Below are 119,145 nucleotides of genomic sequence, written 5' to 3'. Positions count from 1 at the left end.
AGGCAATAAGCGTTTTCACATGATTTTTCAATCACAACTGGAATTTGAGGAGAATTACGCTTTTCAATATTATGATTCATTCGATAGCATTTTACATTATTAGGGAACTATTTGCATATTTGTAAATGAATTTTAAAACGTCATTGCAAATCACGCATTGGTTCCCCAGGAGCCATCCAGAAAAGGACTCTATAGTGACATAGAAAAAGATAGCATCTTCCTATCAAAAGATGCTATCTTTTCTCTATGATAGTAGTTCTCTCTCTCTTGGGTTAACAGCCGTAGGGCTGGTTGGCAGCAGCTCTCCATGCTTTTCTGTCGTCCGCTTTCCGCTTCAGCTCGTAGTATGATCCACATCTCATATCCCGTAGCAATTGTTTCATATACTCCAGCCTAGGTCTTCCTCTCATATTCCTTCCCTCAACCATTCCCTCCATTATCCTTGTCAGTAGAGTGTCACGTCTGATGATGTGGCCAATCAGCTGTGCTCTTCTTTGCTTGATCCACTTCAAGAAGTTCCGGTTCTCTCCCACTCTTTCAAAAACTTGCTCATTTGTAATCATATCTCTCCAACTGATCTTCATCATTCTTCTGTAGCACCATGCCTCGAATGCAGCCAATCTTCTTTCCTCTCTCACCCCCATTGTCCACGCCTCACTTCCATATGTTGCAGTACTCCATACATACGTTTTCAACATGTTTTTTCTTACGTCGAGACTTATGTTTTTTGAGGTGAATAGATTTTTCTTCTTTTGAGATTTTTGAAGTACCTACAAACCTGAATCACACGCACAAAGTATCTACATGAAATCTGTTGAAATGACAATTTCGGTAACAGAAAGAGAAGGACCGTTTAATAAGACTGTCGTCTGTAGAACAGAAGTTAGGCTCATATAGCTGCGTAATAGCCACAGTCATAACACAAGGAACAAATCAAAGACGTACTCAAATGATTGATGACTGATTTACTAGACGTAAATCAAATCTAGACGTATACTAGATTGACTAGGATAGCATCCAGCCCGGATCACGTATCATTGAAATTATTCAATAAAATGCCAATGCTTGCCAGGAACATACCAAGTAAAATTTATAAGCAGTACATATAGTAGAGCGCCTCCTATTAGACAATCCATGGTACTCGCTTTCAGATTTCTTTAATCTACCAGTTGACAACTATTTTAATTGAAGCAGGGAAAAATATAGCATCAAGTATATACGGTAAGTGTTCTCGATATTTTTATTGTTATGTTATTGATGTATTCTTTATTTTATCATTTAATGACTATATTCTATTATGTTATATGACTTTATCCTGTTTGATGTATATTCTTTATTGTATTCAATAATACCTTGTATAGATAAATTATTATATTATGTACATTCTACTATTGTGAGATTGAAACTAAATTAAAGTTATGTAGCCTACAGTAGTATTATTATCAAATTGACGTTTCCGATATCATTGTTTGTGCATTGAAGGAATAAAATTATTCTTATTCTTGTAAGGGATAAACTTACATTTCCTCTATCCAATGACACTTCAACAAGATTTTCAAGCATGATCATGAACTTTCCTGGACTAATATTTTCATTTTAAGGTGTTTTACATTGATCACACGGTAAAAATGTTTATCCAGTCTCCAACAAATTGATCTAGGCCTATACTTTTTCACCACCAGATCAATATAAATTGAAATATAGGACATAGTCCATTTCCAGTGAAATTCCAAGAGTTTCTATTAGAAACTAATGGAATTTAGAGTTAGAAATTCCAAGAGTTCCAATATTAGATCTGTTGAAATATTATAATACGTTTTCCTACCTCAAGTAATAGGTCATTGAAATCCTTCTCAGCCGCTTCGAGCATCAAATCAGCAGCAGAAATGATGTTTGTCTTGACTTCCTTCACCTCACTAACTCTCTGCACCTTTCCTCTCAGACGAACCTCTCTCATTTTACCTTCTATTATCTTCTCTCTTCTACTCTCTCTTTCAAACATCTGTTAAACACATTAAATTTTGTATCCGTCATTAATTGAAAACAAAAACAAATTTAAGCTCTGATTTGAAGCCAAATTTTGAAAAAATAACCATACTTTTATTTATCATGTTGTTATCAATACTCCGGTAATTATTCACTGTACATAGAAAAACTAATAATTGCAATTTCATGCATGCTAATTTAAAAGGAGATGGAGCAAGCTTATTTTCAATTTCAGGTACTGTTCTTCGAAGTAAAAAGTTATGAACACATGTAAAAAAATATATTGTAAAGATTAATAAAAACAATATAAAAACATGGAGTACCCTTTTATTTAAAACTTTGAAACATTTAAAAATATGTGTTTTTACTGATGCTGTTTTGGAATGTTTTGAAGTTTTAAATAAAAGGGTACTTCATGTTTTTATATTGTTTTCGATAATTTTAATAAAGTAGCCCATACAAGGGAAGTGATTTTATATATTGTAAATATAGAATATCATTTTGTTGTAGTATGGAAGCTAAACACTGTTTTTCTACGCAAATATTTAAAAATGTATTAAAAACAGGCTGATGAAGCCTCAGGAGTGAAATGCATACCACATTTCACATCAAAAGTTTTTTTTCTTAATATCAACTTACAACACAGTATCTAGACTACAGAAAAGTTATTATATTATAAAGTGTTACATCTTGGAAAACAACTTAAAAAATAGCATGTTAACACCAGCACGAAACGGTCGTCGCCACACCAAAAAATGTGAGTGGTTTTTCACTAACTTTAAAGTTACATAGAAATACAATAGTAAAAAATAACATTTGTCAATCATTTGTGCTGAGGTTGATGCACACATGAGCTTCAGGCTTGTAATGAAACTGATGATGAGAGGTGAGTGAACCTTCAACTTCAGGTAGATTCCAAACCACCGGGAAGGGATTCTCACACTAATAAAAGATGGTATTTAGAGGAGTTCGGGTCTTGAAGTGGTCACCCTTACAACAACGGGAGTAGCAGGCTCATGACTTATCTTATAAAGTAACAGTATGTTTTGAAGTAGAGGTAGTTCAAGTACCAGCAGTTGTTTTCATTCTGGTTCTATCAAAAAGACCTACGCTCTCTTTTTTGCTCTCACTCACTCTCTCTCTCTCTCACACACACACACACAATTAGATCACGAATGCTCTCTGGATTCTGTAAAATGTTGCAGCAAACCTAATTGCCTCAACTTCACCCACATCACTTTTAATGCTATAAAGTGCGAATAAATATACATTTATCTTTCTATCTAGATTTTAATCCATAAGAGTTGCTTCAATGCTGCAGTAACATCAATGCTGTAATGTAAGGTTTAAACAGACCTTATAGCATGAGTAATAAAGTTTAAATTTATACCTAAGTCAAATTCAAATTTATTCATCAAAAAAACATATTTACAAAATAATAAAGAAACAATAATATTAAGAATTTACTCCCTGCGTGGATGATTTGTCCATGTGCAGGGAGGAGTAGAACTAAATCAGACAGTTAAAATACACTGGTTTGGATTAAGGAAATTATTATACTTAAACATAGCTTGGAATCGAAAGTAGATATGAAAAAAATATTTATATTATGATAATGATTGCAGCATAAACATTCAAATGATAATAATAAATTTCAAATTCAGCTCAAAGGCGCTTTAGGGTTTCACTCGGCAGTCATAACTTTATTTTAATATTGTGTGAGGAAAAATAGAAAATCATAATAATAAGGATTCACCATTTTATTGTATTTTTTCTTTAGGGCTACTTTTAATATCAATAAAAATGGACTTGAAAATGGCATTAGTAGCCGAAACATGTCGTGAAAAAACAATTTAAAAGGTTACCGTACTCAGATTTATATTTTTATTGATATGGATGAATATGTGAAATAATATTTTGGAATTTTCAAAGGAAATATGTGTTGTAAGTTGAATAATCACTAATATATTTGGTTGAAGACTCGAATACTCACCGCTGTTAGCATGGGTTTGTCATTTTTGGCAGTAGTTATAAAGTTTTCAGAGAACTCGACTAGAAAAGATGTTCCCTTATCATTGCCAACCGCCACCAGTTGGCCACTCTCGTGACAGCGAAGGCATCTCAGTGGTTCATCACAAACCTGCTCACAAATACAGAAAATTTCAGAAAATCTCTATTGATTCTTCAGGGAAAGAAAAAATAAGGTGACCTTGTGCTATTCCTCTCCCAAGTTTAGATAAGGTTACACATAGTACGAAATAGGTTGTCTTGTAGTTGTTCACTTCACAAAATGTTCAGTCCTTAATTATTTTTACAAGTAGATTTTTAAATGTAGATGCTTCAAAGCCAAACATAGAATAAATATTTCACATGCTAATTATTGTTACAAAGTACCGGTACCAATTAAAATAAGAAACCAAAGTTGAATGAAATATATTTGGATAGTGGATGCACATTTTTTGAAGACATGTGCGAGTTAGATAGCGACGAATTAGTTTAGTGAGTAACATTAGAGGAGAAATATCATTAATTAGTTGTGTATAGGAATCAAGCAAGTTGTTCCAAAACTATTTGATTCTCTGTTAAATCTGATGATCCTCCACCAAATTATTTAAATAAATAATTGTTAATCATTGAATCAATAATAGAATAAAATAACTAAATATATTATTTGGAATAGAAAGCAATAAACTACGTAGTTTCACAGTCAATTGGGAGTCACAAAATCATATAATAGGAGTCACCAAGGCAAATCTAATTTTTATAAATGCAAAACTTTGGTTAATAGTGAGTTTGTTAACACTGTTGATTAAAATTTAGTTCAGTTAGTTAACACTGAAGTAGAAGTAACAGCCTAAACCTATTAGTGTAGAAATAATATAAGATTAGTGTAGAAGAAGGAATAATTGTATGAAGATATTAGGAGTATAGTTTTATAGGAATTGAGCAAGCTGCTCCAAAAATGATGAATATTATTTGAAATATGAAAAGCAATAAGAACATAAAATTGAAATTGTCAGCCACATAAAAGTGATTTCAAGGTAATATTACGCTCAAGAAAATAGCCAATTTTATATCTCAACCTCTCGCTTTCATTTTTAATAGATGCTTTGAGGAGGGATATTTTCCCGAGCACCTCAAATCAGCCAAAATAAAACCTCTATTCAAACAAGGTGACCCGACTAATCCCTGAAATTATAGACCGATTAGTCTTATCAGCAACCTTGCTAAAATAATGGAGAAACTAATAAAGTCAAGAGTTGTTTCTTTCTTGAATCTTAACAAAATAATCAACAAGAACCAATTCGGTTTCCAAAATGGTAAAAGTACATCTGACGCTCTAATAATATTCATCAATACTTTATCTGATAAAATAAACTCCAATAAAAAAACTATTGCGGTCTTCCTGGATATACGCAAAGCTTTTGATACAATACCTCATAATACTTTGTTCAATAAACTGGAGTCCTATGGTTTCAGAGGAGTCTCGCTTAAAATGTTCAAAAGCTATTTGAGTAATAGAACCCAGTCCCTAACCATAAATGATCAATCTAGTGTAACTAACTTAACTTCTTATGGTCTTCCTCAAGGTACTGTACTTTCTCCCATCCTTTTCATACTCTATGTAAATGACTTTTTAAATTTAAGACTTCTAAACTCAACTGTGATATCCTTTGCAGATGATACTGCAGCTATTTTTAACGGTAATTCATGGAACGAAGTTCATACCATAGCTGAAAATAATATGCTTTTAATTAAGAAGTGGTTAGATAAGAATACCTTAAGTTTAAATATTGAAAAAACTAATTACATAACTTTCTCTGCAAATAGAGTAGGACAGCCTAACGAGAATCAAGATTTGAGACTCCATTCTCAGTGCAATTTAAACTTGGGTAATTGTGATTGTCCCACCATTAAAAAAGTCAATAATACTAAGTATTTGGGAATTATAATTGATGGAAACCTTAAATGGGATGTTCATATTAAATACATATGTAGAAAAATTAGATATTTATCTTTTAAATTTTATCAAGTTAACAGATTTCTTAATAAGAACCACCTGAAAATGATGTATCATGCTCTAGTCGAGTCAATTTTGCAGTATGGCATAGTTGTTTGGGGAGGCTGTTTCAACTGTCATATTGCTGAATTATTTGTAGCACAAAAACTGATAATTAAAACTATATTAAGCAAACCCAGGCTCTATCCAACGGATATGGTTTTTAGTGATTTTGAGGTCATGACTATACGTCAATTACACATAAAAACCGTAATTGAGTACTTAATAAAATATAGATCCGATTTTCCTCTCACAATAAACTCTACTCTTAATTATTATAATCTAAGGGCCACTGCTAACAAATATGTAATCTATAACACTGATATTGAATGTATAAGGAGGCAATTAATTTACATAGGTACTAAAATAATAAACCTCATTCCAAATCACTTTCTCATGGACAATAAGATCAGTGGAAAAATAAACTGGATATAAAAAACTGGACATACAGTAATTTCTTCTTCCATTTAGATATATGACTCGAGATTTCTGCTCCAGCATTGTTTTTTCATCAGTTTTTTTCTTTTTTCAGTGGACTCGCTTACCTTTATTTTGAGTACCTATTCCTCTGTTTTCTTCCTTCCCCCCATTTCTCCCTTCCTTTTTTTCCTCATTACTTCTCTTCTCTTCTTTGCCTGCCTATTACATGGGAAACCATAGTTGGCTAGGTGCCTTCCTCTCTTTTTTTTTTCTCTTCTCCAACACACCCAAACACTAAGCCCATTGTTTTTTTATATTTGTAACATTTTATTGTGTTTTATTTGTTTCGTAAATCTTTGTAATTTTGTTTTGTCTTGTTTTGTGTGTTTTTAATAAATTGAAATTGAAAAATTGAAATTGAAATTGAAAATTTGTTTTTTAATTATGGAAAAGTACCACAACATCACACACAACACAACTGTGATGCAATAAGAAGAAGTTGGAATAAACGAAAATAATTCCTACACTTCACTTTACAACACTTCTTGATGTTTTTCGTTCTTCTTGATGCAAAATATGTATTTGAATAATTTATTATAAGTACCTGTACTTAAATTTTCAAGCATGCCTTGAGCATTTAGGTAGAACAATTATCGTTCTAGCAATGTTAAAGAGCAATATTGCTCTAGCAATATCGTATCATATATAGAACAATACAAATGAAGCGTTAAATAGGAAAAGCATCATTGAAATGACGTGAGACATGAGTCATGATAAACTACTAACACTTGAAAAAACATTGATTCATTAAGGGCCGGTTTCCAAGCTCGGGATTTAGCCAAGTTTTAGACTATAAACAGCTGGAGTCAGAAAATTTGCTTTCCGAAACGGGGCGTAGTCGCAGTCCACGTTTAAATTAAATTTCGAAAAACTAGAAAATTGAACACAACATAACAGAGAGAGAAAATAGTGTAAAGTTTCAGCTATTTTGAATCATTTAGAATGTTTCATTTCGTCAAGGAAAACGTTTCTAATAAAATAAATGAAAAAATAAATATTATCAGAAAAACTACGACTACGCCCCGTTTTGGAAAGCCAACTTTCTGACTCCAGCTGTTTAAAGTCTAGAAACTTAGCTAAATCCCGAGCTCGGAAACCGGCTCTTAAATCTCTGTACCTTCACACTGAGATTGGGACTGCGTTGATTCTGTAGAATGTCCCAAGCATCAAGAGTGCCATCTTCTCTCGTGATGTAAAACACAGAATATCTTGCTGGACTCCAACAGCCGGCTGTCAATAACGATTTGTGATAACTGAAAATTAGAAATCCAGTATATGAAGATTAGAAATAAACAGACTGATTTCTTTCTATCAAACAAATTTGGCACATATATAGCATGCTATTTTTTAACAAAATTTATCCTACAATATTATGCTGTTGTAATTTATTGAGAGCTATTGGCATGAAGATTGAGTGCAGCAATAAAAAGTAAGAATCACATTTATAGACCTTTTCTACAAGTTCACTCTTCACATCAATTTCATGACAAACTGGGAAAATATATATTTTTATGTAGGCCTAGGCTAAAAAATTGAAAATTGCTTAAAAGCCGTAACTAGTTGTGTTGTATGTGAGTGTATTTATACAAAAAAGTTTTGAAAAGAGGGTGCTATGTAATTATTTCCATATTAATTAATAAATTATAGATCATTGAGTGCAGTACCTCAAGAACATTAACTACTTGGGAGGATAAAGGAAAGACACTAGTTGAATTTTTCAAGAAAAATACGCACTACATGGGAAGGAAATACTTCACAATGCTGCCTTTAGAATTACAGGCAATAGAGGATATAAAGAAATTAAGGAGTACGGTATTTAAAATCATTGTATCTGTACTCTTTATAAGATTTTACAGCTCACACTACAGTACAGGTTTATGACTGTTGTTTATTACTTTTTGCTAATTCTATAGGAGGTTTAAGACTGATTTCTACTACTTTTTTGACCGAGGTCTATGTTTTAACTTGGATTTTCTTACGTCTGTCTGTATGTACGTAAGGCATTTACGGCCAAACGCGTTGATAGAATTCTATGAGATTTGGCAGGAATATTCCTTTTTTAACTGCGCGTCGATGTATATTGTATACAGAGGGTTTTTCGAAATTTTGCATTTTAAGGGTAATATGAAAGGAAAAGGAATTTTCTCCATACTCCGATATCATCTACTCTGAAGATAGGATTAATCAGACTATATCATTGCATGCATACATATGTCTGGAGAAGCCAATGAACAGGTGACACCAGATACTTGTGGATGAGAAAACTGTGTGAGGTCTACTTTTCACAGAACTACTAGTATGTTATGTTTATTTGTATTACATTGACGCAGTTCCGGATGTACCTGTACATGATCATGAATAACGATTTTTCAATTCAATTTAATTCAGTACTGTTCGCTAAATGAATAATATTGTTTGTAAACAGAAGTAAACTACATTTTAATAAAATGTTATAAAAATTCTAGTTGATATCACTAGAGTTGTTGGTCACCTAGTCCAGATGATGGATGATTCTTTGCAATCTTCAGACCAGATTCGAGCAGTCCAATCACCAACAGTCAAAAAGTTTTTGACAAAGGCAGGACTGCGCTGAAGTGACATCACTGGTCCGTGGTGACATTTGTACTGGGCACCCAGCTTCTCTTGAGGAGTTTTGCCTTTCCTATTGCCCGATATCACTAAACCATTTTCAGTTCCTACCTAAAAAAAGGAATATGAACACTTGTAAAAATATTATCTCAGTTTAAGCTATTCACTGAAACAGATCAGAAGAATCACACATCTTCAAATATAACTCAAGAATATGAGTGAATTTGGCCAATGTGATGACATATTATTGTTCCTCTCGTCAAGTACTATCATTCCTGAAAGACTTTGAGAGATTTTAATTGTTGAACATTTTTGATATTCGGGCTATGAATAGAGGTTGATCTAACAAGTGTTGTGCTATAATGATACGTTTCGATACAATACAGAGTGAGTTAAAACTAATTTTATTTGTTTTATTGTATATATTATTGTTTTTTCTCAACGTATTTTTTTGTGTTGTGAATGAATTGAATTAAATAATTTCTTTCCATTCTAAACACCATGGTTGTCATGTCTCTTAAACAAAGACCCTATTTAGAATTAACAATACCGTAGTATTTTCATTATTTATATGTGACAATATTTATTTGATACAATTAACTTGTAAAACAATGTGTAAATAAGGAATTTTATTTCATGTTATTTGTTTTATTGTATATTGCTTTTTCTCATTGTATTTTTGTGTGTGAATAAATTGAATTACACTGAATAATTTATTTCCATTCTAAACACATCCCTGGTTGTCATGTCTCTTAAACAAAGACCCTATTAAGAATTAACAATACCGTAGATACAATTAACTTGTAAAACAATGTGTAAAAAAGAAATTCTATTTGATTTGAAGAAAGCGCTTTTGGCTTTTCCAGTTCGAATATAGCCTGAGGATTGTCCCATGACAGTTTCGATGTAGATATATTTTGTGTATCGTTCAATTCTTGTCTGATCGACGTACAAATTTGCTCCTCTGAATGTCCTCTCAACTGATGACCATGAGCTTTGTCTTATTTGTATTTTATATCAAATCAAATCAAGTTTTATTCAATGACATGTCCATAAACTTTACTATTCAATGATATCAAGTCCATAGACTTTACTTGTTTCGGTGATCCTATCCATCACATATTACAGATCACGTTTCAGGTCGTATTACAGGTCATTGAATGCGGTAACTTTATTAAGTGTATGCCTACAGTGTAGAATTCAGTATTGCATAGACCTACCATGAAGCGTGTTGGGATGGTGGGCTCATATTCCAGACAGGAAGCTCCAATGGCCCTACTGAGAGACTGCTCCTCACCCTTCACCACATCCAGCAGCAGATTCTCTATTGGCTCGGCCAGCTTGCGGACGTCCCACCATTTGATCTGAATCAAATTATTTAAATACAATCATTAATACCAGAAAGCTCAGTGCTTATGTAGCTTCTCACTTTCAAAATTCACTAGTAATAAATTTATGCAATTTGTTATCCAAAGTATTTGTGCAACAATAATAGCCCAAACAAAAAGAGCTTTCTCCAAGTGAAACCTTGGCTATTCTTTGTTGAAAGGTTGCGGGTTCGAGACCAAACTATTTACCAAAATGTTCAACTCTGATAGAGATTACCCACGTAATTTTGACAATTATTCAATCTTGAATCTCGAATCTTCCTCTGTACATAAGGAGACTGCACTTCACAACACAATATTTTCTCCGGCGCACGGGTTACCTGTCAGTTTTAAATATATTTTTAGGTACACTTGATAGCATATTTCCTTTGGCGGTAAACCCAATATTTTAATCTCCAAACAACATTATATATCATCAATATGTTATGTATTGGTCATTACATAGCAATTTCACTCAAGTAGGTTAAATCAAATACAAATAATGTTTAACGGTATCTTTTCTCTATGGCTATACTACAGAGTGTTTGCAAAATAGAACGACAAACTTCGTGAGATTGCAAATATTTCTTCAAATTATCAATTTTAAAAATGTGGCCTCATGAGGGTAGGGTACATCAATGGTCAATGCAAATGTAAACTATAATTGAGTGTAATTTCGTTATTTAATTTGGCTTCAAACAGTCTAAACCCAAAATTTCTTGTTTTCAAGTGTTTCCACTGAAAATTGGACTCAAATTCAAAAGTGAATGAAATATATAAGCTACTTTTCAGACCTGGTGTATGAATTGAAATTCGGGGAAGGTACAGTTTCGGGCTGTGCCTGTTGGTCCTTCCCCAATCATTTTAATGATTTGTGTTATATGTATCATTGAATAAATAAATTGAAAATTTCAAGAAGAAATCACAATCCTTCGCCATTATTCTCTTAGTAACAAAGTATTTCAGAACCCATACTTACTCGAGCTTTGTTTTTTATGTAGTTGTAAGGAAATCAGGAAGTTGTGAGGAAGTTTGACAGCCTATTTTACAAAAACCTTCCATGGATTCCTGGGATTATGATCTGTCAGGATCAGTCTTTATCTCCTCTTGGGTTTTCCTAGTAAGATATAGTTTGAATAGATATTACCTGTCCATCGATGGATGTTGAAAAGAATTCGGTTCCCGACTTTGAGTTGATCCAGAGCACACTGGAGACGGGGTCGCGGTGACTGGAGTAGAGTCGGCTGACGTCAACCGGTTGACCGCCGCCGCGTCTGGTGTCCCAGAACGCAACCTGACCGTTGTACAGACCGCTCACCAGGCTGTGGGCGTCCTTCGGGTTGTACTCCAAGCAGATTATGAACACACTCGGCTGCAGTACTAACTCCGGCTTGTTCGGGTTCTCTGTGAATAGCACAACATAATTGGGCAAATAAAGCCTGTTATGTCTTCTCATATGAATATAATAATTGAATATGATAGAATAAATTAATAAAATAAATGAGTTATTGTTCAATACCGATATATTTAGAGAATCTTTTGCTCTCTCCCAACACTAATTTTATTTATTTCTTAAAATGTATGAATTCAGGGCTACTTTCTTGTATTTATAAAATATAATTATAGTAGGTACCCTTTGAAATTAATAAAATAATAGAATAATAGTTATAATTTGTATACTTATTCTATTAATTTTCAAAGGGTACTATAATTTTATTTTATTTATTTCATTTCATTTCAAATCGCCACCTACCTACATCACTAGGACGAGGGGGCACGTCATTCATAAAGTCACCATAATAATAATTATGATTTGTGAGTGTATTAATATATATGAACGAGATATCAATATAAACCCCTATTTCATCCTGTCGATAAAATGTACTCCTTGTTTGGAAGATTATGGCCCGGTTGCACAAAAGCCGATGAAATTTCAATCATGATTGATTCCACTATAGAACCAATCAGAGAAGGCTTTTTCGAAAAGAAATCTTGAAATTAATCACGATTAAAATTAAACCGGTTTTTGTACAACCGGCACTATGTGACATATATTGCAACACTTTATGTTCAATTCAATCTATAAATGACATTGTAAATCTGTAGAATAAACTGACAGCAAATTAGTCACAGGGACATCATAAGATGTAGGTACCTAATCCCTTCTAAATAAGTTGGAATAAATATTGGGCTACTTGAAAAATTTATCGCATAGAATACTAGTATCGATAGGTACCCCTTTTTATTCTGTTTGAGACAATAATGGGACAAATAAACGAAACTAGTTGAATATCAAAGAAAATAAAAAAGGTGCTGATACTAGTACGGTAACTAGATAAACAGTAAGTGTAGTTACATAGTAATTCTATATAATGAAAATAAACTTACACAAATGAATATTTGTATTGGAAATGGAAAGAGATAACCTGTCAACATACACCGTAGAAATAAATTTAGTAGGCTATTGTTTATTTGAATTTATACAAATGATTAGTGTCTAGGACTTATGCCATTTCAGGGCCGTTTGCACAATGAAAGCTTATACCCAATTTTATCAGCTGGTGCTCCAATCACAAAATGAATGGCATTATAGCAAACTAAAATTAATTGATTTGATCCAGTATAAGCTGGGATTTCGTTTAAACTGGCACTGTGCCAGTTTGATTCATGTTATGAAGTCAGCATCTGATAAAAATTGGTGTTCAAGCTTCGCTATAACAGTGTGAAATCGGCTTCACATGAGATAGACCGGAATAACTTGAATTAATTCAATTCAATTTATTATTTGCCACAAGCTGAACAATAGTACGGTAAGCATTGAGATTATAGTCACGTACATTAGAAACATTAAAATTTCAACAATCATGTACAAAGTTAGACTAGATAAACATTTTTAAATGGTGGAAATATAATATTTAAAAACTAATAAATAATATGTCAGTTACAGCTCAAACTTATATAGAAACAGTCATCAATAAAATCTGGAAACATGAACATTACACTCGAAAGTAACACGATAGATTCTTAATACATTTTTCAGTCATATTTTGTTTTTCTCTAATCAGTTTATTAGGGATTTCCAACTATAGGGACACTGGGCTATCAACCAGCTTTTCAGTCCCATCCTAAAAATTGTCAGTGTTTGAGCCTCTTTCAAGTGGTTCGGAAACGAATTAAATACTTTCTTACTCATATGCTGTGAGCTAGATTTGTAAAAGGTCGTTGTGAGTGGTTCAATTCTCAATGCACGTCTGGATCTTGTGTTGTGACTATGGATATTTGACCCTGTTGTCCAAGTTGTCTTGGATATGAAGGCAAAGAAGATACGTAGTATATATAAAAAGAGCAGGGACAGTCATTATTGACTGTAAACAATTAGTTTTGAAAACTTGATGAATTGAATTAAGAGAATTGGAAAATCTGTAGTCCTATCATTTTTTATAACTTTATAACTTGAATTTTACTATAGTTGTGTTTAGGAAATGAAGTGATTGAAACTGACCAACTTGCCAGATGTAGGAATGTGTGGCGTAGTCGGCAGTTGCGCGCTGAAACTGAGTGTTGCAGTGTGTGACAGCGATGCGCGTGCCTCCGTCAGGCGACCAGGACAGATGTTGCACGGCGCGCTTGAGCGGACTCGGGTCTCGCAGAACATTCACTGTTCGCGAACACGACTTCTCCACTAGCGGCAGACGATCATCGTCACCAAAGTACACCTCGTAAATGTTCACTGCGTTGTTCTGGAAGATGCAGTGCTCCATCGGCTGCCCGACAAAATTGCATTCATCAATTCAAAATGTTTTGTTCTGGCCACTAACGGTAGAACATGCTTGAACATGCATGTACTTGCATGTTTATCATACATACACACACACACTTGTTCATCATGCACGTTTTGGTGATCATCTAGAGGCTTCTAACATCAAATAGAGCAGCGAAGAAAAAATAAATATAAAAAATCGGAGATACATAAACCAAACCTCAAAGCCTTTTGCTGTGATGACAAAACAATGTATGTCGACTATGCATCATACATATTTTACCGTTAGTGACCAACCTTAGTGTCTGACCAAACTGAATACGTATATGTACAATAATTGCAAGCTTGGTTGGACCATGCGTGCAGATGAGAAACAAAATCTGAAAAGAGCAATAGGAACACTCACACTGAACGCGTGCACTTGCTGGTTGCGTTCAGTGTGGGCAACTACATACAAGTCACAACGTGTTTCAATGGCTCTTTTCAAATTTTGTTTTCGTCTCATGCATGATTAGACGTTCACTTGCACATGTACGAACAATTTGATCACACCCTTATGCACCTATTTGCAAGTGCTCCTCACACAATATAAAGGCTGTCAATTAATGGATCCATCTACTTCAATGTTTTCCCTACATACATTAGGCTGCACAAAAAGCTCTTGAAAAGGATTATGCCTGGTTTCTTGGATACTCATTAAGAATTGGTCTTAAGATAATGGACTCGTCTTAGATCTGGTTATTCATAGATATAGACTGAGATATATAGACTGATAAATCTAGTCTTAAGCTAATGGACTCGTCTTAGATCTGGTTTCTAGCAGAACTTGGACACTTATTATTGAATTTGATGGAACATTGAATCTATAGATTTGATGGTTCATTGGATTGAATGTTCTTTTAGATTTGATAAAGTGTCCTAGAAACCGGGCCTTAATATAGATTGAATGAATCATTAGATTTAAGAAGGGTCCTGTAGAAACCAGGCCTTGAAATTTATGTGGGTTTCTAGAACGATTTTAATGCCCAATTACTAATTGAAGGAGCTTTAGGTACAGTTTATATTCAATACATGAAATTCGATGAAACAGCCTCTTGGTATAATTAAAGTATTTTGTCTAATACCTTGAACCTACTTCTTGTACATAACAAAAAAATCTAAGAGAAGGTAGAATGAAAAATGCTTCTCGTCTAAATTCAAGAAGTTATCTCATGGTCCCTCAAGATACGTTACAGAGTCAAGTTCTACTTTATATATTATAGTAGAAAAAAGATAGCATCTTTTATCTATGATAGTGTATATAAATTCAAATACCTCTAACATAGTTAGTCAATTTGTACTTCCCTATTCCACACACTATTTTTGATAAATTCAAATTCAATTCTCATTATTTTTCTTTTGGACTGACTAAGGTAACATTTAATGAGCTACACTATAAATTTACCTATAGTGATTTTGCATGAAGATCACGTTTTTATGTATCATGCTTTTTCAATTATTTATCACGACATTTATTTCTACACTGTCAAAAACATAATTGGCATCGTTGTGGACCTAGAAATGGATAGTACCACCGGCTTTGTCGAATGATAGACTAGGATAGCAAAACCAAAGTTGATCAAATACTGTCATTATTTAATAATTATTTATATTATAATTATAATTAATTATACTGTCATTATTTTATACATCATTATCAAATAAATAAATAAATAAATAAATAAAATAAATTATAACGTGGACCTCACTATAGGGTAGGGTTCCTATCCTTTTTCAGGTTGACAACTCTACACCATACAAGAGCTAGTAAGTCTGTTCACAAGATAGTTTAAGATAGTTTTGATTGACTGCTCTCGAAGTCAATGTTCCTCGATGTAGGCTAAGTAGGGCTCAGAACTGTTATCCCAATATCGCTATTAAAGTGTTTAATATGCTACCTCCATCTGTGCGTCATTTGAGTGACAGTGAGTCTAAGAGGAGACTCAAGTCCTGGCTGCGTGCCAGACCATACTACTCCTTGAGGGAACCGAGAACCATGGTTTTCATGAAAAAATTCAATTTTCAGTTTTTGCTGTTTTTGGATACTTTGAATGTTTGTGTACATGGAACTACCAACCTCATGCATGGAAAAAATTTTTTTCACTACAAAAATAATATTTTTGATAACAGCTGCAACCTGTCAAATTCGCCGGTTCTCCATGCATCTTGTGTTTCCTTCTTGTAAAAAAATGTTTGCAATGATTTTTCTCTGTGAAATTTTGTGAAATTTGTTATATTTTTATTGTAATAAGTACTTCGATACTTGATATGAATAGTCGATATGAGTATCGATCATATCAATCTAGTTTTTCAGTTAGCAAAACGTAAACAAAGCTACAAACTGAACCTGTGCGTGCTAATCGGTAGATCAAAATCGCGATATTAGTGAGTTTTTTGAAGTTTTATTCCTTTTTGTCATAATGCCAAAAAGTAAGAAAGTATTCAAAAAAAGAAAAGGTATTGGTGGACGTGGAAGGAAAAATGAAGAAGATTCAGGTGAAACAGTTGATAGGGAAGTGCAAGACAGTGTTGATAGGTTATCCCAGCACGATTCATCTGTTGCCAGCTGCAGTAGTGCATCAGAGAAAAAACTTTCTATTTCTCGTTATAATGAAATTGAACATTCTTCTTCAAATTTTGTGAATGAAGGTAATATAATAGTAGATTTAAAGTTACTTTCCGAACTAATTACTAAGAGTGCCAAATGTAAATATTGTAGTGTTGAGGACAGTCTATCATTTTTTGAAGACACATCTGTAAGATTAGGATTAGCTTCTAAATTAGTAATAAAATGTAAAAATTGCAATTCTAACGAATCAATAAGAACATCTACAAAAACAGACAAGGGCTATGAAAATAATTTGAGGTTTGTTTATGCAATGAGAGCATTGGGAAAGGGACAAGCGTCAGGCGACACATTCTGTGCTGTCATGAATTTACCTAGTCCACCACAAAAATTTCAGCACATGACAACTATTTTGGGGGACGCAACAAAAGAAGCTGCTACTGAATCAATGAAAAATGCTGTACAAGAAGCAGTTGAGATAGAAGAAAGTCGAGATTTGACTGTAGCAATAGATGGGAGCTGGCAAAAGAGAGGTTTCAAAAGTAAGAATGGTGTTGTGTCTGCTACTACAATAACTTCAGGAAAAGTAATAGATGTTGAAATTCTCAGCAAATATTGTCCAACATGTAAAAGTGATGAAGATCGAGAGAGACATTCAAGGACTGGTCAATGCTCTTCGAATTATTCTGGTGTTAGTGGAGGAATGGAGGTTGCAGGAGCTGTAGCAATTTTTCAAAGATCAGAAGCCTTGTATGATGTAAGATATATAAAATACCTGGGGGATGGAGACAGCAAAGGCTTCAAGAAAGTGGTTGAATCTGCTCCATACGGCATGACAACAGTTGAAAAATTAGAATGTATAGGTCATATACAGAAAAGAATGGGTACTCGTCTGAGAAAATTGCGTCAAGAATTGAAAAATACAGTATTGAGCGATGGAAAAAAAATTTCAGGCAGAGGAAGGCTGACAGATAAGGATATAGACAAGATTCAAAGTTATTACGGTAATGCAATACGAAAGAACTTTTCTAGTGTAGATGAAATGAGGAAAGCTGTGTGGGCTATTTACTTCCATAGTACCTCGACTGATGACAAACCAGCTCACAGACTTTGCCCCAGTGACGAAAATACATGGTGTAAATATAATAAGGCCCAGATATCAGGTGAATCTTTTTCACACAAACATGCTATTCCAGCTGCAATTGCTGAGGTTATCAAACCAATATTTAGAAGCTTAGCTGAACCTCAACTACTTCAGAAGTGTCTGCATGGTCTAACTCAAAATCCAAACGAATCCTTCAACAATATCATCTGGACTCGCATTCCCAAAAACGTTTTTGTGGCTTTGAGAACTCTCAAATGTGGTGTGTTTGATGCAGTGTTAACTTTCAACGATGGACACTATGGTAGGATTCGTGTGATTGAAAAATTGGGACTGAATCCTGGAAATAATATGGTGCAAGCATGCAAACGTCTGGACTACAAGCGAATCGATGAAGCAAACAGAGAAGCAAATAAAATTTATAAAATGTGTGAAAAAAGAAGGAAGAACGTAGATGATGAAGAAGACGACCCACAGGACCCACTGTACGGTGGAGGAATGCATTAAACCCATGTGAGTGATTATTATATAATAATACAGCATGTTCTTCTAAAATCAAACTTTAAGTCCATTTTCCCAAAAATTCACTTTTTTCATGCATTTGACCCTTTTTCTCAGGATCTAGAAGCAGTACAGATCTGAAATTTTTACAGAGGTCAGAGATAGGCCTGATACAGCTACTGAGTTTTTCATAAGTCTGTATCTTCAAAATTGATTTTATAAAAAAAAAATTATAGTGAAATTTTAGAAATAAAAAAGTTCACACAGAAAAAAAATCATTAGAAAAAAAATATGGTAATCTATAACTTGAAAAAAACTCAGTAGCTAGTTGAAGATATAAGTAATTCATGTGCAAAAACTCACTTCTGTAAGATGAATAGAACCTGAGAAAAAGGTACTTGAAAATGATCAAATTAACATGGGCAAGATACATGGTTCCGGGTCCCCTTAAGTGAATTTTTTCAGGAGTCTACAGTTGACATTTAGTAGCCATCACCGTGTTTAGCCATCTATGCCATTATGTTTTATTTTTTGACGTGACAGTGTTGTTAAAAACTTCTGTGTGAAATTGTATTTTTGACGTGATGACCTACCCAGCTCATCTGGCTGGTTAATGGTCCTACAAATGAAGATTGAAGATAAGACATCAAAGTTTGCCACATTTATTGTCTAGTCAAAAATTGTAACTACTCTGCTGTCTTTACACCTCTTTTCTTCTCTTTTAATCTTCTATTCATTTTTCTTCTGAATTATTGATTTTTTCTACTCCATGTTAAAGAAGCTCTATTTTGGCTTGTTTTAAATTTAATGTATTGTTTTATTGTACCGGTGGGTAGATTATAAATTGAAAAATTTTCTTCACACCCCTATAATGGCTTCCCCAATTTTATGTATAATATATAAAATTAAAGACTCCACCTGACGGCTCTTTGCCATGGAGTATATGCCGGCGTGATTATTGTAGATTAATTGTATAAGTGTAATGTAATTACATTCAATAAAGGCATTTATTTATTGATTACTTATTTTTTATTTATAAAATGAAAGATCTTCTTTTGTTCTGAATAATTGTTTTATCCTACTCCATGTTAAAAAATAACCCTAATAGTGATATACTAGGTTTCATTTATGTTACCGGTAGGTGCTGGATTATAAATAATTGAAAATTTTTTTCACCTATATTATGGCTTCCCAAAATTTGATTATAATTTATAAACTGAAAGATTTTCTTTTTACCTCATTAACCGCAAACTGCTTACTGCACTGATTAGCCCTGTGCACAGGGTCCATGAGAATATAATCATCAGTGTAAGATCTGTTGACAGGGACATTTTCCAGGAGTTTGGCAGAATCATCGGTAAATGCATGATAGCGACCAAATTCGCTTCTTTTCTTTGAATAAACGTATTGAGTCTCCATGATTTGAGTCCTGTACTATCTGAAATAAATAAAAAACAAAGAAGAATTGTTTTATTTTATATGGTAGATGCCACTAAGGGTAGAACTATATTTTATACAGGTTGTCATTATTTTTTGATGGTGAATCCAACTGATTTAAAAATATCAAGTTATCAGAACAATAATATGAACTATTATTATTTATTAAGAAAATAATATTATCCATACTCTTAAATTTTTATAATGTTGTAGTCTACTCTAGAAATGAAAAAATATTATTAATATTTTTTAGAAAATAGGTATGGTATAGTCTGCTATACCCATTGAACATTTGAAAAATGTTGTGTTAAATTTGAATAATTAATATAATGTTTAATTAAACAGATTTAAAAGCTTAGTTTTTACTTATCAAGGATATAAGCAAATCCCTTTTATCTATAAGCTGCTTATTAACAAAGACTTAAGCTGCATTTACACCAAAGTTATTAACAAAATGTTTATTTCTCCATCCTTATAGATTCTATTAGATTAAACGGAACTTGACAAACACATTTGTTTATCATCTTTATAAATTAGTACATGTGTATGATAAGTTATGTTTAATATAATAGAATCTATAAGGACGAAGAAATAAACATTTTGTTAATAATTTTGGTGTAAACGCAGCTTTAAACATGTATTTTTAACTAGGTACAGTACCGTACTTACTGTACATTTTATACAAAGTAAGCCAAACAAGTATTCTATTGACATAATTTGAATATTTTTATGAGAAGAAAAATATGAATTACAGCTTACCTTTCTGTGAGATAATTTTATTTGTGTGTGTTTTTTAAAATAAAATAGACTCACATTCAGTATTAGTGCTTATAAACAAATAAACGTTTTTTTCGAGTTAGAACCTGTACAAAAATTATTTTTTTACTCTATAAACTTTTAATTTCTATTCAAGTTGATAGCACGAGACGTTCAACGTTATTCTGCAGTTCTAATGACATTGGATTTTAAAATATTTCTAGTTTCTTTTCATGTTGCTCATTTCAAAGTTGTTTATGGTTATGAACTCACACATGAAGCGTACCACTGTGTGAGTGATGAATACAGACCTCATAGAAGTTGTTCAGTAGCAGTCTCCAATAATTATTTACGTATTGTCATGACAACCTATAAAGCCCTGGCCACACATTATCAGGCAGTGTTCCGATCCTCAAGTCCAATATTTCTGTGATGTGGGACTAGATCTCATGACGGAAATTTGTGGCATGCACTGTTTTATAAATATGAGGTCCACTTTATAATGGCAGTATTTCATTAACATTGGTAGGTATTGCTATCCTTGTCTATCATTCGACAAAACAGATAGCGCTATCCTTTTATAGCTCTGCAACGTTGCCAGATCGTTCTTTACAATGTAGAAATATAATTAAGCAACAAAATATAATTTCAATTATTAAACCATTAAATCGTCCGGAAGGACGATGACCGAGAGGAAGACCACGACGTAGATGGTGGAGTCAAGTGAAGGCCGATATGGAGAGGATTGGAGCAACCGAGGAGGATGCGGAGAATCGAGAGAGGTGGAGTTAATTACATATAAACATAAACATTTCATTTACATGGGCTACTTTTTAAATTGATAAAAACAATATAAAAATATGGAAGTACCCTTTATTTTTTTAAAAAACTTTAAAATAGTTCAACAACTAGTTTCGGTGATCACACTATCGTCAGGTCATAGAATATATTTTTTACTAATTACATATGTGTATGGCCATGGCAGTAAGTAAGTATTATTAAATCATTAAAAAATATATTTTCTGACAAATTTATTATTTTCAACAATAAATGAACAGTTGGTATTAAATCAGATATACCTACCGGTATCAGCTATCTTATGTGGCAGGCAGAGAATGGGCAACGCTATGCTCCTATCTTCCTTCACTGCCATTATAACGTGGACCTCACAAATATAGACCATTGTCATCCGTGATCAGATCGAAACGCTGCCTGATAAGTTTGGTAGTAGAGCTTTAGAATGGTGGTAAATGCTAAATACAGGAATAATACTGACTGATCAAATTATTCATTTATTCACTTGTCATGAATATTAAAATAAATACTTTATAGACAATTGTCATACAAAAAAATTAATGCTTGATCTAGACATTTGAATAACATGGTAAAACCGGTAACGCTTCATGTGAGTGCAATGGAATTATCGATAGTAACTATTGTCATAGAGATAATATTTATGTTGGTAAAGAAGATATTTATAAAGATAAAAGATAAAGATATTTATGTTGGCATCAGTTGTGAAGCCTTGAAAACTTGACCATGCTCAAAATCTTGACCAGAACCTCCTATATACTACCGGGCCTGAGCCTAGAAAAAAATGGCCGCCGTATGTGGTGGTCCTATAGAAATTCTTACTGAGAAAAAATTACTAATCAGCTGTTAGAGAGCGTCTCAGTTTGTCTAAATCTCAGTTCGTCTAGTTTCCGTTTAAAATATCAATGCCGGCCACCACATACGGCGGCCATTTTTTTTTTTTGTAGGCGCAGGTCCGGTATATAGAAGGTCCTGTCCATAGAAGTGGGCTAGGTCGAGGTGGATATATCCTGACATTTCAATGTTGCATCAGGAAAAGATTTATAATATTCAAGTAAAAACTAGGAAGTAAAGCAAGTAGAGACAGGTTTTTTTGCATTAGAATGATATTACAAGTTATTATCTTATTTGAGACGCACACAACAACATACACACATCTGAGTCAATCCAAACTAATATCAAAGTTCTACGAACAATGTAAATGGACAAAACCTTTTGGAATGGACAAAAAACACAATATTAATGTAGCCTTTTACGTGTTTAAAAGGAGTCTTGTGATAACTCATCTCAAAACACAGTAAGGCACGGCAGAGGTCAAAAATAGGAAAAATGTGAATGCTATTTGTATGAAGTGGCCAGTTCATTTTGCCTAGGAATGACCACTTGATATTTTTGATCAAATCTATATTTAGAACACATCAATTGAACTACAGCTGCGTTTACACCAAAGTTATTATCAAAATGTTTATTTTCCGTCCTTATAGATTATATTGGATTAAACGGAGCTTGACAAACACATATGCAGCACATCATGTGTATGATAAGTTATGTTCAATCTAATAGAATCTATAAGGACGGCGGTAAAATAAACATTTTGCTAATAACTTTGGTGTAAACGCAGCTGTAGTTCAATTGATGTGTTCTAAATATACAATATAGATTTGATTAAATAAGTCAAGTGGTCATTCCTAGGACTAGCCTTCAATAACTTAGTTAGGAAACCGTATTTTGTAATCAATACTGAGCAATTTCCTAACATATTAATTTTATTGTGTACCATGTAATTATTGTTATTTAATGTAATAAGTAATTATTTTGGAAAATAAAACGTTTTCGATTTCAATTATCCACTTCTTATTAGTACTGAAGAATATTGTAGACGGATGAGAGTAAAGATAGTGGATGACGTTAGGGAGGAGGGAAAATACTTCATGCTGAAGGGAATAGCACAGGACAGAATGATAGGAATGGAGAAGGAAAAATCATGTATGGACCTGCCCTAGGGCAGAACACTGATGATGATGATGATGATGATGATGATGTAGACGGTATTCAACTGTACGGTAACAGGATTTTCTAAATAGGATAGGACTTAGGAGGTCCAGAAGGTTACCCAAACTTAGAAGAAATAAATGTTAGTCTATGATTTATTTATTTAAGATTTTTTTATTTAACAACAAAGACAAAACAACTTAATCATAAGATGATTGGAAACGATAAAACAGGCTTATAGCCCTTACTATTCCATTCCCGAATTTTGATTGCATATTAGTCCAAAAGAGGTTATGAAAATAATTGAATTTTCATCTACGTGATGTTATTTTGAAAATTTTCAAATAATGAATATTTATTTAATGTATTTGAGAAAATTCATTTTATACAGCTATTACCTTAGTGAAAATAATGAGTTTTGAGTGTTAAAATGATAATTTATAGATTAAAACAATTGATAAAATATTTTTGTAAAAGAGAAAACGGATGATGAAAGTCTATGATAGAAATAATTGATTTTTCATCTACCGGTACGTAATATTATTTTGAAAATTTTCAAAGCATGAAATGTGTACGGTACTGTAATGAATTTGAGAAAATTCATTTTATAAAGCTATTACCTTACTAAAAATAATAAGTTTTGTGTGTTAAAAGAATAATGTAAAGATTAAAAAATTGATAAATTATTATCTATGTGAAAGAGGAAGAGGATGAAAAGGTGAAACTGCATTCAATAAACTGAAACACTAGATCAATTAATCCTCATTTATTCACATGAAAAATTGTTACATATTGCGTTTTCATGGTTTGTGGTAGCCAAAGCTATTTCTACTCATCATCTATTTTTAAGACAATTGAAATGTTGTACCGTACAAAACGCATAAAAATTGAATTTTATCTGACAGACTCAACAAGATAAGCTACCGTATTTCAGCTATTAGTAAGAAAATATTTGGTCATTTGCATTTCAATGCTTACAGTATGAGAAAAACTGAAACAATACAATAATAATTATTACACATTAGTTCATTCTAAAGAGTCAAATAATGATTGCCATAATTATTGTGGTAACTAATTTTGTTTAATGGTTTACAAGTTTGAATGTTTGCAATAAAGGAACTTTCGCTACATAATGCATTTAGTAGGAAGTAACTAACATTTACAATAAATTCCAATTGAAAATGTAAATGAATAATAAATTTCTTGATAACTATAGTTATTGAACTAAAATAGTTTTAATTTGTTAAATCTATTTCATGTAATTTCTAGACAAAGGCGGTGGCTGTTATTATTTTATAAAACCTATTTTAAGCTAATAAACAGCGATTTACTTCTGTTAACAAATCTAATATCTATGGTAATTACATTATTAACTCTATATAGTATTTACAATATCCTAAACTATCTAATAAGCTACATCCTAAAACCCGGTACCAGCCCAGGTTGGAACTATTTCTTGCAAAATCTCTAATACAGATTACTCTTGAAACTGGAGTTTTCATAGAGTTTTTGGATACAAATGTGGAGTCAATGAGCACAGCTCTTTGATCATAGAATTGGATTTTTGGAAAGTTGTAGATTTTTTGTGATTTTAAACAAAACAGCAACAATTGAAAAATAACTTTTCTAAAAATCATTTTATTATAATTTTCATTACATTACGAAACATGTCGTATTAATACATAACAGAAATAGGATAGTCCAATACTGAAGCAATAATAAGAGAAAGTGATAAAAAATTATATTCAATTGATGTCATCAGACCCTTTAATGCAGAGTGATTTTGAGTCCTGTTACCCCATTGTGATTTTGTGATAATTTTTTTTTGTAATAAATAAATATTTTGTTTTACCGCAGATGGTAAAAGTGAATGTGGATTTTTACCGTGAATATGGTATCTCTACTTGATTGGCATACACACGACAGTAGAATTTGGTTATCCTTGAGCTGGGTAAAATTCTCTATGGATTCCAGTCATCTTATGATAAGAATGTCTTTCATGAATAATATGTTGGGAAGATTCAAAGCCTGCATTACCTCAATGGGACATTTTGAGCATATTCTTTTATAGCTTTAGTAAATGAGTGATAAAATATTGAATTTCTTTTGTATATAACAACTACCTATACATTTTTATTACAACCAAATTCCCATTTTATAGAGTAAATTGGAAATAGGGCAATTGGGTAACAGGACTGAAAAGTCAACCCCGTATTATTCACTACCTTAATATAAAAGATATGAGCTTGAATTCAAAATAAAAATATATAAATACTGGTATATAGATAATAGTTGATAGATTTACTCACTCGTAAAAATGAAGAGATTAGAAATGCATTTCAAGAAATCATGAACCAAAACATCAGAGAAATATTTGGATCAGTTGATTTACAGAATAGAGTGGACTGAAATCATGAACCAAAAAATAACAGAGAAATATTGGATCAGTTTGATTTACAGAATAGAGTGAATGAAATCATGAACCAAAAATATCAGAGAAATATTTGGAACAGTTCGATTTACAGAATAGAGTGAACTGAAATAGTGAACCAAAAAATCAGATAAATATTAGGATCAGTTTGATTAACAGAATAGAGTGAACTAAAATCATGAACCAAAAAAAATATCAGAGAAATATTTGGAGCAGTTTGATTTACAGAATAGAGTGTACTATTACCGGAAGCCTAAGCTATTTTACTATTGTGATAGCGGTTTACATAAATATCACAACCGATCTGTAAAGCAGTCTTCTTCACTTTGCGAGACGAATTCGAGCAATCAACAACATTCATTCACTATCACAATAACACGATCCAATGTGTGTACAAACAAGTATTAGGAAACGTCAATCGAGGACATTTAGTATAAAACTCATTGCTTAATTCATAGTATATCTACAATAAATTAAATTATTAGTATAATAATTTAACATTAGTATAAAACTCATTGCTCAATTTTCATAGTACAGCTACAATAAATTAAATTATTTTGTGCTTACTTTTCATTTGGATATGACAATAGCTTCACATGCGAGTCGCTAATATACTAGTTTCTACATTAAAAATAGATTTCTATGATATTATAGAGAGATATTAATTTTTGTGCCGAAAGACTAAGCAGAAACTCAACATTTCTGAATCATTTTTTCCCCTTGGTGTCGACCAACTCTGATTCCATCTCTTTACAGAACATATAAAGTATTACATAATTTTTTAGAAAAATTAATTCATTTTACATATTTTTGAGAGATAAATATTTCTAGATAAACAGGTCTTTGATCAGATCTAGTGGTTATTTTGATGGTTGTGTTATTGAACTACACAGGAGAATTGGCCATTGAGATGATAGTTTAATTTTAAACTGTGAACTTTCAACAACAAATATCAGGTAGAAAGAAATAATAAGAAGTTAATGAATTGAGATGATAGTTTAATTTTAAACTGTGGACTTTCAACAAAAAATATCAGGTAGAATGAAATAATAAGAAGTTAATGAATTGAGATGATAGTTTCATTTTAAACTGTGAACTTTCAACAAAAAATATCAGGTAGAATGAAATAATAAGATGTTAATGAAGTAATATTCATATGTAAATAAAAAAAACCTACTCTAGAACATGGTACGCCATAGTGGAGTAGGTCAATTTCCATACAGAAAACACTCAACATGTAAAAGACACATTATAAGAAATTTATGAAACTAACCATTGTATGTAATTGTAAACTATCTAAAATTTTCTGCAATTAATATAGTAGTTTTAGTTTTTTTTGGGAAATAAACATTAATTTATTTAATATAATAATAATAATAATAATTATAGTAAAAGATACAAAATTTTTCATGGAATTACATACCTGATTACATTAGGTAGTATATTTATTGTTGGAATATTCTCTCGATAATTTCTTCAAAATCATAAGAGATTATTTATATTAGCCTACTGAGATAGTACTATATTCCAAATGAATCTATAATTAGAATTGTTGTAATTAATGTCAAAGTAATTTGAGTTTTATAATTTATACTAAGTTTGAGATCACAGGGAAATTTGTAATATTTGAATGAGTTATTTTCAATAAAAAAAAATGTTTACTTTTTTATTCTTCCCGAATCCAGAATTGATATCGTGGACTATTAGTTACTCAAGTTCCTTGAATTCACCTTCTTTGTAGTTTATTTTATGATTAAAAATTGTCTGTATGTTTCATAAACCAAAATTTATTCAGATAGTAATATGCTAATGCCTATCATAGAATAAGCATACATGGAGTGAATGCTTTCTGTAAGTTAATATCGTTCGTTGTCTTCATTACAGTACGCTAGACCCAAAGTAATTCAATCATTTTATTCAATTCTCTGTCAAGATTTTTCAACTGATTAGTTTCTGCTTAGTAATTGCGCCTAATCTAGATAATATGACTTCAAATGACAATTATGATAGTTGAACTGTCGCGTTCCCTTAATAGAGTTATTTCAATAAGCTGCTACTTTAGAAAATTATTGATAATATTCATTACAAAATTAATAAGATATTTTATATCACGCAAGTTCGATCACCATGTAGCTCTAGCAATGCTGTGATATGTGAAATGATGTTAAATGATTGAGTATTTGAAATAAAATCTAAAAGCAATGTAATAAAAGTATCCTCTAATATAGAATTATAATATAATTAGATAGGTACAAAACATTTAAAGATTAGATTATAAAAGCACAGAATATTTTGAAAATAGTTGTAAAAAATCACGTTTCAAGATCACATTATTATCTGGAAATCCTAGAGTATAGAATAAAGATTGCCAATTATTTGTCTGTTGTTAATTTGATATCCCTATCAAAACAGAATGACAAATAATCGACTAGACTAGTCTCTATTCGAGGATTCACACGTAATTTTTATAAACTCAATGTACTCAACTAAAACTAATTGGAGGTTTAAAATTATGACTAGCAGCAAAACAAGCAATGAAATTTCAGAAGTTGTTAATATTTTGGAGTAAAGATACAGTTGATCCAACAGTTTTCTTCTGATAATCAACGTTATAAAAATACAACTCTTACAACAACAATTTAACAATAACATTACCACTCACAATTCGATTACATCTTCTAAATTATTCCAATAGGGAACATACAACATCAAGGTTTTCCAGTATTCCAATAACGCTAAACTGCACTAACGGTATCAATAAGCCTATAAAGACTGCGGCGCGTCAACCAACTACAAAAAGAGAACAGTTTGGTGTTATTTATAAAAATAGTTTATTGCCAATCAAAAAATACTGTAACTGCAAACATTTGTAAAACATCTCTTATCTTCTCCAACGTTTCACTCAACACTTACTTCCTTCCTTCTCTATTTTTTACAGTACTCAACAACACTTCAACATTCGTCAACCTTATCACAGTGAATTTCCCAGCAGCCTGGATAACTTATTTCTTCTAGGCCCAGTTGCACAGAACCCGGTTAAGTTTTAATCGTGATTAATTCCACGAGGACCAATCAGAGAAGGCTTCATCGAAAAGAAGGATTTAAATTGGTTCTCATGAAATTAATCATTATTAAAATTTAGCTGGCTGTTGTGCCACCGGCATTTAAGCTGTTTCAAGGACAGTACACTCAGTTTCCCTCATTCTAGGCAATAGAATAATCATTATATTATTGTCACTAATCATTTTCAATAATTCCCACACAATAAATATCAGGTTATCTGTGCCAATAACGGCCATCAACAAACCTTTTCTTAGCTCTAAAGCACTTCGGCAAAAATTATCAGTTTCCCATGAATTCGAAAAACCTCATCCATGGTTATTTAATTCACGAATCATGAATTACCATATCATAATTCCAATTAATTTTTATTTAGTAATTATAGTTGACATTACTTACTGTGCTGTTAAGAGGGGGGAATGTAAAATATCTCATACAATTTTATTTATTGAAATTGTGAAACCCTAACTCAAACCTTATTTTTTGTTTGTGAACAGAGGTTTTATTCTATTCTTTTTCAAAATTTATTGGCCTGTAAGTATGAATTCAATCAATTCAAAGGCCTACATAAGATTCAACTTGACAAATTTGCAATTCATTAGTATATTGTACTAATACTCTTCAATATCACTTTCAATCACGAACTGATTGTTAATGATCAATTAATTCAATTAATTTTTTTAATTCAATTCTTAAATTACGACATAGCAGTCCGTTTTCTATTATTAAAAGCGATTAGCTTCTACTCACATTTGTGAAGCCATGTCCTTTTGCAGCACACACAATAGTATAATAAAAATCAGAAAGCTATGTCGTAATTTGAGTATAAGAAAGTAATTTGTTGAAAGTAATAAGTTGTCGTAATTTGAGAAAGTAATATTGTATTGAGTATCAAGTATATTATATTGAAAATGGATTGTATTATTTTCCTACAGCACAATTATTAAGTAGAGCAATTCCATCTCCATTGCAATTTTTTCAACAATTTCTAACTATTTTCATTGAATTTTCAATTTATTTTGCAATCCAGTGTCAATCAAATTCACCTTTTTTATTTTTATTAGTCCACACAAAAATTAATCAAAATTTGAGATTAAAAAAAAAAAAACAATAGAACTGATAAACGAGAAATTGACAATTTATTATTATTACATTCTATTATGTAACCACAGTCTTTACTATCTCATAAGCAGGAATTTATTACGCTTCCTATTAGCAAAACAGGTTTACAACCCAGCATAAATCACTCGAAAATGGGCTGTATGTTATTTCATCAATCACCTACCAACATACCAGTTAGTTATTGCTTCTAAGGATTGTTTCTCAACAATGACTTATGATTATGGACTATTAAGCTATATAAATGACGATAAGACAGAGGCTGACGAATTATTCTACAACTTGTGATAATAATTGTCGACGCACACTTAAGGAAGAAGAAACTACAGCCACTGTCTTATACACGTATTTGTGATAGTAAATTTTCACTTATATTCATGTTCAAAATTCAGTTGTGGTATTCCTGTTTGAAAATGATGCATTGGATTATCAAATTTGTGGTATTTGAGATGAAGCATCGACAAAAGAGTAACGAGTTATGTTATCAAGTCAAAACATCTGCCTCGGCAGTTCTTCTGTTATTTTTTTATTTTTGAGATATTCATCACTTGAATCCGTAGAGAAATGAGTAAATAAATTATTCACCTTATTAACAAATTTGACTCACCTGCAAGATATATTATAAATTCTTTGCAAGATAATATTATGATTATAAACTTTGTTTCAAAGTGATTATAACCTTCATTCATGAAATAAGTTCTGAAAATATTTTCATAATTATACAGAATATTTCTATAAAACAACTGCAATTTTGCAAAATAAATTCATTTTATACAGAACTTGAATTCAAGTAAACCTGCCTAATGTAAACGCCTCTTTATGGAACAAAAACTAAATTTTCAAAAGTGTCACACAGGTGAAACACGTGGGTGAAAAGTAAAAGATAGATTTCAAACCAACATCTGAATTTCGAACAGTGTCACACAATATATTTGAGAGCAGCTTTCTCGATGAAAAAAGTGGAAAATCAGTGAAAGGTAAAAGGTTACAACAGAATATTGAACAGTTACTTAACAGACCACAGTTTTCTCGATGAAACACGGCATCATTGATAGATAGATTTTAAACCTACATCTGAATTTTGAACAGGGACAGAATATATTTGAGCACAGTTTTCTCGATGAAAAACCCGGCATCATAAAAAGATAGATTTCAAACCAACATTTAATTTAGAACAGTGACAAATGATATATTTGAGCACAGTTTTCATGATGAAACCCGGCATCAGTGAAAAGTGAAATGTTACAACTGAATTTTGAACAGTGTCTGAAAAGAGTTTTGAGCACAGTTTTCTTGATGAAACCCGTGTAAAATGAGTGAAAGGTAGAAAGTTACAACTGAATTTTGAACAGTTACTTGATAGTATTTGAGCACCGTTTTATGATGAGCGCACAGAGTTCAGGACTCGGGTATGCGGCGGGGCCAATGGTGGGGCGAGGCGAGGGGAGAGGGCGGGGCCGAGATGACGCGATGCAAATGGCCGCGCGAACTGGGACTCGGTCCCGGCTGAATACAGTCCATGTCGTGCCGCGCTGTCGACCGGATCGAGTCGATGTCGTGTCGTGCTGTCGTCCGAATCGTGTCGATTGTCGACTGTCGCAGCTGCATCCCGATCGTGTCGATGTCGTGTCGTGACGCAGACCGCGAAGGCGGCAGAGAACCGCCCCCCGCCATCGAGCCCAGACCCGCTGGGCCGCTGCGCGCTCTACGGCCTCCGCTGCCTCCAAGTCCGCCGCCTTCCAGAGACGACAGGTTGGTGGTGGATCTCGATTGGCTACCGCCCCCGGTGCCTGGTGTCGGAGGCAACAGTCGTGGTGATTGAGGCGGCGTTGATGACGATTTCCTTCTCGAAACGCTGCACAACACACAGAAAAACTAAAATTAATTGTATATAATAAATTATTATAAATTATATTCAATAAATTATTTTGTTTGTCTTTTTGGTCTAAAAATTTTATAGTTTTTTCAAAGTTTGAAATTTTCTGAATATTTTTAATTAATTTAATTCAATTTAGAAGTATTTTTTAATTTAAAAATATTTTTTTGTGTGTTTTGAATTGTAAATTGAGTGTGTAACTGAAGAATGTTGAAGTGTCTAGCCTAGATACATTTGGACTGTTTTATACATTAGCGATTCCTACCAACTTTATGTGAAGAATATTGAATATCAACTCACTAATTGGAAGCATGCTATTGGATAGCTTAGGATTCATTTCCAACAAGATATTCACCTTGTTTATATTTCAGATATTTCAATTTGTTTGATATGGATTAACATAAGCAATCCGATAGAATGTTAAAGCATTGCATTGGATCCATTTTCAAAAGATTTAAAATGTAGAATCCGATACTGAAACATTTTCTGTCAGTGAGTAAATATTTTATATGTCCACATAAAATAAGTTAGTAGTTTATAGTGCTAACATTTTGTGTATAAACTTCTAAATACAGAATTGAAACACGTTTTTGGAGATGACACGAATGACAGATGGTTCTATTATTTAACCTTTTGAGATAAAAAAATTATTTCCTTATTTCTTGCTATACTTCTTTCATCATATAATCTTCAAGCTTAAGCCGATGAGAGATGAATGGACCTAGGTTCTAAGTTACTTCAAATATATTAAACATTTTCCGTTTTACAAGGACAGACATCGAAAAAGAACAGAAAAATATTGGAGGAAGAGGCTATCGTATTTTTAATTTCATCAATCAACCGTCAAGATCGGACGAAGACAAATGATTGGGAGGACCGTGAAATGGATGTCAAAAGAGTACATAAGCTCCTATTCACAGGGGGAAAGAAAGAGATAAAGAGGAAGTGTGATATGATAGAGTATCGAGATGAATAGAAGAATGATTGACAGTTAACGGCAGAGAGACGTGGTGGAAAATGCCAAAGTTCACAACGAGATTCTCAGTTAGGGAAGTTTTCCTCTGCCAAAAATTCTTCTGATGGTTCTATATCCTGAAAGTATTCACTAAAGGGTTTCTGCCCTACAAAGGTAAATTCCAACAACTTTACAAAGTTTAATCATCATTTCCAAACAACCATAATTATAGTTAAACTTCAACAGCCTTTGATAACTGAAAGTTTCCAATTTTCTCGGATACAGCCTTCTCTTTGTAACAACGTTGTGAAATGTTGTAGTTTCGTGGGAGGGAATTTCTTGAAAATATCAATATGGAAAGCGTGGGAGTATCGCAATGACTGGATGCTGGTTAGGTTGAAACTCAGTTTGAAATCATCCATTTTCTTTAGGGAAAACCAGAGTGTATCGAGAGTATTTTTGTGGGATTAAGGGTCGGTTTCCGAGCTCAGGATTTAGCTAAGTTCTAGACTTTAAACAGCTGGAGTCAGAAAATTGGCTTTCCGAAACTGGGTGTATTCGCAGTAAAACGTTCAACGATTTTAAAATTAAATTTCGGAAAACTAGAGAATTGAACACAAAATAAAATAAAGAAAAAAACAGTGTAAAGTTTCAGCTATTTTGAATTACAGTATTTAGATATGTTTTATTTCGTCAAGGAGAAACGTTTCCAATAATTATTATAGAAATGAGAAAATAAAGATGATCATAAAGACTGCGACTACGCCCCGTTTCGGAAAGCCGATTTTCTGACTCCAGCTGTTTAATGTCTAGAACTTAGCTAATTCCCGAGCTCGGAAACCGGCCTTAAGTGGTCACAGATTGTTATTAAATACCGCATCAAAATCAATTTCATAACTAATCCACCTACTTTTTTCAGGGAGTTTATTCATTCCTCTTCCAAATGGACCTGACATTTCTTTCCAATTCACTACAAAAGATAAGGAATAAATTTATTTTCAAGAGTCACTTGTCTGAAATTGGTGATATTTTCAAATTAAAAACGTTTTCGTTAAAATAGTTGACAGTTAACTGCATCAGTGGGTGTAGAAGTGATCCCGAACTTACACTACCTACTCTATTAGAATATTACCTATTTTTACTTTCAACGCTTCATATAGTGCATACCATACTATAATAATGTGATGTATGTTTTGAATTATAGTCTATACAATAAAAAGTCTATAATAATGATAATTCGTATTTTAAACAATGAATTATCATTCAAATGACAATTTCAGTACAGTAAGCTTAAACAACAGTTTTCAATATTATTGTGAACATCTTTGTTGGAAAATCACAAAATTATTCACACGAGTGAAAAGTTTTACATATTTCAGAATAATAATTATGAATTTTCACGATGATAGCTACCTTGAGGATTGAAAAGTCAAACATGCATTTATCATTCCAGGTAATAAGAAAATTCAGGAGAATGGGTAAGAAACTGCAACTCACTGGTGAAATCAAGGAGCGCAAATTAAAGTACCTGGGTCACATAATGAGAGGACACAAGTATGGAATATTGCACCTCATTATGCAAGGCAAAATAACAGGTAGGAGGTCAGTGGGGCGAAGAAGGATATTTTGGTTGGGCAATTTGAGGGATTGGCTCAAGTGCACCTCAAATGAACTTAATAGTAGTTTTTATTGCTAGATAATGAATTTCAACAGATAATTAATATTGCACTCAGAGTATACTCATCATCTATTAGAGCTGACTATTCAAATAAAATAAAATCTTAGGCTAGGCGCACACCAGTTAGTCAAGACACGACATGATCAGACACGTATAGTCACAATACTTCACATAGCTGCTAGTGACGCAACTCACACTGATTAGTCATTACAATTAGACATGTCTTCATAAGCAACTATGTGACGTATTGTGACTGAACGTGTCTGATCATGTCTTGTCTTGACTTGACTAACTGGTGTGCGCCTAGCCTGAAGGTGCGTACAGACTTAAGCGCCACAAACACGCACATTTTACTTTTTACCAGGTGATACTACGCTTATTACATTATCTGTACCTTACTGTTCCTGTACAAATACAGATATAATCAGCTGATGATAAGTGAAATGCGCGTGTTCGTGGCGCTCAAGTCTGTACGCAGCTTTAGACAGAGACTCTGTATTAACTCACTAGGCTGGGCGTACACCGGTTAGTCAAGACAAGACTAGTCACGTTTAGTCACAATACTTCACATAGTTGCTTATGACGCAACTCATACCGATTCATCATTGCAATTAAACATGTCTTCATAAGCAACTTTGTGAAGTATTGTGACTAAACGTGACTAGTCTTGTCTTGTCTTGTCTTCACGGAATGTTTACATTCATTCAAGTTATATGTTCGTGACTTTTCAATCGTTACAAATCTAAGGCCATTGGAAAGTTCCTGCATAAAAATGATTCATTATCAACTGTCTCGCTGTTGATACGGATTGAAAATTCTATACAATAAGTTTGAATTGAGAAGCGACCACCCTCCTGTGCACAGAGAATTCAAAGGTGAAATCAAATTTCTAAATGAATTTGTGATTTAAATAGAGTAATGCAGGAAAATGCACATTGTGCTATCATGATTATTATGAAAAAATAAACTTACAGTTGAGTAAAACATTACATCTGCAAATCTATGAAGAATAAAATGGGTTTGTAAGTCGTAACAGGCAATAACCTATTCTTTGCACGTAAGATGATGATAATGATGAATTGGGATATAAAAATAGTATTTTGTTATTTTTATATAATATATAAGAAATTTTCTCGGGCCACTCCCGTGTTTCGGATGGAAACGTTAAGCCGTCGGTCCCGACTGCCTAAGAAGCAGTCGTTAGGTCATGTCAGAGGCCCTGAAACTGATCAGTTGCGACCTGAAAACGCTGACACCAGACCTGAGCCAGCCAGGTCACTCGATATTATTATTATTGTATTTAGTGATATTGAAAATGTATTAAAATAGGATTTATTTATGTTTTTTTGGAAATAATTAGACAAGATATGATGATGCAATTATCTCACCATACGTTCCATTTTCAAATAAAAAGACTAAGAAATTGTCAAAAACCACAGATTTATTGATAGTTAGAAAGGCCGGTTTCGTTTGTTACGCCATTGTCAATTTCTGATAAACGGATAGTAAACATATAGTTTAATTATGGACGAGTGTTAATTAATTAATAAATTTTGTTAAGCTAGAATTCTACATTGATAATAAATCTACTAAACCAATTAATACTGAAAATCTCGAAGATTCTATGGTAAAATTGAAGTGTGGAACCTTTCAGCTAGATTCATCAGTTTTCGATAAAAAGATTATTCTTTTAAATGTGATTGTCTTCAATTCTTGATACGGTGGACAGTGTAGTAAAAGTAGGTGCTCCACACCTCACCTTTCAATGTGCAGAACAACTCTGGTGTTTTTATTTTAAATCAAATTGATTTATCGTGAGGTTTTGCTGTATATTACCTTTTTTATTTGAAATTGTAGTATTGATCATTTTTCGATAGTGCAACCACTACTAACAAAATGTTACCATCTACTGCTAAATGTCCAAGCTCAAATAGCGGTGTCATCATTTATCTTCGACATGTCTGATGTATCCAGCGGTATACTTATTGCAATTTATACAATTATATACCTCTCATAACAACCTTACCTAGGCTCTATGAAAAAAATCATTTTCGTTTTTTATTGGTTGCTGACCTGAAATAGTTTAAAATAATTTCAAAGACATTTTATAAATTCGACTGATGATGATATAAGATATTCATATTAAGATGAAGCTGGTCATAAGCAAAACAAAAAAGTATTTAGCATTGAGACTAATATTAGAAAAAACTGTATATTTTAAAATGAATTAAGTTGAGTACACTAAACTGAATAGATAAGAAAACCGGCTATTGGGTCCAGTTACACAAAAGCCTGTTATATTTCATTCATAATCAAATACCACAAGAACCAATCAGAGATGGGTTATTTTTGTAAAGAAGGCTTCTCTTATTGGTTCTCGTTGTATTTAATCACGATTAAAATATAACAATGTTTTGTGCAACCGGGCCTCAATAAGAAGGGAACATGATATTTCAATAGTCGATATCACCCATAAGCAGTCGTATAGCATATGCCCTTCTCGGAGGAATATTGATGCATTCCTTTGCCAAGAACACAATTCTGAACCAAAATGAAAAAAGTGAAAATGATGGATATATGGCTTTTTCGAAATGACTGATTCAAATAGAGGTAATATCAACATGCTAATAAAAAATTTGGCAATGCATCTCAACTAGCATTTATCTGTACCATAGCTGAACTGATACGACTTTTATGTACAAAGCAAAAGATGACAATATATATTTCTTTGATCAAATCACAAAGCATGAGGTTTTGATTATTGTCAGATACATTTTTTTTCATTGGAAAAAGACAAACTATTATTTGGTGAGAAAAGCTGCCAATATTCATTCAATTATTCAATCTACAAGCAAAAGGGGGATGCTATCTGTTACGCTGTTCTTAGGAAGTTGGTAGACTATCTATCTTAGGTTCAAGTTATCTCAACTGTGGTTGTACAGAATATTAAACACACAGAGGTCAAAGTACCCCCATGTTTATTCCGATACTGCTTTCCGCTCAAGAGAGGTCCAAGAAGATTAAACTGGGTTACACACATGAAGTTTCAGATCGACAACTTAGAATTAGGTCAAATTTGAGAATTTGGGAAGACAAAGTTTCAAACTAAATGTCACAGAGAGTTGAATGAGAAAATCCAGAGCTTCAAAATTTAGAGTAACAGGGAGTTACATTGGAAATGTGAACATTGCAAATAACTGTAGCAGGATATTTTGACAATAACTAGAATTTTGTGTCCCAAATGTGTTTACATTAATCATTTTCGAAAACTGTGGTAGTTACTGGACACTGAACCGAATTCTGAGATTTCGGAACTTGAAATTATGCTCTTAATAAAAATTATGTGATGCATGACTAACCTAATAACTATAGCTATGAAGATGACAATACTTTTTTCGATCAAATTGCAAATTGGAATTTGATCAAAAGCTACTAATTAACTTTTGATATGGCGATTTGTTTCGTCAATATCGACTATAAAAGGATCTTCTTACCTATAGTGAAGTCCATGTTATAATGACAGTGTTTGTTTAGCAATGGTATTGCTAGCCTTGTCTTTCATTCACAAAGCAGATAGCGCTATCTCTTTCTCGCTTTGCACTGTTGCCAGATCGTATTTTAACAATGTAGGATTAATAATAAAATAACAAAATATTACATCTTAATTATGAAATTATTGAAATATATAATAATTGCATAATAAAAGATAATATTTATTATTTTAAACGAGAATGAACAGTTAATATTACATCAATAAACCTGTATCAGCTACCGTCTATAGAAGGCATTGACAAGACTGAGGATCGGCAACGTTGTTCTCCTATCTTTTTCCACTGCCCGTTAAGGAAAAACGTTTCCAACTATAGAAGTAAGGAAATAAAAACTTTTGGAAAGCCAATTTTCTGACTCCAGCTGTTTAAAGTCTAGAACTTTGCTAAATCCCGAGCTCGGAAACCAACCCTTAGTCTTTTTAGATCCTATTTTAGCGATCGCCAGCAAGTTGTTTGTGCATGACATAAGAGATCGGATCTTGCTAAAGTAAAGTACGGCGTCCCCCAAGGATCAACCTCACAGGAAGAAGTCAAGGCCAATCAAATCGGGGGACCATGGTGGCCACAATCCTGTGGAAATGATCCTTATTACATGGGAGCATTACTGTAGCATACTCCTGTGACAACATTCAAACGTAATACTTGACCTTCACTAGTTCAGCTGCTATGCACAAGGAATCCTTACTCCATCCTTACTCCAGCTACGAGGGTGAGTCAATTATTATCCGCAATGTAGGTGTATTTCTGTTGATGTTGGTAGCACTGTTAATTTGCGTTATTGATGAATTCTTTGCTTATTTGTGATTATATCTAGGCAAGTTTCAAACTGCTGTTTTTATTCCATCATCACTGACAATTGCTAATTATGGCCGCTCCACTTGTCATTTCCACCAAAGTTCAGTGAACCGTTGTCCGAGGTCGGAAGGTGTATCAGGGGAAATTCCTCAAAAATTTCAGTGCTATACAGGAATAGTGTTTTACTATAACTGAATGTTTATGAAAGAAATTCAATGAAATTTGTCCACTCTCCTACCACGAAAAACGGTTGATCCCACTAATCATTATACTCTTATTAGGTGCAAATGAATGGTGTAGCTGCTATAATTAACAGCATGCCAATGATGATGGAATTGAAATAGCTGTTTGAAACTAGCCTAGATATAAGCACAAATGAACAAAGAATACATCATCAATGCCAATCAACAGTCCAACCAACATGAAGAAAAACACAACTATATTGCGGATAATAATTGACCTACCATCGCACATTCATACCAACATTGGAAACAGTATTTTACCCGTTTCACACGAATATATGCATTTTCCAAAATAAATAAATTTAGTACAAGCTCATGAGCAATGGGTTCTGTTTTTTCAAATTCAACAATTTAATAAGACAAATATTATTCTTCATAAGTAAATTATTTGATGTAATTTGGAATGGCGACTGACCGTTTGCTGGGCGATCGACAGAGGCCGGCCGGACAGACCTCCCCCATAGCACACTTGCCCTCACAGATGTCCTTGGAGAGGAGGAGGCCCTGATAGGAGCTCAGCAGCACCTGGCATTGCTCCTCATCATTGGCCAGCAAAGCCAGCGACGGAAACCTCTCCTTCAGTCTTCTACGCTCCTACAACACACAATCCAACCATCACAATACCAGACAGTTAGTTTATATTCCAATAGATCAAAGTACATCAATAACATTCAATACGCTCCTGAAACACAAATCCAACCATCAGTTTGCTTATATTTCAATAGACCAAAATAATATAATTGACTGATTCCTGAGATCATTCAATAACATGAGATTGAATAACATAAAATTTCAATAACATGAGGTTGAGTGGTAGAGAGGATTTAAAAGTCCTAACTCCGCCTAATGAAGAATTTTTTCATTTCATTTCATCTTTCCACATAGCAGTCTTTTAAAATTTCAAGAGTAATATAAAGCGCGTCCCACAAAAGATGTAGCAGCCAAAGATTCAACATTGGATTTACAACAAAAAGGGTGGCTGGTTGGAGTAAGTGATAACGCGCCGGTCTGATAATTAAGAGAACCTGAGTTCGAATCTCGACCAGGGCAAACGTTTATAATCACAGCACAATCACAAAGATACGGCCACCCCGTATTTCGGAGGAGACGATAAGCCGTCGGTCCCGATTACCTAAAAAGTAGTAGTCATCTCTCATCATCATCATCATCATCCCTCTCACTCATTACCCACGCACAAGCCTAGGAGCTTATGTGGGTATCACCCTCCGTGTTATTATTATTGAAAATAAACTTATACAAAAAATGTCCAGTCAAATTTTCTTATACCGACCTCAGTTTTCGAGATAGATTTCAATCAAAAATTCTTTATTGGTTCATCAACGACAATAAATATACAAAAAAAAACAAAACTTTCAGCAAAAATATAAGAAACCAATCACCTGCAAGGAAAATCCTGTGCGCAGGTGTGAGTTACTAATACAAGTTCAATAAAGTCATTTTACAAAAGATGAAATAAGAAATAATATAATATAATATTAATAAAAGAAGATGATGGATAAGTGGAATAAGGGCGAAAGAGAGAAAGAAGGAGAAGAGAAAGAATGAAAAGAGGAAGAAAGAGAGATGGCAAACATACGAGTACTATTGAAACAAAGATAAGAGTCACTCAAAAAGTATGTACTCGATTTTACTGGTAATAATCCTTTCAATAGTTCTTTTTCTAAGCAATGTAACAGAATTTCGATTAATATGCTCCGTAAGGTAATCTGAATTTTATTGATTAATTTATTAGCTAGGTAAAAGTATTGTCTCCGGCAAACATTAAGATCCATTCTTATATTTTCAAACATATTTCTGGAAGGTCGTAGATTGAGGTTTGATTCACATGGAATAGAAACATATCTTTATTAGGAAATTATGAGGTTTTTAATATATAATTGACGGACAGTTAACACTTTAAACTCGTTGAATAAATATTTAGTTGGATAAAGACGATCTTTTTGAAAAATGTAAATAACTGGAAAACTATCAGTCAAAATCTATTACTAAGAATATGGTTGGAAAGAAAAAGAAATTTTCAAAAAAGATCCTTATATTTTTTCCTTTGTTCAAGTTTTGAACTTTTTATGAGCAATTAATAACTCAAATGCAACTTGACCTATTTAACTTGTATTTCCACTGCTTTCAATAGAGAAGATACAAAATATCAGCGCCATCTTGAACGAGTTCCAGCCCGGTGAGCTCACTGGCATACTTCTATTCTATTTTTGTGTGCTGAATGGCAAAATTGCTCTACCATTTGTATTTGATTGGAAAAATAAGTAATTTATTATGGATGGATAATTCATGGATGGAAACATTTGAGAAAGCAAATAGTGGTATAGCAAAGATAAAAAATTGGTGTGACCACAAAAAATTATATATAAATAAAGATAAAACTGTGGTTCTACCCTTTTACCTCACAATGGCTGGTAAGCCCTCTGAGGAGTACCAACTTAAAATTATTATTCATAAACCTGACTGTAACCAGTCTTATTGCCAGTGTGTTCCTCTCTTTGTTCATGATTCTGTAAAATACCTGGGCATCATGATAGATTCTCGACTAAGGTGGGAGCCACATATTTCTTATGTTTGTAATAGATTAAGGAAAACATTTTATAAGTTTGTTCAATTGAGAAATATTCTTCCATTGTACCAGTTGAAGATGATATTCCTTGCCCTAATCTCTTCTGTAATTGAATACGGCATTGTTGGATGGGGAGGTTGTGGATCTTCCATCTTACAACCCCTTATTTTGCAATATAAGAAAATATGTCTGAATAGACCAATTAGATATCCCACTAACCTAATCTATAAAGAATTCAAAGTTCTAAGCCCTGAGGATTTATATAAATTGAACTTATTAAAATATGTATTTGAACGACCATTAGATTTTCCAGTGACTCCTGAACATGGATATACAACTCGTGGTCAAGCCAGAGAGAAACTGTATGAGCCGAGATGTGTAACTGCATCTGCGGCTGGTCATGCAGCCTTTCAGGGTCCTCGTTTATTTAATGTTTTACCTTTAGATATTTCTAGAGAGTCCTCTTTATCGATTTTCTGTAGAAGGTTAAGACTGTATTTATCGGCTTCATAAATTGTTTCGTTTCGTTTTGTTTCATTGAAATATGTTTAACTTTATTCTGTAAACTAGGCTATATAAACTAAGCATTGTAATCAATTTGTTTCTTTTTGTGGAAGATGTGTATTTTTGTTTAGATTGCTTAATGGCATAAGATAATACTATTTATATAAGTAGCTCTATATAGTACTTGAAGCAGCTGAATCGTTTTTCTTATATATTTTCTGTAATTCATAAGACGAACCACTCCTCGACGCAGGCCTAGCCTAATGAGGAGTGCACTTGATATTTTTTATGTTTTATGCTTTGTAAAATTGTACAATGAAGTGAATAAAAGTTATTATTATTATTATTATTATGTAAATTGACAGAACTCATTTCCACACTCAAACTGTTTCTTTGTGAGAAATATTTTAATAATTGTAGCTGCAGATTTTATTTTGTGATAAATAGATTAAGGTCCGGTTGCACAAAAGCCGGATAAATTTTAACCAAGATTAATCTCACGAGAACAATCTGGGAAGCCGTCTTTTCTAGAAGGCCTTCTCTGATTGGTTCTTGTAAAATTAATCACGGTTAAAATTTAACCGGCTTTTGTGCAACCGGGCCTTAGTGTGATAAAGTGATAATTACTATTTTATTTATAATAAAGATTTATTTATTTCGTAAGAATATGTGGTCTTACCTCCATGAGCCGACTGACTTCGAATTCCTGTAGTTGGCGTTGGAATCCGAAGTTGGGGTTGGCAACACTTCGTCCCACGCGTACCACTTTCAGCGCCTCCTTCCAGTTGAGTGACGTCACGCTCATTATGTACGCCACCGCCACTGTTACGCTACGCGACATTCCCGCCAAACTGCAAATTCACATCAAAATCATTCCTTAAATACAACACTTTTTGAACACAAACTACATGAAAATCATTTCTTCAAGATTCTTTATTCGCCAGAACATTTTACAAAATGTTTAAGCTCGTTTTATAAAGGTGCGAACAGACTCAAGCGCCACGAACACGCGCATTTCACTCTCATCAGCTGACGATATGCTTATTATAACTGTATTTGTTCAGAAACAGTAAGATACAGATATAATCAGCTGATGAAAAGCAAAATGTGCGTGTTCGTGGCAATCAAGTCTGTTCGCAACTTAACACAGCAAAAAAGCAGTGAAAGTGTTAGATAACTTGCAAAATCTGGTGTGGCGCACTCACACAACTTTCCTTGCCGTTATGAAAATTTATCACCTGACGCTAGTGTTCACGCGCATCTCAAGTCTATTATTCAAAGATTTGAGCCAGCTGGTGACAAGACAATAACGCTGGAGACACACGAAGTCTGCTATCTCTTCATATTGATCGATTTAATAGAATCAACAGTTGCCAACAGTTTGCAATTTAATAATCACATTTTCTCGGATTTCAAGCTTATTTTCAATTCTAGGTGGAAATGTTACTGGACATTAATTGCAGAGATTTTCATGTTCAATCTTTTCGACTAGATATTTTTCGTTTAAATTGTATCTGAAGCCTGATAATTGGAAATCTAAAATCAAACTTTGCATAAATGGTGCAGTGCTCCTGAAATTTTTACAGATATAGGGACTTGTGACAGTTGATAGAGCTTATCAATAACTATTCTAGGTATAAATTTGATCAAAATCGTTGGAGCCGTTTTCGAGAAAATCGCGAAAACCCCTACTTTTGACAACATTTCCGCCATTTTAGCCGCCATCTTTAATTGCATTTGATCAAAAATGTTCGTGTCGGATCCTTATAGTGTAAGGACCTTAAGTTCCAAATTTCAAGTCATTCCGTTAATTGGGAGATGATATATCGTGTACACAGACGCACATACACTCATACACACACACACACACACACACACCACACACACACACACACACACACACACACACACACACACATACAGACCAATACCCAAAAACCACTTTTTTGGACTCAGGGGACCTTGAAACGTATAGAAATTTAGAAATTGGGGTACCTTTATTTTTTTCGGAAAGCAATACTTTCCTTACCTATGGTAATAGGGCAAGGAAAGTAAAAAACAGATAGTCATACAGGGTCATATAGTCTTCGGTCATAAGCTTTCCCTGTATGACTACCTGTTTTTCAAGTTGTCTAACACTCGCACTGCTTTTTTTGCCATGTGGAAGCTTTTAAAGCATGGCAAGAATTTTCATACGGCAAAAATACAACAATTTTGAGCACAAAACACATCGAAGTTACTTTTTGAATACAACACTTGATACAACTCTTTGAGCATAAAACAATAGCTGATACCACATAATCACAAAGTAGAAAGAATATTCAAGGCTGGGCACCACACTTTGGGGAAATTCTCAATGGTGACATTTTTCGGGTTTATCTCAATAGGTCATTGAGATAGGGTTTATCTCAATGGGGGTATGGAATGATCAAGGAAAACCCCTCCTTCAACACCGGTGGAATGGAAAATAATAACTCTCAACCTATGTCAGTGGTTACAATAGGTCAGCTTCTGCCCCTATTGAAATAATAAACTCATTGAATTCATGAGATCATGAATCTCATTCTGATTTCACAGAATATCAATTCTAGAAATATTTATTCCAGTTTTAGAAAATAACTCAAATCGTACAATCTTCATAATTGTAATGCAAACAGACCCCGTTTGATCAATTCATTCCACCATCACAAGCCTCCCCTCCATTAGTAGACTGTGGAAAATGAAATTAGGACCAGCTAAAGTTCAACCAAACCAGTAAGAGAGATGACAACTTGCAGGATGTTCGTATGAAAATGTTTCTTCTGTAACAAAATCTAGTAGATTTGGAACTTCAGGTTATTATTTATAGTTATTGAAACAAACTCAATCGAAACTTCTAGTAGACCTTTTTCATTCGAATTGCAACAGCAGGCTTTGATTTGCTCATTTCATATCACAGAAGAGGAAGAGTTCTTGCCTTGAAACTCTCAATAATTGTTACCGAGTTAATCGATTGGAACTTTCCAGTTTGTTCCCGTTCAGCCCAAACTTCAAGTTACTGGCGCGTGAATACAAGTTCAAGAATGCAAGGCAGCAAAATTTCAGAAGTCAGTTACTTGATAGAGGTTTTTTAGAGTACCAAAATGATTTGAGAATTCATAATAGATTTTTTCTATCAAATAGACGATCACAAGTGATACTAAGATATCAGTGAATTTATCTTTTCAATAGTCAATCTGCAACCACTAGCCAGCTCAATAGGAAATATACAAAAAAACATATTGAACAAGAATAGGGATTAGGCGAAATGGAATCCTCATCTGCAACCAATCCGCTATGAGAATATTAGATTTTGGTCATTTATTCAGCTCACTTTCCTCCGGTCAACTTCCTGCACATTTTTAAAGGGCTACTCATTCCTAATGGGCTCGATACTGGAGTTTTCAGTTGAGGGATTGATTGATTGATTGATTGATTGATTGATTGAGTACTTTATTTATGTAGATTACAATATATACTGTCTTATACACTTATATGCAATAGCTTACAATACAGCATTGAGTAAGAATGAAGAAGAAATATGTGGTAAGAAATTGAATTTTCTCAAACTAACTGTTCCCTTTGGCCTCCTTTACCACTTTTACCCCCTCGACCACCCCTTCCTCCTTGTCAAGAATAAAATCAACTATTGCATTATTACAATAATTGTAATATTAATGACTATAATATTGTACTATTAATGACTCAGTTAGTGAAGTTATCAATGACTCTCCTACTGGCTACAGCCTACCTCAAGGTACAGTCTTATCACCAATCCTATTTTTGCTGTATGTAAATGAATTGTTGAAATTGGATCTGAGCGGGGGCGAGGTGTTTTCTTTTGCAGATGATACTGTTCTCTTGTTTTGCGGTGAAACATGGCACCAAGTGTATGGAGCCGCCTCAAGAGGCATCTCCTTACTAAAGAAATGGCTGGATATGAACTCACTAAGTTTGAATATTAAAAAAACAAAATATATTGCATTTTCAAGAAATATAACTGGCCAGGAAGATACGGCATGTAAACTGAAATTGCATATTAATTGTAATGAATTTGATGTTAATACTGGTTGTTGTGATTGCCCCGAAATTGAAAGAACGAGTCACTTGTAATATTTCTAAGTTCTATCAATTATTAATAGAGCTCTTAGGCTAGGCGCACATCAGTTAGTCAAGACAAGACATGATCAAACACGTTTAGTCACAATACTTCACATAGTTGCTTATGAAGACATGTCTGATTCCGATGACTAATCAGTATGAGTTGCATCATAAGCAACTATGTGAAGTATTGTTACTAAACGTGTCTGATCATGTCTTGTCTTGTCCTGACTAACTGGTGTGCGCCTAGACAGACAAATCAAGAGACATTATTATTTTTACTTCGAGAACTTCCATCCTCGATAACCATAATATGATATTATAACATATAAATATCATAATATCATATCCACAAAGCATTAATCGAAGCTCCCCCTCTTTCTCAGGCTAGTTTCACACACATGGTTCCGTTCGATTCGGTTGGTTTTCTGTCCGTTTCCGATAAGTGTAAAACGGTAATTCGGTTTGAAATAGGTACCGAATAGAAACCGTATAGCACCGAACACCCCCTAGGTTTTATCAGATTTGATGTCGTTGTCAGGGAACAGCAAACAAATTATGTCTTCCACAGATACAGTTTCAAGTTCAGTTTCTATTTCAACCTGATAGCGAGAAGATCTCTTTCAAAGTCTTCCATGTTAAAATCATTATAATATGGTCAATTCATTTTCATCATTTCAGTTGATCTAATATAACAGTTTTTTTGCCTGATGTTGATATGGTGATATGGATAGACTAATAATTTCTTATGCAGTGGAATCTGTTTTGAGATTTCTACAGAATATGTGAAAATCTGAAAATTTAGTAAAAACCATGTGAGTTGTATGTATGAAAGTCTAATTCGTTTTCGGCAACGAACCGAACCAAATAGAACCGTATAACTGTGAAACAAGCCTTAATCGTTACAAATTTAAAGGATGTTATATCATGATGATCAAGGATGATAAAAATTGATCGAATTCATATATACTTCATGGTTAGAACCAACTTAATCACCATCAAACTATAAACGTTTCAAGTGTAGAGAAGCTAAATAGGAGAGCATTCTGATACATATTTAAGTAAGGGTGAAGATGAACTCTGGGTGACAACCAGTAGTGACTTGTTAAAGCTGAACTTCTCAGCCAGAGCAGTGAATATTTTATGCACTCCGTAGTTTCAGATTCTGTTGCATTCAAGACGAAACGATCAAAGTTGAACAGGCAACAGGCAAATGGTGGGTGAAAGTGTCGTAAGAGAGATTAGAACGAGTCATCTGAGAATCCAAGCCAATTAATTGACATAGAAACATCCTAGAGGAGATCATTATCACCTTATAAATAACTGATATGTCATTACCTCTACTTCCAATCAGATTCTATCAACAATCCAGAAAATCGCATCCAACTACTAACCAACTAATAAAGTTTGCGATATGAGATAAACTCTGACACCTGCGATGAGATTGTAGAGGATCGTATTGTTGGATGTTTATTTCAAAACTGTTCTAGTCAATGCACGTTTCTGAGCCTACATAATTCATGCTTTACAGATGAAAGTATCTTATTTTTGTCATCCGAAATAATATGAAGAATTATCAATTTACTCTTGGATTGAGTCAAGATAGATTGAGTCTAATATATTCAAGTTTTATTAAAAAATCGTTCTATGATAAATAATACAATAGCATGAGTTTGATTTAGATTTGAAGATCATGTTACTAATTAACAAATATCAAACATAGATCAAATTCGAGAAGTATCTGAGAAAATATATGCATTATCCGTTCATGAAAATAGAAGAGATTTCAATGCTATTCATATTTGAAACCTTCATAAAAGACACATTAGTAGATCAGCTATAATTATAGCTTCTTTAAAATTCTAATTCAATTTGAAATGGTAGATTATATAGAAATATATTCATCCTTTTTTTTAGATACAACGGCTAGGTAGCAGAAAGCACCACATATGCTATCAGCATTTCATTTTAAATAAGAACAGAAAATCCTTCCGTTATTCCGAAGATTATGTTCATTCATGATGCTATTAACAATTCAATAACATCAAAGGAATTCGGAGATTTCCTATTAATCGAGGATTTAATTCTATTCCTGCTTAGTTATAACATACACAAATAATCAAGGTATTAAACGGTATCTTTACTCTATGGTTATAGCCACATCCGAAACGTCAGTACAAATCGGACAATTTATTTTATTTATGGATAAAGCAAGCAATACAATAGTCGGAGAAGAAAAAAAGGCTATTCCCCAAAACTTCTTCTAATTCCTAATTTTTTCACAAATTGTCCAAATATTATATAGGTTATGTCCATTTCAATTTCTACGCCTAATCAATCTTGAACTGAAAATTAGAATAATTTTAGAAAACCATTGTTTTCTCTTCATCAAAACAATTCCCATTCTCGACTCGTAACAAATTGAACAATTAATCACATTAAATTCGACACAAAAATTGAAAAATCTGTACACTTCCGGGCAGAAAACAGATTTGACACCTTTTCGTTTCGAATGTCCTTAATGATGTACACGCCGCAGGCTGAAGAGAATAATGATGTGCCACCGCCGACCATACAAAGTGACAGTTAGAAAAAGAACAGCTGGAGATTATTTGAGGCTGGAACTGGTAAATGAGAACGATAAAGAGGGAATGGTGGGAAGCGGGTTAGAGAGGAGCGATTGATAATATTCGGAAGATATTGTCACTTGTCAAGTGTCGACGACGATGCTGTGTGTCGGTTATTAATAGAGCAACGGGGGTCATCGCCGTCAACATTGCAAGTGCAAACGAGGGGGTGGCTGGTAGGGGGGTCTTAGTCCGGGGGCCCTGGCCTTGAGGGGCGATCGATTCAGTCACGTGCCATCTCAATGAAAACCGCCCTTTCATGCGTTCTGTGTGTGTGCCAAACAACTGCACGACTGATCCCACTACTTCATCATTGCTAATAACTCAACCCCCTCTGAAGCTCGCTGAAATTAAATATGAAACGCCGCCGGGGGTCACAAATCACAATCATCGATTCCGACTGCGCTCAGTTCCGGCTACCAATATATATCGCCACTACAATATTTGTTTGCAACCAATACACGTGAATCTTCCGCTTCCGCTACATTCATACAACTTCAAACACTTTTTTGTGGAGAAAACGTTACCAGTATCACGGAGTAAAGAAAACTTATCATTGTTATGTATTCTGTGCCAGTATGTTGTTGATACTATAATACATCCTACCTCTGTTGAGCTGCACTCACTCAACTTGGCAAAACCCTTGGGTCAATACATAAACTTTTTCCACGTTGAAATTTTTTAGCAGAGCGTAATTCCCGAGTTTTGATGATACAGCAGAAATAAAATACGAGTATAATATATACGAGTTTATATATATTTTTTGGACTCAAAATTGGACAAAAATCATGAAGTAGTGTAAACATAACCTATTTTGGGACAATTTCTTTGTAAATTTGGAAAAGGTACAGTTTTGGGCTTCAAGCCTGTTGTTCCTTTCCCAATCATTCATAGTTGTAAATGATATTAATAAAAACAATATAAAAACTTGTAGTACCCTTTATAATTAAAAACTTTAAAATATTTCAACGACTAGTTTCGACCATCACTTAGGTCATTTTCAAGTTGAAATGTGGGAAATAATTTATCATTTTTTGAGAATGATATTGTATGTATCAATGTATAAATAAATAATACTATATTGGCTTAATGATACCTAGACAATAAAACTATTTGAAATAAAGCAGTTCTAGTGACACAATCAAATAGGACTTTTAATCATTAGTTAGGTAAGCAGACGAAAGAACAACTTATAAAATAGATACATTATTATAGATGGAGTAATAAAGATAATTCTCATAACATAATTAGGTAAGGTAAGCAGACGAAAGAACAACTTATAAAATAGATACATTATTATAGATGGAGTAATAAAGATAATTCTCATAACATAATTAGGTAAGGTAAGCAGACGAAAGAACAACTTATAAAATAGATACATTATTATAGATGGAGTAATAAAGATAATTCTCATAATTGTGAGAATTATGAGATTTAAAAAGCCTCAAGATTTAAGGCTATCTCGAAACTTTCTTGGGAACATCAAGTTAGGCAGCGTTCGATCAAAGTGGATTCGAACACGGTATATAGAAGAAGATTTTAGATTTTCATCTAAATACCGTGGATCGGAGTACATATAATAAAAGATCGGAATATCTCTCTTTGGTTGGGTGATTAATGAAATGTACAATGTGCATACTTCTACGATAAGACTGATATAAGCTCCAGATTTCAGTAGTTATTATGCTACAAGCAACTGTAATTATAGTTGCTGTAAAAACCATACCACTCAACAATCACAAGCTCTTTCTCAAATGGGCTTACAAACTCTCCCAAACCTTCTCTCCACTTTTACCCTTGCTCAGCCAGTGACCTATTCTCCCACACTTGACACCTCCCCTCATCACTCTCTCACACACACTCTCACGCTCTCTCACTTTTCCCCAATCACTTTCATACTCTCTTCGGGAGAGTCTCAGTACATCAAGATCTCAGTTCATCGATTGCCTATTTTGATCATTTCTTGAGATACTGGAACAAATGTGAAGTTAAGCCACTCAATAAGTCAAGTTTGACTGCATCAGGTTTTCGTTGCAGGATGATACATAGTCAGCATATACAAAAACTTACACATATCCTTAATTCAATGATTTTCCAGTCCCTAAAATCACGAAAAAACATCCTAGAACATTCAAAAACTGTTGAAAAGAATCGTAGCTCAAGGGCAATGTACTAGCTTGTGAACGAGTTAGAGATTATTGAGAAGTTGGTTAAAGTTTTGATCATATGCTGATAGTGAATGTTTTTATGATTTTTCTGGCTTCAAATTTATCAAGTTTTTTAATATTTTTCAATTTATTAATGTATTTTCAAGTGTAATAATAATTTGTTTCATCTTTCTGATCATCCGAGATACAACATTTTTAGTATAATGTATATTTGGACTGTAAATTTTTGTGATCTTTATAAAAGTGTTTTCATAACCTCATTTGGACTATTTTTATCAAAATTAGGGAGAGGAACAGTTTTGGGTTTATCCTGTTGATTCTCTCCCAATCATTAATTTGATGTTGTGATTAAGGAATGTAATAAATGAAATGAAATAAATGAAAAAGCACAGAAGAAGAAACCCTATCTTCTTTCCGTTGTGTGGTTAAAAGTTGAAGAATAGGTTAGGGGTTGAGTTTATGCTTTTGAACGTCAGAATGCTGGTATTATTCAGAGCTTTAAATAATTAAATACTGTATTTCATACTGTATTCACTGGAAGTTTTGAAATCAACAGGAAGTTGACAAACTCAAGACTTGATACACTACGGTTGTCAATCCGGGCTAATTCTCGATCAACTGAGATCTTGATTAAGTGAATGTCACCCCCCTATTCAACCCTTACTCATTAGGACGCACATATTATTACTGATTGATGTTTGACAACAAGAAACAACTTTTAAATAATATAAAATAAATAATTCATGCCTATAAATGAAAAAAGAACCTACGAAATCTTCATTTAATTGGGTACATTCAGTCTAAAGCTGCGTACACATATACGCGCTTCCAACCCGCACCGAGCACGCTCCGCCCTCGTACCGCCCTCGTTCCTCCATCGTACCGCAGTCGCTCCGCCCCCGCTCTGCAGTCGCACCCATCATGAACGTTACGGAAGATGTTAGATCTTCTCGCGTTCCCCGGCCGAACCACTCTTGCTCCCCGGTCGATCATCAATCGCTCTGCTGGAGTGACGTTCGGTTGCGGAGCAGAGCGAAAGTCTGTACGCACCTTAGGAATTTAGGGTCCTAATCAGCCATCCATATCAATAGATAAATCGAAAAAAGAACCTCCAAAATCTTCATTTAGTTGGGCATATTCTAGGAATATGCTGAATCTAGGAATTTAGGGCCATAATCAGTCCTTAAGGACAACCAAGTGGGCCTTAACAAAATCGCAGTCGCTCAAACAATGCCAGTAGGTCGTGCTTGTCAAAGTCAAAGTGTCGTTTTTGGAAGGAGCTAGACATGCATGGAATGTAATCCTGAAGAGATAGTATTATTATAAGTGTATGGCTTTCAATGGTGGGGTGATCGAAGGGTAGTTCAACCTCGCCGTATATAGTCCAAAGTTCCCTAATGGGAAACATTTGGAAAAGAGGTTTAACTCAACTCGAACGACCATAATTTTTCGCCAAACTGCACAGAAAGCAGCTGTTTTCCAGTCCCTACGTGGATCTGAAAGACATTGTTTGCAGACGACTCTCGTCTGACGTCAGAACAGGTTTCTTTCCGGCCTAGGCCGGAAAGATTACCCTTTCCAGCCGCTAACATGGAACTAAGAAAGGTGATCAAAAAACAGCTGATCAAAAAACTTTTCATTATTTGTGTTCATCATTCAATAATTAAAACATTTATAATGATAATATCATCTTATTGTCATTTGAAAGAATAAAAAAGTATAAACTCAACCTCCCACATAATTGAACATAATCTCTTAGGTTATTTAGACAAATCAGAATGAAAAATAAAAATACTTGGACAATTTCCTGATATTCAGATTACCTCAGATTTGCTAGAGCTATCACCTTCCACTTCTGCTTTCGGAAGTGCTTAGTAAACAATTATTATAATTTTATATATATATATATTGTTTATTTTTGTGTGTGGCGAAAAATAGCGTTCGCACCACGGGCAAAAATGTTTTTCCGGCTCTCATTCTTTTCTGGTCCTCGGCCTACGGCCTCGGACTTGAAAACCGATTTCGAGCCGGAAAAGTCTCATTTTCTTCTCTAGGTGCGAAATATACTATTTACTTTCCTTGCCCTATTACCATAGGTAAGGAAAGTATTGCTTTCCGAAAAAATTAAGTTACCCCAATTTCTAAATTTCAATACGTTTCAAGGTCCCCGGAGTCCAAAAAAGTGGTTTTTGGGTATTCGTCTGTGTGTGTGTGTGTGTGTGTGTGTGTGTGTGTGTGTGTGGTGTGTGTGTGTGTGTGTGTGTGGTGTGTGTGTGGTGTGTGTGTGTGTGTGTGTGTGTGTGTGTGGTGTGTGTGTTGTGTGTGTGTGTGTGTGTGTGTGTGTTGTGTGTGTGTGTGTGTGTGTGTGTGTGTGGTGTGTGTGTGTGTGTGTGTGGTGTGTGTGTGTGTGTGTGTGTGTGTGGTGTGTGTGGTGTGTGTGTGTGTGTGTGTGTGTGTTGTGTGTGTGTGTGGTGTGGTGTGTGTGTGTGTGTGTGTGTGGTGTGTGTGTGTGTGTTGTGTGTGTGTGTGTGTGTGGTGTGTGTGTGTGTGGTGTGTGTGTGTGTGTGTGTGTGTGTGTGTGGTGTGTGTGTGTGTGTGTGTGTGTGTGTGTTGTGTGTGTGTGTGTGTGGTGTGTGTGGTGTGTGTGTGTGTGTTGTGTGGTGTGTGTGTGTGTGTGTGTGTGGTGTGTGTGTGTGTGTATGAGTGTATGTGTGTGTGTATATGAGTGTAAGTGCGTCTGTGTACACGATATCTCATGTCCCAATTAACGGAATGACTTAAAATTTGGAGCTTAAGGTCCTTACAATATAAGGATCCGACACGAACAATTTCGATCTGATGCAATTCAAGATGGCGGATAAAATGGTGAAAATGTTGTCAAAAACAGGGTTTTACGTGATTTTATCGAAAACGGCTCCAACGATTTTGATCAAATTTATACCTAGAATAGTCATTGATAAGCTCTATCAACTGCTACAAGTCCCTATATCTGTAAAAATTCCAGGAGCTCCGCCCCATCTATGCAAAGTTTGATTTTAGATTCCCAATTATCAAGCTTCAGATACAATTTAAACAAAAAATTCCAAATGGAAAAGATTGAACATGAAAATCTCTACAATTAATGTTTAGTAACATTCTCACCTAAAATTTAAAATAAGCTCGAAATTCTAGAAAATGTGATTATCCAATTGCAAACTGTTGGCAACTGATGATTCTATTAAATGATTCACTTTGAAGAGATAGCAGACTTCGTGTGTCTCCAGCGTTATTGCCCTGTCACCAGCTGGCTCAAATCTTTAAATAGTGGACTTGAGATGCGCGGGAACACTAGCGTCAGGTGATCAATTTTCATAACGGCAAGGAAAGTTGTGTGAGTGCGCCACACCAGATTTTCAAGCTAGATTTCAAGTGACAAATCGATTATTTGTTTAGTATGGTTAGTAGTTAATCATAGTGTAGTTAACCTGGTACTCTAGTACTCTAATAGTAGTCTACTCTATCGAGATTGTCGATAGTGGTATCGACATGGATAGTGGATAGTGTTATGTTGTGACTACTGTCGATACTACGATAGTAGACTATGCAAGTCGACTAGCGCTAGCTCACTAACCTCTAGCCAACCAGCTATCGTGTAAACCCGGAATTAGTCTTAGTATGGCGTGAAAGTAAGCTCTTCTCAAATGTATACAGTTTTTCCGGCTCGGAGGAACAAGCTTGTTCTTGCAAGCGGTTGGCAGTTCAATAAGTGAATGGTCACTTTACGGTCAAAGGCCGACGACCCTTGGGAACTGATTCCATCGGCCACAACCACTCATCGCGTGTCCACACTACTAAATTCTTAGTGAAGAAAAGGATAAGAAAACGGAGAGGGTGAAGAATGGGGTCGAACGCAGATTACAGAGGGAAGAGGGGGGAGTATGCAACATTCAACTTCAACAGCCATGACTGTTGTTCTAGCTTCTGAATCAAACATCAGCTCTTTAAATTTCAGAGCAGAAATTAGTTCAGAGAGCTTATCCGCTATCTACTCTGCGAAGCTTCAATAGCATTTAAAAAATGTACTTTATAAATTGATTTTAATAAAATGCAGATAACTCGTATGCGTATATAGGCCTACATTAGTACAGTAAAAAATGTATTTTGCCCAGTGAATAATGCCCACATGAGCTTTCAGCTTGTGCGTGCGTAAACTAATTCTAGAAAATCTAAGATTTAGATTAATTTGAATTTATATCTATATTTAATATAGAATATTGGGGCACCGAGATTCGCTCGTTATTTATTTATTGACTTTTGATAAACCGAACACAATTCTTTTAAATGATTGGGGAAGTACTAACAGGCACAGCCCAAAACTGTTTCTTTCCCGAATTTTGTTTTATACACTATAAATAGTCCAGAAAGTAGGTTATGTTCCATACACTTGAATTCAGGTACAATTTTCTGTTCAAACATTTGAAAACAAAAAATGTATAATTTAGATTATATACAAACCAAACTGAATAACAAAAAAACACTCACTAATCACTTGAAATTGTCAAATAATGATCAACTTTGAAAATTATGATATACTCTAGTTTAGAAGGATTATCATGTCATGTCAAAAAATCAGATTCTGTTGATCAAATCGTTTAAATTGTCTAGCTAGATAAAATTTCTCGCTGATTGATTATGATTACACAGCTGGAAATAATTATGTCTCTCTCCCACACAGGCACACGCATCTTCTATTATCGAGAGACGACGAAATTATCATCTGTTTTCCAAGGATGAATTATCCTTTTAATATCGTTCAGCGAGTTTTCCAAAGAATGAGACCTAGTGCAATCAAATCTTTATATCATAAACCTACTATGTTCCAAATTTCGTGAAAATCGTTAGAGCCGTTCTCGAGATCCGTAAAACATAAATAACCAGATATATAAATACAGAAATTGGTCGCTTAATATAATAGGATATCAATTCAATGTTCGATCGACATAGTAAGGTATTTTGAAAAAGAATAAGCACTCATATAGAACGTGTGAATAATATTATTTTTATTAACTAAAAGAAAATAAAAAACGATGATATTTATAGAAATAACGAGCTAACAAATAAGTTTGCGAAGCCAACGAAATGTGCGTGGAGACGTGAGGTTCAGAGCAATCTTTAAAAAACTATCAAAAAATAAAAACAGAAACTATATTTAAGGGGAAAAAATTATCCATCACAAATTGATGGTTTGATACAAGAATTCATTCGAACCTGGTCTCATGTTTGGGATAACTCGCTCAAGGGACATCATGCAAGCACAAGCTCAGGGATTATTTGGACTTCACCGATCACGCTTAGCAAATAAATAGATAAACAAAAATTAATATACAGTAGATAGATAAATGCCTTCTTATTTACACTTAGCAATATAAAAAGTGATGTGGGCAAAATTGAGGCAATAAGAGCCCCCCTCTTCCACTTAACCCACGATTATTAGAAACAGTACAATATGAAAATTAGAATATACTTTACAATTCAAAATTGAATGATGAATAACAATTCAAATGAAACAACTGAATCAATACACTACAAATTTAATAAATAAAAAAAACCAAGGAAACTAAAAGCACGAAATCGTAATAGTAAAATCTAATTTACTCACACAAAAATCAGTAGTGAGCGATATTGAGATAAATCAAACAAACAAATGTGTATGTAAAGGTCCGATTCCATAGCGACGTCTCTAACCATACGTCTACAGCCGCGCTGTATATTACTGTATATTATTGCGGTCTATATGTTGACTATAGCCTACAATAGTTGGCTTTAGGAATTGGGCCTTTACAGATAGGAATAAAGAGAAGATGGAATATCCAGATTGTTATTGATATAATCGGTGACAGTGGGACTTTTGTTGTGTGGCACCTCTATTGTCTAATTCCAAATCGCCAATTACAGCGTCAAATCCCAGGGTGCAATACACTTGAGACCGATTACACTGATTGGATCAATGCTTTATACATGAGAGGGGATAATTCCCCTTAAATTTATGATGCAGTAATTTGATCTTATGGTGGGATATGTTGATGTATTTCTCCGTGTCGTTTCCTTTTTCTAATGCAGTAATTGAGAATGGAGCGATATAATATTATGATCTTGACTCTACTAAGTTCTTCTACTAATATAGACCAATTACACTGATTGGAATAATGCTTTAAATATGGGAGAGGATAATTTCGCTCAAATTTATGATGCAATAATTATAGTATGGAAGGGAATGTTGTGGTATTTCTCCGTGCCTTTTTCTTTTTCTAATGCAATAATTGAAAATGAAACAATATATTATGATCTTGACTCTACTAAGTTCTTCTACTAATAGAGACCGATTACACTGATTGGAATAATGCTATATACATGAGAGAGGATAATTTCCCTCAAATTTAGTATGCAATAATTTGATCGTATGGGAGGATATGTTGTGGTATTTCTTCGTGTCTTTTTCTTTTTCTAATGCAATAATTGAAAATGAAGCAATATATTATGATCTTGACTCTACTAAGTTCTTCTACTAATAGAGACCGATTACACTGATTGGATAAATGCTTTATACATGAGAGGGGATAATTTTCCTCGAATTTATGATGCAATAATTTGATCGTATGGGGGGATATGTTGTGGTATTTATCCGTGTCTTTTTCTTTTTCTAATGCAATAATTGAAATTAAGCAATATATTATGATCTTGATTCTACTAAGTTCTTCCACTAATAGAGACCGATGACACTGATTGGAATAATGCTTTATACATGAGAGAGGATAATTTCCCTCAAATTTAGTATGCAATAATTTGATCGTATGGGAGGATATGTTGTGGTATTTCTTCGTGTCTTTTTCTTTTTCTAATGCAATAATTGAAAATCGATCAATATATTATGATTTTTACCAAGTTCTTCTACTAATAGAAACCATGCATTAATTTCTATGATACATATCTATATCTTCACCAAGAGAGGAAAGGTGCAGATAAAATTATTTCCTGTATACAAAGAATGAAAGAATGAATGACTCTAGAGCAATAAAGATCTTAGAAGAGAACCCAAGGGGAAGGAAGCTACGAGGTCTTCCACGCAAGAGCTGGCTGTAGGATGTGGAACAAGATTTGAGGAAGGTGGATATCAGGGGATGGCGAAGGAAAGCTGCTAACAGAGAAGAATGGAGAGGCATTTTGAAGGAGGTCAATACCCTAAATGGGATGTAGCACCAAGGAGTAAGTATACAGAGAATTATCGAAAATTGAGTCATCTATTAGGGATAATGAACATGAAATATTTATTGTAGCGTTAATTCTTTGTGATAGAAGAATAAAGGAAAAACTGAAGGGAAAATTCTATAAAACACTCGTGCAGCCCGCGTTGACATACGGAGCGGAGACCTGGGCAGTTAAAAAACATATGAACACAGACTGGAGGTTACTGAAATGAAGATGCTGAGGAGGAATAAATAAATAAATAAATATTCATTGGTCATAAATATTTCCAGAATACATGGACTATGTCAGACAGTCAAAGACAACAAAAACTATTAGTAAAATATACTAATATACCAATTAATAGGATGTACAGTACCGTAACACTTAACTCCAGTCAATTTCAAAATATTAATTAACAGTGTACAAGCACATAGAAATCAATAAATCTTTCAAAACCCGCTTAAATTGGCTGAGTGGCAGCTGCTTAAAATGGTCGGGAGTGTGATTATACAATTTAACAATTGTGGCGTAACTAAAAGGGATAGAATCCGAAATAAAAAAATAAGAAACAGAATGAAGGTTACAGAAATATCAATGAAAATACAAGAAAAAATATTACATTGGTACGGACATGTGGAGAGAAGGTAGGACGATTATGTGGGAAAAGAGATCGACCACTTAGATGTCGAAGGCACTAGAAAGAGGGGAAGACCAAGGAAGAAATGGGAAAATTGTATCGTCCAAGATCTTGGTAGAGAAAGGACTAACACAAAACAAGCTCATGACCGAGACTCCTGGAAGCGATTGACCCGAAACGCCGACACTACCTCAGTGGGAAAAGGCAGAGAAGAAGAATTCAACTTTTTTCAAATCCTATAGTATTATTAAATAAATAAGAAAAGTATTATATTTTTGAAGAGAAGTGATGGAATTTACTGTGGTTGAATTTGAAACACCACTGACTGCTTCAAAATGAGCAACCTTAGCAACAGAGAAGTTTAGGGAATTTGCGATTCTGATTTTGTCCTCTACTTTATTACGTAGCTTCAACTCTTTTGAGAACTAAAGTTCTGGATTCAGAAGCTAGCTTTCACTGCTGTCTCTTTTCTATTAGTAGTTTAGTATGCAATGGGTTGCATGTCTTGGGGAAATAAAAATAACATAATCAGTTTTTGGCAATAAAACTCACTGCTACTTGGAAGAGTTCGCCCAAACTGAAGCAATGTGACATGCATTTCAAATAGAAAGGGCTGCAAAAATTTCCATACATCTATAATAAATAGATTAGCAAAGCATTCCATACTTTTTCTCAGAATAGAACATTGATTTGATGGATCGTTATTTTCCAATATGGGAGTGACAAAGTCGAACGGGTTTGAGGATCTTGAAAGATTCAAATATGTTTCATTTATCAGTGGAACAGTTAATTTGTTTTACTTCAAATGGAGCCGACTTTAGGGAAGAGATTACAGATAATCACTTAGATGTAGAGATTAATTACATTAGTGACGGATGCTCGTTAAAGTCACTACACCAAGTAAATTGTCATTTTTTGTAAACTTCAAAATCAGTTCCTGGTTGTAAACACCCCAATCTGGAATCTCTCATCATAATTCACATTTCATTGTATTTACCATGCACTAGTTCAGAGGATCCTTGGAAATCAACCTTGGGAAAAATTACGTGATATTTATCGTATTCGGTAGATTTATCAAATTAATCATTGCCTAGATTGAGTGTTAGATTAATTTATTGATTTATTTAATTTCCTTTGCCAAGTCTGGAGAGACCTATTACAAACATCACGTTACAGAAATACATTAAAAATCGATAAAGAGAGAACACAAATTAAAAATATAGATAAAATTACTTCATTCAGGGCTTTCAGACCCCAACTCCGCCTGTTAAAGATTTTTTCATTTTCATTCAGCTGTGTAAAGTGTTTCATAGTAAACACCTTGTTTTTGACGAATACGAATAGCTGAGAAGAAACATATTAATCAAGTTTATGCCAAATTAATGACACTCAGTGACGCTCCTTTGCAGGACGATAAGTCCTGTGAATATAAGGACCTAAGATGATTTCTTAGTGGTAATTTAAACACTGTGTTTCAAAGAAACACAAAGAAACTTTCCATCACATTGTCTAAACTACAAATATTGTTTAGTCCTGGAAAACAACATCAACAAAATTTGAATTTTTATTGTTAGCATTAAACAGAAGTAGTATCATATATTTTATATGAAAAGAATTGTTGATGTTACTCACCAGTGTATAAGGACGTTTCCTCCTCTTAGACGGGCGGCATGAATAAAGTCGTTGCACAGAGGAAAGTATTGCGTCAAGTTTTGATCGGGAGTATCTGACGCCATCACACACAAATAGTGTTTATCCTAAAACAGAAAATCAAAAAATGATAGAAACTCAAGAATCGATTAAATGTAATGCTTAAACTGAGCAGAATCGAAATGAATTAAAATAAACTATAGTAAGGTCCACGTTATAATCGCAGTGGAGAAAGAAAAACGTTGCCGATCCTCTGTATTGGCAATGCCTTCTATAGACGGTAGCTGATACAGGATTATTGAAATAATATCAACGGTTCATTCTCGTTTTAAATAATCAGTTATATTTTATTGAGCAATAAATTATATATCTCAATAATTTCATAATGAATTACATGATTAAGATGAAATATTTTGTTAATTGATTATTAATTCTACATTGCTAAAAGACGATCTAGCAACAGAACAAAGCGAGAAAGAGATAGCGCTATCCGCTTTGTTGAATGTTAGACAAGGATAGCAATACCATTGTTAATCAAACATTGCCATTATAACGTGGACCTTACTATAGTCATTGAATCAGTTTCGTAGAAAGCAGGCCTTGATTACTTTTAGCAATTGATATTAAATTTAGGTTATATTAGTACTCAGAAATTATTGCAATTATCTTGGAGATCTACCAAAATGTGACTCATTCAATACATTTTTGGTGGACCTCACTATAGTTGATTGAATCGAGCCTAGATATCAGGGACAGAAAAGGCAAGCTCAAATTGAAAATGGGGACGGGCGAAGCGAGCCTGCTGGTCTTCTTTCTGAATGATTCAGCCGGGGTTCCAGGAGGCGGAGCCTCCTGGCTAGACCGATAAGGCGAGCGAAGCGAGTCTGCCGGCTAGTTTCATATAAAACACAAGTAGTTTCGGCGATGCTATTTTCAAGTGTTTTATATAGAATATAAGGAAAGGGTACCTGTGAGTGGTGGAGCAGGAAGTTAAGGAAGAAGAAGGAGAAGAAGAAGAAGAGAGGAGTAGAAGAAGAAGATGAAGAAGAAGAAGAAGAAGAGAGAAGAAGAAGAAGAAGAAGAAGAAGAAGAAGAAGAAGAAGAAGAAGAAGAAGAAGAAGAAGAGAAGAAGAGAAGAAGAAGAAGAAGAAGAAGAAGAAGAAGAAGAAGAAGAAGAAGAAGAAGAAGAAGAAGAAGAAGAAGAAGAAGAAGAAGAAGATGATGATGAAGAAGAAGAAGAAGAAGAAGAAGAAGAAAAGAAGAAGAAGAAGAATAAGAATATTATTATTTTTCACATAATTTGATGATTTTAAATTCAAGGAGTTTCGTTCTGTAATATCTATCTCGATTCAGAGAGGAAAAACACAGAAAATACACATCTTAAAAATCTGGTGTGGCGCACTCACACAACTTTCCTTGCCGTTATGAAAATTGATCACCTGACGCTAGTGTTCCCGCGCATCTCGAGTCTACTTTTAAACAAAGATCTGAGTGACAGGACAATAACGCTGGAGACATACGAGGTCTGCTATCTCTTCATAGTGAATGATTTAATAGAATCAACAGTTGCCAATAGTTTGCAATTGAAATAATAACATTTTCTCGAATGTCGTGCTTATTTTCAATTTTAGGTGAAAATGTTACTGAAAATTAATTGTAGAGATTTATATGCTTAATCTTTTCCACTCAAAATTTTTTGTTTAAATTTTACCTGAAGCCTGATAATTGGGAATCTAAAATCGAACTTTGCATAGATGGGGCGGAGCTCCTGAAATTTTTACAGATATGAGACTTGTGGCAGTTGATAGAGCTTATCAATGACTATTCCAGGTATAAATATATCAAAATCGTTGGAGCCGTTTTTGAGAAAATTTCGAAAAACCCTGTTTATGACAACATTTTCGTCATTTTAGCCGCCATCTTGAATTGCATTGGATCAAAATTGTTCGTGTCGGATACTTATAGTGTAAGGACCTTAAGTTCCAAATTTCAAGTCATTCGGTTAATTGGGAGATGAGATATCGTGTACACACACACACACACACACACACACCACACACACACACACACACATACATACATACATACATACAGACCAATACCCAAAAACCACTTTTTTGGACTCAGGGGACCTTGAAACGTATAGAAATTTGGAAATTGGGGTACCTTAATTTTTTTCGGAAAGCAATACTTTCCTTACCTATGGTAATAGGGCAAGGAAAGTAAAAGTTACCTTAGATCTATTTTTTCCATGATACGATATACAATAGTTGTAGAACAATGTAGAACTCATAAAAATGAATGAATCATGTCAGGAACTTCAGATTTAAGAACCTTTGAATGAACCAGTCCATGAATGAAGCTTACTATGTTTCTAGGCTGTGTTCATTTCCAAATTTTCAAACCGAGCCAGCCCTATCACAACCAAAAGCTTCACAGACAATCCACGATTTTGTTGCAGGGCTTTAATAGATCTGCGGTTGTTCAGCTTAGGGTATTAAGCGGCTTGCTTTTGAAATCAAAACCATTTTCTTATTCAGAAGTACGAGGCATTATCTCTTAGCATTGATCCCTTTTGATGTGGTCTATTATCGTCAATCCACCTATCTACCGTCATCCATTACTAGCAAGTCCTTTCATATGATGGAGTGCTGGATTATACCTCATAGAATGACCATGAAACGGCACGTATGTTCAATAAAATTCGATCAATCAATCGATTGACTCTTCTGCAATAAAATTCTATCAATCAATCGATTGACTCTTCTGCAATTAAATTCTATCAATCAATCGATTGACTCTTCTGCAATAAAATTCCATCAATCAATCGATTGACTCTTCTGCACATAGGATTGCTACGTAAATCGTTAAGGACAAAGGACATTACGTAAATCGATAGGATGATGTGTAAATTAAGGAATTTATGTAAAAAACCGAAATATATCAATTTATAAAATTTGTTCATCGACATTTTAAGTAAATCGATAAGACTTATTTAAGAACTACTGTTAAATAACAGCTCGAAATCTTCAACCAATCACAAGCGACTAATCACTACCTCCGTAAACAAAGCCATAGTGCATTCTGGTGACGTCAGCACAGGTAGGGCTCCTACACCAATAAAAAATGTTGATTTAAGCTGATCTATATCAGCTAGTGTTTTTATTGGTGTAGGAGACTTACCTGTGCTGACGTTACCATCAACCACCTGTCATGCATTATGTCTTTGTCTACGGAGGTAGTGGACTTACATCTTCATAGTGAAAGCTCCTTCGATTTCATTAGTCCATAACAAAAATATTGCCCCATAGACTGCTGCATTCTAACGAACAAATACGGTACTACCTCAAACAAATCCCTCCTCCAACTCTCAAACAACACCAACTCTTCGACCAATCACAAGCGACTAACACCTTCATAGTGAACGGCCATTCACTCTCATTGGTCGTTCAAAAAAAAGGAGTCACACAGCTGCCATTTTGTAGGACGGAACCATTCCAACCAATATTTAATAGTAATCTTGTTTACAAGAAATATCGAAGCAAGCTTACTACAATGAAGATGCTTCATGGTGGACGTCCGTGAAGTTGGCCGACATGATAACAGCCCACCAAATTAAACTGATATGAATCGTTAATTTAGGTTTGTTTTGACAGATTTGATGTTTCTTTTGGCTTCTAGATATTAGATACATGTGTTGCAATTAGTGCAGGCAAACTCCACACAATTCAAATTTGTCAAAAATGTTATAAATCATTAGTCTACATTTAACGCTTGTTTAGAATTCTCAAGTACTAGTTTCGGGATCGTTAATTTAGGTTTGTTTTGAAAGATTTGACTCCACACTATTCAAATTTGTCTATAATGTTATAAATTATTAGTCTAGCATAAGTTTAGATTTAACGCTTGTTTAGAATTCTCAAGTACTAGTTTCGGGTGACACTACAGTGACTATTAATCCCTCCTCAGAGAATAGTTTAATTTGAGACTGTGCTTAGCAAGGTAATGGCTAGACTTCAGAACTTTTGTTGACAATTAAGTTCACAGCAAAGGAAAAGAGCAGTGAAAAAGAAATATGGGAATGAAAGTGTTAGTAATTTTCCTCAATTTAATGAGCCTCATTCAATGAGATAACGTTTTATGAAAGGAAAAAGGTTCTGAAATAATCCCAACCTAAACATAGTTGATTTAATAATTTTCTTCGCTAGTAAATTGCATAATTTAGAGTGGAAAATCTAAACAAAGGTAGTATCTCCTATTGTGCAACGTCACCACGGAGTATAGTCGATCCAAGACAAATTTGAATATCATTAACAGCTTGTAGGAAACATATTTTGGGAAGCGTTTGGTTTCGTGGTCGCGCTGATAAGCTATTGAGAAGATAAGTTGAGTTCCATACACTTGATACTCCCGTTGTAAGGGTGACCACTTGGAGGGCAGAACTCGTCTAAATACCATTTTTGAGTTTAAAGAATCACTTCCCGGTGTTTCGGAACCCATCCAAGGGCCAAGCCATACGAAGCGTTTTTTGAGTTGTTCTCAGACGAGTTGGCACGGCAAGAATCTCTGATTGACTGATTAGCAGCTGATTCCCGAACGCCAACCCAATCAGCCAATCGGAGAGTTTTCTGCCCTGCCAACTCGTCTGAAAACGCCTCGTGTGACTTGGCCCTTGAGCCAAAACTAGTAGGTCCACTCATCATCATCCGTCTCATTACCCACGCACAAGTCTAGAGCGCATGTGGGCATCATCCTCAGAAAGAATCTCTCTAGACAGTCGCAACTCGCTTCCAAACCAACACTCCTACAAGCATGGAAATCGATGGACTCCATGAAAATCGTAGCGTTTTCAAACAAAACGATTCAAGGAAAGTGACGAAGATCTCACATCCAAGTCAAGTGTGGTTCACAAGGGACGGGCAGCCATAAGACCGGTTTACGTCGAATCCATGGAATAGTTTGCCACCAAAAACGATGCACTGGCTAAGAGATGAGGTAGCTGGGATAAATTGTTGAGTAGTGTGGTACAATGCGACGGAGAATGTAGTGACTCGAGAACAAGCCGTAAACAAACGCACCACTGCCTCGTAAACGCCCCCTTTTTCGGTCGTATTCTTCCGCCGCGATAAAACTCCGGCGTTTAAGTATTCTCGGATATTGCCTACATTCTACACTGGCTGCAACGGTAAACATTGAAATGGGGCTTCCAGGGTGTGAATAGCGCCGGAACAAACTCTGTGGTTTTCTGGTTAAATAGTAGTTAGAATTGCGAGGTGGTTTTAAAAATGCTGCATTAGAATTTGAACTGAATATCTTTCAAGTATCTAAGAACGTGGTTGACAATAAACACCAGTGAGACTCTGAATAACAAAATAAATGTAGGAGAAAAGTTAATTTTTTACAGGTTCTGTCAGTAGTTACTATAGTTTCCCTAATTCACAGTTCTGAAATTCCTAGCTACAATCCTAGCTAGCTAAACTCTGCGAATAACTCTCGGAATAGAACGAAAATTCATGAAAATAATTAATTTCAGACTAAAATTTATAAGGAAACATTCCAAGGAGATGTCGGGAGCCGCCATCTTCCAAAAAAATACACAACAGCTCACTACATACTCTCTAGAATATTTAAAATATAAAACCAGACATGAGCTCTGGAGGTTACATAACATAAACTGAAGTAACAAGGAATTTATTAATAACCATTGATAGATCCAGGTGTAATAAAGTCGACGTTCATTGAAGCGTCCAAACGACACAGCTATTACGCTCCAGTAGATCAAGTTCAAATAATAAACAAGAATTGCATATTATTTGTACATAAATAGCCGATCAGTATAGAGCTTCTATTTTAAGGGGGATGGGGGGAATAAGTCGATGAACGTAAAGAAGACGCATCAACTGACAAAGAGGTGTTTTCACTTTCACATTATCGACTGCTACCATGCAAGTTAGCTCTCATTTGCATACGTAAATACTTGTTGAAACTATAGTGAGGTCCACGTTATAATGACAGTATTTGATCAACTTTGGTTTTGCTATCCTTGTCTATCATTCGACAAAGCCGGTGGTACTATCCTTTTCTAGGTCCACAATGATGCCAATTATGTTTTTGACAGTGTAGAAATATAATTAATTAATGCAGAGAATCGGCATCGCTATTATTCTATCTTTATCCACTGCCATTATAACGTGGACCTTACTATAGAAACCTTGATTTTCGATGTTTTCTTTTTTTTGTGCTTCAAAGAAAACTTTTATTATGAATTAATTTTTCAAAAAAACTAGCGAAGCTGGAAGTTTTGCTAGTTTTTTTCTATCTTTCAAAGAATAAACTAAAATACAGTAACCATAAGACTACGATAAAATATCGAACATTTTCAGATTTGTTTTTGAATAATCCCCAATTTGTACTGTCAAATGTAAAAATGTAATCTGTAATGTATTGAAACAAAAGAGACAAGAACAAGAGTAATGTGATTTGTATTCACACTATGATTCAAAACTGTGAGCATACACTTCTAGACCTCACTCAACTTGTTAATGAAAAACTTATCAAAAAAGAAGCAGCTTAACTAAGACACCGTTCAAGAAAACCATTATGGTGACCAGAGAGTATATATTTATTTATAACATATAATAAAATACTGGAACGAAATACTCTAAATCATAATACTTCAGTATCTCATAATAGGTTACTCTAAATCTAAGAGTTACATTCTATACTCTCTGATGGTGACACGAAAAGAATGAAGAATTCACATAAGCCTTCCAAAAACTCGGCGATCACCAATCAAAAGGTTTCTATCAAGTCTCCAATTTCTTATTTATCAGTTTTATGTCTTAGTTTTCTCAGTTTTTTGTCTCAGTTTTCAGTCTTATTTATCAGTTTGTATGTTCAGTTTTTCAGTTTGTATACTCTCTGATGTTGACACGAGAGAGAATCAAGAATTCACATGAGTCTTCCAAAAGCTCGGCTATTGTCAATCAAAAGGTTCTATCAAGTCTCCTATTTCCTTTGTTCTCAGTTTTCTTCAAGTTCTACAGTTTTTTGACCTATCATATGGGCTGGGGCCTTCAAATCATTCTTTATTGTCAAAAGAATTTTACAAATACATGGACATCGTTGCCTATACTTGATTTATCAGTATACATTATCAATCTGATAAATTCAAAATTGTAGTGGATACATTTTTTTAGACTTAAAATTGTGTGCAAATGAAGTTATCATTAAAGTTACGTAGGTAACATAACCTTTAGACTGTGTATTCCAAATTAAGGTTTGAAGCAGTTTTGGGCAAATGCCTTATTTTTTTTTACCTGGATTATATTTCCATATGGATAAATGAATAAATATTCTAATTGTAATTGAAGAAAAATAATAAGTTTGCAACAGAGCACGTTTTAATATATTAGTTGTAATTGAAGAAAAATAATACGTTTATTATTATTACAAGTTTTTTATGCCTCAATGAAGAGAGAAAAATTAAAGTAGCAGAAAGAATACAAGTTGCGGAAGATTTGTAAAATAGAGTTGTGATTGTTGACCTACCGAATGAAGTTTTCTGGCAGCGTCGTGAATGGCAACAATGTGCGTAATATTGTGTCTGTCCAGCTGGCTGGCATCTTTCGAGTCTCGGTAGTTTCCCACGTAGAGCCCGGGAAGCACCTGAACAACAAAAGAAAAACACTTTTCTAACTTCACACCAAAATAACAAGAAACTAAGCCCCGGTTGCACAAAACCCGATTGAATTTTAATCGTGATTAATTTCATGAGAGCGAAACAGAAGGCTCTTTCGAAATTGATCGTGATTAATCCAACGAGAACCAATCAGAGAAACCTACTTTTCGAAAAAAGCCTTCTCTGATTGGTTCTCGTGAAATGATCACGATCAAAATTTAACCGGCTTTTGTGCAACCGGCACCAACTAGGCTAATAAGAATCAACTATAACCAAGGCTAACTTCAACTCTTTGGTCACGACTCCAGGTCCATATTATGCGTTTTTTCAGTCATTTTCATAGGGCGTTTTTAGAGTCAGCAGGGCAGCAAGCTCTTTGATTAGCTGATTGCGTTGGCGCCTGAGAATATGCCTGGAAAAACACTCAATATGGTTTGGCCCTAAAGATGCGAACAGATCGAATAAGTCGCGGTGTAGATCGATGCCAGCAAACAACTGTACATTGAAAAACATTTCGGCCCGGTTGCACAAAATCCGGTTAAATTGTAATCGCTATTAATTTCACAAGAACCAGAGGATTTCTCAAAAAGAAGGCGTCAATGATTGGTTCTCGTGGAATTGATCACGTTTAAAATTTAACCGGCTTTTATGCAACGGGCACTTCGAGTCGTTGATATAGATATAACAGATGTAGATGAAGAACGCTAGCGAGCTGCATTCCACATATCGATCTGACCGTTCTTTTCGTACCCTAACGTCTTCTCTTTCAAATTTACAGAATACAGCTCTGGGATTCATGTAATCAATTGGCACATACTGATGATGAGTACCTCTCCATTATCCATCTACATTACTACATTCAAGTATACTATATTCATACATACTACATACTACATTCAAGTACAGCATCACAAGAATAATGATAGTGAAGCCTTTTATTTATTATGAAACGTTCTTGTTGGGCTTGACATAGGCGTAATTCGTTAACCGTATTTGAACTTCATGAAAAAAAACTAAAGCTCAGGACAAACTGGACTGCAGCAAACGTAAGAATACAAACTTTTCTTTTTCACAGAGCATTGTTGATAAACGTTCAGCATTGTAGAACGCGCAACGTTGCATAATATGAATGCAATCTGAACAAGAGCATTTGCTCATGGGGTTGCACGTGAATGATAAAATTATAATAATGTGTTGAGGTAGGAGTGGGGTGACGATACGCTTACATTCTGTAATAATAGTTATTTATTGTGAAATGCAAGTGGCAGGTTATGTAATCAGTGGGTTGCCATGGTAACCGTTTGTCGGGGCAAGCGATAAGTCGCTGCTTTAAATCATTCAGGTGGGAAGAGAGAGATAAGCTCACTTAATCCGAAATACAGCGGCTGTGGTGACCATATCCTCGCCACTCTAATCAGCAAATTCAACCTGAATGAAACCACAACCTACACTTGTTATCAAATTACTTGCGTGCTGGAGTGGCATTTTTCGCAGAAATGAGTTTCCAGTACATCTGATAAAAAATCAAATGATCATTTTTATGCTGACTGAGCATATTCCTAGAAATAGTGTGCCAAACATGTGCGTGATACGAGAGTGGAGTTCTGAGTAGGGTTATTTTATAAAAAGACAATAAGATTTATCAAATGAAATGGTTAGTAGGTAAATCCATAGAGGAAAGATAGCATATAACAAGATATCCCTCGTAATACGGCGCTTATGCTCAGGCAGAGAAAACTTCTATACTTCTTAAAACTTCTAAGATTGTCTGTCTATTCTAGGGCTAAGGATACTGAAAGATAGCTCATCAGCGCGATCACGGAGCCAGACGATTCCCTTAATACACATGTATACTAGCATTGAAAAAAAGTTAGCATGAGAAGATATACAATGGTATAGTTCGTTTATGCTCCAAATTTCACTATTAACTCTAACCGATAGTCCTACACTTTGTTCAAATTAACTTCTGACTTGGGATGGACAGGCACATCAGAGAAGGCATACAGCGGCAGGGATACAACGGCGGCTATGTTACCGTTGTTTACCGGCTAGCGTTCTCTAATTTCCAGTGAGTATTCAAGCGCTCATGTTAAACTTAGGAAGTTTCCTCTCTGCAATCACAGACTCGACTGACTCTATTCGACAAATTGACAACTACGCTTCCACCTATGACTCAATCCATCACTGCAATTGGCTGATCTCCCTCCATTTCTCTCCGCCGCAGATTAGGTGACATTGAACGTGGTTAAGTGGTAGAGTGGACATTATTGTTCAACCTTCGCCTCATCCACAAATAGAAAATCATTCAATTCTATTTTATATTGTTGTAGTTATCCATATTGAATGAAAATACTATATTGAATACGATAATTTCAATCTAATAGAATCTATGAGGACGGAAAATAAACATTTTGTTAATAGCTTTGATGTAAAAGCAGCTTTATACTGTACAATAGTAGGGCTATATTTTGTATTTCAAACCGTATATCGTAAGGAGGCGATATTCTGTTGCGGAATATACTGTGATCTCTAGTCAAAAAGCTTTCACTCATCCTCTTGTTCTATACTTTCCCTCTCACTTCCCTTTTATCTTCATCTCACTCCCACTCCATCACTGAGCAGCCGCCGGCGGCACAACTTGAGAACAAACACTGGCACAAAGAACAATCGCCAGAGCTAGATTGACTGGAGGGGTTGCTCTAATTTGTGCCTTGTCGTCTCGGTGCTACACGATAAAAGTTAACGGTCGCGATTTGACAATTCCGTTCTGTTGTCGCTTTTCATTGTTACACCTCAGCAAAGTGGAATGGGAAGTCGGTACGGAAATAAACGAAAAGCTTGATGAAAGCGGTGAAATGGAACATCTCGCTGTGACATCCTCTCTCACTTGCTTTATAGTACGGTCTCTCTTGTATATGATGATTAACTGCATTGTTCCCTCTCGCCTTATCACACTGTTAATGTGTTGGCTTTCCATTTTAACTGTTATTACAGTGGCAGGGATCAACGCTACCCTATCAATGGCCGACGACATATTACGAGGCCGTGCGACATTTTGCTGTCTCAACCGATATAAACTTGTTGAAAATGGGCGCAATTTATGCACCGAGGCGTGCGGAATCGGTACGGTAGTCACCTTTCCCGTACAACATACAAGCTGTGTAGACTATTAATGCATTTCCCACGAAGAAATGTTGTATCAGTCCATTAAATTCTATTCACATCCATTATTGATAACAGACAATCTGAATTCTCATCTGAATGAGTTCAAAATACCACTAAAAAAGTATCACAATTTTTTGCATCGCCGTCATCAGTTTTCCACACAATGGCAGAGAAATCTAAATAGTAGGAAGCTAAATATTCATTCTAAATTACTGCAAGGAGATAATTATCTATCAAATGTATTCTTTGATGAGAGAGTACTGAAGGTGAATTAATTATAAATAACTGGAGTTGCATATTCAATCAATTTACTGGAAAAAGGAGTTGATATTAATATAACTAGCAGATAACCCGTCTTTCGGGTATTAAAAAACTTGACCTACTGGAATCTTGAAGAATTGAAAATAGGCCTATAACCATCCTCTGTAAATTAAGAATCTTTATACAAAATTTCAAGTTAATCAGTCCAGTAGTTCAGATTTGATGATGCGTCATTCGTGAATTTCCTACCCTGTACGTGTATAAACCAATTCTTTCCTTTATTATATTATAGACCCGTGCCCCGCAAGGGTCTATTTTGAAACTTGACCTACTGAAATCTTGAAGAATTTGAAATAGGCCTATAACTACCTAGCCTTGTGTCAGAGTTTTCAGGTCACAACTGATCGTTTTCAGGTGTTCTTTCAGCATGTCATAACGACTGTTGTAGGCCATCCAAGACACGGCAGTGGCCTGAGAAATATTTATTTTCCATACTGAGGTCTGAGAATCGAACTCGGGACCTTTGAATTATTAAGTCAACCTCTAATCCGGTCAATTAAGTTAAATGAGAATGAGATGATAGAATCTATAATTATAATTATATAAAAGCGAAATGGCACTCACTCACTGACTGACTGACTGACTCACTCACTTACTCACTCACTCACTCGCAGAACTAAAAATCCGGACCAAAAACGTTCAAATCTGGTAGGTATGTTCAGTTGACCCTTTGGAGGCGCACTAAGAACGGATTTGGAAAAAAATTCCAAAGATACGCCCAAAATCTGCGTTTTTCCAGGGTTTTATTTTTGCTTTTTCTCAGATTTATCGAGAACAAATGAACAGAAATTGTTCAAATTTAGCACAGAAGCTCAGCTTGGGTGTAATAATGTTGTGTTAGAAGGAATTTGAAATAACGTCAAAGATACGCCCAAAATTAGTCCAAATTTGGTACAGAGGTTTAGCTAGGGTCTAAAAATTTTGTAATGAGGTGACTTTAATATTTCATCAAAGATACGCCCAAAATCAGCGTTTTTTTCAACGTTATTCTCAGATGGATATGGCGAGCGAAGCGTGCCTGACGACTAGTAGCAGATATAATTGAAAGTGAACTGTGACCTTAACAGTATTGTTAGTATGAAAAATCAATAGTTAATTACTTTAAGAATCGTTGAAATAAAACAAGACTTGGGCTTGAATATTTTTGTTTCTAGTAAAAATCATCGTTGAAGAATTCATCTACCAGCATTAGCGGAATATAAAATGAGGACAAAGATTACAATTGTAGATAAAGTGAAAAAGTGCACTAGACTCGCCTACAGCTATTAAAAATAGCTGCAGAATGGAGATTATCATGATCATGAAGATTGTGAGATTGGAGAACAATGCTGGGTTAACAAAAGAACATGACAAGGAGGGTGAGAGGACAATTAAGTAGTGGGTGTTAATCTTCTGTCAGATCATGCACAATCTCAATTTCAACAAATTCGTGAATGAAACGAAACAATAAATTGAAATTAATAATTAATTTCATTTATTCGAATGCTAATGAACTAATAATTATTATTAAACCAAAATCCAAATTAAATGCTGTAAATCACCCCTAAGACGTCTTTTACTGCAAATATTGACAAGAGGGTTAACAGCTAGATGGAAATTCGATGAGAGCTACTATCCAAAAATTATCTGCCAACCCGGGAATCGAACCCGGTACCTCCTAATTGCCAGTCAGCTTGCATTTACACCAAACTGACAATCTCTAATAGAAGCGCTCATTTTATACGAAGCCATAGCGGCCAGTCAGTCTACAGATGGAAATTAATGAAAAATTGTATTTATTCAAATGCTAATGATTTAATAATTATTATTAAACGAAAATCCAAATTAAATGCTGTAAATCACCCCGAAAACGTCTGTTACTGAAAATATTGACAACAGGGTTAACAGCAAGATGGAAATTCGATGAGAGCTACAATCCAAAAATTATCTGCCAATCCGGGAATCGAACCCGGTACCTCCTAATTGCCAGTAAAGAATGTTTAAATGATAAAAATGCTGATAGCATACACCATTTGTAAATAACGTACCGGTACTGTACTGTATTCCTTATTCTTATAATAAGTATATCATTAAAATGATAGGGAGAGGAAAAATAAGTTAACTTTGTGCTACTCCTCTTCCAAATTTAGATAGGGTTACACATAGTCCGAAATAGGTTAAAACTTGTTCTTCACTTCATTCAAAACATTTTCAATTATGTTCTATGATATGCGTTTTACGTGGTAGGCCTATTCAGTATTGCAATCAATGCGGGCTATGACAAACAAGGCAAGATCAATACCGGAAACGGAATGATTTTAATCAGCGGAATCATGATAATCGGATACATCCCCCCTCCCACTGGCAGTTTAGGGTCGATAAGCCAACCCCTTGCACCCTGTATAACCTGACCCCCACCCCAACTACTGTCAGCTCGCGATTTGAATAGCAACCATTCGAGTATCAAACTATTCTCAAACTATTGTCTCGTTATTGTTGCAGAAGCTCAAGCGGAATCTTTACTTATGACAAGATATATAGTCTGTGCAAACCTTAGGCTGGCCACTAACGGTAGAACATGCATGATAAACATCCATGTCTATTATGATACACGCATGCTTTGTCATCAGCGAGAGGCTGATAACATAAAATAGACAACCAATAACAATAAATAAACCACTGGAAAAATACAAATTATAATGATAGAGAAATAATTTAATCTCAAATAGAGCAGCGAAGGAAAAATAGCAAAAATCTGTCAATAAAAAAAACATAGCATCTACATACTACAAGACTTCTCACCGCTGTATCTTCCTAACTTGGGAACTCAACGCTCTCACTTCCTAAGTGAATAATTTCAAAACAAGATTTCAATCAGCTATTCAACCTCAGACTCGAGTAGTGACTTGTAACAAGACCACTTGAAGAGGTGTGACTAAATTGAATAATACGATTTCAGTATATTTTGTAAACAGCGGTGATGAGAAGAAAGATGACTTCTACAAAAAAGAGTTAAATAGGAGTTAATCTCATACAAATAAAGGAGTGAGAATCAATTAACACAGAAAGTCCTGAGCTATCTCCCCGAGGAACCACTTACAATTGAAAACAGTTTAAACTGTCTAGACTTTGCACCTTTCAATTTTTGCACAGTTTCAACACTTGTTAGAATTGCTTTGTAGAGTAAATTTTGAAATTTTCTTGAAAGAGCTTCAGGGGAAAATTGTGAAATATAATGCAGGAGTTATAACAACAGATTTCATTAAAGATACTTGAACATACAGGAAAAAAGTGACAGAAAACCTATAGTAAGGTCCACGTTATAATGGCAGTGTTTGATTAGCGATGGTATTGCTATCCTTGTCTATCATTCAACAAAGTGGATAGCGCTATCTCTTTCTCGCTTTGCTCTGTTGCCAGATTGTCTTTTAACAATGCAGAATTAATAATTAATTAACAAAAATATGTTATCTTGATTATAAGATTTCATTATTAAATTATTGAAAAATATAATTTCTTGCTTAATAAAATACAATTGATTATTATTTTAAACGAGAATGAGCAGTTAACATTACATCAATAAACCTGTATCAGCTACCGTCTATAACAGGCATTGACAAGACAGAGGATCGCAACGTTGTTCTCCCATCTTTCTCCACTGCCATTATAACGTGGACCTCAATGAATTGGATGATTGATTGATTTTTATTTTTTGCTGAGCTATGTTCCGACAGACCCAATTCCATAATCCTATTCTCAATAATTCCATATCCTACAGACCTAATTCACAAAAACAGCAATACAAAATACATATTCAGTTAATCAGATAAAATATACAAAAGAGCATCATAAAAAATCTGGTGTGGCGCACTCACACAACTTTCCTTGTCGTTATGAAATTTATCACCTGACGCTAGTGTTCCCGCGCATCTCAAGTCTACTATTCAAAGATCCAAGCCAGCTGGTGACAGGACAATAAGGCTGGAGACACACGAAGTTTGCTATCTCTTCATAGTGAATGATTTAATAGAATCAACAGTTGCCAACAGTTTGTAATTGAAATAATAACATTTTATCGAATTTCGAGCTTATTTTCACTTTTAGGTGAAAATGTTACTGAACATTAATTGAAGAGATTTTCATGCTCAACCTTTCCACTTAGAATTTTTTGTTTAAATTGTATCTAAAGCCTGATAATTGGGAATCTAAAATCAAACTTTGCATAGATGGGGCGGAGTTCCTAAAATTTTTACAGATATGGGACTTGTGGCAGTTGATAGAGCTTATCAATGACTATTTTAGGTATAAATTTGATCAAAATCGTTGTAGCCGTTTTCGAAAAAATCGTGAAAAACCCTGTTTTTGACAACATTTTCACCATTTTATTCGCCATCTTGAATTGCATCAGATCGAAATTGTTCGTGTCGGATCCTTATATTGTAAGGACTGTAAGTTCCAAATTTCAAGTCATTCCATTAATTGGGAGATGAGATATCGTGTACACAGACACACACACACACACACACACACACACACACACACACACACACACACACACAAAACCACTTTTTTGGACTAAGGGGACCTTGAAACGTATAGAAATTTGGAAATTGGGGTACCTTAATTTTTTTCGGAAAGCAATACTTTCCTTACCTATGGTAATAGAGCAAGGAAAGTAAAAATAGTAATCGGTGTGAATTCGATAACTGAGATGTAGCTGAAGGCAGAATTCAAGTCAATTTATTTATTTATTACACAATTTTCACATGGAATCACTTGATATAGCAAAACTCTAGTGATGTATGAAACGTCAACTTAATATAAATGGAAACAATGAAGAATGAATGGATGATAATACATATTACATGATACATAAGATATGTATATAATTAAGTTTCAGTGGAGATTTTTTCAAAAAAATTCCTCAATTTTATATGGGCAAATATTCAAGAGACTATATTTGAGGCTTTCTTTGACACGATCATGAGTAGCACTGTCTTGAATTCTATGTGGCAAAGCATTGAAAATTTTTATCCCCATGTAATATGGGTCTTTCTCAAGTAAAGTGAGTCTATGATTTGTGTAGATAAGGCCTCTAAAACGTGTACTGTATAAATGCGTCACCCTCAATCTGAATGAGAAAGTGAGAAACCTGCTCTCAAGAAGGAGAAGAAATGCAAAAGCTTTCAAGAGTCAGAAGAATGTTTCTCAATATGGGGGAGCTTGTGAAAAGTTTGGTATGGCTTGTGGAACGTATTAATAGCAAATCATAAAAGTCCTTTACAGTTAGGTCCACGTTGTAATGGCAGTGGAGAAAGATAGGAGAACAACGTTGCCGATCATCTGTCTTGTCAATGACAGATGTGGAGGGTAACTGATACCGGTTTATTGATGTAATATCAACTGTTCATTCTCGTTTTAAATAATCAATTTTATTTTACCAAGCAATAATTTCATAATCGATTTTCATAATCGATTTTCATAATTAAGATGGAATATTTTGTTAATTAATTATTAATTCTACATTGTTAAAAGACGATCTGGAAACAAAGCAAAGCGAGAAAGAGATAGCGCTATCCGCTTTGAAGAAGGATATACAAGGATAGCAATACCATTGCTAATCAAACACTGCCATTATAACGTGGACCTTACTATAGGACTAGAGGACTTTTTCCATACACTATTACGATTTAAATTTTTCACAGCTCCACGTTTAGTGGAACTCACATTATTCGTCGGGTTTCAATTCGAAATCGATTTTCAAGCAGAACTCACATTCTCCTCCAATTTGGTTTATTTCCACCGGCTGCAGTGTTGCCAATTTGTCACGCGATAATTTTTCCGCCGACAATTCCAGAACGATTTTCAAGTCAACTTTTCAGCTTTCCATCGTTCCGCTTCTGCTAATATTATAACTGCAAGCTCGCGATGACGACTGTTTTGGGGTCAATAGAACATCACTCTGAGTCACGCAAGTTGAGCCAAGTTGCAATAGTTTGTTATCATCGACTGAGTAATAAAACTGGTGACTGGCGAGGAGGGAATCCATTCCGCCTCATCAGGCAATTTCATAACCGAAACTGAACTATTGCGAGCGAGTTCCATAATCAGATTGTCTTCCAACTTCATGAACCTCATTAGATTCATAGGGGAGACATTTTTCCACTCATCAAATGCATGTAATGTAAAGTTCACTCTAATAAATTACTTCCATGAAGTTTTGTGTGGCTTCTGGTTAAGAGTTATATGATAAGGATAATAGTGGGTTACTGTGGAAAGAGCTTCAGGATATTTCTAGTGATGAAAATCATCAACATAGTTCTATTAGATTAGTTCTATCGACATATGAATCTCGAAATTTCTGCTGCAAACTGTTTGTAAGGCCAATTCTTTTAGATACATTCGTTGAAAGTGGACTCGCTTACAATTTTTGCACATCTTTTTTCTCCTTTTTCCTACTTTCTTCTCCAATACTTCCTTTTTCTTCTCTTCTTCACCCTTCATTCCTTACTTCTATACTCTCTACCTGCCTATTACATGGGAAACTATAGTTGGCTAGGTATTTGTCCTCCTTTCTTTCTTTTCAGCACACACCACCATGAAGCCTGTTTTTGTATTTTATTAGAAATTTATTTTTGATTGTGATTTTTTGTGTCTTGATTTATTTTATGTATATTATATTGTGTTGATTTGAATAAAATTATTGATTGATTGATATATTTACTTTATTTATAACTCCGGCCCGGCTAAGATTTCTTTCTTGGGCCACTTACGTTTCAGAAAGGACACGTTACTTCGTCTATCCCGGCTGCTAAGGTCACCGGTTCGTATCCAAAAGGAGCCCATATCTTTTTTCTAGGAATTTTCAACTTCAATGAAGATCATCCATTCAATATTTCTGATGAAATTGTATTGATTTACTTATGTAATATTGTAATTTCGTTTTTCAATAATTTCACAATTTTCACCTATTCTGTAGCAGGGAATACATCTGCTCGTATTATATAAGTCATTCAAATATTCTATCTTTAGTTGGAATTTTTGAAGCTTCCCTTCAGATCAGGGAAATGAAGTAATAAAGGCGAATGAAGTAATAATTGGAGGATATTTGAAGTGAGGAATGTTCAAGTCAAAAGTCAGAAGCGATATTGACTTAGAGATTCAAAAATGGAGTGTTTAGATCGAAATATAAAAATAGCAGAGGTAAATCAAAACTTACCACCTGCAGTCAAACCTTTGGAAAGTGTTTTGACTTTGCAAAGGTTTGACTCCAGATGGCGAGTTTTGTAAGATAGGTCATAGTTAAATAAGAGATAGATCACTAAATCAAGATCACTTGTAGTTACTTTTATCTTTTGCATGATTTACACAACCTGGTACAATTTTTTGAGGACGGAGAAGCTTCTACTATATTCATGTAGTGGTCCAACAAGAATATTGAATGAAAATCTGGAACTGCTTGCTTGGTTCAGCCAAAATAATTCAAAAGCAGAAGGAAAGTAGGGAAAGCAACTTTATAGACTCAACAAAATTATACAGGAGACAACGGGAAAGAAGATTCAGTTCTAAAAGATCTGGTTGCTAGTCTGATATATCAAGTCGGAATACCAAGTTTATTCTTCTACCTTGATGTTATTGTTTTGCTGTTGTTTCAGCTCAACTTCAACAAAGGTATATACCCCGATCCTCACCCCCACCCACTACATCTCTAACTTCAATCACACCAAGTGGAAAACAAAATAAATAATCCAGCTTATTGCAACCAGCACAAACAAATTCATTTTGAGGGGGCGACATGCGGCTTTTGAATGAAAACATGCAATTCTGTTACATGATATCTGTTCTCATTTATATTGCTACATCAGTCAATAACTTCATGTGGGTATCAAAAGAGAAATTACTCATATAAGCATCAAAACCTGAATTAAATACATCAATTTTTATATTTACTTGATGAAAGAATATTAGAATATTGTTAAGTAAAAACTTGAAATTTAAATTAACTGTATGATCTTTACTTTTCAAGTAATGGAGACTTTTGATTCCACTGTTTTTAGTTTATTCAACTACAATAATTCCATCTGTGATATTAACTTTGTTTTTTAATTATTTAGACTATATTACATGTATATTGAGGTGACATTTGTGATGTGTATATTTAATGTGTGCTGTTTGATGAAATGTTCATGACCTGTGTTAATATTGTATTATATACGGTGCATAACATGAAAAATAAAATTGAATTGAAAGTTCATTGAGAAATACAACCAACACTTTATTCCAAAAATCAAGGTTGATAAAACTCCAAAGTCCGAGAGATATTACTTTTTATAAGGCTTTCTTTCGAAGACTAGATTAGAATTAAGAGAAGAAAAATACAAATAAGATTATTGCTGTAGTGTGGTCCACGTTATAATGACAAGATTAGAAGCTCTCTTTCGAAGACTAGATTAGAATTAAGAGAGGAGAAATACAAATAAAAATATTGCTGTAGTGTGGTCTACGTTATAATGACAGTATTTGATCAACATTGGTGTTGCTATCCTTGTCTATCATTTGACAAAGCAGATAGCGCAATCCTTTTCTATATCCGCAACGTTACCAGATCGTTTAATAACAATGTAGAGATATAATTAATTAACAAAATATTGAATTTCAATTATGGAAATTGATTATTATTCAATCATTGATAATATATTTTCTTGACAAATAAAATATCATTTATTTTAAACAAGCAATAATTATTGATTATTTTAACTTTTGTTAGCAAAGGATTAACAATTCAAAGTTGTGCTATTATTCTTACCAATGACGGAGACCAGTATTTAAATTCCTTCCTCATAACTTTGATAGCGCTCAATTTCATTGCGAACGAAAGTTCAACTGTGTTGTCGGTGAGTAGATGTGGGTGAATGTTTCACTAGAAAAGTAAAAAAAATGTGTGCCAAAATGAGATGTGCCGTAGTTCGTGATACTTAATTCAATTTGATTTGACTGTGAAAAGAAAATTATTATTTAAAAATATATATAATGAAAAAGAAATGTACACACAATGATAATCATAAAAAATTCAACCAAATTACTTGAATGAGAATCAAAAATATTTTTTGTAAAATTATTGAAGAAATTAGACTGCTTGTCGTTCAATTTAATAACAGTGAAGTGATTCAATAGTGAACAGTTCGTGATGGAAAACAAAATTGAAGAATTAAAAATATTGTTCAGATAAGTCACCTGAAGTTATGGTATAAAAATCTAAATCTAATATGGTTGCCAAATATTGCTAACCATCTTCCTATACTTGGATTATTGAGTTACTTGGTCATTTATTTGTAACCAATCAATAAAACTGTAGGATTAGAAAAACAGGCTTTAACCTAAAACCACTTCAGATCAAACAAAATTCAACAGAGTTATTAAAAAATAGTGCGCAGTGAATAATTCTTATAAAAAATGTTATAAACAATATTTGAGCAAAATTAAGTCTGATTGTCCTGGTTGCAAAAATTTTAATCGAGATTTAATTCCGCAATAAGGCCCGCCGCAAAGTAGACCCACGCTAATCAACGAAAAGCAACCCACACCGTGGGATGTTTTGTAAGCCGTTGCTTGGCTTTTCCAGATATCTGTGTACCACATGCAATGAATAATCCACTTGTCAGCTGATTGATTATGAATAATTCTATAGCAATGTTTTACAAAACATCCCACGGCGTGGTTTGTTTTTTGTGGATTAGCGTGGGTCTACTTTTCGGGGGGGGGGGTGCCTAACTAGCCTAATCAAAGAAGCATTTTAGAAAAAGAAGGCTTCTTTGACTGGCATTTAATCTTGATTAAAATTCAACAGGATATTGTGAAACCCGGTTATCTTGTTACCTAGACTTGTTCCTGTAAACTTGTGCTGATTTATGGTAATAATCACAATCTACAATCAATAGCGATTACAGTATAGTGCTCACAAAATTGAGAAGCGGTTGTAGCTATAGAGACGTGATAAATATTGTCAAAATAATCGATTTGCACCCCAAAGAAGTACGTTACTCTCTCATTACATTATGATGGGTCTACCTCACAAAACAAGAGACCGAAATAAGATTTCTATGCAGCTGTAAGAAACAAACTAATCGTAAACTTAAGTGGGATCAAATCTAAGTTAATTTAGACTAATCATGAATATTTTGATTTCAAGAAGATATTAGGCTACACAATAACTACAATTTTATAAGTATAGATTTAATTTGCAATAAAATAATAAAGATACTTTTGATAATTTGAATCTAATTAAAAATATTTGTTAAAATAATCCAATTTTAGCCTAAGAAATTTCAAAAATAGTCTTTCTGTATTTTATATATAAAACTTTGATAAAGAAGGGTACGGTAAGTTACTATGGAATTATTTATCAACTAACAAATAAAGTAGCCTATATAAAATAAGTTACGTTATTAGAACATTTTGAAACCGGTCTCATCCTTCAACATTTATTGTTGTGCTGCAGTTATTAGTCTAGTAAAGTATTGTAGAATGTTACAGCATACAGTAAAATCCAAACTTGCTATTAATAACATAAACTAAAATTTATTAAATAATTAGAAGTTATTATTTGTTAACTAATGTAATAAACATAATATTCTACTCACATTGATAGGCTACATAAACCGATTTTGTTTTTATTTGAGGTTATGTAGTTTTGGAAAAGATAACGCGTGACCAATGCCTTTGCAATAGTTTGTTGAAGTTTCACTGACAGTTCACAGCTGACTGTATAGTTGGCACTAATTTGAAGGAATGCTCACATGAGCAGAAACTTGACTTGATCATGTGGGAGGGTAACTTTATTCACCACCCTTTTTTACCGTTAACCAATAGATATGAGCCAAAAAAGCTTTAAAAGTAATTGAAAGTCAATAGACTCTTCATAATGTAAATACGAAATAAGTAGGATACAACAAATTAGATTGAGAGGTGACGCAAAAGTTATTGGTTTGTATTTTTTTATAAGATGCGGTACGGTACTTGTTGAAATAGTTTGGATTGTTAGATCAATAGACGCACTGCGGGAATCAAACTATTGAAAAACTGAGAACAACAATGGAGAAAAGTGTTGTCTAAAACTTACACCGCTGTATCAACCATCGCTCTATTCCATACACCTGTCCCACACAATCTCTATAGCCTAATATTTTACCTACAAGGAAGAGGCTAAAAAGCAATAAACTGCTCACTCCTGAACCATAATAACTAATAGACTGAACTAAATTCCTAAACTAATAGAAAATGCAATATATAAAATCACAGCTGAACGGATCATTCGAACTATATAGGAGTGGTACACCCTATAGTGAGGTCCACGTTATAATGGCAGGGGAGAGAAAGATAGTAGAACAACGTTGCTGATCCTCCGTCTTGTCAATGCCTTCTATGGACGCTAGCTGATACATAATTATTGATGTAATATTAACTGTTCATTCTCATTTGAAATACCTAATCAATTATATTTTATTAAGCAAGAAATACTATATTTCAATAACTTAATTTCATAATGAATTCTTATAATTAAGATGAAATATTTCTTCAATTAATTATTAATTCTACATTGTTAAAAGACGATCTGGCGATAGAGCAAAGCGAGAAACAGATAGCGCTATCCGCTTTGTTGAATGATAGACAAAGATAGGACACCATTGCTAATCAAACACTGCCATTATAACGTAGACCTCACTATAGCACAGAGTAATACCCTACGTGATTTTTACGTTTTCATGGCAGTGAAGAAAGATAGGAAAACAGCATTGCCGATTTTCTGTTTCTGTAGAGGATACCGGTAGAGCTGACACCGATATTTATGATTATTGTTCATTCTTGTTTAAATTAGTAAATTATATTTATTCACTTAAAGCATTATATTTTCAATGATCAAATAACAAATGTTCATAAAAGACCAAATATTTTGTTATTAAATTATATTTCTACATTGTTAAAAACGATCTGGTAAAGTTGCGGAGCTAGAAAAGGATCTGACTTGTCGTATGATAGACATGGATACTAACAGGAATATGTTAATCAAATACTGCCGTGGGTCTCACTAAGGCATAGGGGACCTTTGTGGAGCTAGTGAAACCTTTCTATAATGAAACAAAAATAGACTATGGTAAAAGAAACGTACATGTGTAGCCAAATTAAACCCTTACATGTGTTTATTCACAAACAAAAATATACTACCTATGTTAAAAATGAACGTACATGTGTAGTTTAATTGAAACCCTTATATCTGTATATTCATTGTAAAGTGGAACGCATTATGGTGGAGCTGGAGTATTCAGTTGATTTCTACTATGTTATCAAATATTTCAATGTGAACTGTATTCAAGCCCGTCACACACAGAGACAATAGTGACGTCTACTAGACCTGGCAATTAGTGGTAGCAATTAAATTCGGTCCTTTGTCCCTGTTTAAACGCTGCTAATGTCCCTGTGTAATGGCGTTTCACCTCTATTGGAATCTAATAGTGGACGCCACTATAGTCCCTGTGTGCTTAGGGCTTTACAGTATCATATTTCCTTTTTATGATCACTGAAGAGACATTGGAATCTAATAGTGGACGCCACTATAGTCCCAGTGTGCAGGGGGCTTTACAGTATCATATCTCCTTTTTTATAAACACTGAAGAGACTCAACAATTATTTGATGAAACACCACCGATTTATGTAGTTACATTACAATACTATACTATCGTTATTCAATTCATTCATTCTGATTGAGAATTTTTCATAATTTGTGAAATTTGTTGAATAATTTAGCTAAAGTAACTGTAATTTATTGTAAATTAGTTTATAAGCCAGAATATATTGTAACTTACATTAATAAAGAACTCTTATCTAATCTAAATGTATCATACAAACTGGGATCAATATGAAAATAATTCACATTAGAATAATGCAAATCATTCAGTAATTTTCTAATCTATTCTCAATTGTTTGCGAATGAATAAACAATATCTATGGTAGCTCTTATTAATAGACTTTTCAATTCTTATAGGAAAATAGAAAATCACATGATATCATCTTTGGTATGCTTAGAATAAAGTCACCAAAGAATATAGTTATATTGTATTAGAATATATTTTGTCGGATATGCCTGGGATATATTCCTAGTATATTAAATTTATCAGTATTATTATTAAATTTAACGTTCTGATGAGGGCTACTCCTATTTATCTGGAAATTAAAAATAATCATAGTACCCTTTTTCGAAACTTTTTATTCACAACATGTTTCAACAAATTAATGTCATTTTATTTATTCACTCACTTGAAAATGGCATTAATATGTTGAAAAATGTTATTGTAAATAGACAACATATATTCATAGTCAACATGCTATGAATATATCAATCATCTTTATTCAGGCATACAATACATTAAGGGCCGGTTTCCGACCTAGGGATTTAGCTAAGTCCTAGACTTTGAACAGCTGTAGTAAGAAAATTGGTTTTCCAAAACGGGGCGTAGTCGCAGTCATTGTCATAGTCACGTTTGAATTAAATTTTCGAAAAACTAGAAAATTGAACACAAAATAAAATAAAGAGAAAATAATGTAAAGTTTCAGCTAATTTTAATTATTTAGGAATGTCTAATTTCGTCAAGGAAAAACGTCTCCAATTTATAGAAATGAGAAAATAAAAACTACGACTACTGTTATAAAAGCTGCAACTACGCCCCGTTTTGGAAATCCAATTTTCTGACTCCAGCTGTTTAAAGTCTAGGACTTGGCTAAATCCCGAGCTCGGAAACCGACCCTTAATGTACATGAATGCGTCAATAATTATGAAAAAATCTTAGTAGACCTAAAATAAACCTTATTGTAATAGAATTGGACTCAACACGAGCTTTATTCGACATTAAATATGTGTCTTAGTAACAGAGATAACAGATTATAAATATTACAGCTGTTTTATCATCACAATCTTCCCCCCTTAATATCAATCGGCACTCGTGGGGTATGGGGCGAGCTGGCGAAGTGAGACTGTCGATTCTCTGCCGTCGTTGTGGCGAACAAACGCATATTCAGGTTACTCTCGATTAATTCAACTTTTTCAACTTGCGATTCTTGTTTTGAGTTTTTTGTCATCTTCTTCAACCATACTGGTCCAGGTGTCAATAGCCAGGTTGGTAATGGTTTTCCATTACTTGAGTTTCTTGCATGTAAAAACATCCGCTCATGTGGTGTGCAGTTGGTGCTTGTGCATAATAGGGAACGAATAGAGTTAAGGGCATCGGGGAGAACTTGTTCCCAGTGACTGTTGTTCAAACCTCTCGATTTTAGGGCTAGCATCACACTTTTCCATATAACTCCATTGTACCGTTCGACTTGCCCATTACCGGCTGGATTATAGGGCGATGTTCTGCTGCTGGCAATTCCTTTTGATAGTAGGAAATTTTTCAAAGCTGATGACATAAACGATGTTCCTCTATCGGAATGTATGTAAGACGGTACACCAAAAAGAGAGAATAGTGATGTAAGGTGTTTTATTACTGTATTAGTAGTCATGTCAGGACAGGGGAAGGCAAATGGGAATCTGGAATATTCGTCTATAAGAACTAAAATATACTTGTTCCTTGAACTTGATTGTAGTGGGCCTTTGAAATCCATATTAAGACGTTCAAATGGTCGAGTTGCTTTGATAAGGCGGCCAGTTCCTTTGGCATAGCGTGGTTTCATTTCAGAACATGTAATACATTTGGAACATACTTCTTTTACATCATCTATTGAATATGGTAAGTTCTTTGTTTTGGTCCAATGATGGAGTCGAGTAACTCCTGGATGACACAGGTCCTCATGAATTTTTATCAGTTTCTTTATATCTGTATGGCATCCAACAGTGGCACAGACTCTTGATAGTGTATCTGCTGGTATATTCTCTTTTCCAACTCTATAAATTATATTGAACTTATATTCTGACAATTCGAGGCGCCATCGTTGGATTTTGTCATTCTTAATCTTGCTGGTTTGTTTATTACTAAACATGAATGAAACTGATTTCTGGTCTGTGATAAGTGTAAATTCTCGTCCAAGTAAGTAATGTCGCCATTTCCTGATTGATTCCACAATGGCATAAGCTTCTTTTTCCACTGCAGAGTTCCTAGTTTCAGATGTGGAAAGAGTTCTTGAGAAAAACGCCACTGGTCTCTCATTCTGTGTTAATACTGCTCCAATAGCGTAATCTGAGGCATCAGTTTCCAAAGTGAACGGGACTTTTTCATCAATGTGCACTAGAACTGCAGATCCTATTTCTTTCTTTAATGATTCAAATATATTTCTGCATTCTTCATTCAACGGGAAGTGAGTATTATGCACAAGTGGATGGATCTTTTTTGAAAATTCTTTTATCCATTTGGAGTAGTGTGCAAGCATTCCAAGGACACGCTTCAATTCTTTCTGATTTTTTGGAGCTGGTAAGTCAAGGAGTGGTTTCAATCGATCTGGATCGGGCTTAATCATACCCTGACCAATTTCGAATCCCAGAAAGGTTAAATTCTCCATAGATATTTTACACTTTTCTCCATTAATCGTGAGGCCATATTTTTCTGTTGCTCTCCAGAAATTTTCTAAATTTTCATCATGTTTTTCTTGGGTCCTTCCGCATACAATAATATCATCTAAATAGGCATAACATGATGTCAAATTTTCTTGTTCTATGATTTGATCAATCACTTTCTGGAAAGCAGCTACTCCATTTGTGACTCCGAACGGAATTCTTTTGAATTGATACAGTTTGTGTCCAACTTCAAATGCGGTGAAATGCCTTTCCTCAGGCAAGATTGGTATCTGGTGATAGGCAGATTTCAGGTCAATAGATGAGAATATTTTATATTGCGCTACCTTATTGACTAATTCTTCCATTAGTGGTAGTGGATAGACATCCAAATTCGTGAATTTGTTGATGGTCTGTGAATAGTCAATCACCATACGTTTCTTTTGGTTCTCTCTTGAAGTAACAAATGCTTGAGCTCTCCAAGAAGAATGACTATTTTCTATAATATCAGCATCTTTAAGCCGTTTGACTTCATTCATCATAAACAAGTAATCCTCTTCTGAATGTCGTCTCGATTTAGTTATTATAGGCCGACAGTCCGGTTGAAGATCACAAAACAATGAGACAGGTTCTACTGTAGCTTGGGCTAGAGCACACTTTTTAATTTCATAAGTAGGCCTTCTTGCGTCATTGTCTTCATTCAGTTGTAGTGCTGCTTTAGATCCACCGAAATCAAAAGTGATGGATGAAAAGTTCTTTAGAAAATCGTGTCCCAAAATTACACTAGCGCAACATTTGTTCAATACGATCAAAGGAAAATCATTATATTCTTCGTTCTGGAAATATATTTCACTCAAAGCGCACTCAGTTGTTTTAGTGTTGCAGGCACTTGAAGCAAATGTAATCAAATTGGAATATGGCATAGTTTTCATCTTCGATTGTACTACTAGTTTCTTATCTAAAAAATAGCTGTGCTCCCAGTGTCTAATAGTGCCAATGTATCTATTCCATTAACACGTATAGGAACAAGACATTTTGAGAGGTCAGTGCTGGTATTTGCTGCTGAAATTACTGTGGCAGATACCATTTGGTTTTTTTTATCGTTTCGTGCTCTGCATACTTTTGAAAAATGGCCTATTCGATTACAAGTTAGGCATGGTTGTCCTTTTGCTGGGCATTGGCTATTATCAGTATGATTATTATAGCCACAAAATCTGCATTGAATCGGGGTACACTGAAGGAGCCTCCACGAAGATTGCAACCTACAAGTGAAAGCAAGAGAAAAAGAGAATACTAGCCAAAGAAATCGGGCGTACCCTGGGCAACGTCAAAATGACGGCCAATCCTTCAACCACCGGACTGATCAACAAAAATCGGCACTTTTCAGAGCCATCCGTGACGATAGTGAGCTTTAATGTTGAAGGCTTAACTAGATCCAAAGAAGACTTTTTATCATTGATGTGCAGGGAACAGAAAATAGACATACTGTGTATTCAGGAAACACATAGGGACGAATCCAGACCCCGACCTCGGATCTATGGCATGACACTAATCGCAGAAATCCCCCATGCAAGATACGGCAGTGCAATATTTGCTAAAACCAATGCCCTAGTAACCTCCATAGACAGCACACACGTGGATGACATCGAAATCATCACTGTGGAACTGAGAAACTATACGGTGACATCAATTTACAAACCGCCGAACAAGGACTTTAACTTCCAAGAAACTGATAATTTCCACTCGCAAACAGTACAGTTCATTGTGGGAGACTTTAACAGCCACTCAACATCCTGGGGTTACAGAACCACCGATGACAACGGACACAAAACGGAAGAATGGGCAGAAAGAAATAACCTAACAATAATCCACGATCATAAACTACCCTGCTCATTCTACAGTCGAGCGTGGAGGCGTGGATATAACCCAGACTTGTGCTGGGTGTCTTCCAGAATTTCTGGCGAATGCGTCAAAACAGTATATGACCATATACCAAAAAGTCAACACCGCCCAATCGGTATAAAGGTATACTCAGCCCTGAAAACTCCCACTATACCCTTCAGGAGAAGATTTAATTTTAAAAAAGCTAATTGGGACAAGTTTAGCCACGAGTTAGATAATGCTGTCGCTGACCTTCCAGCCATCCCAGAAAACTACGATCAGTTTGTTAAGATTCTAAGGAAGATCTCGTGTAAAAACATACCCAGAGGATGCCGACAACAATACATTCCAGGAATGTCTCCTGAAGCTAAAGAACTGCTGGATGAATACCAGAGACTGTACTCTGAAGACCCTTTTGGCGAGGAAACAATAGAACTAGGTGAAAGAGTGACCCACTTGACAAGTATGGCCCGACAGAATAAATGGATTGAAACACTAGAACGTCTAGACATGACGCATAGTAGCAAAATAGCCTGGAATCTCATCAAAAAACTAAGTGGAGACCCTTGTGTAATAAACCTGCCTGGAAGAGTTACCTCAAACATGATTGCCCACCAATTACTCTTAAATGGAAAAACCAAAGGAAAACTAACCCGTAGGAAAATAATACGCAAAGAAGAGTCGGAAAACAAATTACTTGAACAACCCATCATGATGGAAGAACTGGATTCCGCTCTAAAAACAATGAAAAATGGAAAAGCCCCAGGCATAGATGACATCTGTACAGACCAAATTAATCACTTTGGAATGAAAACCAGAACATGGCTACTGGAACTCTTCAACACATGCATAAACACCTTTGCCTTGCCGAAAATCTGGAGAAAGTCAAAGGTGATCGCCTTATTGAAGCCAGGAAAATCACCAGACCTTGCCACTAGCTATAGACCCATATCTCTCTTGTGTCATCTATATAAAATATATGAGCGTATCATATTCCAACGAATAGGGCCTTTTATTGAGGAAAAGCTGATCCCCCAACAAGCAGGATTTCGCCCTGGGAAATGCTGTACCAGCCAAATACTGAACCTGACTGAACACATTGAGACTGGATATGAGGAAGGTACTGTTACAGGAGTAGCCCTTATAGATCTTACAGCTGCGTATGATACAGTCAACCACAACCTACTTATGACAAAACTATACAACCTAACTCAAGACTTCCACCTAGTCAGAACAATTCAGTCTCTCCTTCAAAACAGGCGTTTCTATGTGAGTCTCAATGGGAACAAAAGCAGATGGAGAAATCAGATTAATGGACTGGCCCAAGGAAGCGTGCTCTCACCTCTTCTTTTTAACATATATACCAACGACCAGCCTATAGCTCCTGATGCACGTCACTTCCTTTATGCTGACGACTTGGCCATCGCAGTTCAAAGTCGGACTTTTGAAGCAGTGGAAGGAAAACTAACTGCAATACTATCTGCCATGTCAGTATACTACAGACAAAACAGTTTAAAGCCAAATCCATTAAAAACACAACTGTGTGCCTTCCACATACGATCAAAGGAGGCCAGAAGAGAACTGAATGTTCAATGGGAAGGCCAACAATTAGAACATACAGACTCACCCAAATACCTAGGCGTCACCCTCGACAGATCACTAACATATAAAACACACTGCCAAAACACTGCTTCAAAAGTCAACGCGAGAAACAACATAATCAAAAAACTGCGTAACAGCAAGTGGGGAGCAAGCCCAAGGGTTCTCTTGACATCTGGAAAAGCACTCAGTTTCTCAGTTGGAGAATATGCATGCCCGGTGTGGTGTCGATCCACACACTCCAAAAAGATAGACGTGGCACTTAACGAAACCTGCCGTATCATGACTGGATGCATGAAGCCGACTCCCATCACCCAACTCTACAAAGCAGCAGGAGTAGTCGCCCCTAACATCCGGAGAGCCACCCATGAGTATCTGGAAAGATTTAAGCAGACTTTCGACGATAGACACATGTTATATGGGACCGAAGAACCGCCCAGCTTTCGACTAAAGTCTAGACGTAGTTTCTTGAAGTGTACTAAACCAGAACCACCAGAATGGTACCCTCCAGACGAAAATGTGGCAACAGGTTTGGATCTGAACTGGTTAACATGGAGAACCCTTAATCGTATAAGAACTGGCATGGCTCCGGTGAAGGAAAACCTGGTTAAATGGGGATACAAGCAACCGGAGGAGATTTTTTGCGACTGCGGAGATACACAGACTATGCGACACCTTTTACAATGCCCCCTACTGCCAACCCACTGCACATTTGACGACCTCTGGGAGGGAAATGATTTAGCTGCCGACCTTGCCCGGTATTGGGCTGGAAAAATTTGAAGTCCGGACACGAAAAAGTAAAAAAGTAAGTGCATTGAATCTTCTTTTGGTAAGAATTACGGACTAAAGTCGTTTTCTCGGTATTTTTATTCTCGTTTGCTAGGACTGTGTTAAAATATTCTGAACTGGTTTCGTATTCTTTAGCAATGTTTTCAGCATTCTCTAACATTCGTGCTTGTGAGATAGCGTCTTGCAAAGTTAGCGATTTCATTTCGAAAAGATGTTGTCTGATTTTCGATGATTCTAATCCGGAGATGAACGCGTCTCGGATATATTCACTTTTGTTATCGTCAGCCGTGACTGCTTGAAAGTTACATGGTAAACTTAGCCGTTTTAGTTTATTAAAGAATTGATCAATTGATTCTCCATGGGTTTGTTTTGCTTTAGATAAGCAGTAACGTGCATGTACTACATTTTGAGGTTTTATAAAGCTTTCTTCAAGAGTTGTTATAGCTTCTTCAAATGATATACAATTGCAAATACTTTCAAAAATATTCGGTGACACATAATTGATCAAAACATTCAATTCATCCTTTTTCGGGATTGAACTGTTTTTTAAGAAGTTTAAAAATGCTACCTTCCAATGTCTCCACGTTTTCGGTGCTTCATCTGAATCTTGGTCAATCGATAAAACTGTTGGTTTCAGTATTTTTCCAAGCATTTGGTTTTGCGAATCGTTTTCTCCTTCACTGACTAAATCTTGACGTTTACTCGTTTTTCTTTTCGGACCCATTTATTTTATTTTTAATGTCGAATAAATTGTAATAGAATTGGACTCAACACGAGCTTTATTCGACATTAAATATGTGTCTTAGTAACAGAGATAACAGATTATAAATATTACAGTTGTTTTATCATCACACTTATAAAAAAACCATATCCCAGATATGTCTGATAAAATATAGGTAACTATATTCTAAAGCTGTGTTTACACCAAAGTTATTAACAAAATGTTTATTTTCTGTCCTTATAAATTCTATTAGATTGAACATAACTTATAAGACACATGATGTGCATATGTGTTTGTCAAGCTCCGTTTAATCTAATAGAATCTATATAAGGACGGAAAAATAATCATTTTGTTAATAACTTTGGTGTAAACGCAGCTTAAGCATATACCAATCTATGTTGAATCATTGAAAGAATAAGACGTTGATGTTGTCAATACCACAATTTGATTTTGTAAATTACAGATATGTTCATTAGATATGGATGAGAATTATTTTGATTTACATCACAATAATTAATGTAATTAGTAGCGAAGACCAGACGTTAATGAGCCCTGTTTCGGGAAAGCCTTGTTCTGAGTGGTTGCACCGTAGCCACTTATTTTGAGAACATATAACGTCTGCGTGCAAGGGACCGTGTATGCGAAGGAGAATCAATTCAGAGCCCTTCTTCTTTGAAATCAATATCGACCTACAAAACGCTTGCAAGCAACCGTTTAAGAAGGAGAAAGGTTGTTGAGGGTTTTCAGCTATAAACTTTCCCAGCAACGCTATTCCGCGGTCGAAAATCCTCTATACTCTCTCACTCTTACACCATATTTGGCTCAGTGCCTCTCACAGCTGAAGAGTGAGAGAGGCTCGAATGTATCTTGTAGAGCTAATCGAGGTCAACGTTTGAACAAAGACTGTGTTAAGATTGAACGACTCGGGGAAGAAAATATTGCAATTATTCAATTTCCAGCCAACTCATAATTACTTATTTGTAAACTTTGATTGTCTGTTTTATTTAGGGCTACTTGAAAATGGCATTAATAGCCGAAACATGTCGTGACAAAATAATTTAAGAGGGTACTCAGATAAATATTTTTATTTATAAACTTTGATTCTGCTTTCATCCACTTTTGAACACATTTTTAGTTGAGTTGAGCAGTTGGACATTTCCTCACTGATTTTGAATCAATTTATTCTCCTAGATCCTTCAAAACGATACAGTTTAAGCTTGAAATAGCCTGTATTCGTATAAAAATAGAATATAAATTATGTTAAAAATAAAATGATGAAGTATATCACATACAATACGTATACTTTATGTATTTTGATAACACTTTTTGGATATACCAGTATTGGTGGTGCTATTATCCCTAGCTTGCAAATAAATTTGCAAAAAATTAAGGCCGTCCGGCTCGCAAATATACAGGGGTTCTGACCACAGCTTTAGCTCAGTGATAGATGCATGAATATTTTCACAATAATAAACCACCATGGGTTTAAGTAACTGATAGTTAACAATTCTTACCGCTGCTCTCTTGAAGATATTGAAGAATACCAGTAAGGAAATCAAAAAGATAGTCAGTGACTGATTTACAGTAACCATAATTCTATCTAAGATAGTTTGTTTTTTTCTGAATTATTTTATTGTATGTCAAACGTGACGTCACAGTATGTATCTGTACTTTTTACTACGTGAAAAATTAATATTTATTTATTAGGTTAGCACAAACAATACAAGGATCGGAAAAGAAATAACAGGCATATTCTTCTTCGATAATGATATTCAAGAAATTCAAGGGAAATGACCTTATAACTGATGGCTATTAAAGACATCAGAACTACGTAGGCATTCATCCCTCCCTTGTAAAAAATTAATCGCTGATGGGAATTAAGCAGACTTTTATTTAGAATTGTTTTGGGGTGGATTTATGTGAGCCAGCAGCGAAATGCGGCAATTGACAAGCAATTTCCGTAGCCCCAATATGTGATCATCAGTTAATGGAACTGAAAACAATTGCTCTATTCCATCCGCAACTCTGATTGTGGAATTGTTATTGTACGTATTGTTGCCGCGAAGGCATCAATGTATGCTTTTCCTCTCAATTTCCTCAGCAAGCTCTGCTTTCACTCATCTGCAATCCGATCTCACTCACACACTCTCTCTCACTTCTTTCTACACCCAGAGCTTCCTATCTCACCCACTCACTCAGTCCCTCTCTCCCGCTCATTCTTCTTTCCACACCCGGAGCTTCCTCTCTTTATAATCTCTGCACTGCACTTCAATTCTTTTTTCCGGCTCATCTATAACCAACAAGAGGAATTTATCCAACAGGTAGCTCGATTGGAAAGCTGGAACCTTCTATTTCTATTATTTATTCTCGACTGCAAGATGACTATCGAGGTGGAGCATTTGTTTTTGCAAATTCTGTTCTGAATACTCTAATTATTGCACAGTAGACAACTAAACTCTCCATTATCATTGAATTGTGATAAAGTTTTGGCATCTCATTAAAACTAAAATTTCATTCAAATTTCAAACTCACTTTTTATACGGTTTTATTATTACTCGTCCACACAAACCAATAAGGTTTTCCTGATAGCGCCAATAAATTTCAAGAAATTTAATCATTACGGTACGTAATTTTTTTTTTTACTTTCAAATGATTTTTCTCAATATTATGTATATTTTTGAGGCAATAAAATTGATTTGATTTATACATGAAATACTTCTTTTTCATTCAAAGTCATCTTCCTGTCCAGCAGGTTGAGTTTCATATCACAGCTAAAATTTATTTTTCCTACAGTTACGTTGAAAAGTGGCCATTGCTGCACTGATTACAGAACGCAAAGAATCACTTTTCCGCTCTAGTGCGGGAAAATTTTTTCTGCACTCCAGATTTGCAACATGGCAACGCAAAATACTCAGTAGGTTATATGGAGCAACAGTGCAGCAAAATCAAAATGAAGTTGGTAACAGTGACTGGGCTGCTATAGTGAGCAGACGTGCAACGAAGCACAACCAGCAACTTATTAAGTATATATTATAACCAAGGACAACATTTTTATTCAATTTGACAATAAATTAATGTTTTTATCAATAATAAAATTACACAGAAAAACATTTGATGCATTTCAGGCAATTTTACCCATAATTACCCACTTTTCATATACAATGGTAACTGTAGGAAAAACTTAATGTGAAATACGTCCGCAAAGTTCCTCTGCTGCACTCAAGAAACCATTCCGCCCTCGCCTACGGCTCGGGCGTAAACGTTTCTTTCGGTGCAGCAAACTGTCACTTTGCGCACTAGTTGCACAAATAACTATATTCGATACATTCATTGCGGGAACTTTTTCATTATGAGTGCAAGTCCTAGAACGCACGGTAATTTCCTATGATACACAATCAATCATTCGTTATTATGAATGATTGGGAAAGAAACAAAGTAGCTTTTAACCCAATAAAATGGCATATTTTTTCTTCTTCAATGTTGTCTACTGTACCATTCAAAGCATCAAGATTCAAGCTTTTCATTAGTCTTCAAAGATTTTGTTTCGTGTCACCAATTATTTATATTTATAAATTAGATGAACCAATTTGAAGGCACGTAGAAGGTATAAGTTTTATTATGGTGCTTACTGGTTCTAGAGAATATAGTGTATGTGCATGCTTGATTCTGAACTTCAATGTGGAATTCTTTGCATAAATAAGGTACATTCTTCTCATATTAAAAGCATGCCGAGTGAAAACGTCAATTGAATTTTCTCACGCACATAGTGATCGCTGTGCGTGGGCGATTAGATAAATTGTCATAAAAATAAAAATACAATTATTTCCAGTGAAGCTAGAGGGGTGATCTTGGCATCTGTTGCTTCCGCGTAGTTCTTTTAATAAAGATAGGAATACAGGTCTTAGTACACCATCTGTAAGGGTAAACGAATATCACTTATTTTTCTAGCTACTGTTTCAATAGAGACGTTAATAATTATCAGAATTACATAAGTCAGTATGTATTATCTAATTTCAATAATATATTACAAATTGAAAATGAAATTTCCTCAATCCAGTATGTTTACTAGTGGATGAATATAGAGGGTTGTTAGAGTTACAAATTTAGAACAATATTAAAAATAATTTGAGTGTATGGAAAGTGATGTTGACTGTTGTGGTGTATTTTTTTAAAATATCATTATTGTTTGTAGTATGACTTCTTGAGATTACATATATCATCCTTTCAAAAATATTCCAAGCAGATCACTAATTATTGTTTCAGCGGGAAAAACATAGAGAGAAAAGCATTACATTTGGACTAGCAGGTAACCTATGCTCCGCAAGGGTTCAATTAAAAACATGACAAACTGAAAACTTGAAGACTTTAAAAAAGACCTGTAAACATCCTCGGTAAATTGAGATTCTATACGCACAATTTCAACTTAATCAGTCCAGTAGTTCACACGTGATGATGCGTCATTCGTGAATTTACTATCCTATAAGCCAATTCTTTCCTTTATATTATGAAATAAAAATAGTTTACTGTTGAAAAGGATGATACATACAATCTCAAGAAGTCATACTTTTGGATTATTATTATTATTAGAGTATGGCTTTGAATGGTGGGGAGACCCAAGGGTAGTTCCACCTCGCCGTATATAGTCCAAAGTTCCCTAATGGGAAACCGGACACTAAGGTTATAGTGAGTACAATTTTTGGATGAATATTCAACTCTCTGGTAACTGAGTTATTGGATAGCATAACCTATAATTTTTATTCATTTATAACTCTACCTTCATTGTATTATTATTCATCCCAACATCACCTAGGCTTAAAATACTTCTAGAAAGTCGCCTTTGTAAAATTATAAATAAATAAATAAAACCATTCTTTCCTTTACATCTATTAATTTGAATATAAGGGAAGTGATGTGGTACTTTCATTTTTTAAATATCATTATTGTTCGTCGTATGACTTCTCGATATTATAAATCACCTTTTTCAACAGCATTCCAAGAAGATAACTAATTGATTCAGCGGTAATGAGTAGACCAGAGAGAAAAACATGACACATTGACATGTTTAGTCAAGATATTATATGGTAGACTATCAATTTTTAAACAATAGTTGGAACAGGAAGTCATGATGGAAGCAGCTTGAGAGTGCAATGAGTTCGGGAAGCTGTAAATGAATATAGAGAAGATGAATGAATGAGTTGTGATAGTGCAGTATTGTAGTGCAGCATGAATGATTAGCATGCCATGCCGATTGTCTAGGATATAGATAACAGGTTAGAGCATGCATGCATTGAGCAGATACCTTGTTCATGCCATTCCCCATGGCGGGAGGTGGCTACTACTCTGCACCACTGTCACATTGTGACTGCTGGCCAAATCTAGCTCGGAGCCGGTCGCCGGCGTTCACTCCCTTCTCAGGGAAAACAGAATTTCCCTTTCACGCGTTCCCCGGCCGAAATTTCCCTCGCTCTTTGTTCATTCATTCCTGCATCATGTGAGTCCCATAAAGGGAGGGAGCTGATGAATTATTTCCGAATCAAACGGAAGTGATAAATACAAAATACGAACAGAACGCTTTCAGTTTCGATCGATGCCTCTAATCAGCTGGCAAACATAGGAACATTTGGATGTCATCGTGCTGAGACTTGACTGTTCTGTTCACTTCAATGCCTGACAATGTGTTTCTGTTACAAGAAGGTCAATTGCGAGTGCAACCCAATGGATCCATCTTAAATTTCTTTAAATGGATTCCTCCTTAAATTTAAATTGATTTTTTATGTAATTAATACTAAAAATATATATATAATCTATTTTTATTTCATTTACCGTATGTATAGCGCAATATTTTTTATTGTAACACAGCTTTATTGTAAAGTCGGAACATGTAGTGATGAATAAAATTAAGTTGAAAAAGGTACTTTGATTTTGTCTTTTTTTCTTTATGACTACTCTTAAATACAAATTTAAGTACAAATTTAAATTTTTTTGTATAAATAAAAATTGAAAATCTAAGTACCCCTTTAAAATTGTTCAATCACAACATGTTTCGGCTATATAATGGCATAATTATGATAATGGCATTATATAGCCGAAACATGTTGTGTATAACTTTAAAAGGTTACTTGGATTTTCAATGTTTATTTTCATGACAATAATATATAACTACTATAACAATAGCATACAGTGACAGTGAGTTCGCAAGATCTCTAATGTTTGGCACAAGGATAAGTAATTCCCTTCAATAATTACAAAAAAAGTTTGGACAGTTTTTCTCTCGATTTAAAGTTCAAAAAGTTCTCTCTCGATTGTGGGTAATTAATTTATCTACATATACAAGCTCAAGGATAAACATAATAAAAAATAACTTACATACAATTCCATAACCCACAGATTTATTGATAATATTACACAACAATATATAAATTAATTTTACAGTCATATCAAATAGGATTCTTATACCTTTTGAAGTAGGTGATACAGTTGATGTTGGTATCTATGATACGCTGGAGGTTCAAGATATTGCTAACTTCAAGCCGGATAATTATTTAAATAGTAATACAGAGAGTTTACTCAACTTATTGCATATGAACATAAGGAGTGTTAATAAAAATTTTGATCAATTTATATGTTACCTGAACCAGTGTGAAACAAAATTTCATGTGATAATTTTATCAGAAACATGGATAACTGAGGACTCTCAATGTAATTTTATTATGGATGGATACCGAACTATATATAAAAAATCCAAATATTCAAGAAGCGATGGTATCTGCTTGTTTATTGACAATTGCATCATAGACTTCGAACTGATTGATTTAGAAATAGATAAAGCTAACTCGATTGCAATTACATTCACATTTCTAGATAAGAAGTATACGCTGTTGTCTGTCTATCGCTCACCTTCACTTAATATTGTTGATTTCATAAACAGTTTCGACTCTCTTTTGCAAAATACTAATAATGGAAATACATTTTTGGTGCTAGGAGACATGAATTTGAACCTATTAGAAAATTGCAATCTAACGAACGAATACTTGAGTGCTGTTCATTTAAACGGATTTAAATCCTACATAAATATACCAACAAGAATTCAAAATAATACTAAGACATGTATTGATCATATATTTCTCAAAGATAAGAATATAAATCCTGAAAACATATTAGCAACTGTAATCGAATCAAATATTACTGATCATTTTTGCACAACCATCCATTTAAATCAGAATAACATAAAAACTAAGAGTATTTCATCGACTAATGATTATAAGAAGTTCTTAATATCCATTCTATTCAAATATCTATCCTTCAACTTATTTGATGAGAATAGATCAAAGTATTTGTCGTAGAGGTATTGAACGCAATCTGAAACACGAATAGAAATACTACTGTTTAGTACATATTCTATGAAATTTTGAAATATAATAGATTTTATATATTATGATTCTGTAAATTGAGTAAGTATTAGGGTAAAACCACGCTAAAGCGGAGCGGAGCGTGGCTTGGCGTGGTCAGAGCGTTCATGATACACACAGGAAGTGTCAAGCGTCTAGAAAATGGCGTTTGTCCAAGTTTGCACGGACATTACTTTGTGAAAACAATTACTTAAAGTATTGGATTTTAGCTAAGCCTGCAAGGACAGAGTAGGTTTATGAAATTAACTTGAATCGTAGACTATTTGTTGAATATTACTATCAGTTTAATGTTTTAAGGCTGTGCAAAGGCTAAAAATATACTTTCTACTCGTGATATTTTTCAAAGTTTTTCGAATTGTATATCATCAAGCTATCAAAATGAAAAAGTTTTCTCAGGTAAACATTTTTTTTCTGATCATTAATTTTGAGATATGAGCGCCTAAAGTTTAAATTTTTGGGATAGAACATTTCAAACTCGGTAAGAGATAAATTCATGAGATTTATAAGATAGATTCTTCATGGTATTGTTCATCTAGTAGAACAAGAATTTTCTGAAAATATAAATTTTCAAGTTAGCTATTCAATTCACTAAAAATACCCAAAAATGACTTTTTCAAAAATCGATATTTTCAGAAAACTTTTGTTTTACGAGATCAACAATACCATGAAGAATCCATCCTCTAAATCTCAAGAATTTATAATTTACCGAATTTGAAATGTTCTGTCCCGAAAATTCAAACTTCAAGCGCTCATATGTCTTAAATAGTAATGATCGGAAAAAAATGTTTTCCTGAGAAAACTTTTTCATTTTGATAGCTTGATGATATACAAATCGAAAAACTTTGAAAAATATCACGAGTAGAAAGTTTATTTTCAGCCTTTGCACAGCCTTAAGAAAGCATGAGTCCCGATTTTTTTAGTAGCCTACTACATGCGAATGTCAACTTTAACCTTTGATTATATTTTGACGAGAGTGAAGCCTGATTTGAATAAACAAGTAGTCACTAATAATTAGAATTTTAATTCCAATTATTGGAGGAATCCAATATCTGCTGAAGAAATACTTGTAATTAAAAATTAATTACAAAGTTTAAAAATTTGTGTTCCTTCAATGTTTCCAATTTTTTCGAAATAACTCAATATTATTTGTTACAAATGGTAATTGAGTAGAATATTTCTAATAAATTTATTAATTAAAGCCATCTAAATTCAAAATTTATAGTTTTCATGTTTATTTTGGACTGAAATTTTATAAAAATTTTACATGTGAAATTCTAACCTTATCTTGGACTTTGTCACCTATAAATTTGGAAGAAAAATAGCACAAGGACTACCTTATTATTTTATCTACCTATGTTATTACATAAGTGTCATTTTTATTATAAATAAATAACACTAAGCTAACCATATTTCATAGAATAGCTTTATTTTTTATTTCAAAGTGCAATAGATGAATGTTCTCTTTTGAATAATCAAATAATAGACATTATAGGGGAATTTGGGCAAACATTAAGTTTATTAGTATGTACATTAGTAGGGCACTCGCACTTTGACGCTCCGCTCGTAGACTCTCCAAAAACAAACCAGCTTGTTCCAAAGTTTGACGTGGCGTGGCGCCACTCTCCGCTCCGCTCTGCGAGTAGACGCGGAGTGTGGCGCCACTCTCCGCTCCGCTCTGCGAGTAGACGCGGAGTGTGGCGCCACTCTCCGCTCCGCTCTGCGAGTAGACGCTTCCAGTGTGTTTCAGCTCATTACTTAACATGATATTGTTCACGACGCTCCTCAACGCCACGCCACGCTCCGCTCCGCTCCCAGTGTGGTTGTACCCTTATTGAAATGGATTTATTCCAATGTGAATTGTGGCTTCGGAAATTTTGTAAAACAAAAATTCCCAGTAATCATTTTTCAATAATAATTTTTTTGGAGAGGTTTTAACTTATTTGCACATCATGATTTTTGTGTTACAATTGAAGTTATAATAGAATCGTCAATGATGGAAGAAACAGTATTGTAATTATGATTTTTGTGGGAATGTGATTTTTGAAAAATATTGTAATCAAAACAAAAGAAAATGTATTATCTATCTTTAAAACGTTTTTTTCATTGATTTTATTATTTGAGGAGAGATCTTTAAATATTGATTAAGAAACATCGGTTTTCTTACCTCTAAAATTGATCCACAGTTTCTCGGGAACGTAAGTAGTTACCATGCTAAGGAAAACACTTTGACATATAAATGGAGGAGCAGACAAATCCACAGCCACATTCATCCAGTAAATTTCATCAAAACTTTCTATTTCTTCGTGAGAAAGAAACCTGTAATTAATAAAAAAATTCACCTGTTATAAAACAGTATTGAGGTGCATTTTCGTTTGAGCGTAAATTTCCGCAGTCGACGACGACAAGTATTGTTGACATTCATATTGTCCAAATTTCAAGTGTGCTAAAACAGCTGATCAAATAACTTTTCATTATTTGTCTTTATTATTAAAGAATTAACATTTCTAATAATATCAACATATTGTCATTTAAAAGAATAAGCTCAACCTGCCCCATTTAAACATAATCTTTTAGGTTATGTAAACAAATTGAAATCTACCCAATCTGAGATCCTCTCACTGTCGTGGTCAACGACGGCATTTACGCACAAACGAAAACCCAGCTTAAATTGACATTTTCTGTTGTTTTTTTTTTAATTCATAGCTTACTTCAGAAGTATCCCACAAAGCCTAAAATTGAGCCTTGAATCAGCCGCAATGCTGTTTCACCGGACAGACAATCTTCGAGGCTATGCCTATGTAATGAGCGATATTGGTTTCTATTATACATTTTCGAGAGTATACATATGAGATTGTTTTTGTTCGTTGTTATGAATGTATTTCTTATTTTCTATATTGAAAACGCTTTTTTCCACAACTGCGCGTAAAAAAAGAATTTACATACTCAATTCTCCTCGTAAAACAGCTTATTTCTGAGGAGAATCTATTTTTTCGCTCGCTAACCATCTGCGCATGTGCAGTAGATTTTCTTTACGCTCGCTAATCATTCGCGCATGTGCTGAAGAGTTTCTTTACGCTCGCTAATTAGCTGATGGTAAGCAGCTCGCCAAAAGTAGCTCAGATCTTAACCTAAAAAAACGGTAATAATTGTAGTATTGTACCGGTTCTGTACTATGCAGCCATGATGGATATCAGTGAAGACGAATTATTATTAACTCCGCCGATGTAAGTAATTTAACAGGTTTGGGCAGTTGTAGAAAAAATTTTGTATGTAATTCGCGCGTAATGCTTCTTGATCGCTCTTGCAAAATTATCACGCTCCGCTTCGCGTCGCGTGATAATTGTTTGCGCGAGCGATAAAGTCGCGCATTACGCTCTTAATACATAAATAGCTATTTTATTCATGCATTCTTGTCCCTCCAACTCATCCGTGCTCTTCCATAACAACTAAACCATAATTGAAATAATAAAATGGAGGATTCCTTTCATAGATGTGAGGTTCAAGGCTAGGAGCACACCAGTTAGTCAAGACAAGACAAGACATGATCATACACGTTTAGTCACAATACTTCACATAGATGCTTGTGACGCAACTCACACTGATTAGTCATTGCAATAAGACATGTCTTCATAAGCAACTATGTGAAGTATTGTGACTAAACGTTAGTCACCACGTCACCAGTTAGTCAAGACAAGACAAAACATGATCAGGAACAATGCTTCACTTTGTTGCTTATGACGCAAAACACACAGATTATTCATAGCAATAAGACATGTCTTCATAAGCAACTATGTGAAGTATTGTGACACTGAAAGTGTCTGATCATGTCTTGTCTTGTCTTCACTAACTGGTGTGTGCCTAGCCTTAGAGAGATGTCGTAAATAACTGGATATAGCTTTCTGTTATTGTTTCAATAAGATTTGATAGTTTTAATATTCATCTCTATTTTTTTCATCTTTCATTATGTTGTAAAACATTGCAATAACTGTATGATCAGGAAGCAAAGTATTGGGGTTTCCATGTATGCTCCCAAAATGTCATGGTAAAAATAACCAAGAATGCAGAAGCAAACAGAAATGATAAAAGATTAACGTTTATGGACAATATTATCGAATATATCAACTCACCATATGATCAGAAAACTACGCAATTGTTCCTCGATATACACGTACTGGCACAAATCAACTGTGAGAGCTGAGTCTTCCAAAAAAAGCAGACGTGATACCAGTTGACACCTAGCTTCTTCGCGATTTCTTTCCAATCACGACAATCCAGCTCAATAGACTCAAGGGCAGTGACAACATCTGCCCTTGAGTCATCAATATCTGCTTTCTTCATCAAGAGTTTGACAAGTTTCTTGCATCTATCAAGGCTCCAATTAACGGGAGCTGGAAAACAAGGAAATTGAATAACAAATCTGATGAATACTCGAGTCAAAATAATATACTGAAACACGATACAGAATAAGGAACAGAGAAAATTGTCTCAAATTAAATTAGAATAGTAACAGAACAAGCCCGTGAGGGGTTGCTTGTCCTCCATCGGGCGCCTCCCCAGGTGGCGGATAGGGGAATGCCTCCCAGATATGGGTGGTACCGGTGAAATGAAATAGCCGGGGTGGACCAAAACTAGCAAACCGGCCAACGGCCTCGAAGGCGGATGAGGAGAAATCCCACCGGCAGAGAGGGCAGAAGAGCCTACGGAGTTAACCCGAATTAAATCCAGGGTAGGTTACGCTCTGAAAGCTGCGGTGGAAGCGAGTGCCTAGGAGAAGGCAACTCTATACAAACGACTCTGGTCCTCCAGGTTGGGGGTTGGTCGAGGTGCTAACTACTCCTTACTGTAGAAAGTTTTGTGTTCAGAAAACTCTAATGATGCCTCGGATATGGGACCGGAACAAAGGAAATGGAACAGGAAATGGAAATAAAAAACGAATAATGATGATGGATTGGATTATTGATGAAAGGATGATGGGCACCCGAAAAAGAGGAAGGCCAAGAAGAAGATGGATCAGCGATGTGGTGGAAGATCTCCGTGTGCTAGGTGTGGCGAACTGGCGGCAGGGAGCACAAGAGCGGGATGTATGGAGGCGTCATGTAGAGGAGGCCAAGGTCCACCCAGGACTGAAGAGCCAGATAAAGTAAAGTAACAGAACAAGAGAGCAGTCATAGGAATAAAATTCTGGCTTGTATAATATTTCAATGCTGAAAGTAAATACACAACTATTGGAAGTGAAAGTGAAGACTATTTTTTTCGGTTTTTGCCATTTATCAACATTTTTTGAGGGATATAGCTGGAGGTTAATCTCCCCCAATCAATTTAATACTAAATGTTGTTTGTAAAAGTAAATTATGAAGAACAAAACATAATCTTTTCTCAATCAATTTTAATGCTTTCCATAAAATATTCGGACATTTTACATTGATAATTGAGCAAGGATTAATAGCCCTTTCCTTGGGGTGGCCACTAACGTTAGGACAAGTGTGTTGAACATGTATGAACACACATGTTCGACATACAGTTTGTGTCATCAGCGAAAGGCTTCAAACATTTTTTTGTAGTTATTCAATCTCAGTTGTTGTACATCCATGAAATCAAGCCGGTAAACAGCTGATTGTAGAACAAATAAACATATGATTCTCATTACAGCATACTATACTGTAATAAAATCATATGATGATATGATTTCTTTACAGTCGAGTATGTTTCCTAGTTCCGAATTAGGAACAGCAAAACTGGTTCAAAAACCGCCTTTTAGCACTTCAGGGGGACGTTTTGTCAACTACAATCCAGAAATTCCTGATTCGAAACTTGTAAACTAGATTATGTTTATAGAATGCATTTAGTAATGTCAGCATAAGCAGGTAATGTTTTCTGTTTCTCAATTATTCTTTTCTAGATTATTATGACAAAAAATAGTGTAAGTTACTTGGACGTGAATGTCTTTTGCAGTGCTCGAATGAAATTCTAGTCTCGGCAAACGCCTCGACTAGAAACATCATTCTCGCCTGCAAAAGGCTCCTTACCGTCCTTGTGGCTTAAAATACTATTTCGTATCATTATAATTTTTGTAATTCTTCAGTGCTTTATTCATTTTTTTTTAAATTCAGTTGCTTCAAGCCAGAATTTTATTCCTGTAACTGCTCTCTTGTTCTGTTATTATTCTAACTGCAATAAGGTGAGCGTGCAACAGAGAGCTAAATTACCCTGAATTATACTACTACTACTCATTGACTCTACGGCCCTTGAAGAGCCTTGGCCTCCTCCACAAGCCTTTTCCATGCATCTCTTTCCCGCACCCTTTCCGAAAGGAAAGGAGATAAGAATCAATTGAGAAATTCTCTCCCAGTATAGATGAGAGGGAAAAATTCCCTTGGTGACAGATTAAAGTGAATCCATATTACTCTAATCCAAAGTGAGGTCAATGACTCTCTCTATATCTAATTGAATTGAGAAATTCTCTCTCATCTAATGCTATAAATCTCTACGTTCTTTTACATTTTTTATCTGCAATATCGTACAAGCATTTCCAAAGTTCATCGGAATTTTTAACAACAGATAATGACGAATCATTTGTACAATCATAATGTAGATGACCGCTGTCTAGAATATTGAGCAGTTCGAAAATCTCAGATAGAATCGAAAAGTGTACATTTTCTGTTTTTGTTAACGGTAAATCAACATCTTGACATCCTGTTGAAAATTTAATATTCTTCGCAATTGAATCAAATTCATTAAATGAAATTGACATCAAGAGACGAGATAATTTTTTGAATTTTGAAAAACCATAACACTGCATCTCGCAGATGTTTGACGTGACTCGAATGAGGGGGAAAGAATTCTAAATTGATGAGATGCACGTGTTATAGACGCACGTGCACTAAAGATTACCCCACACGTGCTGTCTGCTCTAGCTCTAAATTGATGAGATGCACGTGTTATAGGCGCACGTGCACTAAAGATTACCCCACACGTGGTGTCTGCTCTAGCTCTAAGCAGCAACTAAACTAAAAAACGTGAATGGGATATCGGAATGAAAAATCGTTTGAAGGCAGAAAACGTTTATTTACACATTTCACTACAACAATACATAACTTCATCTTCAATTCTAATTAGCTTATCTATACATAAATTATGAGGACGATAATAACATAGATAGTCTCTTATATCATTTAAATTCACCGTGCTTAGAAAAATGTCTTTCAATTGCTTCGCCAAACTATAATTTTCAGGAGTTGATTTCCTAATTGCACTTTCACACTCATCGTACCAATCAATACAGTTTTTTAACCTCACTTCCAATTCGTTGTCGGGAGCCAACCACTTTCTCGGATCCATGTTGTTGAGCGAATGAAGAAAACTAAGTGTAGGCAGGAACTATTATAGAGTAATTAAGCGGTCTTTCTTCATCAATTGACGATAGACAACATGTACACGCTTTATGCAGTCTCAATGCATGCAGGCAATAAACACACTGTAGATCCTTTCCGTTGTAGAAGAATCCATAACGAGCAAAGTTTCTTTTCTGTGAATTTGTGTACATTGGAGCCATTTTCATACTTTGCATTCGATTGTTTTCGCACAAGAAATTATTTGTTTGATACATATTTTTAAACAACAAAGAATTATAATGTTGAGCAGAGAATAACGCACAGCGAGAATGTGGTTTATTTTTATGAATGTTGCATGCAGCATAACACCATGAACTAGTGAAAAAGCTGAAATCAGGTTTTGGAAAATCCTCTGGTATGCATTGTACGTTGCTATGCAATCTTCTTAAAACTTTGCTTTCTCAGTTCCTTTTGTGAAAATTTTCTCATAAGCTGCAAGGTAATCACGTATTAATGACTCACTGTATTCTAAATCTCCATCTTCCCATTTTATTTTATGATAGTGACGTTCTAACCATGTTACATCGTTATACAATTTTGCACTCAATTCTGTCTTTGCAAATGGTGATTTGAAATGGAACACAATATAATTATTAAACTGATCAATTATGGCAAGTTCTTTCACAATAATTTGATTACAATCTTGTTTAAACCAGTGAAGATCAACCGTAGCAATTTTAGCACTCGCTTGACCTTCTTTCTCTTCGCGAGCTTTGTCTCTCCCCTCAGCGGCGGCGGATTCCTCGAATCCTCCTTTGTCCTCCTTCACCTGCAGTGGGTTCGGTAATCCTGCGTCTCTCCCCTCCTCCTCCTCCTCCACCTCCAGCGGCTTCGGCGTACTGCACCTTGCTTCATAATAGAAACTATCAAGATCGCACTGAATACCAATAGAGCGAGTTTGTGGCTTGTCCAAAATATCAGAACACAAAGAATAGGACATGTTGGCTGTTCAAAGGTGAAACTGATAATGGCTTACATTTGTCGCAGTACACACCTTATATAACCTGCAGTGATGCACTCTATCAACAAATTACTGAACTTCTTTCACCATACTCATGAGAGGTGTGTATTCCATCACACGATCGCTAATTAAAACGCAATACACGGAAGTATTTGCAGGTACTGCACTTTTAAATTCCATTTCAATACGAACATCTGTCGATGATTTCAAATGACTTGGTTGGTGTGAACAATCTACAACAATCAGCGGTGTTGATTCACAAAATGTTTTAAAATCGATTTCTGTTCCGAGTTCGCTATTGATTGAATGATTATAATACGAGGGCGCGAAATCCAAGAACATCCGGTATAAAACCTCCTTCTTACCTAGCAGATTTTCATATGGATAATACTCACTGTTCAAATATACTTTAACATTGTAAATACCGCAGCTATCGAAATTAGATATTGATTTTTTAATTTTATTCTTACGATCAGTTTGAAATGCAATTATAACATATTTTGGACTATCAAAACTCGATGTGGTACGAACTGCCCAAGAATGGTTAAGTGAATTTTGCAAATTTGGTAATTCACAAATTTCCCAATGGCGGAAACCTAATTTCAGTGGAGTGTCAGCATCGAGCAGTCTCAAAAATTTCAGTCTTACATGATCTTCTAAAGTTATGTAGGGCATGCGCCATTGCAGTTTTGTAATTTTCACACTAACGTTTGTTCCGCTTTGAGACTCAACACAATTTAGATCTGTCGGTGACCTCAATAAGACGAGTTCCTGTTTCAAATTTAAAATTATTCTTTGAAAATCTTCAAAAAACGGGAGGATTAATTTCAGCGGAACACAGAAAGTGAATGTATTATCCGTTAGCTCATATCCTGCTCTGTCAAAACCAGCCAAGTGATATGTGTTTTTATCGAGAGTATTTTTCACCAATATAGCTTTAATTGTGGATGTTAATCCAATCAATCTTGATTTAGAAATTTGCTGACCTGCTAATTCATATCGTATTTCGTCAAAAAGGTTACCGATTACGTTACTGCTTAATTTATAGTCTGCTGCAACTGGTGTATCGGGTGGGTCTTTTCCCGGTTTTGTACAGTTAACTGTTCCCTCAATCAATATGAATGATTTACAAGGTAAAGAATAGACATCTAAAGAATTTATGCCAATACGTGCCTCGTCAGAGTTTTTTATTTCCTGTCCCGAATAAACTGTATGAGTGTGAAATTGGAATTTAGTAATATCATTATAAAACTGAAGGTCTGTCTCCACATCCAGAATTTCACTAATTGCCGCCGCTCCCCCGCCTAACATGTCGCCAATCGACTATAAAACCCAACTTTTCTAATATTCTCGCGCTTTTAGCCGACAAAGCACGTTTGTTTTTAGGTGTTGTCGCTATCGCGTTCCTTTCTCTAATGACTTGATTGGTCTTATTCAAACGTGGGTTGAAAATAAGATAACCCATTACTTTTCACGTATGTGCAACCTAATTGTAATTGTATCTCCGCGGAAATCAATAAACGATCCGTTCTGGTCCGTTACCTTTACATTAATAGTTTGAATTTGATGCGTATTCAAAGGTACATAAATAATCGGTGATGGTACTTCGTTTATTAAATAACCGCTAGGAACCTTTGGTAAAAATTCGTAGATTACATGTTTTTGTTTTCCCTCAGAGTAACTGCCGCAAGCTAAATTACACTCAACAAGAATACTGTCAACGCTTGTTATGTTAACCAAATGTTTGGAATAATGCCATTTATTTGGCTGCAAAACAACATTATCAAAACCAAGTATCTTAGCAATCGAATCAGAACGTGTTAAATCAATGGCTTTATCAGAATGAATTTCAATCTTCATAGTATTTACGTTTGCACGTATAATAAGTTTATTCTTCTTGTCATCAATATTCAATTTATTCTTTAAAGATTTTATAATATCCTCAACTTCATATGCACCAGTATCCAACTCGATTAATCTATCACCATATTTGAAGCTGGAATTTGTTCCTTTGTTAATGTTTGCAATACTATTGTAACTGGAAAAATTAATCAATCCAATTTCCCATTCGCGATTTTTATCCAATTCTATAATTTCTTGTAAATGTTCATAGAGATCACTTGTGTTAGATCGTAATGTAATAACCACCATCTTGTGTGTTCACCACAATCACTTAATTACAACTGATTTGCAAGAAACAATAATGTAAGATGACCACAAAAATCGCTATTTAATGGTTGCATATGCTCTACATTATAAAATATATTTACTCCATTTTCTTTTTTCCAATATTTGTCCAATTCGTATGGAGGTTGTAAATTTCCAATCGGATCAAAATACCAAACATTAGAACCAATTTTCTTATATGCTACCCAGTGTGTCCCATCCTCGCTTTCCCTTGCTAAATTCACAATGGCATTCTCGTTTTTTAGAATTTTTTGGGTAATGCATCTAGCATATATATGCCTCTTAACCAAATCTGTAATAATTTCGACCAATCAATCAAATCATAATTACTCAATTCTCCTTCAATATTCATGTCTTCTTCTTCTTCTTCTTCCTACTCTTCTTCGTTGTTCTACGTTTCTTAACTTGAGGGAATAAACTCACTCCATATGATGCTGGTGGGGGTGGGGGTAGAAGTCTGCCACCACTTTTAGGAAAAGGCTTCAAAAAATATCCTTTTCCTGCAATATGCTTTTTCAACTGAGCTATAGCTTTGCGTCTAATATCGTTACTATAACTTCTCCTCTCCCCCTTCTTCTTCTTCTTCTTCTCAAAGTCCCACCAAACGCCGCTTTAGCTTTCATAACGTTTGTAACAAGATAGCTAAGTGCTTTCTCGGCAAGGGGTGTTTGAGGATTTTTGAAAATGTCCCATGCAGCGTTCGCTAGAGCCCTGTCAGCTACCGCCCGAGTTTTATTATCACTATTTTGAGTATAGGCTATATCGTGGGCCTTGCAAGCTTTATCTAACGAATTTATGCCTTGATCACCTCTCTTTAACCTTTCATTAACCTTCGTGCCCGGGCCACACCACTCGTATCCGGGAATATGATATTCTTCCCCAAGGTTATCAATTACCTTATTTAGAATAGTTGATGTTACATTACCTGCCAAACCTTTAAAAACTCTTGCCGCTGAACTCAAGATTCCTTTACCCCGTTTCCTCGAACTCTGCTTTTTTCTCGAACTCTGCTTTTTTCTCCTACATACCATTTTTCATTACCTTTCAACTCAATGGTTGAACATTAACTGAGGTTATGGTACATCAACTTGATTTGGTTTAATGTTCAACCAATGAGTTGGATGTGAATTCATATTTCTACATCTAATGCTATACTGTCAGATTGAAGTGATACATTGCTTGAATGATAAGAATATTATTTCAAATCTGAAAGGTGAATGTGATTTGAAAAGGGAAGAAATGATGCTGGGCCACCCACATCTGTGGGAGCACGAGAAGGAGGGGGCGAGAAGCTGCCAGCGCTTACCTCTAGCGCTGAGTCTACTGAGCATGCTCACAACAAACTATAAAAGACGGGCTCACCTTATTTAAATTATCATTCACAACAGAGCAGCTGAAGCATTTCTTCTTCTTCTTCTGTGTGATATTCATTACAAACTTATCAACATCGTCAACAACAACAGGTAAGAATTGAAAACAATTTTTTATCAAATATACACACATTTTATTGATCTATTCAACTATTCACATACATCTATACAATTCGTAACACATAAGTGTCCAAATTGTATACAGATATAAAAATTGTTAAGCTTTAACAATTTTTATATCTGTCCAATTTGGGCACTTATGCGTAACTACTAACACATAATTTTTACACGTTTCGTTGAATTGCAGAATTTTTCCCGCATCAATGCAGGAAGCGAATCTTTGAGGTAGATACACCTCGCATTTGCTTCCTGCATTGATTATTTTTAAAATTATGCGTCGGCCGTGCTGGTTTGTGTGCTCCCTCGCGGACACGATGCGGTATGGTTGATCCTCCTCTAACTCGCGCAACGGGACCCATGGCTTGGGTAGTGGTTTGTTAACGAGTTCTACAAAGCCCAATTCAGCCTCCTTTATTAAGGGTACGAGAGAGGAGTCCTCATCCAGCATACGTTTCTGTTGAAAAATATTTGATTAGTGTCTTATTTGTTTCAGATCTCTACATCAGATTATCATCGAATTCTCTGCATAAAGTGAGTAATATCAGTTATTGAAATATCATTGTTGCATGATCGAGTACTTTTAACAATAATATCTAATCAGTTCAAATAATATTTCCTTAGCATCAATTCGGTTCGTAATTTCCTTTGCATTCCAACCACTTCAAATAATATTGGTGACATTTATGCATGATTGGCTACTTTAAATAATGATAATATCTAAGCAGTTCAAATAATATTTCCTTAGCATCAATTCGGTTCGTAATTTCCTTTACATTCCAAGCACTTCAAATAATATTGGTAACAATGTTGCATGAGTGGCTACTTTAAATAATAATAATATCTAAGCAGTTCAAATAATATTTCCTTAGCATCAATTCGGTTCGTAATTTCCTTTACATTCCAAGCACTTCAAATAATATTGGTAACATTGTTGCATGATTGGCTACTTTAAATAATAATATCTAAGCAGTTCAAATAATATTTCCTTAGCATCAATTCGGTTCGTAATTTCCTTTACATTCCAACCACTTCAAATAATATTGGTGACATTTATGCATGATTGAATACTTCAAACGATAATATCTCATAATACCATTTCTAATCAGTTCGAGGAAATATTGCTTGCATTCTAATCAGTTCAAATAATATTCAGATCAAATAATATTCATATCAAATAATCAAAGACTCGTATGTGCACAGATTTTTTATCAATCAATCACAGAAAAAAAATCTGTGCATACACAAGTTAATAATATTTGTTGAAACTAACCTTTGATTGAGGGAGCACGCTATCCTCTTCGCCGCTGACTTCACCCTCCTCGAAGTCGAGTTTCCTCTTCGCCTGCCTCTGCCTGATGTTGTTCGACAGTGTCGTCAACACAGCACGCCGCGGAGCCCACGTAGCTGCTGGATGCAAGCGTTGGATGGGGCTGTCCGGAATCACCATCTCGCCCCCTGGTGATGTCGGACGGTGTGGAGCGGCTGCAGTGGAGGCAGGAGCGGAGGCGGGAGCAGCAGAAGAGCTGGCACAGGACTTGGCAGCTTTGCGCTGCCAGTAGTTTAGCACATGCTGAGGAGGCGGGCTATCCGGCAGGATAAAGGACGGCGAACTCATCTCGTGTGTGTGTGTGTGAAGTCTCTGTTGTCTCTGATGTAAATGGTGATTTTCCTCTCATCACTCGTGTTTATATAGCATTCGTTTCTCTCTCTGTTCCAGACACGTGCGAGCGAGAGGAAAATCACCATTTACATCAGAGACAACAGAGACTTCACACACACACACACGAGATGAGTTCGCCGTCCTTTATCCTGCCGGATAGCCCGCCTCCTCAGCATGTGCTAAACTACTGGCAGCGCAAAGCTGCCAAGTCCTGTGCCAGCTCTTCTGCTGCTCCCGCCTCCGCTCCTGCCTCCACTGCAGCCGCTCCACACCGTCCGACATCACCAGGGGGCGAGATGGTGATTCCGGACAGCCCCATCCAACGCTTGCGTCCAGCAGCTACGTGAACTCCGCGGCGTGCTGTGTTGACGACGCTGTCGAACAACATCAGGCAGAGGCAGGCGAAGAGGAAACTCGACTTCGAGGAGGGTGAAGTCAGCGGCGAAGAGGATAGCGTGCTCCCTCAATCAAAGGTTAGTTTCAACAAATATTATTAACTTGTGTATGCACAGATTTTTTTTCTGTGATTGATTGATAAAAAATCTGTGCATACACAAGTTAATAATATTTGTTGAAACTAACCTTTGATTGAGGGAGCACGCTATCCTCTTCGCCGCTGACTTCACCCTCCTCGAAGTCGAGTTTCCTCTTCGCCTGCCTCTGCCTGATGTTGTTCGACAGCGTCGTCAACACAGCACGCCGCGGAGCCCACATAGCTGCTGGACGCAAGCGTTGGATGGGGCTGTCCGGAATCACCATCTCGCCCCCTGGTGATGTCGGACGGTGTGGAGCGGCTGCAGTGGAGGCAGGAGCAGAGGCGGGAGCAGCAGAAGAGCTGGCACAGGACTCGGCAGCTTTGCGCTGCCAGTAGTTTAGCACATGCTGCGGAGGCGGGCTATCCGGCAGGATAAAGGACGGCAAACTCATCTCGTGTGTGTGTGTGAAGTCTCTGTTGTCTCTGATGTAAATGGTGATTTTCCTCTCGCTCGCACGTGTCTGAAACAGAGAGAGAAACGAATGCTATATAAACACGAGCGATGAGAGGAAAATCACCATTTACATCAGAGACAACAGAGACTTCACACACACACACACGAGATGAGTTCGCCGTCCTTTATCCTGCCGGATAGCCTGCCTCCGCAGCATGTGCTAAACTACTGGCAGCACAAAGCTGCCGAGTCCTGTGCCAGCTCTTCTGCTGCTCCCGTCTCCGCTCCTGCCTCCACTGCAGCCGCTCCACACCGTCCGACATCACCAGGGGGCGAGATGGTGATTCCGGACAGCCCCATCCAACGCTTGCGTCCAGCAGCTACGTGGGCTCCGCGGCGTGCTGTGTTGACGACGCTGTCAAACAACATCAGGCAGAGGCAGGCGAAGAGGAAACTCGACTTCGAGGAGGGTGAAGTCAGCGGCGAAGAGGATAGCGTGCTCCCTCAATCAAAGGTTAGTTTCAACAAATATTATTAACTTGTGTATGCACAGATTTTTTATCAATCAATCACAGAAAAAAAATCTGTGCATACACAAGTTAATAATATTTGTTGAAACTAACCTTTGATTGAGGGAGCACGCTATCCTCTTCGCCGCTGACTTCACCCTCCTCGAAGTCGAGTTTCCTCTTCGCCTGCCTCTGCCTGATGTTGTTCGACAGCGTCGTCAACACAGCACGCCGCGGAGCCCACGTAGCTGCTGGACGCAAGCGTTGGATGGGGATGTCCGGAATCACCATCTCGCCCCCTGGTGATGTCGGACGGTGTGGAGCGGCTGCAGTGGAGGCAGGAGCGGAGGCGGGAGCAGCAGAAGAGCTGGCACAGGACTCGGCAGCTTTGCGCTGCCAGTAGTTTAGCACATGCTGCGGAGGCGGGCTATCCGGCAGGATAAAGGACGGCGAACTCATCTCGTGTGTGTGTGTGTGAAGTCTCTGTTGTCTCTGATGTAAATGGTGATTTTCCTCTCATCGCTCGTGTTTATATAGCATTCGTTTCTCTCTCTGTTCCAGACACGTGCGAGCGAGAGCGTGCCACAAGGCGAAAAAAATTCGAATTTCTCCCCCAACAACAACACGTGCTCCCAGATCGTTATCAGATTGTAAGTATGCCACACACAATCATTTTTCGAATAGCATCCATGTGTTAGAAGATGAAAAAAAAAAAAATCTCGTCTAGAACTTAGCATGAGACATTGCTAGAAATCCTCAATAAAACCCATGATTCTAATTTTGTTAATCAATGTTAGATCCTTCAACATCAAAGTAAGAGCATCTCATTTTTCAAACATGAATCTTGTCAGCGTTTTCTATCATCAATATGACATTTTAATATTTTAACTGTAGCAAAGTTGTTGCATTTCATTTATTTACAATATTGTACACATACTTGATTTTGATCTTTCTTTGTCAATCCTGTTCTAAGCCTGTCTCATCTGCAGAATCTCGAAAAAAATTCCAGATAACTTGATTTAATTGTTCTTCTGTTAAATGAGCATTGTTTTCTATTATAACTTTTTTAATTTTATCGATAGAGTCTTTAAGATGGGCGCACGGACATCTCCACGAATCGGGGAAGTCACCATCGCCCCAGAATTTATCATATGATGAACCGTATAAATCACAAACAAGAATATGATTCTAGTTATCACTATGCCAAACTCCTAATTTTTCATAGTCTCTCACAAAAGTTAAATATTGTAGATTTGTCCATCCTTTTTCTGCTAACTGTGCCAATATATCTAGGTGCGTGTCCAAGAGTTCACTTAATTTATATTGATATCTCATTTTTTCTAAAGGAACAGAATGGTATTCACTTAATTGATTAAAATGTCTATCTATAATGAATTGAACGAACAAATCTGAAGACTTGTTCTCCACACCAAACACATTATCCATCTCAGTACACTAGCTTGATGTTGTATCAGCAAAGAGAAGATCACAACTAACAGAGTACCTTGCTCCAGCTTATTATTATTATTATTATTATGAAAAGCACACTCTAGCGATAATTTATTGTACTTTATAGCACTCTATTTCTAATAAATATTTCACACCATAGGGGAATAGCATTCTCGATTCAGTTATTAAATATTTCACAACATAGAGGAATAGCATTCTCGATTCAGTTATTAAATATTTCATTGTTTTCACAGCATTTTCTCACCTCTCAACTCGAGTTCCGAACCTCATAACCAGTTGAGCTCTCGTCAAGACAACACAGCTGAGAGGAATCATAGGGCGGTCACCTGAGAGGAATCAATCATAGCATAATCATCTACACCTGTATCCTGCTATCTACACCTGTATCCTGCTATCTACACTCGAGGAGATTCACGCAGCATCAAGCACTACATGTAAGTACATTTTTACTTTGATTTTATCCTCTGAGGAGGAAAATAGTCCTCCGAGGAGAGGTTTTCTCCTCCGACGACTATTTTTCTCCTCCGAGGACAGGTTTTCTCCTCGGAGGAGAAAAAACCTTCTACAATATACTGCATGCATGCGATTTATCTTTAGAATATGCTATATCCGGAACATCCAAGCCCCGCTCTTCTTTCTCACACTCATCGTATAAACAAAACGGTAAATGAATTACTTTTTCAGTTGGTTCACCGATAATATATTTACAATAGACACATTGCAGATAGAATGGATTTTTATGTAAGAAATAACCATTTCTTGCAAAATACTCTGCTTTATTGCGTAATGATTTACAAAAGTCACAATGTAGATGGTGTGGAGGTAGTTTTTCAAAGTACTCTCCTTGGACGGATGAATCTTCTACACAATTAAAAGTTGAATATCTTTCTTCATATTCTCATAGAATATTATTATCGTAATTCTCCTCTTCAATTGTTATATTATCTTTCCTTCTACAGTTTGGACTGTACCTTGCATGTTCTATTGCTGGTATGTCACTTTCTTCCCATTTTCCCAAATAAATTGAACAAAATACACATCGCACAATGTCTGGTGGAGATGAGAATATAAATCCCTCTTTCGCCATGTTTTCCGCGGACAAATGCGGAGAAGATTTCAACCATCTTTTATCAAAAGATAATAATCTTAATCTTTCATGCAACATTATGTGATCTTGAGATATCATTTTCACACACCCTTCTTCTACCAATGACAATTCACAACTAAACATGTTGTTGTACTCTATCTCATCCTGATCGTTTTGTTTTTTCAGAATCATGCCGAGGGAACGCAGACTACGTGGTATCAATTCCGCAGCAGCCCGCCATCGCATCACCCTCGATGAGGAGGATATCGACATCACCAGCGTGCTCGAGAGCTCGAAACGTCGAGTTTTCGATATAATTAGGGAACATGCCGCACGCTATGATGGGAATGTAAAATGGTTCATAGTCCTCAACGTTTTGCTGTATAAATTAGTGGTGATGGATGACAAGCAGGTTGGTGACTCTGTCTCATCTCTAATAAATCTACATAGTTACTCCAACATAGCACTAAATGTGCTTGAGAACTATGAAGAGTTTAATGAGCATTTCATGTTAGCTGTGAGAAAAATCCTCTCATCTTTTGAAAATTTTGTAAGACACGGGAGTGGATGGGTGCTAAAGAAAATTGAATCACTGGATGTGAACGTGATTAAATTTAATCCTATATACACATCCAGTTTCATTCAGACACCCCAGTTTTTGAAAAACAAAAATTGTATTATGAATGTGAAAAATCTCTCTGACGAAAAATGCTTTTTATGGTCAGTGCTCGCGTATTTCCATCAGAAGCCAAAGGACTCACACCTGACTGTAAAGTATTTGAGTAAGTTTGCTCACACACTTAATACGCGAGGTGTAAATTTCCCGGTGACGACACGCAATATTAAGAAATTTGAAATACTCAATCCGGACATTGCAATTCACGTCATCACGTATGACAACAAAAAGTTTTTCCCCTTCCGTACAAGCATTTTCCGCACGCGTAAACACCAAATTAATCTTTTAATGCTAAAAGGCGATGCAGGAAAAACTCATTTCTGTTTAGTAAATACCACGAACGGGAAAAACGGGCTATCTCGTCTTCTCTCCCACCTTTCAAAACACAAGGGTCAAGTACATGTTTGCAATTTCTGTTTTCACCGGTTCACATCAGACAAAACTCGAAATGTAGACGGTAAAGCAAATTGTTGAAACATGTGGAACTTGTTGCAAGTTTGAATCTCAGCGCGTTTCATATCCTAAACGCGGAGAGACAATTAAATTCAAGAAACTAGGCGCGACGTTGAAGAAAAAGTACACCATTTACGCGGATTTAGAAACATACGTTGTTAATATCGATAATGATGATGATGATTCCGATTCTGATGAAATTACTCATAGTTACACAAAGAAAACGGCGCGACATATTCCCCGCGGGTATTGTTCCGTTGTTATCGATGTTAACGGGGAAATCGCTCACGGACCTGTACTCCATAGATCGAGTAGTTTAGACGAAAAAATCATGGAGAAATTTCTTCAGGAAATTACAGATCTCGGTGACATTTTGTATGAGGATATGAAACGAGAAATTCCGATGCAAGCTTTATCCGAGAGTCAAGAGCGTGAATTTCAAAATTCAGTAAACTGCGGGCTTTGTGCTGAACCGTTTTTAGACAGCGATATTAAATGTCGTCACCACGCGCATGAAACCGGTAATTACTTGTGTGCGGCACATGTTTCTTGTAATTTAACAGCTCGTACTCCGGAGTACA

At 35.1% G+C, this 119,145-nt stretch overlaps 4 protein-coding genes and 1 long non-coding RNA gene across 7 annotated transcripts; 1 reads left to right on the top strand and 4 right to left on the bottom strand.

The window, feature by feature from the left end:
* Nucleotides 1–1,789: 1,789 nt before the first annotated feature.
* Nucleotides 1,790–15,635, bottom strand: LOC111048766 (dynein intermediate chain 3, ciliary). Its single transcript, XM_039429572.1, has 8 exons — nucleotides 15,557–15,635; nucleotides 13,985–14,246; nucleotides 11,630–11,886; nucleotides 10,336–10,479; nucleotides 9,018–9,226; nucleotides 7,644–7,779; nucleotides 3,980–4,126; nucleotides 1,790–2,002 (listed from the first exon to the last, which is right to left on the bottom strand). Exons 1-8 carry the CDS (start codon nucleotides 15,563–15,565, stop codon nucleotides 1,790–1,792), a joined length of 1,377 nt encoding a protein of 458 aa, XP_039285506.1. The 5' UTR covers nucleotides 15,566–15,635.
* Nucleotides 15,636–19,682: 4,047 nt separating this feature from the next.
* On the bottom strand, nucleotides 19,683–22,210 carry LOC120351653. Its single transcript, XM_039429571.1, has 2 exons — nucleotides 21,727–22,210; nucleotides 19,683–19,888 (listed from the first exon to the last, which is right to left on the bottom strand). The coding sequence occupies exons 1-2, from the start codon at nucleotides 21,830–21,832 to the stop codon at nucleotides 19,683–19,685; spliced, it is 312 nt and encodes a 103-aa protein (XP_039285505.1). The 5' UTR covers nucleotides 21,833–22,210.
* A 5,628-nt stretch (nucleotides 22,211–27,838) lies between these two features.
* LOC111048774 (dual specificity protein phosphatase 15) lies at nucleotides 27,839–98,093 on the bottom strand. 3 transcript variants are annotated; one of them, XM_022334741.2, is made up of 7 exons: nucleotides 97,642–98,093; nucleotides 80,624–80,737; nucleotides 68,223–68,339; nucleotides 60,654–60,778; nucleotides 42,926–43,097; nucleotides 39,571–39,749; nucleotides 27,839–31,913 (listed from the first exon to the last, which is right to left on the bottom strand). In XM_022334741.2, exons 2-7 carry the CDS (start codon nucleotides 80,681–80,683, stop codon nucleotides 31,457–31,459), a joined length of 1,110 nt encoding a protein of 369 aa, XP_022190433.1. In that variant the 5' UTR covers nucleotides 80,684–80,737; nucleotides 97,642–98,093; the 3' UTR covers nucleotides 27,839–31,456. The 3 variants fall into 3 exon arrangements, with proteins under 3 accessions (XP_022190433.1, XP_022190432.1, XP_022190435.1); XM_022334740.2 differs by lacking the exon at nucleotides 97,642–98,093 and adding an exon at nucleotides 82,458–82,549; XM_022334743.2 differs by lacking the exon at nucleotides 80,624–80,737.
* A 13,181-nt stretch (nucleotides 98,094–111,274) lies between these two features.
* Nucleotides 111,275–115,447, bottom strand: LOC111060890. The gene is made up of 2 exons (XM_039428977.1): nucleotides 114,993–115,447; nucleotides 111,275–112,234 (listed from the first exon to the last, which is right to left on the bottom strand). Exons 1-2 carry the CDS (start codon nucleotides 115,335–115,337, stop codon nucleotides 111,878–111,880), a joined length of 702 nt encoding a protein of 233 aa, XP_039284911.1. The 5' UTR covers nucleotides 115,338–115,447; the 3' UTR covers nucleotides 111,275–111,877.
* On the top strand, nucleotides 112,211–115,580 carry LOC120351469. The gene is made up of 2 exons (XR_005571414.1): nucleotides 112,211–112,311; nucleotides 115,440–115,580. It is a non-coding gene; the product is annotated as an uncharacterized LOC120351469 (long non-coding RNA).
* The last annotated feature ends 3,565 nt before the right edge of the window (nucleotides 115,581–119,145 follow it).

This window comes from Nilaparvata lugens, chromosome 5 (genome assembly GCF_014356525.2).
Source record: "Nilaparvata lugens isolate BPH chromosome 5, ASM1435652v1, whole genome shotgun sequence".
In the NCBI taxonomy this organism is placed as follows: Eukaryota; Metazoa; Arthropoda; class Insecta; order Hemiptera; family Delphacidae; genus Nilaparvata; species Nilaparvata lugens.
This window is presented reverse-complemented; position numbering and strand designations above follow the sequence as displayed.

What these genes read in the sequence shown, in the direction of transcription:
- LOC111048766 (XM_039429572.1), bottom strand. An exon ending in TTCCTACATCTGGCAAGTTG is followed by an intron (nt 11,887 to 13,984) that starts GTCAGTTTCAAT and finishes TGCTATTCACAG; the next exon opens with AGAACCCGAACAAGCCGGAG. An exon ending in CCATCCCAACACGCTTCATG is followed by an intron (nt 9,227 to 10,335) that starts GTAGGTCTATGC and finishes TCCTTTTTTTAG; the next exon opens with GTAGGAACTGAAAATGGTTT.
- LOC120351653 (XM_039429571.1), bottom strand. Translation starts at nt 21,832, where the DNA reads ATGACAATGGTCTATATTTGTGAGGTCCACGTTATAATGGCAGTGAAG. An exon ending in ACATAAGATAGCTGATACCG is followed by an intron (nt 19,889 to 21,726) that starts GTAGGTATATCT and finishes TATTTATTTCAG; the next exon opens with ATAGTACAGGACTCAAATCA.
- LOC111048774 (XM_022334741.2), bottom strand. Translation starts at nt 80,683, where the DNA reads ATGAAATTGAGCGCTATCAAAGTTATGAGGAAGGAATTTAAATACTGG. An exon ending in GGAAACGTCCTTATACACTG is followed by an intron (nt 43,098 to 60,653) that starts GTGAGTAACATC and finishes GTGAATTTGCAG; the next exon opens with TTTGGCGGGAATGTCGCGTA. An exon ending in TGTCGATCGCCCAGCAAACG is followed by an intron (nt 31,914 to 39,570) that starts GTCAGTCGCCAT and finishes TGTGTTGTGCAG; the next exon opens with CGTTTCGAGAAGGAAATCGT.
- LOC111060890 (XM_039428977.1), bottom strand. Translation starts at nt 115,337, where the DNA reads ATGAGTTCGCCGTCCTTTATCCTGCCGGATAGCCCGCCTCCGCAGCAT. An exon ending in GCGTGCTCCCTCAATCAAAG is followed by an intron (nt 112,235 to 114,992) that starts GTTAGTTTCAAC and finishes ATTTTTCAACAG; the next exon opens with AAACGTATGCTGGATGAGGA.